Source organism: Dama dama, chromosome 11 (genome assembly GCF_033118175.1).
Source record: "Dama dama isolate Ldn47 chromosome 11, ASM3311817v1, whole genome shotgun sequence".
In the NCBI taxonomy this organism is placed as follows: Eukaryota; Metazoa; Chordata; class Mammalia; order Artiodactyla; family Cervidae; genus Dama; species Dama dama.
Window position 1 is genome coordinate 13,548,705 of NC_083691.1, and position 101,458 is coordinate 13,650,162.

The 101,458-nt window shown below is 50.1% G+C and overlaps 3 protein-coding genes and 1 non-coding gene across 5 annotated transcripts; 2 read left to right on the forward strand and 2 right to left on the reverse strand.

The window, feature by feature from the left end:
- The first annotated feature begins 4,405 nt into the window (after window positions 1-4,405).
- LHX6 (LIM homeobox 6) lies at window positions 4,406-30,241 on the forward strand. Of its 2 annotated transcripts, XM_061156197.1 has the most exons (10): window positions 4,406-4,489; window positions 5,644-5,715; window positions 6,109-6,291; window positions 6,654-6,775; window positions 15,555-15,775; window positions 18,285-18,385; window positions 18,586-18,681; window positions 18,903-19,077; window positions 23,580-23,683; window positions 28,020-30,241. In XM_061156197.1, exons 1-10 carry the CDS (start codon window positions 4,406-4,408, stop codon window positions 28,038-28,040), a joined length of 1,179 nt encoding a protein of 392 aa, XP_061012180.1. In that variant the 3' UTR covers window positions 28,041-30,241. The 2 variants fall into 2 exon arrangements, with proteins under 2 accessions (XP_061012180.1, XP_061012181.1); XM_061156198.1 differs by lacking the exon at window positions 23,580-23,683.
- Window positions 30,242-32,569: 2,328 nt separating this feature from the next.
- On the reverse strand, window positions 32,570-67,297 carry MORN5 (MORN repeat containing 5). The gene is made up of 5 exons (XM_061156199.1): window positions 67,251-67,297; window positions 63,851-63,998; window positions 62,067-62,178; window positions 58,299-58,430; window positions 32,570-32,649 (listed from the first exon to the last, which is right to left on the reverse strand). Exons 1-5 carry the CDS (start codon window positions 67,295-67,297, stop codon window positions 32,570-32,572), a joined length of 519 nt encoding a protein of 172 aa, XP_061012182.1.
- On the reverse strand, window positions 51,603-51,675 carry TRNAG-CCC (transfer RNA glycine (anticodon CCC)). Its single transcript has one exon. It is a non-coding gene; the product is annotated as a tRNA-Gly (tRNA).
- A 191-nt stretch (window positions 67,298-67,488) lies between the features above and the next one.
- Window positions 67,489-85,912, forward strand: NDUFA8 (NADH:ubiquinone oxidoreductase subunit A8). The gene is made up of 4 exons (XM_061154739.1): window positions 67,489-67,644; window positions 75,039-75,202; window positions 80,695-80,860; window positions 85,591-85,912. The coding sequence occupies exons 1-4, from the start codon at window positions 67,594-67,596 to the stop codon at window positions 85,726-85,728; spliced, it is 519 nt and encodes a 172-aa protein (XP_061010722.1). The 5' UTR covers window positions 67,489-67,593; the 3' UTR covers window positions 85,729-85,912.
- The last annotated feature ends 15,546 nt before the right edge of the window (window positions 85,913-101,458 follow it).

Consider the following 101,458-nt stretch of genomic DNA (forward strand, 5'->3'; position numbering starts at 1 on the left):
ATACCCCATTCTGTGCTCTTTCCTCAAACAGGAAGTGCCCAGGAAGGTGGTGAGGTGAGGATGGGGGCCTGAGCCAGGGAGGGCAGTCCTGCCTATGTCTTTTCCCGTTGCCCCCTTCCCATTTATCACAACCTGTATGTTTAAATTTTGTATTTAGTATTTACTCTGAAATGCCTTTCATCTGATTTTTCCCCCCTTACTCACCAATTTAGCTGTCAGAGTAAATAAATGTGAAGTTGGGTCTCCAGCCTCCCCCAGCTCACATTACCTTCCTAGAATTACTCCCCGGCGGGGCGGAACCGCTGCTGGGGGCACTCCCACAGAATCATCCAGTTACTAATGAAGTCTCTCTTTAAACCCAAATCTTGGACCACGACTCAGGTGGAGGAGGACGGCAAAACTCACCCCTGGGGATGGGATGACCACATCCTGTTTCATGACCAGGAGAAGGACTGAGGTGAGAAGCAGAATTCATTATACACCTAAGATGCTTCTTACAGTGTACATGTAGGATGCTGAGGACATTATACACGAGGATTACTTACAACATTATACATGTAAGGCGCTTCTACAGGGCCAGGAGTAGAGGAAACACTTTCAAAATATTCGTGTTTATTATATGGTTAATTGTCACTAAAATCCTGAGAGGTAAATACTGTTATCTCCCTTTGGCAAGTAAGGAAACTGTGGCTCAGAGAAGCTCAGTGACCTGCTCACAGTCTCCCATAGGAAGGACTTGAGGATCCTGATAGAATGTACTGACTTTGCTCATCCTGATTTTGCCAAGGTCAGTCTTATCCGGACTCTCTTTCCTGCTGGAGTCAGTTGTTGGAGGAGATTTCTCTTCCAAATTAATTTCATTTCTGTCTTCTATGAAGTCAGGCAAGCTCTGGGTTGAAATAATGGTTCTGCAGTTATTCAGGAGAATATTTGATTCTTTGGCTGACTTACACTCTGCCTTTTTCCATAAAAAAATTTTTTGATGTGGCACCTATTAGAATAACAACTGAAAAATGCAGCCAGTCCATAGTTAATGATGGTGGTGATTTAGTCACTAAGTTGTGTCCGACTCTTTGCGACCTCATGGACTGTAGCCTGCCAGGGTCCTCTGTTCATGGGATTCTCCAGGCTAGAATACTAGAGTGGGTTTCCTTCTCTAGGGGATCTTCCTGACCCAGGAATTGAACCGGGGTCTCCTACATTGCAAGCAGATTCTTTACCGACTGAGCTACAAGGGACTATAGTTAAGGATGGCTATTATTTATTGGTTGCTTTCTGTGTGCTAGGCATGATTCTGACACTTTTGCATGGATCGTTTGCTTAATTTTCCCAAGTATAAGAAGTGGACTCTGCTATCATCCCCACTTTATGGATGAGAAACTGAGGCTGAAGAGTGGCTGAATAACTTGTCCAGAGTCCTTTAGGTAACAAGGAGCAAGGCCAAGATTGGCACCATGACAGTCTGGCTCTAGAGTATTTGTGTTTCCCTACTGATTTCAATGCCTCTTATTCCAGTTTTGATTTTCTAAGCACCATATCAGAATTACAGAATAGGTAAGTGTCTGAATTCTGGAGTCTGAGTGCTAGAGCCTGAAATGAGGCTCCTGTAAGCTTGTTTCCTCAACTACAAAATAAATAAAATAATATAACCTCCATGCAGGGTTGCTGCAAGGGGTCAAAAGGGTAATGCATGTAAAACAGTGCTTGGCACATAAATGTTCTATAAACAGTAGTTATTATATTATCACTCAAGGAGCGTGTGTTTCACATTCCTTCTCTTAGGACTGCAACAGCTTGTTTGTCTAGCCTCTGAGTCTTAGCATTCATCCCTCTACCTGGAATATTTTCTTCTCTCCCCTGAATTCATTTGTATTTCATCTACCCTTTCATTTTTTCGTTTTAGCTCAAGCCTCCTCCATACCTCTCCCAACCTCTTGCCTGAAGAGCTAGTGCCATCCTCGTGGCCTCTTCTTTCCCGGAGTCCCTCTGCACTCACACATCTGTACAGCTTTGTATAACTGTCAATGACCTTCTGCTTCCCACAGCTGCCCAGAAAGGGAAGAGAAGGAGACAAAGTTTGCCCAATTATTATTCCCATTTTGCAGATGACAAAGCAAGCTTAGCCCATAACTGGTGACGCCAGGAATCACATCCAGGGCTTTTGGTGGATAAAATGGAAAAGGTGTGTATGTGTATGTGTGTGCATGTGTCTGTGCATATATGCATAGAGTGGACATGATCAGGTATGTAGCCTAGAAATTAAGAATATAAGCTCTGATGTCAGATGAATCTGGGTTTTGAGTTCTTGGCCCTGGCCATTTTAGCCATGTGGCACCACTGTGGACATATCACATGATCTCTCTGAACCTCAGTTTCTTCATCAATGAAATGGGTACAACAAGAGACACTACCTAATGGGGTTATTGTGAAAAAAATAGCATGATTGTAAAATGCCTGCCCTGGATTGAAGTACAGAGGAGTAGCAGCTGGGTTTATTATGTTCGAAAGAAGATAGTTTAGGAGGAGGTTGTTCATCTCTGGTCATCTCTGGTTCATCTCTGGTGGATGTTGGAGGGTGCATGCATATGTGTGTGCCTGTGCACACAGCTCACCAGCTTTCACACTGCAATTGTACTCTCAGTAGAAAAGATTACGGTCCAAAATAGAAACTTTCCACTCTGTATATCTGTATCTGAGAGCAATAAATGGCTGAAAACGCAGCAAGTGGGAGATGCTATTGGCTGGGGTTGGAGCCATTTCTGTGTACCTTGGTGTGTATAAAGGAACAGATATTTGTCTCTTTTGAGGCTACAAGAGGTGTGAGTCTGTAGTATTACCCTGGGGAGCAAATGCCTCATCTGCCTGTGCCTATTAGGATGTGTCTGTGTGTTCGTGACTGAAGCTGTGCCTACCAGGAATCCTGTGTCTTCAGAGGTGTGTGGTCTGTCTCTGACTATAAATAGTTATCTCACCATCTGTAGGGATACGTGTGTATGTCTGAGAGTATCTGAGTAGAGGACACGGGGTGTCACATGGGTCTGGAGCTCTCGGTGAGAATCTGCCCTCTTAACTATAGATGTGTGTACACGTCTAAGAACAGTTGTGTGGGGTGTTTACATTTGTAAATGAAGACAATTAGGGAAGTGATGGTATGTGCCACTGCGTGGAGGTGGGCTGTGCGGTGCCTGTAGGGCTGGATCTAAGTGTGCATATTTGTTTTTAGAAGATGATGTCTATTTATATGTCCTTCTGAGCTCAATTTGTGTATAGAGAAAGGGGCCAAGGCTGTGAGTGTCCACTTAATGTGTGTGTACATTGCATGTTAATGTGTGTAAGGCTGTTTTTAAGTCTTTTGTGTCTGGGTCATTGGAGGCTGTGTCTCCTCTCTCAGTGCCAGGGCCTCCTGGCCTCCCCCACCTCTCTCACTATCAGTAGACCCCTAGAGAAGGTGAGATGGGCATTAGACTACTTAGCAAATTCTGCAGGGGAGGGGGATGTCTCAGGCAATCCCTCCCTGGAGAATTCAGGGGAATGACACCCCCTCAACCTCTCCCACCCAACCCAATCCTATTTAGGATGGGATGTAGCCCAAGCCCTTTGGCACTGGTGTGCCCTCTGTTTGTTACGGAGCAGAGCCAGTGTGCAGGTGTATGAGTTATGTGTGCATGTCTTGTGCTCGTGTAAATGAGGCGAACAGGTAATCATTTGCATCAGCATGTACACAAACGTGCCAGGCATGGGATTGCATCAACAGAGTCTGATGTGTGAGTTTATATGAAACCCATCTCGGCCCAAGGTGTGAGCATGGGTCCCTCTTGTACCTGTAAGTGGGGTTGTGGCCGAGAGAGCCGTGGGTGCCCCGTCAAGGGGCGCAGGGGGCGGTGATGAGAGCTGGGAGTCTGTGCGCCTGCCGGTGCCTTTTGTATGTCAGCGCGTCCCTCAGTCTCTCCGTCGGCGGTTCAGAGTTTCTGGGTGTCTGTCGGTCTGTGTGTGTGTCTCTGGGTCGCCGCCTCGCTGTGTGTGTCTCGCTCTCCCTTGGCGGGGAGGGGATTGGTCACGCATGACTCATCTTGAACCGAGCGGGGCTCCAGCGGCAGGGCGGCCGCCGCCGCAGCTGGAAGGGGAGGAGGACCAGGAGGAGGGAGAGGAGGAGGAGGAGGAGGAGGGGGCGGGGGCCTCTCCAAGTTTGTCGGGACCTTCTTCCGAGGCAGCGGCGGCGGCAGCCAGGGAGGCCGGGGCTGCGCGCGGGCCGGGGGCGGGGGCTGGGGCCGGGCCCGGGGCGGCGGGGCCGGCGCCTCCGCTCTCCTCCTGCTCGTGGTTCAGCCGTTGCTCGTACTGCGGCCGTGGCCCCTCTCGGCACGGCTCTCCGAGCCGCGCGCCCGCCGAGCCCGCCGCTCCCCGGCCCATGTACTGGAAGCATGAGAACGCCGCCCCGGCGCTGCCCGAGGGCTGCCGGCTGCCGGCCGAGGGCGGCCCCGCCACCGACCAGGTGAGCGAGCGAGCGAGTGGGTGAGCCGCCCGGGCCGGGGTCGGACAGGGACCGGGACCCAGCCGGGCCGGGCCGGGCGACGGGCGGCCGCGGGGAGGAGGGGTGCGGGGGTGCGCCTGGGAGTGTGTGTCTGTGAGTGTGTGAGCGCGCGCGAGCACGAGGAGGGGGGGTCGCGGAAAGCGGGAACACATTATGCAAATGTTGGAGGAATTTCTCAAAAAGCGATTTAGCAAAGACACAGGCGAATCAAGAGGAGGCGAGGCGGGTATTGTCCGTCTGAATAGGCGCTGATAGCGCCGATGCGCCGGGGGTTGTGCCGGCGCAGCGCTGAGAATCGCGGCGCGGGGCCGGTCCCGGGAGATCCGAGGGGCTGGAGGGTGCTCTTTCCTCTTCTTGGACGCCTCCCTTTTCTCTTTTGGGCCCCGTTTCGTCCCCAATCTCGCCCCCGTTTTACTCTGGGTTTCCCTCGGACTGGCCCTCGGCAAGCGCCTGAGTCCGCGTCAGCATCGCCGCATCAATTTCGCCGCGCGCGCGGGGCGGACGGGCGGATGCTCCCAGCGCTCAGGGTTTTATTTTCCTCAAGCGCCCCTCCCCAGTCTCTTTTTTATTTTCTTTCTTTCTCTCTTTTCTCCTTTTTGCATTTTGCGCCGAGAGCAGGAGAAGGGAGCGAGGAAGGGGGGTGGGTGGAGGGAGAAAAAATTCGATTTTTAATTACTACCATTAAAAAATCAAATTTGCAATTCTTTGGGCGGCCTGATGGATCTCACTGATTGACAGTTGGAATTGACACTCTGGCTACCTCTTATCTTGGGCATTCACGACAATTTCTAATTGCAGGTAGTTTGTGTGTGTGCGCGTGTTTTTTTTCCCCCTCAGAGGCTTGGATTGCAAGGGAACTAAGCGATTACTTCAAGAGCCACGGGTTAAGTGCAGGGAGAGGGGGAGAGAGAGGGAAAAAATCCAATCCAAATTCAAATTGCTTCATTAGAGAGACACCGCTTTTGTGGGGAAGGGCTTTAAATGCCCACTACAAAGTTAGGACTCATTGTTCCGCGCCGGTTTATATAACAGGCGCGGGGAGGCGCTGGGCTCAGGCTGCGCGGAGCCACAGTGCTGCAGCCGCCGCCGCTTGCGTTCCCTCCCCCCTCCCCCAGGTGATGGCCCAGCCAGGGTCCGGCTGCAAAGCGACCACCCGCTGCCTTGAAGGGACCGCGCCACCCGCCATGGTGAGTTCGTTCGGCCCTGCCTTCGGTCCTCGGTCCCCTGGCGGCCGGGCCCTGGGGAGCTAACGCGGCTTTCCGGCCCCGAACAGTTGCCCCGTGCGTTGGGGGACTGCCGCAGGGCGCCGCCCCTCTCTGAGCCTCGGTTTTCTGGCCGGGAAGGCGAGCTTTGACCGCTCCTGGCACCTAGGACGCGCGTGCTAAAAGTTGGAGCCGTCCTTTCCTCTCCAGTAGGCCCTTCCAAATTCCTGTCCTGTAGCCCGTGGCTTGTCGTTTGCGGGGGATTTCGTTGTCGGTTGGTTCGCTGAGGCCGGGGTCTGTCTCCGAGGCAGCAGCAACGCTGGGCATCCGACTCGGCCCGCAGCTCAGAGTGCGGCTCTCGCTCTCCCCCCACCGCAGGCTCAGTCGGACGCTGAGGCCCTGGCCGGCGCTCTGGACAAGGACGAGGGCCGGGCTTCTCCCTGTACGCCCAGCACGCCTTCCGTCTGCTCACCTCCCTCTGCCGCCTCCTCCGTGCCGTCCGCCGGCAAGAACATCTGCTCCAGCTGCGGCCTGGAGATCCTGGACCGCTATCTGCTCAAGGTGAGACAGGGGCGGGGTGTTGCGTGTGTGTTGGCGGGGTGTGGGCTGTGACCCCGAGGACTGCAGGGGGAGCCACGCCGGCGCCGGGTCCCCTCAATCCGAATCCTTGCTCAGCCCCGGCCAGACTCCAGCGTCTTCGGGCAGATCTTAGCGTCTCTCTGCGCCCCCGGGTTCCCGTCTGAAAAATGGGCAGAGTTGATTTCTACCTCCCTGCGCCTCCATGTTACAGAAGAAAAGTGGGGGAAGTCACATGTTCCTTCAGATCTCCGGCGCCTGTGTCTGCTAAGGGGGCCGGGGAGGCTGGAGCCGGGCGCGCGCAGAGGTCCGCGCTCAGCCGCCCCCCATCTCCGCCCCCTCCCCAGGTCAACAACCTCATCTGGCACGTGCGCTGCCTCGAGTGCTCCGTGTGTCGCACGTCGCTGAGGCAGCAGAACAGCTGCTACATCAAGAACAAGGAAATCTTCTGCAAGATGGACTACTTCAGGTAGGCTGCGCCGCAGGGCCAGCAGTGTCGCCGGGGGCGCGCAGAGGCCGTTTGTCAGCTGCGCTCGGTCTCTGCCTCCGGAGGCCCCCGCGTCCCGAAAGCCCCGGCGCCGAGCCGCGCGGGGGCCCAGCCCGCCGGCTCTCAGCGCCAAGCACCAGGAGCTCCAGGCCGCGCGCCGGTGCTGGCAGGGGTTCGGGCCGGTGATCCGCCTCCGGTGGCTGAGGCCCACTCGGTTTTGGTCGCGTCTCTGGCTCCCTCTCGGTTCCTGCCTGAACCTCAGGCTCCTGTTCCGACTCCCAGCGCGTCGGTCGAGCTCCGAGGCCCCCGGCCCTGGGTTGTAACCCTACTCCCACTCCAGCAAAGCCGGCGTCTCTACCCGGCAGGACCCTGAGCTGGGCTCCAGACTCTTGTCTCGGCTCTGGTCCCGGCTCTTACCCCGGCCGGGTTCGAGGCTGGATTCAGCTCTGGTTCGGCCTCAAGCACTAGCCTTCGCATGGGTCTAGGATCCGAACCCATGTTCAAGCTTTCGATCTAACCCCCGACCTCGGTCTCCGGCTCCGCCTCAACCCAGGCCCCGACATCGCTCGAGTGTAGGATTTCGTGTCTGGGATCCTGCCTGCGCCCTGGGCGCCGGTTCCAGTCCCAGCTCCGTCGCCGTTTCGGCCCGGGCTTCAGCCTCTCCTGGGTCTAGGCTCTGACTTTGGGCTGCCGGGACAGGAAGGAGGAGTGGGGCGCCGCAGCCAGGGCCCCGGAGTAGGATCACCCTGGCCTGCGCCCTCCGCCCCGCGGTGCCGCGTCCGGCAGCTCTCCACAGCAGCCCAACTGGTCCTCCTGCCGCCTCTCCGCCGCTTGGGCGCGCCTGGCTCCTCACCTCGCCTGGCTCGGCCCTGCCCGGGTCATGGTGTCGAGGTCACGGCGAGGTCAGAGGAGCAGCGACTGCCGGCCGGATCCCTAGGGGAAGCGTGAAGCAGGCCTGAACTCGGGTCTATAGAGTCCAGAGAGAGTGGAGTGGGATTGGTTCCTAGGCAGGACGCCTGTTCCCAAGAGCTTTCCTAGGAAGCTTTCCTAGGAGAAAGCTACTGCCCTACAACAAGCAGCCCCCATCCCTCCGACATCCTTCCCATCCCTGCCTCGGGAGAGGAGAGGTCACTGATGCAGCCTTCCTGGGAATACCTCAGCCCCAGAAAGATCCTCTAAGTCAGGGGATGCTATGTAAGGCAATGCCGCTTCCCCTGGCCCCTGGATTTGAGTCTCTGGGAACTTGGAAAGAGAGGACCTTGAATCTAGGAGGAGGCTTGTAGTATTTGGGGCTGGGGTGCTCTAAGGACACCTTAGGAAGCCTGGCTGGAAAAATGGACTATTCTCCATAGGTGCATGGGTGTGAGTGGAAGCGCAGCTAGGGTGTACATGGGCAAGGGCGGCTCTACCAGCTGGCCTGGGACTCCAAGTGCGAGGATGCAGCGTGTCTGTCTGTCCGGATCTGTGCAGTGGCCTGGGTGAATGTGTCAGCTGAGGAGGGCGAGGGGCGTGTGGACAGCGTGGGTGTACCTTTATAGCAAGCACTTGTCTGTCAGTTCATGTGTGAGTGGAGAGTGTGTGTCTCTGTGAATGCTTAGACCGTGCGTGCGCGTGTGTGGGTGTGTGTGTGTTGTCAAGTTGGTCAGGACAAGCTTCCTTCTGGCCTGGGGTCTGGAGGTGAGAGGCTGAAATCCCGTCATTCCCCACCCCACCACACACCCCTCCTCTGAGGGGCATTTCTCCTTTCGGCCTTAATCCAGGCACTGAGGGCTCAAGGGTGTGGAGTGACTGTGGATTTGTGGGTATGGGCTGCAGCCTGTGTGTATGTGAGGGCAGGGCTGTCATTCATTGTGTGGTGTGTAACCAGAGTGTGACCTCTCCCCTCCACTGTCCTGACTCTTAGCTGGCCAGGGCAGGAAGCAGAGGTTAGGGTCCCTGCTCTAGGCCTGACTCCAGTTGGTAAAGAAACATGCCAGCTGCCCTTTCAGGGCTCCGTGTGTTCATCAGTGGGCCAGCTGGGTTCCCCAGGCCGTCCTCTTCCCGCAGAGTGAAGCAGGCCTGGCCCCCTCTCCTGGTTCTCCTGGTGGCAGCAGACCCGCCACCCTGTGAGCCACTTGCCCATGTGTCTCTGCTGCTTCTCCAGCCCCAGCTCATGCCCAAGGCTGGACCAAGCCTCCTTGGTTGATGTCTTTCCTAGATCTTCAAGGATTAGTCAAAACTCAGATCTTGACCCTACTGTTCAAAGCCTCCATTGCCTTCCTTCCCACGGTAGTGGGACAAAGCAGGAGATGTCCAGCTATCATGGAGACACAGAGACCAGACTCCATGAGGCCAACCCTGAATCACTGTGTGACCTCGGACAAATCACTGCATCTCTCTGCCCTCAGTGTCCTACCAGGGTATCTCTCTGAGCTGCCAAGAAGGCCAGTGAAGGGAGGAAGGCTCAGCAGAGGCTCCCTAAAGGGTAGGTGCTATGGGTGTCACCACTGGCAGGGTGGCAGAGGCATCCCGCCCTGGTGGCATTTCCTCAGACAGCTTGGGGAGCAAGAATGGGGCTGGGCCATTTCTGGGCTGCAGGTTCTGAGCACTAATCCTTTTCTAGTGACAATAGCCCCCAAAGCAAAACTAAAACAGATTTTTGGTTAAGAAAAGAGTGAATAAAGGCTCACATTCCCTGGGATGAGAGAAGAATTGTGGCTTTTCTGATGATTTCTCCCCCAGCCAGGTCTCCCTGCAGGCATAACTCATCCCTGGCAGCCCCACCTGTAACAAAAATAATGAAACCCACAAAAAGGGAAAGAAAAAAGGCGGAGCGCCAGGCGGGGACTATTGTCTGCTCTGAGCAGCAGCCCGGGCTCTGGGTGGCTGCTGGAAGAGAGCTCTTCCTGGAGAGAGCACGGTGGCGTGGAAGGCAGCTCTAGATTGGGACTCAGGGAAGGGCCTAGCACTCAGATTCTCTGGCCCTCTGTTTCCTGAAACCCAAGATCAAGGGTCTGATGGGAAATGGGCTGGAGCACTCACCCCAAAGAGAGGCCAAGATTTCTGAACAGGATGCCGGGAGGGAGGAAGTGGCCAAGACCCCACTGGTAGCTTCCGAGGTCCTCTGACTTCTGGTCTTATTCCCCAGGGAAGGGCTTCCTCTCGGTTCTGTCTGCTATCTTGCCCTTCCCTGACGCTGGTCTGTAGACTTCTATCTTCTTTGGCAGAGCTGGTAGCACTGGGGGCTCAGGAGGCTAGATGTTAGGAAAGCACTCCAAGCTCACCGGGGCAAGACGCAGGTGGCTGTGCCTGGGTGGGGTAGAGTCTGGAGGGTCATTGCTGCTCCTGGCTTCGTTGGAGGAGATTGACTTTCCACTGACTATGTGCCCTCTCTGAAATCACTGGACCTCTCTACCTCAGTTTCTCCAACTCACCATCCAAACAGGGACCTCACCAGCCCTTGTGGCTTCAGTCAGATTCCCACCTCCCCTCACTCCCTGAGTCCTAGCAGAAAAAAAAAATTTTTTTTTTCCATCAGGAAAGTGTGTGATCCTTTTAATGTCTTCACTTTTTGGGTTAAGACCGTTTTGCTTTCTATTTGCTTCCAAGAAGTAGGGGGGAAAAAGTCCTGTGTGTGGGGGGTGGGGTGGGAAGATAGTGTTCCTTTCTGGGGGATTCATGTCTCAACAATCAAAACCCCAGACAGGTGACTTCTCTGGTGGTCCAGAGGCTAAGACTCCATGCTTCTAATGCAGGGGACCTGGGTTAGATCCCTGGTCAGGGAGCTAGATCCCACATGCTGCAATTAAGACCCGGTGCAGTCAAATAAATAAATATTTTTTTAAAAAATAAACCAACCAGACAGCTTCCTCCCACCCACTGACCTGTGGCTGCTGCCCCACATTGACTGATCTGAAATGCCCCTCTGGCCCCTCCCCTCCTGAAGTGTCATATCAATTGTAGACTGGGGGAGACAATGTCCCAAGAGAATAGAGAATGCGTCCCACCAGTGAGAGAGCAGAAGAGGACAGGACCGAGGATGCTGTCCCAAGACTGTACAGAGCGCTTCTCTAAGCTGGGAACTGTGTTAACCCTTTACATCTCATTGCTTTATCTTATTGAATCCTCCCATCCACCCTGTGAGTAGGTAATTGTCATAACCCCTACATTATAGGATGGGAAGCAGAGGCCCTGAGTGGTGAGGTCACACAGCTAATAAGTGGCAGAACTTGGATAACCCTCACGGCGGCCTGACTTACCATCCTTATGTCTCAATATTTGGCACTCTTCTTCTGCAGCTGAGACACTCAGCAACCTGCTGCCTCTGCAAGGTGGGGCCCATGGGATGGCAAAGACCACACCCACCCAGCCACCCCTGCTGGCCCTAAGACTCCCTACCCTGGCTGGCTGGCTTCCCTTTGTGCTCTGACTGACTGTCTGACTGACTGTCCCTGGGTGGGCCCTGGGAGCACTTGAGCAGGAGTGAACTTCTCAGAGTCCCAGTGACTGGAGGTTCAGGTCACAAGGTCCTTAGCCCTCTTGCCTTCTGACCACGGGCATGGGGCGTAAAGGGTTAACTACCTCTCCTCGCGTTGATGGGGGTGGTGTTCAGAGAGTGCCCGGGGCTGGGCCTGGGAAGGGGGGCTGCCCACCATGGTTCCTGTCCCCCACTTGGCCCTAGTGACTTAGGGCAAGCCTGCCGGCTTCTCTTCCTCGTTTCCCCTTGAACCCAAGCTCCGACCACATACTCCAGCGGGGGAATCCCACCCCCTCCCCCGGACCCCAGGGTCCCCGGGGAGACTCAGAGCTGGGAAGCGGCCCCCCACCGCGGCTGAGAGCAGCCCAGCGGCCGCCAGCTGTTGGGGGACAGATGTTGGGGGAGCTGAGAGAGGCGTTCGGGGAGGGGCTTGGGCTGGGACCTCCGAGGAGTGGGGCGTTTTAACCTCTTAAATGCTGGTTCTGTTGTTTTCGGCTTCTTTTCCTGTGGGTTTGCAAAGCAGGGAAGAAGCAGAAGGCATAGGACCACTCCCCCCGCAACTTGTTTGCCTCATAGAATCTCTTCTCTAAGGCCCTCAAGTGAGCGTCCCGAACGCAAAACAAGAGAACACTGGTTTTGAGTGTCAGCGCCTTGTCTCACTAGCTTCTTAACAGTGTCCCCCCGCCCCGCCCTCTGAGCTCCGGTTTCCAGAAAAGGGGTAGCGTAGCAATGGGGACAGGAGTCGTAGTGAAATTCCGATGGGCTCTTCCGTTGAGGCTCATTCACGCAACAAATAACTGCTGGGCTCCTACTCGGTATCCAGGAAAGACAGGCGGAGAGAGCTAGCCTGCTTCCGTCCCTGGCGCACAGTTCCCTCCGCAAAGCCACGAGTACCCAGATGTCTGCGTTCCCCGCTGGCGTGGACAGAGGGCAAGGCGGTGCGCGGCGCCCACTCCACTCCTCGCAGCAGCTGCCAGGCTGTGCTTCCTACCTCCGACACCTCTCCATTCCCAAAGCGCCTCTGTGCTTTGCGCCTTTGCCCCGCGGCGCGCGCTGGGACCCAGGGAGGGGCGCGCACAACGCAGGGGGGAGGCGGGCAGTGGCCGCGCCCCCTAATCCCTTTGGCGCTCCCTTCGCAGCTCCCGATCACCCCTTTCTTGAAGTTTCGTTGTCTCTGCCGCCGATTTCGCTGCTTCCGGAATTCGGCGGCACGGGCCTCTCTGTCCGCCTGGGAAAGGAGTCTGTCGGTTTGTCAGAGCCTGGATCCGCAAGTCTCCTGATGCCCCTTGTTTATGCTACCTTCCACGGGTTGGGGACACGCTTCAGGAGCGGCCCGAAACGCATCCCAAACTGCAAAATGACCCCCATCCCCATCTAGGATTTAAACGCGAGGATGGTTTTATTGACTGGGCGGAGACACGGCGCGCGCAGAGAGATCCTAGAGCTGGGACAGCTCCCGGCATTTGGGGTGATACGAGGAGGGCGATAAAGTTGCTGAAAGGTCGCCTGCGGTTCCCGCCTCAGAGCAACGGGGTGAGGGCTCTGCGAGCGGCCAACGGAGGCGCAGAACGCGCGCGGCGTCGCGGACTCGTGGAACGGGAAGATCAGGGATGCTCGAGGAGTCTTGGATGCGTCCTGGCGGAAAACGACGAACCCTGCAGAGCCAAGAGCCAGGATCTGGGAATTTGAACTCTGGTTCTGCTCACCGATCCCGGAACACGGAAACCGCTTCCTGGAGACGCAATAGCTCTCGCCTGCATCTCAAGGTCGGGGCCTTCCTGTACCGACTCTTTAAGGCTCCCTCTACTCGAGACTGCGGAGGCCCCAGGCCCTGCGCGAGGGAGTTTCCCGGACCCAAGGCTCGGAGTGGGGATGCGACGCAGTCAAACCAGGCCCCTTTCCTGTTCATACCACCGGGTTTCAACTCTACCCATCTCCAGTCCCACTGCTTCCGCAGGTTCTGGGAGATTTTTTTTGCACGTCGGAAGGGACCTCAACCCGTGTTTCACGCTCCGTGTCGTCTTGGACAAGTCACTTGTCTGCCTTGAACCTCCGATTCCACGTGTGCAAATTGGGTGTCAGAGTCCCCACTTCACATGGCTGCGGCGAGGAAAAACCTGGAGCATCGCGAGGGTTCTGCACCCGGCTGGCCCTTCCTTCTTCTTCCTTTCAGAGGCCAGGAAATTCTCCCAGTCCGGAGCCGGGCAGTGGAATTCGGAATCGCCCCTCGGGCAGGAGCAGACTAAAATGGGCAAAACGATTTCCTCTCCTCTTTACTGAAGGATTGGAAACGGAGACCGCGGACTGTGCCGGGGAAGCCGAATTTCCGGGGTGGGAATCCGCTTCTGTCTGTTTGAGGGACGGTTGACTAGGCCCAGGCGCGCAAAGCGGCCTGAGCGAACCCAGCGGCCGCCGACAGGGTCCCCTAGAACACCTTGTGCAAGAGAGCGGCATGGCACTGGGGGGACGCCTATAGTCGGCGCTGGCCGAGGCCTCCGCTCCTGTACTCAGTTCAACCCGAGACCGTTTATTCAACCGGCAGTTGCTTGTGTTTGCCAAGGCAGGCGAGGCTATAACCAGAGTGCATTTGCTGGGCTGGTTCCTGCGCGCTCTCAAGGCGCTTCCCAGTGCTCTTTTGGGTGGAAATGTGCCTCTGGGGACACAGAGGCAAATCTCCTAGAGCTTTTCCCAGGAATGCCGGGGTGGAAGGGAGAGCCAAGAATCCCGTCTTTTACAAGTCGATGTGTTCAGTGCTGAGAAGGTGGTGCTGGGAGCCGTGGAGCTAGGAGTGGGAGGTCCGCTGTGGGAAGAGGAAACAGTCTGTGCCAGAGCCTGGGGAGTGGGGAGTGCTTCAGAGGGGTCATAAGACCTGGGACCACCTTGCTTCGTGGCTGACTCAGGCTCATGCTTGGGTGTGGGGTGAGGGATCTTGAGAAAGGTTAGGGAGGAGATGAGCCAAGAGAGGATGTGGTCTGTTGAGCCCAGTCAACTCCAAGGATCTTGGACCAGATCCTGAGCGTAGAGTGAAGCCACCAGAGGATTTTAAGCTGGGTAGGGAACAGCATAAAGCATCCGTGCTGGCAACTTCCCTGTAGCCACCTTGTGGAGGCTGAGTTGGCCAGGGTGACGCTGGAAACAGACGTAAAGATGGGCAGTGAGAGGTGCATGATGGGAGCAAGGCTAGGAAGGCAGCGCTGGCCGTGGAGAGGAAGAGATGGGTCCCAGAGATACTTAGGAAATGGAACCTACAGTGTCTGATGATTTGTTGGTTGCTGGGTTGAGGAGAAGAAGTGGTTGATTTAGGTTTCTAAGCTTGAGGGGCTGGATAAGTGGGGTCACCATTCCCTGAAAAAGAGTGTGCACCAGAGGGTCAGCGCAGGGTCACTGGGTGAGTCATCTACTTCAAGAAAAGACTTTCCCTGGTGCTCCCGGGACAGGCCTTGGGCTGACTTCTAGGACAGGGTAAACCAGACTCTGCTGCTTCTTGGAGGGGCTCCCAGTCCGGTGGCGGTGGAGGCAGCCACACCACAAAGTGGGAGGGCGAAGGGGAAGCGGCAGAATCAAGAAAACTTTGAGAGAGAGTGAGGCATTTGATCTGGGCTTTTCTCTCTTGTTAGGATGACACAGGGCTCCGGAGTCTGAGACTGTAGCTGCTTACTAAACCAATAGCACTAACCATTGCTATTGTCACCTCGTTCAGCTCAGGGCAAGAAAATGAGAACTCAGAGAAGCTAAACACTGTGTCCAGGGTCACAAAGCCAGTGAGTGCATACCTGTCTATGCTTTCAAGACACTCGAATTTCTCTACAGCTGGGTTACAGTTTATTCTTCTCAAGAGTCACACTGGCTAGGGCTTCTCTCCTTGCAAGCTGTGTGACCTTGTGCCCATTACTTTACCTCTCTGGTCCCCATTTTCCTCATTTGCAAAAATGAAGATTAATTGGGACAATCAACATAAAACACTTAGAATCTTGCTGGGCAAGTGGTAAGTGCTCATAAATTTGCCAGATTATTACTATTATTACATTTCCCATATATTTTATTGAGCAGAGTAATGTTATATACAGATTCAGTGATCATGGTAGACTATTTGGAAAACTCAGAAAAGCACCAAGAAGAAAGTAAGAAACCACCCACCAGCTCACCTTCCAGGTGGGACTTGGCTGCAGGGGATGGTGAATCCAGACAAAGGGAAATGCTTGCGTGAAGTCCTTTGGGAACCGGGCGTGGCAGAGACTCAGGGGTTTGGATGGCTGGTCTGAGCCTCGCCATCCCTTCTTTCCCCTCCCCGGCCATTTCCCACAGCCGATTCGGAACCAAGTGCGCCCGGTGTGGCCGACAGATCTACGCCAGCGACTGGGTCCGGCGGGCGCGCGGCAATGCCTACCACCTGGCCTGTTTCGCCTGCTTCTCGTGCAAGCGCCAGCTATCCACGGGCGAGGAGTTTGGCTTGGTTGAGGAGAAGGTGCTCTGCCGTATTCACTACGACACCATGATCGAGAACCTCAAGAGGGCCGCGGAGAACGGTACCCAACCCGCCCCTACCCCTCCCCACCCCCAGCCCTCTCTGACCCCCATGCCACCTCAGCACCCCAGGGACTGCTTGCAATTCTCTAGATCCCCCTTTATCACCTGGGGGCAGCATGAGGGTGGGGCTGTGCACGGACCTTGCCCTTCTGGCTCCACCATTTGTTTGCAAGTCTGAAGTCACACTGCTGGTCCTTGCAAATTGTTTCCTACTCTGTAAAATGGGGCTAACGATAAGACACCTCAGAGATAGATGAGGCTGGTGTTCTGACAAGCCGAGAGGCACTCAATGAACCCTAGCGGTGACTCTCATCACGGGCAGCCTCCTCTGCCTTTGGATAGCTCTGGGTGGCCTGGAGGTTTATCCCCTCTCCTTTGCTGGAACCAGGTTTGGACCAGTCAGCCAGAGTTGATGCAACCCTCTCCTCCCAACTCCCACCCCAGTAGCTACGAGCCAGAGGTTTGGGGGTGGGGTTTTCCTTCTGGGCTGTAAGGAGAAAAGCCTTTGAGTCTAGAGACCCCAACTTCAGTTTTGCTTTTGGCAGGTTGCCCTGCCATACAAAGTTGCCTTTTCTTTCTGGGCCTCACTCTCCCTAGTGGAAAATGGTTATTGGACTACTGAAAGTGAAAGTTGTTCAATGTGTCCAACTCTCTGCGACTCCACAGATAGTCCGTGGAATTCTCCAGGCCAGAATACTGGAGTGGGTAGCCTTTCCCTTTTCCAGGGGATCTTGGACTAGGAAGATCCCTAAATCTCTTCTGTCTTTGATACTGAGATTTCTGAAGACACTTAGGCTCAGGTCTAAAACCCAGGTCTTCCCGGGTTTGTCGGGGCTAAGTCATAAAGTGTCTGCCCCATCCACAGTGCCTCTCAGGAAATATGGACCACCCTGCCTCAGTCTCCAGTCAGAGGACTAGTCAGGAATCCCCAGAGTGCTGTTTGCCATGGTCACAGCTCCAGTCAGTCACTCAGTCATGTCTGACTCTGAGACCACATGGACTGTAGCCCACCAGGCTTGGTTATCCATGGAATTTTCCAGGCAAGAATACTGGAGTAGATTGCCATTTCCTACTCCAGGGGATCTTCCTGACCCAGGGGTCAAACCCACATCTCCTGCTTTGGCAGGTGTATTCCTTACCACTGCGCCACCTGGGAAGGCTTGGCCACAGCAGGGCCATCACTTTCTCCTGCCAGGATCAGGGCTGAGTGGGTCTGGGTGGGGAGCAAGTGAAGCTGGGGTGCTCTGAATTTACCTTCAAGTAAACTGGGCAAGTCAGTTGTGGAGCTGGGATGGAAGTCCAGGAGTCAGCGTTTCCACCACACCATCAGTCACTCCAGGCTACTTCCATACCTGGACCAACTAGGACCACTGCTAGCCACAGCCTTGCCAGTTACACTCCAGCTCTCATAGCCAGGCTGACTCCAGACTCCTACCATGCTGGGAACTTGAAAGCTTATGACCTCAGATCTCCTTTACTGACCAGCCTTCAGTTTGGGCTATTGCTTTACTTGTAAAAGTTAAACACTCATGTGTCCATTATAGAAAATTTGGAAAGGATGGTTATGCAAAAAGAAGAAAATAAAGACCACTCCAAATGCCACCACCCCTCACATTTTAGTGTATATCTTCCCAGATTTTGTTCTATGTATGTATGTCAGAGTGTTTGTTTTGTTCTTTCTTTCTTTCAACACAGTGTTCCTAGTTAAAAAATTATGAATAGTGGTGGAGTTTCTGGAGATTTCAATTTTCTTCTTTGTGCTTATCTGAATTTTCTGAGTTATTGATAAGGAGCATGTACTACCTTTGCATTCAGAAAAATGAGATATTAAAAGAAAGGAATATATTTAGTGTGATTAAAAAAGTAATGTTAAGTGGAAAGAGAATAACACGTTCAGTTAACAAAATCAAACCTTAGAGAAGGTGATGACATGTGATTGTTGGAAAAAACTTCAGAAGCTGCAGAAACATTGAGTCTTCATAATTGCATTGCCTCTTCCTAAGCCTTTGGTGTATATCCTTCCAACCTTTTTGCTTCCATTTTTTTTTTTTTTTTTTTTAACAAAATTAGGATCACAGTTCTGTAACCTGCCTGCTTCCCATCTCCATCAGTCTTTGGTTTCCCCAGTATGTCAAGGAGGGAGCCCAAACTGGGATGCTAGAGTCAGCCAGCTTTCAGAATACTAGTCAAAAGGTCCAGAGCTGGGACTTCCTTCTCTCTGAACCTCAGTATCCTCCACCGTAGGTAACACGGGGATAATGACACCCATCCTCAGGGTTGTGAGAAGTACAGGGCACCCCCAAAGAGAAGCGTCTGGTACTGAGCAGATGCTCAGAAGTAGAAGGCCCTTCCCCAAAGACAGTTCAAGGGCTTAGAACCCTGGGATCCCCGCTCCCAGCCAACTCCGCTCCTGACACTTCCAGGGACCAGCTCCCCCCACCCCCGTCCTTTCCAGGCTGCCACTAGAAGAGATGGGGACGCGTGGTCAGCCACTTCTGTCGCCCCCAGGGAACGGCCTCACGTTGGAGGGGGCAGTGCCCTCGGAACAGGACAGTCAGCCCAAGCCGGCTAAGCGCGCCCGGACATCTTTCACCGCCGAGCAGTTGCAGGTACAGGGGCTGGCCGCGAGTGGCCGGGAGTGGGCGGGGCTTAGAGGACCTCCTGACTCCTCCTCTCTGCCCGACCCGCGGGTGGCGGGGAGGGGCTGTAGCTGCCTGGGGGCGTGGCCTCCGGGCCGGAGCCTCTGATTGGGCCGGGGCCTTGGCGACCTCGGTGGGCTCGTGCCTCACCGCCCCGCGGCGCCTGGCAGGTTATGCAGGCGCAGTTCGCGCAGGACAACAACCCAGACGCGCAGACGCTGCAGAAGCTTGCGGACATGACGGGCCTCAGCCGAAGGGTCATCCAGGTGGGGCCGGGGTGGGCGGGGCCTTCGGGTCTGGGGCGGGGCCTAGGGGCCTGGGGGCGGGCCCTCGAGCGCGTAGCCGGGCTGCTGAGCCGTGGAGTGGGTCGGGGAGCACACGTGGCCGCCCTTCCTCAGGTGGCGACGAGGCAGTCCCGCCTGGGGTCCCGCGGCGGCGCGTCCAGCCTTTTTCCGCGAGGCTGAGGCTGCTGAGGCTGTCGTTCCAGGTGTGGTTTCAAAACTGCCGAGCGCGTCATAAAAAGCACACACCGCAGCATCCCGTGCCACCCTCCGGGGCGCCGCCGTCCCGCCTCCCCTCCGCCCTGTCCGACGACATCCACTACTCCCCGTTCAGCAGCCCCGAGCGGGCTCGCATGGTCACCCTGCACGGCTACATCGAGAGTAAGTGACCGCGACACCCCGGTCGCCCGGCTTGTGGGAGAGCGGGTATAGACGAGCGCTCGTGGGTGGCGGAGGCGTGAGGAGGCCTTGCTGCGCCTCGTGAGTGCAGCTGAGGATTCCTCAGTCACTGGGAGGAGATGGGAGAGAGGAGTTAAGTTCCCCAACTCTGCCGCAGTGGAGCTGGACTCCTCCGTAAGAGGCAAGCCATTCAAAAAGTACTCTCTCAACACCCACTCTGTGCCAGGGACCGAGGACTAGAAAAAGAACAAGAAGGGTGAAGTCCCTTCCCTGGGGGAGCCTGCATTCTGGTGGGAGAGACAGGAAACAATACCAGAGAGATGAGCTGTTTGGTTTTCATCGTGGTGATTCCTGTAGTCAGGATTCTGGATGGGAGTGTGTGGAGATGTCGCCTCTCCTCCGGCTGAGAGCAGAAGGGTGGTAGGAGTGAGTGAGACACAAGGAGAGTGCAGGCAGCAGAGGAACCAAGTGTAGGCAGAAAACGCCCTGGCATGAATGCATTTGGGTCACAGAAGTGAGCCAGGTTGACAGGAGTACCCACAGCTGAGGCCGAGGGCAAATCACCTGACTTCCTGGAACCTGTTTCCTCATCTGTACACTGGCACATTAATGATGCTACCTCACAGGGTGATGATCTGCTCATGTGTTCAGTAAGTGTTTCTGAGTGCTTTCTGTGCCCTAAGCACTGGGATGCCTGTGTGCTAAGTCTCATCAGTTGTGTCCAACTCTTTGCAACCCCATGGACTGTATTCTGCCAGGCTCCTCTGTCCACGGGATTCTCCAGGCAAGAATACTGGAATGGGTTGCTATTTCCTTTTCCAGGGGATCTTCCTGACCCAGGGATCGAACCCACATGTCTTGTGTCTCCTGCATTGGTAGCTGGGTTCTTTACTCCTAGCTCCACCCTGGGGGACTCCAAGCACTGGGATACAACAGACCAAAGCCTGTGCTCTCCTGAGGCTCAGGTGGCAGGATGGGGAGGAGGGGAGACAATAAACAAATAAAGGAGGGAGGAGAGGTGTGTCAGTGGGGACTGAGCACTGTGGGTGAGGGGTGGCAGGTCATGGTGAAGTGTTCAAAGAGTGGAAATCTGGGGGAGAGACAGAGAGAGGAGCCTTGTGCATGTCTGGAGGATGGACATTTAATGAATTTGCTATTGAGCGGGTGCTTGTCACAGATTTTCTTTCCCTTTGAGGTTGTTTCTATTGATTGTTTCCTCAAAGCTGGGCATGGCCAGAAAGATAGATGGTGACAACATACCCACAAGCGCAAACCCTCTCTTCTCTGGGTTCAAGTAAAAGAGAAAGAGAAGGGAGGTCAGAGAGAGCACAGCTGTGTTGTGAGTCCCTGCCATGTGCCAGGCGCTATCTTGACAGATGTTTCTAAACATCACTGTTCTACTGCACAGATGAGGAAACCAACGGTCCACAGTAAGTTAGTGGGAGCCAGGATTCTTTGATAATGAAATGTGGGCTTTAGTGTCATACTGTGGGGCTTCAGAGCCCATCTCTGTCACTTACAAGCTGTGAGACATTGGGCAAGTGTCTTATTATCCTGGAATACCAGTTTCCTCATCTGTAAAAATGAAGACAATAAGAATCCAATCTCTTTTTTAAAAAGGAGAATACCTATCTCAAAGCAGTATTGTGAGCATCAGATGAGATCATTGACTTAATGTCTTCAGTATTTAGTAAGTCTGGAAAAGTATTAGCTGCTCTTGTGATGGTGGTGGTGGTTCTGGCTTGCAGAGCTGCGAATGCAGAATCCTGCCTACTGCACCCGGCTGCCAGTTGGAAGTGGCAGTGTCTGCCAGTGTCTCTTTGTTCTGTTCCATTTCTGAACCATCTACTCAGTAGGAGGGACTCTTTTCCTCCTTTCTTTTCTAAACAATAACGTGTTTAAGCTGCAAAGAGCTCACTGACAATCTTGTTCATCTGTAAAAGGTGCCAAGCACCAGGGGCTCTCTAGGTACCAGGAGTCTGGGCCACCAGCCAACATTTGCTGGGAAGTTGGTAACAGATCTAGGTGACCCCACGGAGAGTGGGGCCATGGTCTCCGGAGCTATGTCAGGACTCTGTCCACATAGTTTGTTGGCCAAGCCTAGGGACACCTAGAGAAAGGACTGAAGTGCCCTTTCCTCTTCCCCTCAAGGTGAACCCAGCTTGAGGCAGGAGGCGTCAAGGGTGTTTCAGTATGCTGCCTCCTGCTGTGAGACTGAAGGTCCCCTTAGAAATTTTCTTTGCCATTCACTGAATTCACAGGTTCCTGCGTTTCCCAGAGCCTTCAAGCTTGGGCTTCCCTTCTAGCTCAGTTGGTAAAGAATCTGCCTGCAGTGCAGGAGACCCGGGTTCGATTCCTGGGTTGGGAAGATCCCCTGGAGAAGGAAATGGCAACCTACTCCAGTATCCTTGCCTGGAAAATCTCACGGACAGAGGAGCCTGGTGGGCTGCAGTCTGTGGGGTCGCAAAGAGTCAGACACCCCTGAGGGACTAACACTTACTTACTTCAAGCTTGGAGTCTCATAAAAAAGCTTTGGAACTAGACTCCAGAAATGCATACATATGCACATAGTTCTCCACATAATCTCAGGCTGTTCATGGGCCCTAAGAACAGCCCATATTAAGAATTCCTCCAGCTTCCCCAGATGAGGGAACTATAGCTCAAAAAGGCACAGTGACTTGCCCTGTTAAATATTAACTGCAGGTCTCTGTACAGGGCTCCTTCCCCTGCATCCAAAGAGGATGAAGTTCAGAGAAGAGTGAGGCCATAGGCATCACTGTGGTGGTAAAGAGGTGGAAGCATGAGAGATTTGGGTCAGACCAAGGATGGCCTTACCCCTCACTGTTTTAGATCTTGGAACAGGGTATAGAGATTCATCCAGCAAAATCTTAAAGAGTATCTACTAGATGTCATACCTTATTCTAGGTCCTGGAAATCCACAAAGATCTAGAATCTAGAAATAATCAAAAATTCCTGCCCTCATTAGAGGTTGCAGTCTAGCTGGCAAAGACAGATAATATCAAATAAACAATAAAAATATACAGTAAGTCAGATGATGGTAAGTGCTAAGGAGGAAAAATAAAGCTGAGAAAACAGGCAGGGAGGGTAGGGGGGAGGTGTTGGTGTTGGGTGGCAGTTGTGAATAGGGTAGTCAGGGATAGCATCCTAGAGAAGGTGACATATGAGTACAGAGTCCTCTATGGGAGGGGGGTAAAACCCTGGTGTTACCTGGGACATAAGAAGGTACAAGGCACCAAGGAAGGACTCGAATGGATGGGGTAGAGCCTTGAATGTAGGAATGTACAGCCTTGTATGTATATATTCATTTCTTTCTCTCTCTTTTTAAAACTTTTTAACTGTAATATAGTTGATTTACAATGTGTTAATTTCTGCTGTACAGCGAAATGATTCTATTATATATATATATATATATATATATATACACATTGTTTTTTAATATTCTTTCCCATTATGATTTGTCAGAGAATGTTGAATATAGTTCCCTGGGCTATACAGTAGGACCTTGTTTATCCATTCTGTATCTAATAGTTTGCATGTGCTAACCCCAAATTCCCACTCCATTCCTCTCCCACCTCCCTGCTTGGCAACCACAAATCTGTTCTCTATATCTATGAGTCTGTTTCTATTTCATAAAAGTTCATTTGTGTCGTATTTTAGATTCCACACATAAGTGATATCATATGGTGTTTGTCTTTTTCTTTCTGACTTATTATAAGGCTCTCTAGGTCTATTCATGTTGCTGCAAATGGCATTATTTCCTTCCTTTTTATGGCTGAGTAGTATTCCATTATATATGTGTACCACATTTTCTTTATCCATTAATCTATTGATGGGCATTTAGGTTGTTTACATAAATTGGCTATTGTGAACATAGGGGTGCATGTACATATTCATTTATGAGTGTTTATCAGTGAGTTAGACAGTTATCTTCAACTACGCTTCCCAGGTGGCAGAGTTGGTAAAGAATCTATCTGCTAACGCAGGAGACACAAGAGATGCAGTTTCGATCCCTGGGTCAGGAAGATTCCCCCAGAGAAGGAAATGGCAACTCCAGTATTCTTGCCTGGAAAATTCCATGGAGAGAGAAGCCTCATGAGCTATAGTCCGTGGGGTTGCAAAGAGTAGGACACAACTGAGCACACACAATAGGCAGTTATCACACACGGCTTCATTGCTCATAAAGACTTTCAGGGACTTCCCTGGTGGTCCAGCAGTTAGGACTCTGCGCTTCCATTGCGGAGGGCATGGGTTTAATCCCTGGTCAGGGAACTAAGATCCCAGAAGCCAAAAGACTTTCACATAGGGTACTGCAACCAACCCTATTGAAATTTTGCCCAGGGGCATCCCACTGGTAAGTGACAGAGGTGAAAATGGCCCCAGGGATCCAGCCTACCGAGCCCAGGGCTGGTGGGATGCTGCACGGAGACTGGGGGATGGGCTCCAAGGCATCCTCTCGTCCACAGGTCAGGTACAGTGCGGGCAGGTGCACTGCCGGCTGCCTTACACCGCGCCCCCGGTCCACCTCAAAGCCGATATGGATGGACCACTCTCCAGCCGGGGGGAGAAGGTAAATGGAGCCTGGCTGGGTGGGTCAGAGCCACCCCGCCAGGATTGGGTTTCCGGCAGGATTCTTGGCACTGAGCCGGCACCCTCTGCCCGGCACTCAGGCCCCCCTGTGCCCCACCATGCAGTCCCTTGATCTGGTGCCAGTGTGTTCGGCATGTACGGCCAGCCCCCTGGTAGCTCCCCACCACGGCTGGCCTTCTCTTTTTCAGATTTACGGACTTAGTTACTTCGCTCAAACGTTGCAGCTCTGAGCAGGGCTTATATCACATACCACCCTGCCTCCCACCATCTCCCAGGTTCCTCCTCCTGCTTCCTCCTTTGTGTTTCTATCTGTTGCGAGTGAATATCCTGAGCTGGTGGGGCCCAGGGACAGCAGGCCAGCTATAGTGGCCCTTGGTCAACTGGTAAGGCCTCCTTTGAGGAACCCGATCTCTGGTTGTCTCAAGCAGTAGGACTGGACGCCCAGAAGGGTGCTTGGACGGCACCCAGACCAGTGGCTGAAAGCTCTGTTCTTACGCCCAGGAAGCCATTTGTTTGTTCTTTCTCATAATGAAGGATGGAGATGAAACGGGGTTGGTGGGGAGACACTCTGGATGAAACTGCAGAGGGAGTAGAGCCCCCACCTCCCACTCAGCTCCAGGACAGCTCGCAGTGAGCCTTGAAAGCCACTGCTCTCAGACAACCCCTTCTTTTAGAAAATGAGGCCCAGGTAGCTCAAGATCACAGAACCGGAATGAGAACTTGTGCCTTTGTTCGTTCACAAAATCGGTTCTTCAACTGACATTTGCTAGGTACAGGCTGTGCCCAGGAGCCCCGAGTCAGCTGCCAGGAGCACAGAGATGAAGGAAATGTAGTTCCTGTCCTCGAGGAGGCCAATGGTTAGGACACAGCATGATTCAACTGTGATGCTGGGCCCAAGGGCGCTGGGGGTGGGGGCGCAGCTCAGGAGAGACACAGAAAGGCTTCCTGGAGGAAGGCACGCCTGAGCCTCAGGGTTCGGTAGGGAAGGCATGAGCCGCGACGGCTCTCGGGGAACCCAGAGCAATTCAGAGCTGCTGGCACACAAGCTTGGGAGGAATAAGAGTGAGGGGTGGAGCCCTCAGGTTGCCAGGGGGAGGCGCGTGGACCGTGGTGGGCCCTGGAGGTCTCTTTTAGAAGTATCACTGTAGTGGTCCTCGGAAAGACAGGGAGCCCTGGGAGTCAGAGGATGTGCTGGGCTTGGGGAGAAACAGGGCCAGGCCTGAGCGCAGTCTTCTATGCCTCGGCATCATTTGGGCAGCTCCTAGTGAGGCAGATTCCCCAGCCTCACCTGTGGGCAGCTGGGGCAGGCCCCAGGGTGTCATACCCAGCCCCATGATTCTGGCAGGCAGCCAGGAGTGGGACCACCTTTCCAGGACAGCCCCTCTTACTCCACCTCCTGATTGAGCACCTACCTGTGGGGCTGGGCTGAGGGCTGGGCACCATGGGGAAAGTAGATGATGCAGAGGTACAGCCAGCCAGTAGGACCAGTAGGTTTATAAGTAAATAGCAGGACGCATGCAGTCCCAAATTCTGGAGACCCCAGTGGTGGGTGACTCCACCCCAGGAACATCCCCTCTGAGACTGTCATACTCACAGGAAGGGCTGCCTTGGGTAAACAGCTTCTTTGTTCATGGCAGGCACTTTACATATGTTGTCTGATGCCCCCGATCACCCTGTGGATATGAGGATGGCATCCTCATGGTAAAGATAAGGCAACAGAGGCTCAGAGAGGTGACCCGACTTGTCCAGGGATGCAGCTAGCCCCTCGGATCTGAAGTCCACCTGGTTCAGTAATCACGTGCTTCCGAGCTGCCCTTCACAGTCTGCACGATGCTCTCTTTGACCTCATCCTTCACAGCCTCCCTGGGAGGATGATTGTGGTTGACTCCAACTCACCCCTGCATGCCCGGGCTCAGCCAGAGCAGCAGCTCACCCAGAGACACACAGCAAGTGTGGGTACAGCTGGCCTTGATCCTAGGGCTAGTTTCCCCCTGGGCTGCAGGAGAGCATTCGTCCTGTCACACCCTACACCGGGACTCAGAGGCAAGCTGGCACAGTCCCTGTCCTCAGGGTAGCTTAGAGCAGGAGGTGGGCAGCTACACCCCAGGGCAGTTGAGGATAAGGGATGAACGTGGATCTTTGAGGACCCAGAAGACAGAATGGCCAGCTCCAGGGGAGAGGCAGGGGACGTGAGGAGTCCCTTCCAAGGCATAGAGGTTTGGAAGAACTGCGGGGACAGCAGAGGGCTTAGTGTGGCGGGGGTCCAGGAAAGTGGGGGGAGCCATCAGTGGGGTTACATAATGAGGGCCCTGTACCTTCAAGCAAAGGGCCTGGGCATTATCTGGGGTCAGAGGGGATCTTTGGAAGGAATTAGCTCAGGGCTCAGCACTTGGAGATGAGCCCTTGTCTCCTGGTTTCTCAGCTAAGCCTGTGGTTATGTCTGGTTCAGCCTGAAGGATGAGCCAGTCTGGGGGTCTGGCAGCTTTTGGATGGGGAAGGTTTCTGGTCCCTGGGATTGGCTGCCTTGTCACAGTTCTCTCTTGCTGGCCCAGAGCCCCAGCTTCACGTCCAGCAACTCTACAGAAAAACACTTCCCCCTCCTCATGACCTTCCGCCCTCTCACTGTCAGACCTTCCTGCCAGCTCCCAGGAAACTTTTCTGTCCACATCTTGCCAAACCCCTGGGGCCTGGCAGACTGTGTGTGTCCAGGCAGTGCAAAACCCTGTGGGCTTTCTTCCAAATCCCTCCGGGCCTGATCCAGTCTGGTGAGAAGGAGATTCAGGGCCCCCTGGGGCAGCCCCCCCAAACCCACTCATCAAGACCAGCACTGGCCTGGCCCAGAGAACAGTACTCTGAGCATCGGGGTAGCATCCTGTGCCTCTGCCGTGTTGTCATTGGACTGCTCATCCCTGTGAGTTTCCAGAACCAACATTTCTTCCCAGTCACGGCTCCTGATCCCACATAGAGCTGGGAAAATTCTTAGAAATCAGGGCCCAGCCGTCATTGTTCAGATAGAGAGACGGAAGCTCATGGACAGGCAGGGTCCTCTCTCTGGAGAGAGCTTCTATTAGGAAGAGCCCAAAGCCAGGTAGGCAACCCAGAGACTAGAGAAGAGCAGCCTAAGGTGGGGGTGAGGTCCAGAGTCAGGCAGACCAAACCCCAGCTCGGCCACCTTCTCACTTTGGGACTTGGGAACACGGTTTCTCTGAGCCTCAGTTCCAGTATCCACAAAATGGGGACAGTAATCGTTCCTACCATGCAAGGTTGTTGCTGAAAGCAAATGCGATTATATATGTACAGGGCCTAACATGATGCCTGGTGTGCAGAAAGTGCTCCATGTGTGTTGGTTATTATTACGATGGCTCTTATGGCGAGCATCACCATTGCTTTCTTCCATCTCCTCCTCATGGAAACCGACCTGGGCCGTTAACATTCTTGATCAAAAAATGGAACAGCCATATGGCCACGCCCACTGGACGTCCTCTGCCCACCTGAAACCTCCTCCTGGCACGGGACTGACAAAAGGCACATCCCATTGGCCAGATAGCCAATAATCCTTGACCTGAACCTACGGGGTTGTGTTGGTGGCAGTAGGAGGTCAGCCAGGCATCTTAGGTGGGAGACGGGGAGAGGAGGCAGTCTGTCCCTGACCACCCTCTGTGTGTCAGGCACCTGGCGTGTCTCAGCCACCTGCCTCTCCAAGTGCTTGGACACATGAAGGGCTTGGCCCGTCGCCTGGTACTTGGTAGGCACCGTTGGTAACTTTCAGGGTGGCCTGGAGAGGAAGAGGCAGTGGGTCTAACGAGCATAGCTTATTCTAGAGCCAGGCTGGGGTTGCCGTGCTGGGTCCACCTCTTCTGGGCTGGGTGATCCCAGGCTCTTGGATTTTCACCTCTCTGGCCCCAGTGCCTCCCCTGTAAAAAAGAGATGGTGTCAGGGCACCCTGGTGGGGTTAAGGCCAGGCTCTGTGAAATCACGTCCATGTGCACTTATACCCAGTGCCAGGAAGTTTGCCCAGGAGGTGCTAGCTGCTGCTCTTGAATCTTGAATTCTGCTCTTGGATCTTCCTGATTCCTCCCCATCTGAGAGACAGAGGGAGAGAGGTGTGCTCATCCCTGTTTGACAGATGAGGAAACAGGTTCAGAGAGGTGAAGTGAGTTGCCCAAGGTTGCACAGCAAGCAAGTGACTGAGCCAGGATTTGAACTCAGATGTGAGCCCTGGGTCCCCCTCCTTCTCCAGGCCTTTGAGGACCTCTGGGGGGCTACCAGCTGGTGCCGACCCTGGCTCAGCCCCTTCCCACGTCCTCCTCTTGCAGGTCATCCTTTTTCAGTACTGACGCTGCCGGCACTTCCGCATCTGTCCATGGGCGACCTGCAGCTGTCCCTCAGCCTCTGAAACCCAGAGTCCGAGCCGCTGCCAGGGATCACCCGCTCTGCGTCCACCCCTCGTCTGCCATCCTGCCCGCCGCCAGCTGGGCCCCTGGGCCTGGCCTCCCCGTCTCCTGCTGAGAACCAGAACCTCCACCAGGAGCATGCGGAGCCTTCCTCCAGGAAAGCTAGAGCTCCCTGATACTTGGAGCCAGGGTGAAAACAACAGCCCGTGTTTCCCATTTAGTCAGGAGTCGTCCTCTTCAACTTAAGCTGATCACAATAGCAAAAGGCCGAATTGAATTGCGCGACGCCAACAGCCTTCCAATTTACAGGTTTTCTTTCCTCCCGTGTTGGCCTTTACTACTTCCTTGGAACCATCTCCAAATTCTGAATAGTCAACAACCCCCAGGGTTATCCACTCTGTTGCTTTTGTCTGGAAAACGCTACAGTGTTTATGGGATGTCCCCAAAGGAAAGCTATGTTCTAATTTTATCATTTCCATCTGTCTGGTTATGTCAAGTTAATTCAGAGAGAGAAGAGACACTGACCAACCCTGAGAGGCCCAATAGGGCAAAGATGGAGGCCTGCCCAGACCAAGAGGCAGGGGGATAGGGAGAGGGTGGGGGGAACAAAGACCCCCATTAGTTTGGAGGCCCAGGAGGAGTTGGCATGCTGGGCTGGGAGGGGCAGGAGCCATTTTAAGGAGAGGAAAGAGGAAACTTGGGGTGTGTGTGTTGGGGGCCCCACTTTCCCCGTTATCCAGCGTATGTGCGGGTGACGTAGCAGAGGTGGTTTTTGATCTGTGTGGCGACATTTCTGAATGTCTGGACAGGTTACACTTGGGGACGCTTCTTGGCTACTTGTTGACTCCCGATGGGTGAGGGTGCTTGGGCCACATCTTTTTTTTTGGTTGGGGGGCATCTCCTGAAGGGACTGGGGAATGGAGCCCAGGGAAAGGGCAGTCAGAGCATTCATTCTGGACCCATCTCTGCATAGAAGGAGGGTCCCGATGCTAAGTGAGTGTGCCAAGCCCAGGGTTCTAGCTGGCACTTCTGGGCTTCTCCAGCAACCCTGCCCAGAGCCAGCCCCGCCTGCTTCTGAGAATGCGGACCAGACAGCTGTGCTCACACCCACCCCGTCCTGCTACTCTTCCCCCCAAAAAACAAAAGGGCTCATGCTACACAAGACCATGATTTATGTTTTCAGGGGACACCCATTTGTCCCAAGCGTATCCTGTAATTTTAGAATTACTTTGTGTCCTGATGCATTTCCCACTAGAGGCTGCTAGTAAGCATGTTTCAGCCCAAGTCATCCTTCCTCCTTTGGTTCACCTGGTATGTTGCTTTGGGAAGGAGACTCTAGGACAGGGAAAGCAAGCTCATGGTACACAGGTATCTGCTGTCTCTGGTTTCACCCGTGGCAGACATCGATAATCGATTGCAGCACTATCTCGCTGAGTCTGGATAAGGGTTCGGAATCCCAATGCTTGAAGCTGGCACTTAAGATGAAAACTTATATGCCATTCTCGCTCTGCGATCTGGAGGAAGGCTGGGCCCGGGTGCAGCCCCTGAAGGGAACCTGCTTCTTTTCGCTTTCAAAGACAGTTCCAGCTGATTCAGGGCAAAGAGAAGGCACCCCTCTGAATGCGGGTGGTGCAGCTCAGTTCAGAACTCACCTAGTGAATAATGTGTGCTTAGCCCTGTGCTCGGAGCTGACGTTAACAGGAGCAGCTGGGCCCGATCCCTGGTGATTGGGGAACTCTAATCTTTCCTTTGAGTTCTGCTCCCAGTGATCGCAGTCCCAAGCACCATCAGGTGGTGAGTGGCCAGCCGAGTCCTGCCCAGGGTCACCTAGTACCCACTCTGCCTTGAGCCTCCCCCCAGGGTCTGTTCCTTGCGTGGATCACGTGGTTGTAGCATGTTGCGGTTCAGACATGTCTCCACTAGCCTGATAGAGCAGCCTGAGAACCTACAGGCCATCAGGACTATTTATTTAAATACAAAGTAAAAGGGGGAAAATACACACACACATACACACACACACGGAAAAAAAAAAAAATTGTAAGCACTTTTTTGTAAAACCAATGTCTGTTTTGTTACATACCTTTCATGTTGTGCTTTGTAAATGTCTTATTTGTGTAATAAATAAAGTTAATGCAAGTAGAAGTGCTGGCACTGACCTCCGGAGCACAACAGAATTCCATTTCTTTCCTGTTCTCTGGTGAAGGGCTCAGGCTCAGGCCTGGCCCCCAGAGTAGCAGGGCTGCTAGCCAGTGAAACCCCTTTCCAGAAGGTTGGTTCTGTTTCCCAGCTAGGAGGCTGAGCAGGGTAAAGGCATCATGGTGGGTTTCTTCTCTACTCTGTGCTGTGCCGGCAATCAGGCTGGCTGGTGTACCCCCTTACTCCCGACCACCCTCTGCTGGGCCCCGTGCTGACCTTGCAGGCTCAGAAAAGGGCCCAGGAAAAGCCCTCAGTCAGGCAAATGCTGTAGACAGACAGATCCCTCCCCATGTGCTGTCTGGACTCGGGGAGGGGGGCACTTGAGCTGTATCCTTAGATGAGAAGTTCACGGAGTAAGTTCACAAGAGGAGATGCTGGGAGGCCAGAGACGGAAGCCTAGAGGAGCCTGACTGGGAAATGGGGTGGAGTGAAGGGAATACGGACTGGAGACGGGGGTGACAACTGCCTGGTTGGGTTCCAGAGCCACCGTGTAATCCGGGGAGCAGGCATCTTGCTGCTGGTTGCCGAATTTTCTTTTAATGGCAGAACCGTTTGTGGAAGCCCAGGCTTACCAGGAAGGGAGTGGGCTGGCTCTGCCCAGCAGGCCCGCCCCGCCCTTGCCCCACCCCCACCTCGTGGCCTGGAACAGTCACTCATAAGCCTCGGCTCAGGGTGGCCGTGGTCCTCGCCCCTGCAGGGCCCCCCTGTTTAGTTGTTGCATACTCCACCCCTGACCTCACCCCTTCCCTCCCTCTTCACTCCTCCAATCCATTTATCAAATGTTGATTTAGATATATGTGTATCTTTGAACATAGTTTAAGTTTGTGTGTCTTTCTTTACTTGAATGTACTTTCTATTTTCAAAACACACTTTGGAATCCCCTGGTGGCCATCCATCCTATCTCCTGAGGTGACTGTTGCCTTGGAGGGGAAAGGTGATCTCTTCCCGTCCCCCCCACCCCTCCATGGCTTAGCTGAACATGCCTAGACCTCCCTTGACCCCCGGCTCTGCACCAGCATGCCACTCATGGGTCCCCAATTCAAACAGCTAGGTTCTTGTCCCTGTAGACCTTGGCAGAGCCCTCCTAGGCCTGACTCCCCTCTCCTGGGCAGCCCCTGGTGAGCCAGGGGGCAAGGCGCAGAGGTGCAGGAGCCAGCAGCCTCTAAGGTGGGAAAGCTAGGCAAAGATCCAGAATGCCTGTGGCCCAAGGATAGCCCTGGAACATGTTACCACTTCCTCTGCTGGTTTTCAGCTGACACATAAGATCCCTGGGGGTGATTCTGAAGAATAATTACTCCGTACACACAGCTAACAAATTAGTTTTTTAAAGCAAGCACATACCGAATTCCTGCTAAGTGCCAGCTCCTTGTATTGTTTCATTCAATCCACACAGCTAACCTATGTGTTTAAGCATCATCATACCCATTTTACAGATGAGGAATCTGAAACTCAGAGATGTGAAGTGACTTGCCCAAGGTTGTATGATACCTGTGAGTGAGCTGGGATCCAAACCCAGGTGTGTATGATGCCAACACTGGATTCTTTCTGGGGCACCGTACTGATTCTGTGCCTAGGGTATGAGACCCAGCTAGGGAAGCTTCAGAGAGGGAGCAGCTGTTGTGGGCAACCATTTCTGCGTTTACAAGATACCAGCTGTGAACCTGGGCACAGTCATCCTGTCCTACTGCTCTGTGAAATCAAGATTGATCAGGCAGGCTTCTTGTGGCTAAAAAAAAAAAAGTAATAAAGCTGGGCTTTATCTTCAGAGGGACTCAGATTCAAATGCTATATGACCGAAGGCAGGTCAAATCTCCTTGAACCTCAGATTCCCCCTCTGTAAAGGTGATGTTAAGCTCTCTTGTACAAATAAGGCTATTAGGAGGAGCTGAGGTAACATACCCATTCTGCCTGCACTTATGAATTGCTCATTCGATCATACGTATCTATCATTATAAGGCAATGACTCTCAAACTTCCATACATGTAAGAGATAGCTGAGAATGCAAATTGCTGGGCCCCAGTCTCAGCGATTCTGATTAGCAGGTACTAGGGTGGGGCTGAGCATCGCTAGTTCACAATTTTGCCGAGGTGATTCTGACACAAGTGGAATGAGGGTCCTGTCTCAAGGAATAGTCTAAGGAAATCAGGGCCACTGACTGCAGAAAACCTTTATTCCTAGAGTCAAAAGTCAGGTCCTAGAACTATAGCCTGCCCACCTCTGAGCTAGCCAGGGCCGGGCGCGCAGAAGGAAGCCTGTGATGGAAGAGGCGACAGCACTCACGACTTGGGCTCGGGACCCATGGTCTCATCCCAGCCCTTCCGACACGTCCGGACGATCCACTCGTGCTCATCATCATCTGTAAGGGAGGAGGGGGAGCTGGTCAGGCCTTGCCCTGGGAGCCCCCCAGGCAGGGTTTCAGGACTGGGGTGGTGTCAGAGGTGGACGTTGCTGACCGGATGGAGGCAGGCGCGCATCGTTGGGCTGTTCTGAGCTGGGCCCCTCCCCAGTATGACATCCACTTAGGGCGCCCCTGCGACAGCTGGTCCAGGCCTTATTCTCTGGGTTTTTCATTCTGGACCCTTCAGAGAACCCATGCTTCCTCCAGAGGGCTGACGCTTTCTCTTTGCTCGGGTCCTTTCAGTGGGGAGTGGAGAGGAGAAGCTGGGGGCCCTGCAGGCCCACACGTGTTTATCTCCCTCAACTCAATCCTCGGGATCATGCCTTTCTGTGGACAAACCAACAGGCTCGGAGGACCAGTCGTCTGTCCACAGTCATGGGGTAAGCACGTGGGAGAGCCTAGAACTTGAGCCCCGGGAACTTATCTGCATACAAGGCCTGTGCTGTTTTGAAACCTCAGAGAGAGAGGGAGAGAGAAAGTGGAGGAGGGACCTTAGCACACCACCAGCATCTCTCTGTGCCAGGCCCCTTTGCAGACTGACTCTATTTTCATTTTTCCCCTTTATCCTCTAAACCCACACCCAGCCCTTCCTCTCACCACGACTAGAGACCCACTCCAATGGTGGGATATGTACCCCTAAAAACGCACGTAACTCTGTAAAATATATCCTGCTGTTTTGTGTGCGAATGTGGTTTTAATTTACACAAATGGCATTGTGCTGTGAGTTTCATTGTGTCTCACTTTTTTTTTTTTTTTCACTCAACACGACATTTTCAAGATTTGTTCTTGTTGCGATGTGGACATCTCATTCTTTGCTCCTGACCGCTGCCTGATATTCCATGGTGGGCTTCTGGCTACTCATCCTCCCTGGGTGGGCACGAAGGATGCCTCCACCTCCCATACCAGGAATGATGCTGGGACAGATGCTGTGTTCTTGGGCACTTCCCTTGGTGGGTCCGTGGAGACTTTCTCTGGGGCTGTATTCCAGGAGGAGGGTCACGGAGTCGTGCACATAACTCCATTCACCAGGACTCTCAGCAAAGCCTGTGTGTGTTTGTTTTTTTTTTTCCCCAGCACCACATTGCCAGCCAATGGTCCCTCCCTTGTTCCTGTCTGCTTCCTGGGGACAAAGAGGACCGGCCCCAATCCCTGACTTCCTGTCTTGCCTCCTGTCCTCACCCTGTGTCTAGCTCAGTGCTTCCCACCTAAGAGATGGGAGGATGGAATTACTCATCCTCCTTGGGCGAGAATCCCATGGACAGAGGAGCCTGGTGGGTTACGGTCCATGGGGTGGCAAAGAGTCGGACACGACTGAGCAACACTTGGGTGACAAATGGCAGAAGCTGGAGATAAAAGACACTCCTTGAAAGCTAAAACATGGGAAATCCCGCAGAAATCCTGCCCTCCATACTACAGCCTCCTGCCAGGAACCCCCTTCCTCTTCTGGTCCAGGACCCAGGGAGACAAGACTTTTTATCAGCTTACTGCGTGCTCCAAGCTTTACAAATGCCAGGTCTCACTGAGTCTTTTGTGAGACCCCAGTAGGGTAGGAGGCTTCCCAGGTGGCGCTAGTGGTAAAAAACCAGCCTGCCAATGCGGGAGACCGAAGAGACATGGGTTAAATCCCTGGGTAGGGAAGAACCCCTGGAGGAAAGCATGGCAACCCACTCCAGCATTCTTGCGTGGAAAATCTCATGGGCAGAAGAGCCTGATGGGCTACAGTCTATAGACTTGCAAAGAGTCGGACACGACTAAAGCAACTTAGCTAGGGGAGATTGCCCCATTTTATAAAGAGGCCAAGTCTTGCCTTCCACGACCAGTGGAATTTAAGCCAAGACTCATCAGACCCTGAAGCCTGACTTTCCACCCCAGGGCAGGCCTGAAGGTGCCAGAAGGCGAGTCCGCCCCCGTGGAGCAAGCCTCCTCTGTTCCCCACTCCCACTAGATCTCTGTCTGTGGCCTCAGGACAAAGGCTCGCCGCCTGCAAGCTCTGGCCTGGGAAGACTGCCCTCGGTAGCCAGCAGGTCTCAGTTTCCCCTGGGGAGGCTGCCGGGGAATCCGCGCGTGGCTGCCACCCCCCCGGGGGTGGGGGCGCAGAGAGCGCGGCACACAAGGAGTTAAGCGCTGGTGAAGCCCACTTTTGCCACACCGCAAGCAGCCTGGCTGATAATTACAGTTCTGAAGTCTCCAGGCTATTCGAATCAGCGCAGCTGCAACCTCTTCAGCGGTAACCCTGAAACCAGACCAACGGGGTTTATTGTGCTGAACCAGTCCTCCGGCCCCTCCCTGATCGTTACACATTGACAGCAATGGACTTAACAGCCCTCTTCACTACCCCTTTCACTCTCTACCTGGCCGCTCAGCCACCAATTTGAATCACAGAAGCCTCTCCTCCCAGCAGCTGCTCCCCAACCCTCCCTCCACCTCCCTGGCGCCTCGAGGCGGCTCCCCTGGCCCTGCCACACCAGGGTGAGGCTGCCGAAGCACATTTCATCAATATTTAAAATGGAATTAAACCTGCAGCTTTGATTAATGCCTCCCCGATCCCGGGAGTTGTGATTACTATTTTGCAAATTGCGATTGTTGGAATATGTTAATATGATTGTCTGAGAACATCTTCACCTTCTCGGATAATTTCCACCCCCCCCCCTTTTTTTTTGGTAGGAGGTGAGGGGGAGAGGAGGGGAAAGAAAGATGGGGAAAACACACCCCACAAACTCTTTAATCAATTGTAAATTATTACCCTCGGCACAATTGCTGGTGGTTCAGAGGAAGGAGAGGGAGATTTCTGGTTTGGTGCATTTATCTTGAAAAGTTTTGGCCCCCACTGGCCCAGTAATTCCACTCTGGGATGTTATCCTAAGGGAATAATCTATTTGTCCCAGTACTACTTAGAATCAAGAAAACTGAAATAACCCACGCTTCTAAAACAAGAGGATGATTACTTTGTTGTACATTCATTCATTTAACAAGTAATTTCTAAACACTGACTATATGCCAGGGATACAGCTATAGTTTGGTGGTGGTGGGGGGGACACCAAGAGCCACATGAGGGGATATTTAGCAGCTACTGAAAAAAATATGATTATGAAGTCCATATAGCAATGTAGGAGAAATGTTTTTGATATGATAAGAAGCAAAAAGAAAAAGGTGGAAGGAGGTCAGAAACAAAATTACATAGTATAATCTGTGTACAAATTATACACAGAGGAAAAATTAAAAATAATAAATTGAATGGGAATAATGGTCAGCTCCTAGCAGTAGGGCTAGAGAGGTTCTTCTGTTTTGGATATTTCCCAAATCTTTTGTTAATATGTATCCACAATAGAAAAAACAAAAATAATCACTGGCTTTTTTCCTACCCTTTAATTTAATGCTTTCATAATTTCATGCATCTTAGTAATTGAAGTAAGATATTCCTGCTGCTGCTGCTGCTGCTAAGTCGCTTCAGTTATGTCCGACTCTGTGCGACCCCATAGACGGAAGCCCACCAGGCTCCTCCGTCCCTGGGATTCTCCAGGCAAGAACACTGGAGTGGGTTGCCATTTCCTTCTCCAATGCATGAAAGTGAAAAGTGAAAGGGAAGTCGCTCAGTCGTGTCAGACTCTTAGCCATCCCATCGATTGCAGCCTACCAGGCTCCTCCATCCATGGGATTTTCCAGGCAAGAGTACTGAAGTGGGGTGCCATTGCCTTCTCCGAAGATATTCCTAGGTTTCCAGAAAGACCAATAGGGTTCTTGAATTTGTAAAAAGTAAAAAGACCCAGCATAAAAATATTGGTAAAAATGCATAACATTTGGCAAATAGGCAAATCTCCTGTGCAGAAGACATCCAAATAATTTAGGTGGATATTCTGCCCTTGAGGAGACTGGGCATGACTTATTCCCTAGATGTGGCCTGCCTCCTAAGAAGGACTTCCTAAATAGTGACTTCCTCCTAAAAAGGACAGTATAGGAAGGGGGTGGGAGAAAAAAAGGAGTAACTTTTCAGTGAAGAAACCTGACAAATACAACTCATTCAAGTGATCAAGGTCAGTGTCAGCAGTGATGTTGTGTGGATAATGTGTAGCCTTGATTTGATGACGATGGCATTTACCTCCTCCCCTAAACCCATAACCCCAGTCGAACGATGTGAAACCCATCAGATAAATTCCAGTCACGGGGAATTTTAAAAACACTCCTCAAAAATGTCATCAAAAACAAGGAAAGTCTGAGAGACGTTCACTGTCAAGAGGAACCTAAGGTGATGTGACAACTAAATGTAATGTGGTGTCATGAGCGGGATCCTGGAACAGAATAGAGGCATCACGGAAAGACGGAGGAAATAAGGAGGAAGTATGTTGTTACTAATATATCAACGCGTGCTCAGTCACTCAGTTGTGTCCTACTCTTTGCATCTGCATGGACTGTAGCCTGCCAGGCTCCTCTGTCATGGGATTCTCCAGGCAAGAATACTCCAGTGGGTTGCCATTTCCTCCTCCAAATATGTCAATGTTAGCTCATTAATTGTGATATGTGCACGGTACAATGTAAGATGTTAGTAATAGGGAAACTGGATGTGGGGTATAGTGGGAACACTCTGTACTATTGCTTCAGTAAATTCTGTATATCTGCAATTGTTCTAAAACAAAACGCTTATTTTAAAAAAATGCCTGAAAATCCAGCATGCTCTGTAAAAGTTGCGATTATTGCATTTTCCAAGAGGAGTGGAAGTCTTTTCACACACCCAACCATCTGGAATAAAGTCCTTCACACCCTTTTCTCTTTCCTGGGTCCTGCACATCACAATTTATGGGCCTACACAAATATGAACAACCACCTAGTGGTTACCAGTGGAGACAGGGAAGGGGGGAGGTGCGATACAGGGGTTAGTGGGGAAGGGTTAGTGTGGGATTATATGAAATCATGTATGAAACCTGAAAATTGTAAAGAATTTAAAGCATCTTTCATTCAATTAAAAAACTGTATGAGTCTATGCTTATTGGCATATTTCCTTATGTATTTTTCCCTCCCACTAGGCATAAACCCAATGCAGGTATATGTCTTATTGACCACTGCACCCAGCATACAGTCGGCAACCAATATATGCTTTGCCAGGTGAAGTCTCAAGTCAGTCTGTTGCCTTCTGATTTGTCTTTGATTGCTATCAACAAACATTCCTGACACCTATTTCCTGGCATCCAGGTCTCAGCTCAAATGTTACTTCTCAGTGATCCCTGATCCAGCCACCTTCACTCCCAGTCACTCTATCTCGAGGCTTGCATTCTATCTCCTTCATGGTGTATGGCTCTTGCTGCAATTTTCTTGTTTATTTATGTGTTGTCTGTCTCCCCATCCACACCGTGAATTCCAGTGAAACCAGGGCCTTATTCACTGTGGCATCGTCAGACCAGTATCTGGCTCACAAGAGTGCTCAGCCCACATCTGTTGGACGAAGGAATGAATGAATCAAAAAGCCCAATCCTGTGGCCTGTCGTGTGCCTAGCGCTGGGGACAAGGGGATTGAGACTCAAAGGCTTGACCTAGGCACTCTGCTGGTTTAATCTGTCTGCTCTTGGGGCACAAAGATATCTTTCCTTTTCTCCCATTTTTTTAACTGGAGTATAGTGTGTTAGTTTCTGCTGGACAGCAAAGAGAATCAACCAGACATGTACATGTATCTCTTCTTTTTGGATTTCCTTCCCAGTTCGGTGACCACAGAATTCTGGGTAGAGTTCCCTGTGCCGCGCAGTGGGTTCTAATCAGTCATCTACTATATACGTGTGTGACTCTGTCTGTCAGTCTCTCAGTCGTGTCTGATTCTTTGCGACCCCATGGACTGTAGCCTGCCAGGCTCCTCTGTCCATGCAATTCTCCAGGCAAGAATACTGGAGTGGGTCGCCATTCCCTTCTCCAGGGGATCTTCCCAAAACCATGTCTCCTGCATTGCAGGCAGATTCTTTACCATCTGAGCCACCAGGGAAGCCCATTACATACATACATAGTAGAGTGTGTATATATATATGTCAATCCCAGTCTCCCAATTCATTCCACCTCTTGGGCCACAAAGATTTCTTTATTCTGGTTCTCAAACTTTGGAAGTGACCCCGCTGTTCCCCACATCCCCTCCCCTGCCTGACCCAATGAGTCTCACCCATCACCAGGAGAAAGAGGCATCTTATAGAGACGAAAAGGGGCTGGGAAGAGAGACTCCACATCCGACCATGGGATTCCCTGCTGAGAAGTCTTCCCTGCAAAGGCTCCCCACTCCTTCACCCGGACATTGAGACCTTTCCAGCCAGCCTCCCAGGCCCGCCTCACTCTGAAATGCAGCTACCCTGTTGCTCGCAGTTGACGACAGGCATGTGCTCAGTGCCCCGTGCCTTTGTACATGCCGTTCCGGGGAGGGGGGACACGCGTCCTTTTGGGAGAGAGAGGCCCAGGGCACGTCCCATTTCTGGACCTTTCTGGATGTAAAAGAGAAGGAAGATCTCAACATGAGTAATAACAATTGTAATATATTTTAAACACAATCACTTAACAAATTAATGCTTTTAACACAAAGAACCAAATGTAACATAAATGTGCTAGTCTAGAATTTCCATCAAAGAAATAGAAATCCACAGTGCATTAAGGAGGGTATGGTCAGGAAATGGGGCTGCCTGCATAAACATGGTTTTCTTTCAGGCCTCACACGGTCCTGACTTCACACCCTGAAGAACGTGTGTCCTCCAAGCCCTCTTCCCCCGCCACCCGGGCCCTGCCTAGAGGTCACTTTCTCTGATCCAGGTCGAGGTCATGGTGTTGGTCACCGTCACCCCCGCCAGCCAAGGGGAGCCATGATCAATTCACTTCTGGTTTTCAGAACCCAATGCAGATCAAGCACTTAAGAAGTGTTTAATAAATACAGGGTGAATGAATGAATAAAGAAATGTAAATTTGAGGACATAAAAGTAAGAATCATCCTGTGGGATTGAGACAAAGGGGAAAGAATTTCTTCCCCACCCTCAGCAAACGGAGCTGAGCGGGCAAAGCAGACATGCCAAGTGCAGGGCTCAGGCCGCTGGCTCCTTTTCCTTCTTTGTCTGGAGGCCATGGACGGGGCAGCCCCACCGCACGGGGAGCGTGGGTTGTCTGGGCTCATACCTGGGCGCCAGCCACGCTCAGGAAGCGCAAAGCCCTGACTGGCCTGGGGCCGACCTCACAGTGAGGGCAGGCCTGCACAGGCCACCGAGTGCGGCCCAGGTCACCAAGGGTGGCATTCATGCAGCCTGCAGGTCGGTGCAGGGCTAGGGGAAGAAGTGATCAAACAGCAAATGCAAGGCCATCTTGGCTCCCCTGATGGCTGGCAGGGAGACGCTGAGGCACCGTGGGTTAGGGGCATGAGCTTGGGACCGCGGCAGCCACTAGCTTGGAGATCTTGGGAAGGTGGCCTCACATCTGGGTGCCATTTCCTCATCTGCAGAGGTGCCTGCCTGGAACGGTCCATGGAGATCATTTCCAAAAAGTGCTTAGTATGTTGCCTACAGGAAATGCCCCCAAACCAAAGACAGCCAGAAACTATCATTGCAAGGTGGGACTTCAGGCACCTGAGACCGCATAGCATAGGCTGGAAGGAGTTCTGGGTCCTATGTGAGCCCAGTTGCCAGCCTGCTGGGTGATCTTAGGCAAGTCACTGCCCCTTTATGAGTGGGCTTGTCCATACAGGGGTTTTCACCAGACTTCTGGGCAAAGGGCAGAGTGAGAACTGGCTGGGCTGAACAGCCCTAGGTGGGCGCCCAGGAGGTATGAGCTAGGGTCATCATTTTGATGGGTCCTTAATTCCCAAACTGGGTACCTTCAAGGGAGCGTTCTTAAGGAACTCCGCACCCCTGGGACTTCTGGTTCCCTACAAGGGGTGCAGGGAGGAATCGGGGAGGAGGAGGTCTTTACACAAGGATCAGCATCATAAGGATCAAGAGCTGCAGCTCAGCTAATGATTCTGTTCAAAGCGAGGGGCAGGCCGGGGCAGGCGGGCCCAGAGAAGGCAAAGGGGTGGATTCAGGTCACCAGGTACCCACAAGCCAGATGTCGCTAGCTCTCGGCACGCCTTTGGGCCAACTGCACTTGCGGTCACCACCGCTCTGCAGCACCCACCTGGTGTGCAGGGGCCTCGGGTGGGGATTGGGAAAGGGAAGAGACCAGGATGAATCAAGGTGTCCAGCCTCGGGAAAGGAGATGAGGGTCACAGTGGCTGAGCACCCAGGAGGTGCAGGGCTCTGTGGGAAGAGGGTCACACCTGTCCCCTCCTCAGCGAGTAAACGGGTTGTCCCCAGTTAGGACGAGGACATGGAGGCTTAGGTGGCAGTGAAAGCATTTCCCCACTTCATTCTACCAGCCTGGAGGGGAAAGGCTCAGCGTGCTGGTGTGAGCGTCACCCTCACTGAGGCTGGCACAAGCGGTGTGCTTCCCTCACAAGTGTGAGCATCTACCCCAGTGTGAGCGTAAATGTGTTCAAGCATGCATCGGTGTGTGCTGAGTGTATAGGTGGCTGTGTCTGAGATGTCTGGTGACGAGAAGAGAGTGAGCCCCTTCGGGGATCCTCAGCCTGTGTGTGGCACGTGGCATGTGCGTGGCAGGCGGTGTCTGAGTACCTGAGTCTGCGGTGTGTGGTCAGACTTTGAGGGAGGGGGTGCATCCCACCCGCAGTGACAGCCCAGCATACATCTAGAACACCAGGCCACGCCAGGCTCTGGGGCAGGAGCTGGGCTGTGAGAACTGCCCTCTTTCCCCGGGGTCAAGGCCAGTGCATGCTCAGATGTGTTTTGTGAACCATGGCTTCGGGCTGGGGTGGGAGCCGCATGGCAGACCTGGCGCCCCAGCCAGAGGAGGGGTGCAGGAGCCGAACCCAGAGCCCCAAAGTGCAGACACACCCTCTGCGCAAACGCAGGGCTTTGGGAGCTGGAGGGCAGGGCTAGGTCGCCGCTGAGCCAGTGCCCACAATTAAGGCGGTCACCAGTGCCCGACAAGAAAGAGGCTTTGAACTTGGCTGGCAGCGGTGTGGCCAGAGGCCAAGGCCACGGCGTGGCCAATATTGACTGAGGGATCGCTGCCAAGGCAGAGCCTGCTACTGGGCAGGAAGGGAGGCCCAGGCCGCTCTTGCTTCCCCAGAAAGGAGCATCTTCTGGGATGGGTGGGTGGAGGTCTTGGGGGTGGGGGTGGGGGCGCGGGTGAGGCCAGGCTGCTTCACCCACTGGGAATAGTGGGGCAGAGCCCGGCGCCCACAGGCTCGTCAAGGCCTATTCAAGTGTAAGAGACATGGGGAACTTGACTGACTCGGGAACTTGAAAAGGGAAACTACGACACTGAAATTAATAAATGTGATAATTAATGCATTAGGCCTGAATTAATGATTAAATTTAGAAACCCAAACAATGTTATTACACTTGAAATCAATTTGTGGGCTTGGTTTCCTCAGTTTTCAAGAATTCTCCAGTGTGCACACAAGCTTTTAAGAAATCACAGCCAATTGTTAAAGTCTTGCAGTCAACCAATCCACCAAGCAAAGTTTTCAAAATCCCTTTGGGGTTTCAACAGCAAAAAATGATATTTAATGTGGGGGTGTGGATATGTTCTGTTTATGTTGAAATCATTGGGGTGAGACCTCCAGGGTCAGACCTGGGGCTGGATCAGGCTGTAACTCGGGGGAAGAGTGAATCTGGACAACGGATATGGTGGCCTGGTATCAGGAAGCACGTCTGTGTGCCGGGCACACGCATGCACTCTGCGTGCCTGAGCTCATGTGATCCTCATCCCAGCTTTGTTGCGTGTATAGGTGGCGACGGCTCAGGTGGTGTTTCCGCTGCTCCAGTTGGTGGGTGAGGTGGCGCTGGTGGTAAAGAACCGGCCTACCAATGCAGGAGACATAAGAGACGTGCGTTCAACCCCTGGGTCAGGAAGATCCCTGGAGAAGGGAATGGCAACCCACTCCAGTATTCTTGACTGGAGAATCCCATGGACAGAGAAGCCTCGCAGGCTACAGTCCATGGGTCTGTACGGACACAAGTGAAGCGACTTAGCACACACAGAACACTCACAACACAGTCGGTGGGTAAAGGGGAAAAGTGCCCACAGTCATCATGACCCTTGAGAATCTCCAAGGAAGGCCCCAGCCTGGAGAAGGACATCTCACGAAGATGTCACATGTGATTCTGACACAGTTGGGACAGAGTTATTCCTGCTGTTGCGGTCCTGATGGGTAGCTGGCCTGAGTTTATGGGCCATATTGGTAAAAACAAAAATACACATCCTTAAATACTAGCATCAAAAAAAAAAAAAGAAAAAACTAGCCTTAGCCCGTGTGTGGCAGGTGTGCCCAGAACAGGAGACCACTAACTCACATCTTCCCACTCACTCCAGAGCACATGCGTGCTAAGCGGAGGAGGGCGCTAAGTCACAACATCATTTATATTGCCATTCTTCTTGCTTCCGAGCCCCACTTTTATTTTTCAAGCACTCATAATGGCATCTGCATTTACTAAATATGTTAGTGATGTCCAGCTGCTGTGCACGGGCAGTGCTGGGAAGCCAAGGGCAGGGCCCAAGGTCGCCGGTCGGCCTTCACTCTGCCCCTCTGCTCCCTTCCACCCCTGCTCTCCAGCTGCATGTGGACAATGGACTGATGGGGACAGGACTGGTGGTTGGCCCTGTCCTCCAAGTGGCAGATGCTGAGGGCGGAATTAAGGCTGGGACAGCAGAGATGGCCAGGGGGAATGTTAGGATAAGGATCTACTGAACTCAGCAACAGACCTGAACTCAGTCCTCACGGCAATCTTGCAAAGGCAGTGTTTTTATCCTGATTCAGAGGGGGAAGGTTTGAGGCTCAGAGAGGTGGGGTTATATGTCCAAGCTGACTCTGCTAATGAGGGGCACAGGCTCACACCCAAGTCTATCGCTTGAGCTGCAGCCTTCAGCCACTACACACTCTCCTGGAAAATCCTTGTGCAACTGCCACAGCTTTACTCCTCACTGTCTGAAGGTTGAAGCTCAGCTCCCTGACCTGGCATTCAAGGCTCTCTCCCACCCTGAGTCCCTCTGCTTTGAACGCCCAGCTCAGACGCACTCCTACACACTCGTCAAAGCCCACTCTGTCCATCACTGCCTAAGGGAGGTCCCCCTCGACTACTCCTCTGTACAACACAGTATCTGGTCTCAGGTACTCCGTCTTGAGTACCTGGGCCCCTGCATCTCTCCATGCCTTTGCTCATGTTTTTCCTTCCCTTCCATGCAGCAAAACCCACCTCTCAAGCTTCAAAGCCTAGCCAAACACCACCTTTTTTAGAACATCAACTTGACTACACATGGGACACCCCTGCCCTTTGCTCTCTGCTCCCCCAGCACACTGTGCTTCTGGCTCCTGGCACCAGCAAAGCAGGGGCACTCTGTTTTTTGCAGAAAGAATCTCGTATCTGATATTCCACATTAAACATGAATATAAACATCATGGAAAATATAGAATTATGTTGGACTTCCATACACTTATTTTTATAGTTTCTGTTATTTTAATTTCTGACCTATATTTTGAGGGGTGGGAGGTTCACTGCAACCTTTTAAACACTTGAGTTCTAGGCTTCTGTCCAGAGAGTGCCCATCCTGGGTCCTGGGATCAACTACTTATGCATCTGCTCCCCACTCCCCTACCCTGCTACCCCTACTCCCCTCCTTGGCATGGAGCCTTAGGGGGACGTGATAGACACTTAGCTGGCCCCCAGGCGGGACCAGTATCTGTAGGGGATCAGTTAAGGCCCGTGTCTGAGGGGATCTTAGACGGTCTGAGGCTTCAGATGAATCAGAAATGATGAGGGTGATGGAACACATCCAAAACATTACCAAAAACAAGCTAGAGAGATTAGGGACTTCAGGCCTCCAGCCCAGTTTTGAAATTGGCATCAAACGCAGGTGGGAGGAGGCCAGAGGGCACCTTGCCAAGGTCACTCCGGCTCCTCCCTTTGGGGCATGGGGTTAAGGAGACCCTGCCTCTCAACCAGCACCAGCCCCTGGGGTAGAAACCCCAACTGCGATCTCCAGCAGACATGAAGCTCCTCATCACGGGCCCCCACATCATCTCAATAAATACCACAACCCTGGAAGGAAGGCCCTAATTCTACCCCCGTCTTTCCTATGAGGCAACCGGGAGCTCAGAGAAGTTAAGTGACTAGCTCGAGGCCACACAGCGGGACAACGGCAGAGTCAGGGTCTGAGGCCAGATCTGGCAGGCTCCCCAGACCGGCCCGCAGCCCTGCAATGCCTCTCCTGGACCTGAGGTTGACCAAGGCTTGCAGCCAACTGTCCAGGGCTCCAGCGCGTGGGCTGAGGAAGTGAGATGAGGCTCCTGTCCCCTGGGCTCTGGCCTTGCAGCCACTTCTATTAAAGGAGACAAAACAAACCACGCTGGTGCTGGCCCTGGGGCGGACTCCGGCCACGGAAGGGGAAGCTGTGTCCTCTGGATGCTTCCAGGAGGCTGCTGCGGGCGGGGGGGGGGGGGGGGGGGGGGGCGGGAGATGTATTGTTGTCAAGAGTCCTGTGGGCACAACGGCTGGAAGGGGAATTTCCAGGGCCTTTGGAATCCCGGTGGGCAGAGAGGAGGGCAGGGAGCGATTCCCGCAGGTCAGGGAGGGGCAGCGGGCTGTCATTCCTAGAGTGAGGCCCCTCACAGGGGGCCCGATCCCACCCTCTGGTGAGGGTGGGGGTGGGGAGGTTCTAGTGTTTTTCTCGGGGGAGAAGGCCCACAGCTTTGCCAGACTCTTGGAGAAGCTCATATTGGTTCAGAGCGTGGCCTCTGGTATCAGGCACACCTGGTTCAAATCCCGACCCCTCCCTTTACTAACTGCACCCATCTGTAAGTAACTTACTCCCTGAGCCTCAGTTTCCCCCTCTGCCAAATCGGGATAGTGATGCATTCCTCAAAGGACCAAGGTGTGGTGAGTCCCTGGCGCAGTGAAGGCATCTGATAACCCAGAATTCCCTTCCTACCCCTTCAGCTGAAAGCAGATGCCGGGATCTGGGGCCCGCGTGGGCATTTTATTTGGCAGTTACGAGGGTGATATTATCCCTCCACAAAGCCTTCATTATGGTGCCACTAACAATACCGCAGATAAGGCAGGCACGGCCCTGCGTGCCAGCCTGCAGGTGATTATAACATTTGGGTAAATTGCCTTTTGTCTCGCAGAGAGATGATAGCGGGAGGGGGTGGGGAAGGAGACTCGCTCAGCCATTTTGCAGAAACCACGGGGGCGGGGGTGGGGGGGGGAAGCAGGGTGTGTGGGGGGGTGGGCAGCCTGGGTTTGCAGGAGCAGCCCCGGCTGGCGGTGGGAAGGCGGGTCCATCCGCAGACAGGCTGTGTGGGGTTGAGTACCTCATCCCCCCTTGCTGGGTCTCAGCTTTCTCACCTGTCTGGTGGAGGCAGAGGCTTTAAGATGAGAAGAGTCTTGGTTTATTGGTGGCATTGAGAGACTCTTGTTCTTTGGCCAGGTTTTGAGCAATAAAGTGGACAGAGAACTATCTAGCGGAAAAGAGCCACTACTACCATCTTGTACTCCTTGGATATTTTAAAATCTCTGGGCCACCAGGAAGGCCCTCGGTTCTTTCTTTCACTAGTAAACTCCAGCTCCTCATTCAGAACCAGCTCAAAGGTCATCCTTAGCCTTGAGTCAGCTAGTCCTGGGTTCAAATTCCAGCCCTGCCACCTGTTACCTGAGTAACAAAGCATTTCACCTCATTTCAGTTGCATCATCTATAAAATGGAAATAATAAAGACAACTATTTTACAGGGTTACTGTGAGGGTTCAGTGCAGTTCAGTCGCTCAGTCATGTCTGACTCTGCGACCCCATGAATCGCAGCAGGCCAGGCCTCCCTGTCCATTACAAACTCCCGGAGTTTACTCAAACTCATGTCCATCGAGTTGGTGATGCCATCCAGCCATCTCATCTTCTGTCATCCTCCTGCCCCCAATCCCTCCCAGCATCAGGGTCTTTTCCAATGAGTCAACTCTTCGCATGAGGTAGCCAAAGTACTGGAGTTTCAGCTTCAGCATCAGTCCTTCCAATGAACACCCAGGACTGATCTCCTTTAGGATGGACTGGTTAGATCTCCTTGCAGTCCAAGGGACTCTCAAGAGTCTTCTCCAACACCACAGTTCAAAAGCATCAATTTTTTGGCACTCAGCTTTCTTCACAGTCCAACTCTCACATCCATACATGACCACTGGGAAAACCATGGCCTTGACTAGATGGACCTTTGTTGGCAAAGTAACATCTCTGCTTTTTAATATGCTATCTAGGTTGGTCATAACTTTCCTTCCAAGGAGTAAGTGTCTTTTAATTTCATGGCTGCAATCACCATCTGCAGTGATTTTGGAGCCCCCAAAAATAAAGTCTGACACTGTTTCCCCATCTATTTCCCATGAAGTGATGGGACCAGATGCCATGATCTTAGTTTTCTGAATGTTGAGCTTTAAGCCAACTTTTTCCACTCTCCTCTTTCACTTTCATCAAGAGGTTTTTTAGTTCCTGTTCACTTTCTGCCATAAGGGTGGTGTCATCCGCATATCTGAGGTTATTGATATTTCTCCTGGCAATCTTGATTCCAGCTTATGCTTCCTCCAGCCCAGCGTTTCTCATGATGTACTCTGCATATAAGTTAAATAAGCAGGGTGACAATATATAACCTTGACGTACTCCTTTTCCTATTTGGAACCAGTCTGCTGTTCCATGTCCAGTTCTAACTGTTGCTTCCTGACCTGCATATAGGTTTCTCAAGAGGCAGGTCAGGTGGTCTGGTATTCCCATCTCTTTTAGAATTTTCCACAACTGTGAGAGTTAAGTAAAAGAAAATAAATTATTGTAAGTGCTCAAACCAGTGCTTGGAACATCATAAGCACTTAGTCATTGATGGTTATTATTATCACTTTGCTTTTCACCTGGACTATGGATACCTTTTTATATCAATACATCCATTCCTTCACTGCCATTTTGATGGCTGCATTCTATTTTATTGTAAGGATATATTGTTTTTTATTTAATGAATTCCCTCCTGTTGGACATCTGGGATGTTTCTGGTTTTCAACTGTTAATAGTAACTGGAGAAACTTTAGAAGACCAAGTGGTCTTTCACTTCCAGGTACTCACTACACAGCTTTTTAAAAGTTAGGGTGAAAGTGAAAGTGAAAGTCACTCAGTCGTGTCTGACTCTTTGCAACCCCATGGACTATACAGTCCATGGAATTCTCCAGGCCAGAATACTGGAGTGGGTAGCTTTTCCCTTCTCCAGGGGATCTTCCCAATCCAGGGATTAAACTCAGGTCTCCCGGATTGCAGGCAGATTCTTTACCAGCTGAGCCACAAGGGAAGCCCAAGAATACTGGAGTGGGTAACCTATCCCTTCTCCAGCAAATTGTCCAGACCCAGGAATCGAACTGGGGTCTCCTGCATTGCCAGCGAATTCTTTACCAACTGAGCTATCAGGGAAGTCCAAAAGTTAGGTTAGGAGCAGAAAAACACCAGTCTTTGGGAGCTCCATGCTCAGGACAGAGAGTTTTGGAGTTGGTCAGGCAAAGCAGAAAGAGGCAAAGCTCTGAAGACAGATGAGCCCAAGTGTGAATCCCAATTCCTGCCAAATTCCCTGGGGAAATTCTTTAGCCACATGGAGCCTCACTTTCCTCATTTGTCAAAGAGGGTTCATGTGAATACGCCTCTCTCCTGGAGTTGAGTGTCCGGTGCAGGGTCAACGCTCAGTCAAGGCCAGCTGAGTCACCCCCCTCCGATCTTTATCCTCTCCATCCTCATTCTGGTAGAGCCAGCCATCACCTCCCAAAGTCTCTGAATCACCCATGTGAGGTCATTCTCTAGACCACCACTCACACCCCTTCTTCCCATTGTCCGTTTCACGCAGCATACATTCCAAAGAGGCTTGTGATCTTGATTTTAAATTCTGTCTGGAACCCACAGGTTCAAACGCAAAGGGGCTCTATCCGCAAATAATCGCTGGTATGCGATATTTTTAAGAAGCCCAAGCCATTGTTTCTGATTGAAGGAAAGTTGGTGCTATTTTGAAGAGCAGCACGATTAAGCAGTGGCGTTCTCTCTTTAACTGTTGGGAATTATACGCTGTTTGAAAGATTTGTGAGCTCTAGGACATTTGCCAGATGTGCTTGATTCGACATTTCAGACAACAAAGGGGATAATGTTGGCGGGAATCTTGACGGCATTTCTGATGATCAGGATATTCTCTGAAGATGGTACTGAGACCTTTCGGGGGAAGAAATTCAGCTTTCACATAAACTAATTTGGGATGCTCACTCTCTGTCTTCCACAAAGCAAATTTAGTTCATTGTTAGTTGTATATGTTAAAATGGTTACGAGGGTTTTTTTCCTTTGAATATTAATAATGTGCCTTTCATCTGAGACACGCGCATGGGGTGTCATTAATTGCAGGGAGGGAGGAAGGCTTAGTGGTGCAGTTATTTTGCAAATGATTCCTGCTGGTAACGTCGAGGCAGGCAACGGCTCTACGAAGAGACACATGTACACAGCGCCAGCAAGACTGGGACGCATCCTTCCAGAGAGGAATGCCGGGGGGCAGGGTGCAGTGAGGGGTCTGCCCACAGTCTGCAAAGGACCCTTTATAAAAAAAGGTAGCATCTCCTTTGGTGACTGTGGTGGTTTTGTCTCCAGACTATCACATGGACCTTTTCATTCATTTAGAGCATCGCTGAGCTCCCACTGGTGCCAGGAACTGTGCTTGGAGCAGGAGCACCTGTGAATGAGATGCGGTCCTGTCTGGGAGCAGAGGTGTTGAGTAAAGAATAAGCTAGGATGGGGACTTCCCTGGTGGTCCAGTGGTTAAGACTTCATGCTCCCAGTGCAAGGGGCCCGGGTTAGATCCCTGATCAGGAAAGTAGGTACCACATGCCACAGCTAGAGATCCCTCATGCCGCAACGAGGACCGAAGATCCCGAGTGCCGCAGCCAAATAAACTAATATTAAAGAAAAGAATGAGCTAGGACACAAAGCTGGCAAGCAGAGGAAAAGGATAGGGTTTGGGTAGAGTCGGGTTAGACTCTTGACTCTGTCACCAGCTATGTAACCGGGAGCAAGTTATTAACCTATTTGAAACCTGATCATCTCATTGCAAACTGTGGCTCCGGAAAAATTTCTCCCTTGGGATGGCGTGAAAAGCAGAGAAGATAAACAGGAAAGGTGCCAAGCGAGGGCCTGGCAAGGCGCCTCCATGTCGCACGTTCCTGCCCAGCGTCGTGGCCCTGAGCTGTGGGTGCGCAGCTGAAGCTGTGTGCCATTCTTCCAGGGCCACAGGCAAAGACTTCATGGCCTTCTGTTGTGTGCTGAGTATGTAGAGGTGAGGACTGTGATGGGGGAGGAGAGGGGGAAGGGCATTTTCGGCTGGGGGAACAGACGAGGTGAGAACAGAGCCGTGTTGATCAGTGGAGGGCAGCTAGTCAGCTTGGCTGGAACACGGGGAGGGGAGAGACAGGAGGGCAGAAGGTAGACTGGGGCGCTGAACAACATAACCAAGAGTCTGCAGACCCCAGAGTTTCAGCTGGATTTAATTTCCCAAGCAAAACCCCCCAAGGAGGCAGAAAGACCTAGAGTATCCAATCACATGTCTCCCCAGTGCCTTCTTTACTCTTAAACACCTAGAGGAATCTTAGCAAACCCCTGGGCACACTCTCTTCTCTCTCCCACAGCCTGGGCCAGTAATCAGTAGAATGATATCAGTCACAACTACCAATCGCTGGACATGTGTCTTGAACTGGGTGCTAAGTACCTTTCATACTTAACCCCATCTTTTCTAATCCCAATTCCAGATTAAGTACTACTATAATGCCCATTTTACAGATGAGGAAACTGAAGCTCCAAGAGGAGACAAGAAGTAAGCTACCCATGGTCACCCAGCTGGCCAGTGGTAGATCCAGGACCAGAGGAAAACCAGAGATGTGGATCCAGACCCTGGGCATTTCTCCACCATCTCTCTGACCTCTTCCTGCTCTCAAGCCTCCTGCAGTAGGGAGCTCCTATCTAGGTCTCTACTTTATGTCTGCTGCGTTGATTGGAATATTGCCTACACTAAGTTGCTGTCTTTTATGCTTTTATGGTCCCAACACAAGCAGCATCAGGATGGAGTGAAAAGACCACAGGACTTGTAGGAAGAGAGGAGTGGGTTAGAGTTTCTGCTTCACCATCACTGGTCTATCATTGATCATTCCCTGACCTAGATTCCTAATCTCAGGACACACCCATTCCCGGCTCATTGGATGCATGGGAAGTTCCCAGGAGACGCAGGGCTCAAAAGCTTATGGGCTTTATGGCTGCTGCTGCTACTGCTAAGTTGTGTCCGACTCTGTGCGACCCCATAGCCGGCAGCCTACTAGGCTCCTCCATCCCTGGGATTCTCCAGGCAAGAACACTGGAGTGGGTTGCCATTTCCTTCTCCAATGCAAGAAAGTGAAACGTGAAAGTGAAGTCGCTCAGTCATGTCAGACTCTTAGCGACCCCATGGACTGCAGCCTACCACACTCCTCCGTCCATGGGAGTTTCCAGGCAAGAGTACTGCAGTGGGTTGCCATTAATGCCAGACGCTGGGAATTCCCTGGCAGTCCAGCAGTTAGGACTTGGCGCTTTCACTACTGTAAGCTTGGGTTCAATCCCTGGTGAGGGAACTAAAATTCCTGCAGCTGTGCTCAAACCCGTGCAATTTCAAGCATGGGGCCAGCCAAACAAAAACTCAGGCCTGAGGGCCACTGATTTGAGATCCTGAACGCTTAAGCTTTTACGCTTTTCAAACTTGGCAGTGCAGAAAAATATAATGGCCTGCTTTTTAAAATATTTGTTTACGTATTTGGCTGCTCCAGATCTTAGTTGGGGCATGTTGGATCTAGTTCCCTGACCAGGGATCGAACCTGGGCCCCCTGCATTGGGAGTGAGGAGCCTTAGCCACTGGACCACCAGGGAAATCCCCACAATGACTTATTTTTATTATTCAAAATAATAATTTGTCTATATGTGCCAGGTGATTGAATTGCATATAATCTTTTGAAGAATCTGAGTGACTTGTAGGCAGGTCCTCTGCCCACCTGTCTGCTTTTCTTTTACAAACATTGAATCACCTCCAACTAGTGGAACCTGTATGAGGCGCAGGGGACATGGTGCTGAATCAGACATGATACATGGTCCCCACCCTCAAGAAGCTCCCAGTCCAGTGGGGGAGCCAGGCAAAGAGAGGTACTTCTGCTGTTGTGTGCTGAGTGCTGCAAGGCTTGTGGGGGCCCGAGGAGGGACATCGTACCCAGACAGGGTGGAGGGAGGGGTTGGTCAGGGAAGGCTGCCTGGAACAATGGTCCTGACTCTTAAGGAGGTTGTGAAATCAATTTAGTGCATAGCAACCAGCATTAAAAAAAAAAACTGAACAGAAAACATCACTGCGCATCTCACGTACAAAGAATACATATGTGAGTGTGAGTTTGTGTGCATTCTGCATCATGATGCAAATCACTCCCGAAGCGAGCCAGGGTCCAAAGGTTTGAGAGCCACAGTTGGAGAGAATTCTTGCCTGCCGTGCTCCCCAAAGCCTGGTGCACTGCGGCGCTCAAAGACTTTTGGATGAATGGGAGGAGGGATTTAAATTCAAACCTCAATCCAGCAGTTGGGACCATCCTTTCCAGTTAAGAAAGACACACTCATGGGACTTCCCTGGCAATCCAGTGCTTAAAGATTCCACTTTCCAATGCAGGGGGGTGCAGGTTCGATCCCTGGTCAGGGAACTAGGGTCCCGCATGCCATGGGGTGTGGTCAAAAAGTTAAAAGAAGAAGAAGTGCACACTGAGAAAGCCAAGTCTAGCAAACCTGGATCTGTCACGTGTGCTCACAGCCTAGCAGTCGGCAGCTCAGCTGTCCAGGGTTTCCTCTCTGCCTGCGTAGCAGTGGTGCGGAAGTCAGCCAAAGGTGGGGGAGGAGAAAGGCAGTTCAGAGCTGCCTGGAGGAGAGCGGAAGGCGACCCTTCTGCTGGTCCCCCAGCCTGTGACCGCCTAGGAAACAGTGTCCTTGGGTTTGACCCACCCAGGTGGCATGTGCCTCATAAGAGCAGTGGCTCAGGCCACTGTGTTTACTCTAGGATGGCCGCAGTCATGCATCGCAGGCCCACGTGGCCGGCAGTCCTGTGCCTCCAGGATGCCAACAGGAAGCACCATTTAAGGGGCAGATTGGACTCAAGGGAGAAAGCGCCCCGGGGGGAAGCAGAAGATGGGCAGAAGGTCACTGCAGTCCCCGGCAGGGTGAGGTGAGTTAAGGGTAATGACCAGGTCGCCACCAACAGAGACTCCCTCTTAGCGGTTTCCAGGATACTCCAAACTTGATCCATCCTATAATATCAGGACCAAAATACCCCTTGGCTACCTTTCTCCTCCATCATAGACCATTAAGGTTGGAAGGACGCTAGAAATTATCCAGCCCAACCATCTCATTTTACAAATGAAGAGAAAGGGGCTCAGAGAGGGAAGGTACTGGCCCAGAGTCAGCCAGCAGGTGACCCAGGGAGCTGGGGCCAGAACTCAGAAGCCAAATCTCCAGCCCACCACCCTGGAGATGTGGCTCTGGGGATGCCCCTCTCTACCATCTTGCTGGAAGGATCTCCTGTCTCCTCTCCTTTGGCCCCTTTTCTGTATGTAACCAGAAAACTCTTTCTAATGGGTACATCAATGACTGTTTTGCTTGACCCTAAACTTCCCTGCACCCCAAAAGCCCCCAGAGGAAAAGACCCCTGTGATCTTCCTTCCTGCCCTCTTGGTCCTCCTCTCCTGTTCGTCTTCCCCTGATGCACTGGTGTCTCACGCTCCTGAAGGACCTGCAGCCTCTTCGCTGTGCATCGGTCTCCCCATCTCTAACCCTTCGCACATGCTGTTCTCTCTGTCTTTAACACTCTTCCCAACCCCGCTGCACCTGTCTGCTCTTCTTCAGGTTTCCCATGGGTGGCGGTGGTTCAGTCGCTAAGTCATGTCTGACTCTTGCGACCCCATGGACTGTAGCCTGCCAGGCTCCTCTGTCCATGGGACTTTTCCAGGTAAGAACAGTGGAGTGGGTTGCCATTTCCTCCTGCAGGGGAATCTTCCCAACCCAGGGATCGAACCCGAGCCTCCTACATTGGCAGGCAGACTCTACACCAGGATAAAGGACTCTGGGAACCACAATTTCTGTTTCCCAGTCACATTACGCATTTTTATGCCTCTGTGTCTTTGCCCATGTTGTTCCCTCGGCCTGGAATGCCCTTCGCCAACAGTCCTGTTTATGACACTCCTACTCGTTCTTTAGGACCCGTCACTTCTGGGACCTTTTTCCTGACTGACACCTCCCCCCATCTGGGCCAGGTGATCAATTCCTCCCTCCCATCCCCCGCCACCATCCCCTCCGGCAGGGCACACATCACATTCTACTGTGATTAGATGTTTCTGTGTCTGTCTCCTCCACTAGTCTGTGTACCAGTTGTATTGTACCACAACTGAAGAAAGATTATGCTAACAGAATTTCCCGGAACCCTGATTCTAGAGAATTTCTCCCTACTGCCCCATCTCCCAACTAATTTTACAATTAATAAAACAATTTTGGGAAAAGATATACCTATATCTCCCTGGTAGAGACTGACAGTACACATTCATTCCTTGATTTATCTGTTTCGTACACAGTTAATGAGCACCTACTACGTGCCTGGGTCTGTGTGTGGTGCCAGGGCTGTATCAGTATGCCAGGTTTTAAGGAGATTTTTTTGCTTACTTTTTCCTGTAACTTTGAATCTTATTGATCCAAAGGTTTTTGTTCTCAAGAAGAAATGGCCTCACCAAGTGATACAATGATGGTTCAACTGAATTGGAAGTGGGAACAGCCACCTGGCCACTTTGCTCCTAATGCCACTGAAACAACAGGCAAAGAAGGGGAATACATTTCTGGCTAGAGTGATGGATCTCGATTGCCAGGGGGAACTGGGTTGCTGCTATACAGTTGGGGAAAGGCGATGCTGTATGGAACCCAAGGGGGTTCTCTAGGGAAATTCTTAGTTCTTCCACTGCCAGTAGTAAAAACGAGTGAAAACTAAACCAACCAACTAAACAAGCAAAAAAGGCAGGGCCAGTAGGGATTCAGAACCCTCAAGAACGAAGGTTTGGGTTGCCTTACCAGTTAGAACACCAGATGGACTGAAATGCGGACGGAGAGCAAATGGAATGTGGAATTTATAATGGAAAAAGGAATTTGTAAATTTGTAACTACAGCCTCATGACCAGTTGAGCTTCCCAGGTGACGCTAGTGGTAAAAAACCCACCCGCTTGCCAATGCCTGAGACGTAAGAGATGCGGGTTTGATCCCTGGGTTGGGAAGATCCCCTGGAGGCAGGCATGGCAACCCACTCCAGTATTCTTGCCTGGAGAATCTTATGGACAGAGGAGCCTGGCAGGCTACAGTCCATAGGGTCACAAAGAATCGGACATGACTGAATCGACTCAGCATGCATGCATGACCAGTTATGGAAAGAGGACTGTATCAACAGTATAGCTTTTCTTCCTTGCTTGTATGTTTATGTGTATCTATATCACTTATTCATCTATGGATTTGCTTTTATTAACTAATTTATTTCTTTCCTCTTTTTTCCTTAATATTTTATACAAAGATTCTTGGCAGTGATGTGTAGGCTGTAGATTAGGCAGGACTGTCAAAGGATAATATCAACCAAAGACAGACACAATGTCTACTGGGTTTCAGGTCTCCTCTTTTAGAGGAGAAGGTGGGAGTCTCTTTGTGTGAATAGGAAGAGTGGTTGGAACTTCTCACACAAAAAAGCACAAACGTGTTATCTTTGCAGCAGAGTAAAGTGTGTCTGGATGCTGAGCAACAAAAAAGCAGTGGATGGTGCTAGTTATGAAGCTACTGACTCTCAGCTCCAAACCTACCTCTCCACACCCTGCTTGGCAATGCTGGGACTGGGACCCCATAGAGGTCATGTCTCCTTTGCCAGCTGGTCCCCATCAGGTGCAGCAAGGCAGACAGAGGGGAAGGGAACATGCTCTTTCCTGTTTTGCCTGCTGTTCCTGTCAGTGTCTCAGCAATGGCCTTTCACATCAAATTTCCAGCTCTCCCCACACTCCTAGAATCGGCATTATCACTTTCTCTCCAGAGACCCCACTGGGCAGTGCCCCCTCCTCAGAGGCCTGAATTAGAGCTCCTGGTGGGGGGTGCCTCCAGCAACCTATATTCTAACAACCCAATCTCTTGCCCTGCCCCCCAGTGTTGAGGTGGTAGCTGCTTCTTGCAACTACCTTCTCATACCCCAGTGTCTTTCTTTTGCTTTTTTAATTCTCCAATACTTACTTAATCAATTTTTTTTTTTTTATGTTAAATTCTTTGTTTTCTGACTGGACTCTGACTAGGACAAGTGGAGACAAGAAGACAGGGTCCCTGCTCTCGGGGATCTTAGCCTCTAGCTGGAGAGACAGACAGTAAGCAATTCATGACATAAGTAAGAGTATTTCATTACAGTTGAAGTAAGGGTCTAGTGAAGTTGCTCAGTCGTGTCTGACTCTTTGCGACCCCATGGACTGCAGCCTACCAGGCTCCTCCATCCATGGAATTTTCCAGGCAAGAATACTGGAGTGGGTTGCCATTTCCTTCTCCAGGGGATCTTTCAAACCCAGGGATCAAACCCAGGTCTCCTGCACTGCAGGCAGATTCTTTACCATCTGAGCCAGCAGGGAAGCCCAAGGGTCTGGAAGGACAACTACAAAGTGTACCAGCATATTACAGGCCCTGAGAAGCCCTTCAGTAGTACAACTGTTGAGTTCTACTTAGCCCAGTATCTCCTTATTTGATTTCATCAAGAAACTTCAGGGGAGCTTAGTAACATCCAGCAGAATTAGTGTTCTACACAGTACACTCATTCCCTGGAGGAAGAAATGGCAACCCACTCCAGTATTCTTGCTAGAAAATCCCATGAACAGAGGAGACTGGTGGGCTACAGTCCATGGGGTCATAAAGAGTCGGACATGACTGAGCACGCATGCATGCATGCACATAATACACTCTATTCATGGAAGACGGAAGTCATTAGAGAAAAGTGCCAGGGACTTGGAGTGCAAGCATTTGCCATGGTCCCCAGGAGCACCCAGTGGGTGAGGAGTATCTCAGGTCCAGGATTTGGCCACATCAGCTGACAATTCCCTTTGTACTTATTTCAGCACTGCAAAGTAAATTTTTTATTGTCATTGAATTGTTGTTTTTCAGCTGCTAAGTTGTGTCCGACTCTTTGTGACCCCATGGACTGCAGCACTCCAGGCTTCCCTGTCCTTCACTATCTCCCAGAGTTTTCTCAAACCCATCTCCATTGAGATGGTGATGCCATCCAACCATTTCATTGAATTACTGAATAAACATCCCTGTGGGAAGTGGAGACCTTCATCAGCCAACCCAGGCCTTCTGGTCTACCTGGCAGTTTCTTTCACATTACACAGTAGGTTTCTAGACCAGGGTATTTACAGGAACCATCAACCCCTTAAAACTATGTGCAAAATGGTGTGTATGTGTGTGCGTACACATGTATATTTGTGTGTGTGCATATGTGGGCACTTTTCTAGGAGGATTCATAGATTTTGTTATTCCTAGTGGAACTGTGACTCTAGAAAAGAGAAAGGTTAGGAATCATGGTGTTAAAGGAAAATATTCTCATTCTTATTTGTACACTGATCTCCTGCAAGTTTGGTCACTGTAAGTCAGTCCTTCTCAGTCTGATCAGCTTGTGTTCACTCACCAAACCGAGGTTCTGGATCCTCCAAGGTACTCCCCTGCTTGAGGAGCAGGCTTCTTGGACCACATGGCATCACTCACTTTCCAGGCCTGTACCTGTGCTGCTCCTCTGGCTGGAAACCCTCTCCCCACACCTTGGGGTCAATGCCCCAACATTTTTTGGACCTCAAGTTGGCTGTTTCCTTCTTGAATCCTTCTCAGGATGTCTGGTTCTGGATTAGGTACCACTTATTTGTGCTCCCACAGCATCGCTTCCATATCTCTGGCACCCCACCCCCTTCTTTTCTACCCTTACCCTTCATCAAGGGCCACTTTTCCCCATTTATTGTGCTTATTCCATGATGCAATTAACTGTTTATAGTACTTGTCTGCTCTTTGCCAAACAAAGAGTTGAACACAACTGGGTAACTGGACAACAAGAAGCTCCATGAGAAAGGGGTTTGTGACTAGTTTTGCCCTGCTTTGGTGCCCAGACTAAGCAGAGTGTCTGGCATACAGCAGGCACCCATTAGCTGCAGGGAAACATGTAAAGATGGGTACTTGAATCTTTTCAGTGCTACACTTACGTGCTGTCACAGTTAGACCTCTAACATCCTCTGCCCCACTCTATGACTAGGTATAGACTTGTCAGCCATGAGAATTCCAAAGAGTGAAACACTCACACGATCAGGTTTTGTCTTTCATCGGCAAAAGCTTCTTTCCCACTAAATGCATGTATGTGTGTGCACACGTGTGCACAAACCTATGTGTGATGAGAGAGGAGAAAACATGTGCCACAGGGTTTGGAATAAACATACCTGCATTTCTCAGAAAGCGATAATTATAGTCCTTGACTATCCTCGTGTTCGGGTTATAGAAGCCGTCTCCACAGTCGTAACAGCCTGGAGGGATCTTTCTAGGTGGGTCCATATTGGTGAGTTGAGAGATACCTTGAAAGGATATCAGGGGGTGGGATGAATTAGGAGACTGGGATTGATATATATATATAGTGTGTGTGTGTGTGTGTGTGTATATACATATAACTATATATACACACTACTGTATATAAAACTCTAGCCCTATAAATTAAGCTGCTAACATCAGGGGAGAAGAGGACCCGGGCATTGTCTCCCAGGACTGGGGACACTGGAACTACCAGGAGGAAAAGAAGTCAGTGCACCTTTATGGTCATGCCTCCTGCGTGTCATCTCTCTTGGAAGCTGAAGCCTGAGAAAAGGGGATAAGGTTGGAAGAAGGAACTTCCTGGTTTCCTCTTATTCGTGGTCTCTGTAACTCCCTGTCCTCTGGACTGAGGGGGATGCTCCGAGCACAGAACCATGCTCACGGCTCAGGGTCCCGCCCAGAGCTGTGCTTAGGTTGGTTAACCATGATGAGCCGGGACACTATGGGTTGAGGGTTACACTCCACGCTGAGCACTTCACAGCCATTCTTTCCCTGAAGCCTCCTGCCAAAGCCCATCTCATAGATGCCCAGAGAGGGGAAGGGTAGCCTTAACCCTCCCCACCTCCAACAAAGCGTGCCCCCAAGGCTTAGAGGGGGCCTTCAGAGAGATATGCAGAGTGACTTTGGAAGGAAGTGGGTATTTAGACAAAGCTTCTTTGCTGGGGCCCCTGAAGGAGAAGGCGAGGCTGCGGGAAATCTGTGCACTGCCTCGAGACAGAGGCCCAGTTTAGCAAAACCTGTGCTGTGTGAGTGCTGAGGGCCCAAAGCCAGGAGCCCTTGGCCTACAGGTTTCAGTTGGGGGGAAGAGCCTGTGACCAAGTCATCACTACCCCACGAGGAATCATTTACAAGGTTCTTCAGTGGCATCAGACAGGCAGCTCTCTGAAGGCACAGGCTGTGTCCTCATAGCTCTCATTCCCCCAGGATCCAGCCGGTGGCTGCCACAGGGCGTGTGCTCAGGAAAGGTCTGTGAAGGTCATTGCTTACCTACCCTAAGCGCACCCTATCACCTCCCACTGCTATGTCAGTACTCTTAGTCCTGTCTGATAATAACTCTTCATTGAACACCTACTATGCGCCAGATAATGTGCTCGGACACTAGGAACACAGCGCCTTTGCCCTCCAGGAGCTCACAGCCAGCTCGGGAAGACAGACACCTGTGACAGAGCTCAGGTAAGGGATCATGGCTGCTCTGTGATTCGTCACGGGGAGGCCTCACCTGGTCTGGGAATTCAAGGAAGAGCCCCGAGAAAGGGGCATTAAGCTCAGACCTGAAGGATGGGAAGGAGGTATCTGGGTGAAGCGAGAGGGTTAGAGCATTCCAGGCAGGAGGGGGACTGGCAGGGAACAGCATGGTCTCTTTGAGGAACAGAGAGCAAGCATCACCAGTGAGGGAGCAGAGAGAACATTCAAGAAGGGCAGTGAGCGAAGGGTGAGGCTGGGGACCTCACGGGAGCTGGAGAATGCTGGTCGTTTTAAAAGCATGGAGCCTCATCTTCGGGATAGTGAGGAGGCACTAGAAGCTGTGTAGGGGAGGGGGGCAGGTGGCCATCAGATCCATGGTTTTCAGAGATGGAAGTGAGCACAGAGGGGAGAATGGCCCAGAAGGGGGCCAGTGTGGATCTCAAGAGTTCAGGTAAAGAAGGGGAGAGGGTGAAGGTCTGGAATAGTGCAGAGAGATAGGATGGCCACTTGACGTGAACAGCCGACTCACTGGAAAAGACCCTGATGCTGGGAAAGATTGAGGGCAGGCGGAGAAGGGGGCGACAGAGGATGAGATGGTTGGGTGGCATCACCAGCTCAATGGACTTGAGTTTGAACAAATTCTGGGAGTTGGTGATGGACAGCGAAGCCTAATGTGCTGCAGTCCATGGGGTTGCAAAGAGTCAGACATGACTTAGCAACTGACCAATAACAACAAAAGAGGATGAAGAAGCTCAGCTTGGCCCATGGAGATGCTCAGTAAGTATCTGTTTAATGAACAAATGAATGGATATATTTTAGAGGCAGAATCCACAGGACCAGGTGATGGATTGCACACTTATGGAGGAAGGAGGAGTCAGGATTAGGCTTATGTGGGGGTGGGGGTGGGGTGGGAGTGATGGTCTCCAGGGCAGCAGTCCTGGGGGTCAGTGGGCTGGTGGGCAGGGTAACGAATTCCGTGCAGACAAGTTGAGAGATGACCCAGTGGAGGTGTTGGGGAAACAGGATGCAGGAATCTGAGACTCACGGATTTTGATTTCAATTAAATGAAGGCAAAAGGAGAAGAGGACAACAGAGGATGGGATGGTTGGATGGCATCACCAACTCAGTGGACACGAGTCTGAGCAAACTCAGGGAGACAGTGAGGGACAGGGAGGCCTGGCGTGCTGCTATCCACGGGACCACGAAGAGTCGGACATGACTGGGCAACTGAAAAACAATAAATGAAGGCTTAAATGTGAATCAACTTGTAGGGAGAAGATTCAGAACGAAAACAGAAGAGGGCCTAAGCCAGAGAGCCATGGTAAACCCCAGAATTAATAACGGGGGAGGGGGAGCTGGCAAAGGAGATGAAATAGGAAGAAAGTGGGAGGGTGAGGTGTCAGGAAAGCCAAGAGAGAGGAGGCGGCTTACCTGGTCACAAAGCCAGGGTCTGCACTCAGGGTGTCTGGACCCCAATCCCAAGTGCTTTCTGGAGGTTTCTGTCCTTGGGGACGTTGAGCTCCCCAGGCTCATCCAGCTATTGAGGGGAATATGCCGGGACTCCAGCCCCGATCTTCCAGCTCTCTGCTCTGTCAGTGCCACCATACTACCTCTAAGTCAGGATTTTTTTTTTTTTTTTTTTTTTTACAGTTTACAAGTCACTTCCCGGTATTTGGCTATATTGTCTGGGCTGTGCCTAAATCTTGCCTCTTGAGGTTCAGCTGACCTCACATGAGTCTCAGAAACACAGAGGACCCCTGAAGCTGCCACTCTCTGGACACAGACTCTAGGCCCCAGTGTCCCCTTCTGTGATGGAACTCGATTTTCCCAGCAAGGCAGTGTGATGTAGGGACCTCAGAGAGGAAGACATGGGCTCCGATGCGAGCTCTGCCACTCGAAACACGCTTGAGCTCCATGACCTCAGCTCCTTCCTCTGTGACATGGGACTAGGAAGCTGACATGGCAGGGTCACCTGGGGATTCAGTGCGACAGAGAGGACAGAAAGCCGGCCCCCGGTACACAGACACACGGTCCATGACTGCTGCCCCATGTCAGTGTTGCAGCTGATCTGATGAATAACGGCAGCTGAGGTGTCCCACACACCTACTGTGCGTGCAAGACACTGCTGCAAACACTTTACAAGTGTGATCTTATTTCTAAACTTGTAAGGTCAATGAAGCTATTGTCCCATTTTACAGGGGGAGAAACTGAGGCTCAGAGAGGTGAATGCCCTGCCCTTGTTCCCTGGCTGGTACAGGGGATCTGAGATTTGAGGACTGGTCTTTCTGGCTCTAGAACCTGGTCACATCCTGTGGTCCTGCTCCTCTCTCCTCTCCTTTGGGGTGGGTTACTTCAAAGGGACTCAACCCACTTCTTTAGACCCATCTTTCATCTCCCTCTCCGTCTGAGTGTGAAGGGAAGCGAGGATGCCTGGGTACCTGCAGGCTTCAAGCCGTGGCAGATCTCGGTGTAAAACCTCCGATCGTAGCTGTCACAGTAATGCCAGTTCTCAGGGTCATACTGCAGGCCGTCTGAGAAGGTGTACGTGCCCTGGAAGATGAGGTGCACACACGTGGGTCTGAGGAAGCCACAGCCCACTTGCCAAGAAGGATGGAAGTCAAGGGAAGGGGTGGTGTTTTCACTGAAGTGATCACTACCACAGCTACTCAAAGCCGTGGTGATTGGGAGGCATGATTGTAAGTCCTGAGTTGTGTGTCTGGATCACTGTGTGACCTTGGGCAGATGACCTACCCTTGGTGGCCCTTGGTTTCCTCCTCCATCCAGTTGGAAAATCATGCTGTATGCTTAACAGAACTGATTCAATGATATTCAGTGAGATAGTGCATGAAGAGCATTTAGCGTAGGGCTGGCACATAGTAAACACTCAATAAATGTTACTATTCTTCTTTTATTATTATCATGGCTAGAAAGGTCAGGGCCCTCAGTCACGGCTCTTTGTCCAAACACGTACATTCATCTTTTGCTGCCTTAGTGCTAAAGGAAGCCTCAGGATGTACACATTGCATTGGTCTGGGCATCAGGAAACATGGGTGGAAATTCCAATACTATTAATTCACAGGGTGACCTTGGGTAAGTCACATCCCTTTCCTGGGGCTTAGATTCTCCAAGCTGAAAAGCAAGGAGTGTTTCTTAACCTTTTTTTAGGTTATGAGACAGCCCCTGTACCCACCCATAATGAAACCCATGAAAGTTATAGATCCTTTCTCTGGGGAAATTTGAGTCCCATATGCACAGAGGCTTTTGTATATAAATCAGGAGATTTCACTGACACCCTGAATTCTATTTGTGGCCCACAAATCCCAGGCTAAGAACTCTTGACTTAGATGACTAATAAGTCATCTGATTGTAATGGTGGAGTTAGCACTTGCTGAGTGCTAGGTACTTACTAAGTGCCAGGTACTGAGTAGAGTACTCACACACACTACCTCATTTATTCTCATAACCAGCCTAAGGAGAAGCCTCATACTCTTGTGGCTGGCAGACTTGCGGTCCCCCAAAGGTGTCCACGTCTAATCATTGAGCCTATGAATGTTAATCTTACATGGCAAAAGAGACTCTGCACGTGGGATTAAGTTAAGGATCTTGAAGTGGGGGGGTTATCCTGGATTATCTATATGGGTCCAGTGTAGTCATAGGGGTTCTCTTAAGAGGGAGGCAAGAAGGTCAGAGTGATAGAAGACGAGACAATGACAAAAGCAGAGGGAGAGGAGATGTGATGACGGAAGTGAAGGTCAGAGGGATGCATGGCCATGAGCCAAGGAATGCATGCAGCTTCCACGAGCTGGAAAAGTCAAGGAAATGGTTCCTCCCACATAGCCTCCAGAAGGAAGAGGCACTGCTGGCCTGTTTTAGACTTCTGATGTCCAGAACTAAAAGATAACAAGTTTCTGTCATTTGAAGGCACTGAGTTGACAGTAATTTGTTACAGCAGCAATATGATACTAAGACAACTATTGTCCCCAGTGTACAGATAAGAAATAGGAGTCTCAGAAAGGGTAGGTCATGGGCCCAAGGTCACACAGTTGGTTGCATAAGAGGATTCAGACTCATTATGGCTTCTCCAGGGGCCTTCTGGATAGAGAGGGAGAAGATTCCAGAGCCCTGGAGATCAAGAGGCGGGAGAGGAGGGCAGCAGAGGGGAGGGCAGGGTGCCCGTCGGGGGCTCTTCCCGTTTGAGGCTTTCCCCTCCCCACCTGATTACCTTTACAACCAACCCTTTCTCCCAAACCGCATCAAATCGGCTCCCATTGGGGAAGTACAAGGTTCCTTGGCCATGAAACATGCCATCCTTCATTTCCCCAATGTATTTTGTTTCAGTTGGGAGGATGTATTCGGCATCACCCTCCATCCTGTAAGGACAAAAAGAAGTCACTGAACCCTCATGGCAACTGGAGGATCAGAGGCAGGGGTGCAGGAGAGCCAGCACCTCAGGGTCCCCAGATGTTATTGTCCCTGCACTAGTCCGTTCAGAAACAAAAATGCTCCCATTAGAGCTCAAAAGTAAGAGGGGCTGTGTGTTGAAGGAAATGCAAGATTTGGTCTGTTTGTTTTCCCTTGCTCTCAAAGTAGAGGCTGTCCTGGAGTTCATGCTGCCCATGGAAGACCCCCTCTGGAGGCCCAGAGAGGGGAACAATGTGCTCAAAGCCACACAGCAAACACTGTGAAGCAGAGACAGGGACCAGGCTTTCTGGGAGCTGATTCTGGGTCTTCTCCACTCCCCACAACCAGCCCACCCCTGCCCACTGCACCCCAAGTAGGAAACCGGGGCAAGTATGCACCTGAGGAAACAAGAATCTGAGTCTCATTTCATCATATGCTAGATGTACCATCTTGGAGACTTTCCTAAACCTCTGTTTTCCTTCCTTCCTTTATTCCAACAAATATTTATAGAACATCCACTATATGCCAGGCGCCTTGCTAAGTCTACTCTATTGGATACAATACTATAGACACAACAGTGATCGAGGAAGATGCAGTCCTTGTCCTTGAGGGGCTCACAGTCTAGTGAGGGACACAGCTAAACAATTACACAATGCGTGACCAGTGCCCTGCAAGGGAAGAGAGGCCCCTATGGGAGCAAGGGGCAGGGTACCGCCTGGACCAGATGACCACTTGCTTCATAGGGGAAATGGCTGAGATTAATGCCCAAGATGAATCCAGATACTAATAACAGTTTCCCTAGTAAAGGGCCTGATATATAGTGAGAGCTTAAGAAACAAGCTTTCAGTCATTCATTCGTGCCTTCTTTGTTTCTCCCCACTGGCTGGAAATCATCTTTCCTAACTCTAAACTTATTTTTGGTTTTGTTTGTACCTCTGTTGGATGCCTAGCACTTTCTTCCTTGTATCATAATTGTATATTTCATCTCTCCTATGTAATCAAGCCTCTTGAGAGGAAGACCTCGGTATTCTTAGCTTCTAGAAACATGTTTCTTGTTAAACAGGTGCTACTAAGTAAAGAATGAAGGAAACAGAAGAACTAGTGAACTTACTGAGTGGATGACAGAAATTGCCACCGTACACAGGCCCCAAACAGGAGAGCACTGTGGTTAAGCACAGCTTCTGAGCCAGGGAGACCTGGAGTCCAGGCCTGGCTCCACCTCTCTATGCCTTGTATGACCTCTACCTCTCTAAGCCTGAGTTTCTCATCTGTAAAACAGGGATAATGACACTTCTGAAAAATTATTGCACTAATGGCTATGAAACTATAGCAGAAGAGCTTAAAAACTAATTTGATTTTATTTTGCTGCAAGACATAGGAGGAGAGAGAACTCGTCTTCGTATCTCTACCTCTTTGCTTAAGATTATATCTGTCATTTCTAAACACAGTCTCCATCTAAACCCATCTCTGAAATTTGGCATCTCCCCTCCTTTTTTTTTTTTTAAATGTAACTTAGATGTATTCTTCATCAACAGATATCTCCAGCCCATCCCAAACAGAATTCATCCTCTCCTCCCCCAGAGCGGCTCCTCCTCAGTGTTCTCAATCTCCAGGCTCAAAGCCTGGAGCTGGGCTCTGGGCTGGACTGAAAGCATTCTCTGAGTGGGACCAGGAGCCAATCAGTTGCCAGGTCCTGGCAATGAAACCCCCAAACCTCTACATTTTTTTTTCTCTCCCGCAGCCCTATTGCTTCTGCCTTGGCCCAGGGTCCTGCTGCCTTTTACTGGGACAACAGCAATGGGCTCTGATCTGCTCTCCCTACCTCCACTCTCCCTCACTCCCTCCCTCTTCCTTTTCTTCCCCCTCTTCCTCCTCCCCTTCCATTTTTCTTTTATCATTCAAGGCAAAAAGTCTTAGAATTCCCTAGCAGTCCAGTGGTTAGGATTCTGAGCTCTCACTCCTGAGGGCCCAGGATCAATCTCTGGTTGGGGAACTAAGATCCCACAAGCCACGTGGCATAGCCAAAAAAAAAAAAAAAAAAAAAAGCTAATAAGCCTTCATCTTATATTCAAAGTAAATTTAAAAGAACAAAAAGAGCTCCTTTATAATAAAGATATCAATCCTTAACAAGGGTATGATGACCATATGTCAAATATTATTCACTCACTCATTCATTCTCTTATTCATTCATGTGGCTAACATTTACTGAGTGCCTACCAGACATATGCACTATGAGGAGGGATACAGAGATGAAATAAATTAGACTTCCTAATGTCCAGCACTACCAAGTGTCTATCCATGGCTCCTCCCACCCACAGAATTGTACAGAGTATTCAAATCTCTCTACACCAGAACACAGACTCCACCCTGTCCAGCTTGGGTTCCCACTCTCCCCTAGACACATCCTATACTCCAGCCAAACTGAACTGCTTGCTCTCTCCTTCATATGTAAGCCCTCTGAGCTATTGCTCATGCTGTTCGCTCTGCCTGAAAACATTCTTCATTTTGCATCTCCACCCACCTAGATCCTACCCAACCTTCAGGGCCCATTTCAAATATTATCTCCTCCACGAAGCCTTCTAGGATTGTTTCAACTAGATGTATCCTCTGCAGGGGCTCAACAGCAAGACTCTATAATAGAAAGATCATGGGCTCTGGAAGCAGACCAAGTTTTCATCTCTACTCTGTCAAATGCCAGCTAGGTGACTTCGGGCATGTTATGGAACTACTTTGTACCTCACTTTTTCAATCTGGATAATGGGGGTTTCTATCTCATATGGTTGCTGTGAGGAGGGAAGATTCATACAAAGCCACCATCTGAAATTATCTTCTCTGTTTGTTGGCAATATGCTAACTAGATGATAAGCTGCATGAGAGCAAGGATCTTGACAGTTTTTATATTCTTATCTTATTTATATTCTTATCCCTGTACCTAATACTGGCAGACAGCAGACACATATATACATGGAATGGATGTATCTCAGCTCTGCTGTTAATTAGAATTTGCGCCCTTGAACAAGTTACTTCACTTCTCGGGATCTCATTTACCTGAACTGTAAAATGGGAATACACATTCCTACCTAAAAGAGTTTTCCTTAAGTTTAAAAGGGAAAAAAATTGAGAAAGTGTCTGATACAAAACTCTTTGCAGGGACAAAAAGACCGCCGTCTTTTTCCAGTCACGGATGTTCAAGGACGTAGTGAATCAAACGAACCCCTTACCTGCCATCTACAAATTCCCCAACATACTGGCTCCCCGTGTACTCCATGGCGCCTGGCTCTAGCTTCCAGTCTTTGGGACATCGGAGTCTCAGTGTATCCTGCCTCACCATGACAACCAGGAGGGATGGGCGGGGCCGAGGAGACGCCCCGCCCCCAGGCTCCAGGAGCTTCCTGGCTTTGCGCAGGCTCCGTGGCTCGCGGTTGGGTAGAGCAGTGCGCCTGCGTGCTGCCGCCGCTGCGCATGCGCAGACGCTAGGTGGCCCTCGGCGGTCGGAAGGGGAGTTCAAGGAGACGGGGGAGACGCGGCAGCTGGCACCTCCTTGGGGTCGCGGCTGCAGCCATCATGCCGGGGATAGTGGAGCTGCCCACTCTGGAGGATCTGAAAGTGCAGGAGGTGAGACTCGTCTGGAGGAAGGCAAGCGGGGCACAGGGCTGCAGCTTCCCGGGCCTAGGCCCAGCCGGGCTTGCACTCAGCGGACCCTGGCCCCGGGCCCCGCATCCCAACCCCATGCCCTCAGCTTGTACACAGGTTGACCCTCGGGACGTCTCGGGGAGACCCATCCTTCAGTAGCTCGAGAACTCTCCGCTTTCCGGCAGCAATCTGCTTCTTCTTTACGTGAATAATAGTGGTATTTCTTATTAAGCACCAACCAGGGTCCTTTTACTTCATGTCACTTGGTACTCAAACGTCTCTACGAAGTGAGTGTACAGCCCTGGGTGCTAACAGTCGAGGGAGAGAGACAGTCACCTTAAAGTAGCATTGTCGCTGCAGAGTGCATTGGAGTGGAGCTCGAAAGCCGCAGAAAAAGGAGATAGTATTGGAGGCGAATTTGCTAACAGCCTGGGAAAGTGTTTGGTAAAAGAACATTTAAAGCATTCATTTACTCAAGAGCTGTCATGTGAATAATTACCATATGCATATACACTGGAAAACGAGATAGACCCTGACCTCATAGAGTTTATAATCTAATAGGGAAACAGTACAGTTACAGTACAGTGTCATTAGAGCTATATGAGAAGTGAAGACCGATAATACTAATTATAGCAAACACTAGACTCAGACAGGATGCTAACAACAGACATTAACTCATAGACTCCTCCCAGCCAGGTGAGGATATAATTGATCTCTCCATGTTATAGATACGGTCCTGAGAAAAGTGATTTGCCCATGGTCACACCTCACGCCGTAGAGCTACAATATGAACCCAGGTCTGAATTTTAAAACCATACTTTTAAATGACCATGTTAGGGGCAAAAGCTCAGAAGATCGAGAAGGCTTAGCAGGATTTTGTGTTTTGCTGTTTGCTGTGACTCTTGGTGGAAAGCAACAATGGCCGAGCCTGGAGAGGTACCTGGGGCTGAGGTAGGGCTGGGTAGTGACTTTCACAGGGCCAGACTGAGCAATTTGGGCTTTGGATCCTGTAGGTGAGGTGATGGGGAGATGTGGAAGATTTTTAGGCAAGGAAGTGTCAGAGCAGGACTGGATAATCAGGCTACATTGGAGGAGAAAGAGGAAGATGAAAAATTGCATGCCAAAAATTGTATCACAGGTCCAATATTAAGTATTTTACCTAGATTACTTCATTTCATCCTATATGCCTGTAAGAATGGCAACTATTATTTTCCTTGGATGAAAGGATTTTTAGCTGTGTTTGGAAACTTTTAAATAAAGTGACATTTACTAAAAGGTGGGGGAGTGGGTACTGCCAGCAGTCCGTTTATTTCTTACCCCATTGTGAATCTGGGTTAAGACTTTGAGTTTCTGTTTCTTCATTGGCACTCTAATTTGGTTCAACAGTCATCTGAGGTTCTGTTTCTTGGACGTATTCTATTTCTGGAATAAATTTGCCATTAGAGTTCACACAGTTGAATTGAGAAACAGATAATTGCATAAATAATCAAAATGCAGGACAAAATATGATTAAATGCTATGGACGAGGGCAAGGATGATTTAAGAAGAGAGTAGGGGACTTCCTGGTGGTCCACTGGTTAGAACTCTGCACTTCCACTACAAAGGTCTTGGGTTCCATCCTTGGATGGGGAACTGAGATCCCGCCTGCTGGAAGGCAGGGCCAAAAAAAAAAAAAGAGAGAGGATTTGAAGTTGTATTTAAATTCTAGGCCTAGCCATTCAGTTACCTTGATTAATCAGTTTTCGCGTTTGCAGACACAGTTATTTTATTTGTAAAATGAAGTGCTTCCAGCTGTCTAATCCTCTGAGGCAGTGAAGGGAACAGAAAACTTCTTGGGCATAATGTGAAACTTGGCTAAATGGCATTTGCAGGATGGTATTTCTAGGCAGAGATGGAGAGAAGATCTTTCTAAATGAGACAGGATCTGAAAGGTAGGCAGGTGGGACCAAAAGACAGGTCTGGGAACAGTGAGTTCTGGGTGCTAGAGAACAGCCAGTACTTTTTTGAAGTCTGGTGCGTTGAGAAGGCAGAAGGATAGTTGGGATCCAGAAGTCTTTGAATACCTTGTGAGAAACTTAGGCTTTAGTCTGCTGTTCAGCGTGAATCCTTCAAGTGTTTTGTTGCATATTTAATAGCAGAGTAACATAAGAATTGTCTTTTAGGACAGCAGTGCTGTGAAGAATGATTGAAAGAGAGGAATAAGAAGAGCAAGGGGACCAGTCTTGGTGGCTGTTGAAATAACTGAGGAAGATATTATTGACCCCAATATGATTGGTGACTGTGCTTACAGAGAGGAAAGAACATGTTTATCTAGGATTGATCAGACTTAGCAATGACTTAGATAGCAGAGGCAAGAAAGGTTGAGGAATCAATGTCACATTTGCACCCTGACAATAGGACTGAGGGAGCCAGAAGCGGTGGGTTTGAGAAGCAAGTTAAACCTATTTTGGACCTCATTGACCTTGGAGTTAATGACACATGCCTATGGTCAACTAGTCAGAAGCTTTGGGCAGGAAACTCTTTGGTCACATTGACCATTTTGAATCAAAATAACAGTCCGTATTTATGATGTCTCCTGAGAAATATGGATGCAGGTCAGGAAGCAACAGTTAGAACTAGATATGGAACAGCAGACTAGTTCCAAATTGGGAAAGGAATATGTCAAGGCTGTATATTGTCATCCTGCTTACATGCAGAGTACATCATGTGAAATGCCAGGCTGGATGAAACACAAGATGGAATCAAGATTGCCGGGAGAAATATCAATAACCTCAGATACGTAGCTGACACCACCCTTATGGCAGAAAGCAAAGAAATAAAGAGTCTCTTGATGAAAGTGAAAGAGGAGAGTGAAAAGGTTGGCTTAAAACGCAACATTCAGAAAACTAAGATCATGGTATCCAGTCCCATCACTTCATGGCAAATAGATGGGGAAACAATGGAAACAGTGAGAGACTTTATTTTGGGGGGCTCCAAAATCACGGCAGATGGTGACTGCAGCCATGAAATTAAAAGATGCTTCTCCTTGGAAGAAAAGCTATGACCAACCTAGACAGCATATTAAAAAGCAGAGACATTACTTTGCCTTCAAAGGTCCATCTGGTCAAAGCTATGGTTTTTCCAGTAGTCATGTATGGATGTGAGAGTTGGACTGTAAAGAAAGCTGAGTGCTGAAGAATTCATGCTTTTGAACTGTGGTGCTGGAGAATACTCTTGAGAGTCTCTTGGACTGCAAGGAGATCAGCCAGTCAATCCTAAAGGAAGTTAGTCCTAAGAATTCATTGGAAGGACTGATGCTGAAGCTGAAACTCCAATACTTTTTGGCCACCTGATATGAAGAACTGACTCATTGGAAAAGACCCTGATGCTGGGCAAGATTGAAGGCAGGAGGAGAAGGGGATGACAGAGGATGAGATGGTTGAATGGCATCACCAACTCAATGGACATGAGTTTGATCAAGCTCTGGGAGTTGGTGAAGGACAGGGAAGCCTGGTGTGCTGCAGTCCATGGGGTCGCAAAGAGCCAGACACGACTAAGCGACTGAACTGAACTTATTTATGATGTACTTCTATGCGCTAGGCACTTCATAATATTTTTATGTGTATTGACTCACTTAAGCCTCACAGCAGTTCCATCAGCTGAGTACTGTCATCCTTCATTTTATGTAAAATAAGCAAAATACAAAGCCTAGTATAAATTAAGTACTCCGAAAAGAAAAAAAAAAGGGTGCAGATAGGGTGTAAGGAAGAGAGAATAGGGCTAGAAGGTTGCTTGTAGATCATGGGACTTGTTCTGCCCCCCTTTTCACACCTGCAGACTGTATAAACCTGGTGTGCAGTGAGGCTGTTATGGGGATAGATAAGGAAGGGCGTTGAAATTTTGTGATCTTTTGAGACAAAGGGAGCTGAATGGATCTGAGAGGGTATTCACCGTAAGCAGCTGTGCAGGGATGTGGTTTCTGCTGGAACTCAAATCAGTCTTAGTGAAGAAGCAGGTGAGGGCTGTTGGCGACGTCAGTGGTCGTGATGCAGTGGCACGTGGCCTGATGGGAGGTCGCAGTCTCTCTTGCCAGTTCTGTGCTTGCCACTGACGTGCCGTGCCATCTGGAGCACGTGGGTCCTCTTCCTCAGGAAATGAGTTCAGTGAGTTCTCAGCCTTGATTTCCCTGTGACAGGGCATCTATCATGTGCTCAGCAGCATGGGCATACCTAGACTGGGATAAGACATTTGTAAGGAAGTAAAGCAAAGAAAGCCATAGACTTTTGGTGGCATGGTAGGTGTGGAAGCATCGGAGTAATTAAATATGCCATTTAAAGATGTTCTAAGGCATTCAACAAGGAAATCAGTATAGCTAACTTAATTTAGAAAATATATTAGGCTTTAAAAATAGTGTCTTGATTTTTAGTCTCCCAGCTCTCTATAGGTAATATAGCAAGCAAGCATGTACCACTCAACTAACTGAAATAAACTGTTATCAAAAACTGGAATACAAAATTTTAACAGATGTGCAAACGAGCTTATTAGAATTGTCATGGCAAATTTCACTTCCATCCTAAATTCATCTCTGCTTTGATGATTTTAACGGTTGTAATATTAGTGTAGTGTTAGTCGCCCGCTCAGTCATGTCTGACTCTTGGACCTCATAGGCTGTAGCCCTCCAGACTCCTCTGTCCATGGGATTCTCCAGGCAAGAATACTGGAGTGGGTAGCCATTCTCTTCTCCAGGGGATCTTCCCAACCCAGGGATCAAACCCAGGTCTCTTTCATTGCATCTGAGCCACCAGGAAAGCCCATGTAATAGTAGTCACAACCATAACTTTATTCTCTTCCCATAGTGTGTAGATGAATTATCTTTTCTTGTCTTTGGTCTTATTAAAAATAATAATAACCTAGGCTGTGTGAAATTTGTAAAAAATGAAATAAAAATTTTATTATTATAAATATTATAAAATTATTTTCATGCAAAAATTCTTGATAAATATTTACAAGTCAAATCCAGTGGTATCTTAAGGCATAATGTATGAGGACAGACTAGATTTTATTCTAGTACACTGGATCAATTTTAGAAAATCTGTTAATGCTCTACATGACATGTATAGATTAATGAAAAAGAAATCTGAAAATTTCAGTCTTTCCTGGTGGAGGAATCAGCAGTGAAACAAAGCCAGTCATGATTAGAAAGAAACTTCCCTAATGAGGAACATGTAGGCAAGTATATCCCAGACACCAACAGCCCTTATCATACCAAACTATCTAAAAGTTGGGGACAAAGCAGGGAAGCCTGCCGTCATTGCTGTTTGTCTGTATCATCCTGGAAGTTCTGGTCAGAGCATTAAGAGAGGAAAAGAGAAGAGGAAGGAAAAGAAGTATCAGAGAGGAGGGCTTCCCTGGGGGCTCAGACCGTAAAGAATCCAACTGCAATGTGGGAGACCTGGGTTCGATCCCTGGGTGGGGAACATCTCCTGGAGGAGGGCATGGCAACGTACTCCAGTTTTCTTGCCTGGAGAATCCCCATGGACAGAGGAGCCTGGCAGGCTACCGTCCCTGGGGTCGCAAAGAGTCAGACATGACTGAGCGACTAAGCACATCAGAGAAGAAGGGAGGCAGTTTTTATTTGTACATGGAAGCTTTTCTGTTAATCCCCTTGAATTTCCCATCAAAACTTAAGAGAGTTAGTGAACTATGGCTGTAGAGAAGATACAGTGTACAGACTAGCAATAACTAACTTGAAAATGTAAGGGAAGTATAACCTATCTAGAGCGTATCCAAAATATGAGAACACTGAGAAATAAATAAGAAACATGCAAGATTTCTGTATGGGAAACTAATTTTAACCAAGGGAAATGAGGATGAGCTAACTGGAGAGACATACTGATAACTATGTTCTGGATGAGAAGGCATTGTCCAGATAGTCTTAACCTCTCCTGTAACTATTACATCCCTTGCTGGGGTGAGTGCTATGCACCAGGTGTAAAAGCCAGCTCAGAGAGCCCCTCCTACTCAACCAGCCCCCTGGCTGCACCAGCCTCATCTCCCCACTCCTGGTCCACACTTCCTCCTTCAGCCACACAAACCCAGTCTCTCCACCCTATCCTCTCCAGGCCTCTGTGTCAGGGGTTTCCTTCCCATGGCCAGAAAACCTGCCCCCCGCCTCCCAGTTTCTCTTTCTGCTCTTGTTCCCCAGCTGCCATCACAAGCCAAGTATTTAATGCCTCGTTTTACCCTGTCTTGTTCTCATTTGTAACAGCTCCTTCTGCTCAGCACTGTTTTGGGTGCTTGGTGGACCATGGTAAATATCACCTTAATTAGAATTTAGGGAGAATGGACATCTTTACAGTAGTGGACCTCTGTTGAAAACAAAACCCCTGCTGTCTTGAAGCTTACCTTCCAGTGGTCACAGATCGAGTGACTGCTGGGGCTAGCTTATCTAAGATGATCAGGGAGAGACTCTCTGGGGAGATAAAATGTGAGCAGAGACCCAGTATTGTAAAAGTGCCCTTTCCAGTCTAATTTGATATATAACTAGACTTAGCACGATTGCAATGCAAACTATCGGGGGAGGGGTGTTCATCTGTAAGAACAGCTGGACCAGTTTTGTAAAGGAGGGCTGGTGAGGAGGAGGGTCTTCCCAGACAACAAACAGTAATTAAAACTGCCGTGGTACTGGTACCGGAAGAGGTGGTACGGAAAAGAGGCCAGCGGGACCCCCTCTGCAGCAGCTGCTAGGCAGGCTCTGGGCTGTATGGTGAGCTGGCTGCGGCCACTCTGTGCTTCTTGAGAAACTGCTGGGCTGCGAGTGAGGAGACTGGGGTAGCTGTAGGAATGGCTGCCTTGAATACACTCTAAACTTGACAAAGTCCGCAAATGCAGTACTTTATTCTTAATAACTTGCTGGACTATAGGCTCTTACTGGTCTCTTGCGGTCTCTAATCTGTGATTCTGTCATCTTCTGGAAATTTTACATGTCTTTCCACTTTTATTCTTGGAAAGGAGACTCATCCAACGCTCCTCAGGGTTAGTTCCTTCCCTTACATCCCCGAAGCCTCCATCTCCCTGCAGAGTTCCACTTTCTGTCTCACAAAGATCTAAGGATTCTTTGGGGGCTGCCGTTCCCTTATGTCTAAAGTGGGAGTTGTTGATATCAGCCTGATGAGATTATCACAAAGGTGTGAAAATCACACGCATGAAAGAGCTCTGTGGTCTTTGAAGTGCCATGGATCCTAAGGGATTGTTACGGGAGTCCCTATCTTTAGTTTTCTGGGCCAAGTCAGAACAAGGCTACCTTCCTGTTCCCTCTGTCTTGATCTCAAGGTGAGGCTGAGGACCTGGTGTTTGGTCACGAATCTGTGGCCCTTCTCCCCCGTCCCTCTCCCCAGGTGAAAGTCAGTTCGTCTGTGCTGAAGGCTGCGGCCCATCACTATGGCGCTCAGTGCGACAAGCCCAACAAGGAGTTCATGCTGTGCCGGTGGGAAGAGAAGGACCCCCGGCGGTGCTTAGAGGAAGGCAAGCTTGTCAACCAGTGTGCCCTGGAGTTCTTCAGGTACGATCTTTTCACCTAAGTGCTGGTGGGTTGAAACATCAAGGTGTGTGTTATCTTGGTGAACTTCCAGCTCAGTTAGGTGGAAGGATAGTTTTACTAATTCTGGTAGGAAATAGAAGGCTTTGCAATCAGATAGACCACTGTAAAGCTCACAATAAATGATACTTATTTTTGTTATTTGTTTGTATTATTTGTTATTATATGTTCTTTTTCTTTTTTAATTTTTTTTGAAGTTGAGTTGATTTACACTGTTAGTGTGACATTATACAATGTTACTGATTTCTGCCGTCCAGCACAGTTATACATATATGTGTTCTTTTTTTAATCTTCTTTTCTGTTATAGTTTATCACAGAATATTGACTATAGTTCCCTGTGCTATACAGTAGTATCTTGTTTTTTATCCATCCCATATATAATAACTTGCATTTCTATGTCTGTGAGTCTGTTTCATAGATGTGTTCATTTGTGGACACATCTAAAACACTGTATTTCAGATCCTGCATACAAGTGATATCATACAGTATTTGTCTCTGTCTGTCTGACGTCACTTAGTTTAATCTCTAGGTCTCTCTTTGTGTTATTGCAAATGGCATTATTTCATTCTCTTTTATGACTGAGTAGGATTCCATTGTCATCCCACTCCAGTGTTCTTGCCTGGAGAATCCCAGGGATGGGGGAGCCTGGTGGGCTGCCGTCTGTGGGGTTGCACAGAGTCGGACACGACTGAAGTGACTTAGCAGCAGCAGCAGTAGGATTCCATTGTACGGGCTTCCCCGGTGGTACTAGTGGTAAAGAACCCACCTGTCATTGCAGGAGACATAAGGGATGTGGGTTCAATCCCTGGGTCAGGAAGATCCCCTGGAAGAGGGCATGGCAGCACAGTCCCGCATTCTTGCTTGGAGAATCCCATGGACAGAGGAGCCTGATGAGCTGCAGTCCATGGGGTCGCAAAGAGTCGGACACAACTGAAGCAACTTAGCATGCAGGATTCCATTGTGTATACACACACACACACTCACGCACCCCACATCTTTATCTGTTCATCTGTTGATGGACATTTAGGTTGTTTTCCATGTCGTGTCTATTGTGAATATTAGCACCTTCTTTAATCTCTGTGAATCACAATTTCCAAACTAGAGTAATACCTGTCATATATGATTGTTGTGAGAAATTTGAAAAGGCACATAAAAGCAACTTAGAACAGTGCTTGCTAGCTATCAGGCATTCACTAGTTTGTTATCATTATTATAAGTGCAGGACACACAGTTATGATGAAAAGGAAGGTGTGTTTAGAGTCAAATGTTTAGATAGGCCACTATACTTAGTACTATAAGTAGAAAAAGTCCAAATTGTAATTGTAGAAAAATGTTTTAACAACCGTATTAGCCAAAACTCAAAGGGACAGAAACTGAATTCATAGGGAGTTGACTCATGTTAAGTGTCAAGTCCAGAAATAGGATTGGCATCAGGCAGGGCTGGATCCAAGGGCTTAAATAATTTCGTAACTACTTGGTGTCTTTTTGCGTCACCTCTTCTCCCCTCAGTTTCTTAGTTCTGCTATTCTCTATCAAACTCATTTTGAGAGACTTCCTTGCTGTAGCAGAAATGGCCTCCAGCCACTCCAAGCTTCTAGGCTCCTTACTTAGCAGACCCAGACGGAGTGCCAACCAGTAGCATGAGCTGGGGTCCGTGGAACTGAGTCTCGTTGTCCTGGCTGATCGACTTCATGTACGTGTCTCTGAATCAGTTAGGTTTTGAGAGATAAAATACTGTGACTGGTCAGGCCTTGCCTTAAGTGGGGAGTAGACTGACTCATCTGAATCACATTGCCAAGCCATAGGGAGGGGTTGTTCCCCAAAGGAGAATTCGAAGGATGTTCCAGAAGAATGGGGAATGACTGCTGGCTAGACAAACGAACAGATGTCCCCTACAGTGACGTAAGAACTGTTCACACAATAGCTGTTTTCCTTCTTTCTTGCTTTTGCTATCTTTGTCCACATGCAGAGATATTTTTGTACTTAAAGTCATAGTGTGTGTATTCATTGGAAATACTCATTTTTCTCTTGAAACTATTGGAAACATTCTTTCAAGTTGCTCCTTCTTTGTGATCATCATTTTTAATGGCTGTCTAATATTCCACTGGTAGATAAACCAGCCATAATGTACCTCATGATTCTTGTTACTAAACATCATTGTTGATTTCCGTTTTTGATTGTTTTGGATAAATCTGCAGTGGTTACATTTGTGTAGAGATCATTTTCATTTTTTAATTGATTCATTGGCATATATTTCCCAGCAATGAGATTATTCTTTTAAAGGCTTTGAACATGTTTTATGGCTCTTGAATTACAGTTGCCCTGTCTTTTGAAGTTGGGTTAAGTGTTCATTCATATTCAGTTTATGCTGTACTCAGCACTGTATTCTGGTATCCTTCATCAGCATTGCATTTGATTTAAATATTAGATAGGTACAAAATGGTATTTTACTACTGTTTGAATTTGTATTCATTTGATTGCTAATAAGGTATAATGTGTATTTATTTGAAAGCTTTTTATTTTCTAAGAACTTTGGCAAAGCATTTTTCCTTTGCCTCAAAGAAAGTATATATAAGTGAGAAATGTTTGGATTTCACGAGCTTCCAGTATGCTGAAGTTGCCTGCTGTAAGAGCTAATAGATAATTATCTGTTCATGTGGGTGCCAGGGTAGCAGAATCCAGATCACAGCCCTCAGTACCAGAGTGATGGTTTACACCCTTCTTGGCCTCCCTGGTAGCTCAGATGGTAAAGCGTCTGCCTACAATGCGGGAGACCCAGGTTCGATCCCTGGGTCGGGAAGATCTCCTGGAGAAGGAAATGGCAACCCACTCCAGTATTCTTGCCTGGAAAATCCCATGGACTGAGGATCCTGGTAGGCTACAGTCCATGGGGTCGCAGAGTCGGACACGACTGAGCAACTTCACTTTAACTTTCTGCCACAGCATATTGGAGGAGTCCAAAGTTCCAACTGGTCATGCCAGCTCACTACCAAGCATGATTCTCAAGTCCAGGTTTTGTCCAGTTGCTCAGTCGTGTCTGACTCTTTGCAACCCCATGGACTGCATGCAGCACGCCAAGCTTCCCTGTCCATCACCATCTCCCAGAGCTTGCTCAAACTCATGTCCATTATTCAGTGATGCCATCCAGCCATTTCATCCTCTGTCTTCCCCTTCTCCTCCTGCCTTCAGTCTTTCCCAGCATCAGGGTCTTTTCCAGTGAGTCGGCTCTTTGCATCAAGTGGCCAAAGTATTGGAGCTTCAGCTTCAGCATCAGTCCTTCCAGTGAATATTCAGTATTGATTTCCTTTAGGATTGACTGGTTTGATCTTGCTGTCCAATGGACTCTGAAGAGCCTTCCCCAGCACCACAGCTCGAAGGCATCAATTCTTTGGTGCTCAGCCTTTTTTTTTTTGTCCTGCTCTCACATCCATATGTGACTACTGGAAAAACCATGGCTTTGATTCTATGGACCTTTGTAGGCAAAGTAATGTCTCTGCTTTTTAATATGCTCTCTAGGTTTGTCATTACTTTTCTTCCAAGGAGCAAGCAGCTCCTTTGATTTCCTGGCTGCAGTCACTGTCCACAGTGATTTTGGAGCGCAGGTAAATAGTGTGTCCCTGTTTCCATTGTTTCCCCATCTGTTTGCCATGAAGTGATGGGATCAGATGCCATGATCTTCATTTTTTGAATGTTGAGTTTTAAGCCAGCTTTTTCATTCTCCTCTGTCACCTTCATCAAGAGGCTCTTTAGTTCCTGGTTCCTTTAGTCAAGGTTAGTGGGGTGCAATTTTGTGTACCTTAGAAGTGTAGGTTTTAGACTACAGATAACCCCAAAAAGCTCCCTAGGCTTTGACATTCCTTCTTCCTTCCTGTTATACCTCCTGTCACCCTCCAAAGGGGATTCTCAAAATACCTGGAAGGGTGTAAGAAACTGATATCCATTGGTTGCCTTACAGGAGCGGGACTGAGCAGGCATGAAAAGCCAGTTTTTCTTTTGTATTTTCTTCAGCCATTGCTGAAGTTCTTATGTTAACTATGATTCCTGCATTCATTGTAGCTAGGTTCTTGGAAAATGATGAGTAAGTTCTTCATTATTATTCCAACAGGGGAAGGAGGCACTCTACGCTTCTTCCACTGCCTCAGATAGATAGCCTTTTACATAAAATAACAGTATTTTATACTTGCCTGAATTTGCATTTATTTGATTACTAGCAATGCTGAATGGTAAGAGAAGGGGAATTTTGCAAAATAATGAAGGCTTATCCCTTTCATACACAAGTTACTTTTTCTTCAACCACTTTTGGTGACCACAAAATGAATTATATTCTATGTTGCTTCTTAAGAGAGCAAATATAGTTTAACTTTCTTATTAATGATAAGAATTAATCTCTGTTTTTGTTCAGTGCACAAATAGAATGATGTCCTTGAGCTTTGGAGGTGTGGAGGGTGGTCTGCCTCCACACTGATTGACCCCCAGGATCAGAAGATCCTTGTCAATTTGTGAATTTGCTTTTTATAATTCTATCTCTTCCTTTGTCTGTCACCTCTGACTTCTGTCAGCACCACATCTCTGAGTATGCCTCCCTCTCTTCTAAAATTTCAAAGCTGGTAATCTTTAGAATTGGATCTAAGGGGAATAAATAGGTCCCAAGTGAGGAGTTATCTGAGGAAAATATATACACCTTAGACCTTTTTTGTTTTAAAAATATTTATTTATTAATGTATTTAGCTGTGTTGGGTCTTAGTTGCAGCACGTTGGATCTAGTTCTGAATCCGGACCCCCTGCATTGGGAGCGTGGAGTCTTAGCCACTAGACTACAGGGGAGTCCCAGGTGACAGTCTTTTGGCATTTCTTTTCATTTGTTTTTGCTGTACAAAGAAATTAGGTCGTATGCCTCAGATCTTTTTTTACGTATTGGTCCTCCACCTGAGGATCTCCAGGTTGCCTTGCAGGTGAGGTAAGAGTACTCTCCTACCTTTCAGAAAGCAAGGCTGTGTGTTTGCGGTCTGTATCAAATTTTTCCCCCCTTTTTTGTTTTTCATGGTTCTGCAAAGAGCTGCCCCTAACCAAGGGCTTCCCAGCTGGCGCAGTGGAAAAGAAAATGCGTGTCAGTGCAGGAGACCCAGGAGATGCGGGTTTGATCCCTGGGTCAGGAGTAGGAAATGACAACCCTCTCCAGTATTCTTGCCTGGAAAATTCCAGTGGACAGAAGGGCCTGGCAGGCTGTGGTCCACAAGGATGACTGGGTGCACGCGTGCATGTGCGCGCGCGCGCGCGCGCACACACACACACACACACACACACACACACACACTCACTCCTAACCAAGCCCTCTTTTCCAGCGCGCGCACGCACACACACACACACACACACTCCTAACTAAGCCCTCTTTTCCAGCGCACACACACACAGACACACACACACACACACACTCCTAACCAAGCCCTCTTTTCCAGGCAGATAAAGCGGCACTGCGCGGAGCCTTTTACGGAGTACTGGACCTGCATTGATTACTCCGGCCTGCAGCTATTTCGTCGCTGTCGCAAACAGCAGGCACAGTTTGACGAGTGTGTGCTGGATAAACTGGGCTGGGTGCGGCCGGACCTGGGGGAGCTGTCAAAGGTAACATGGTTTCCTGCTGGTCTGTCTCTCACTGAGGGTGGGGAAAGGCAGGAGGAGGTCCAGAAAGGGTCTTCTGTGAGTTCAAGTCTGATGTGACAGATCCAAACTGACCAGTCAGCTCAGCTAGGGAATGATTACCCACAGCCAAGTTTACTTAACAGAAATGCTCCTTTCCATAGATCTGTCAGCATGTGCAGGTTTTTTTTTGGTTAATTACTAATAGCTAACTGAAGAACAGAAGGGAGTAGATGAGGATAAAATGTTTAAGGTGCTCGGTCAGTTGAAAACATTGAGGTTATTATGGGGAAATGGGTTTGAGGTTATGCCTAATTTTTCAGGAGCATACCTGAGATTTTTTAAGTCATGCCTGTAGTTTTAAAAGCGTGTTTTCCTACTTTCTCCTTTATTTCCTGTCTCAGCTGTAACACCACCATCTGTTGAAACCTCAGAGCTAGAAGGAACCTGAACATCTCTTTTCTTCACTTTGCCCTCTGTCTTCCTTTATCCAGTCCTCAATTCTTTAGATCAGCATCTCCTCGAATATTATTTTGAATCCTCACACTGTCCTCATTTCTTGAATGGGAGTGCTTAGCTGGGCTACAGGAGCTTGTGGGAGGGCAGGGTGGATGACTGTAGGCATGATCTGTGTGGAAAATAAATATGACTTTCCATTAAAAAAAAAAAAACAACTTTTCACAGGGGCTTCCTATTTGCTCATAAAACTGAGCATCCCCTCTGTATCCTGAGACGCATGGCCCTTTGTGATCTGAACCATCCCTGCTTCTTAAGCATTGTCTCCCCCATTCCTTCTGGGAAGCATAGGTGGCAAGGCATGGCGGGAAAGACTGGTTTGAAAAGAGACTGAAAGTAGGTTTGAATCTTAGTTTCATGACTTCATTGCTCTGGGATCTTGAGTGAATTGCTAAACATCTCCTCTCCTACCACAGTTATAAGATGGGACCAGTATTAGTCCCTGTTTTTCTGTGGGAATTAAGCTAAGGAGGCTATGTGAAGCCCCAGCATAGTGTCGGCACACAGGCCCATAATTATTAGTGTTCGTTCCCTTCCCTTTGTGTGTGGCATCTGTGGATGATAGTTGGGTCTTAAGCTTGTTGCCAGAAGTAGAGGAATGGTTTAGCAATTTTATTTTTTTGGTATGTGGCAAATCTTTACTTCAGATACCTTCTTTTACTGCAGTGAACAACTTATTTATTTTTACTTTGAAAAATTTTTATTGAAATATAGTTGATTTACAGTGCTGTGTTAGTTTCAGGTGTACAGTAAAGTGATTCAGTTATACATGTACATTAATATATATATATTCTTTTTTTAAAAAACATTCTCATCATTATATGCTGTTACAGTATACTGAGTATAATTCCCTGTGCTAAGCAATAGGTCCTTGTTGGTTGTCTATTTTATGTATAGTAGTGTATATATTCTGATCCAAAGTGAGCAAATTATTTTTATTTATTTTTTAAGAAATATATATTTTTATTTATTATTTATTTATTTTGGTTGTGCCAGGTCTTGGTAATGTGGCACACGGATCTTCCATCATCTTTCCAGTACACAAGATTGTTTAGTTACGGCACGCAGGATCTAGTTCCCTGACCAGGGATTGGACCTGGGCCCCGGCCTTTTTTTTTTTTTTTTTTAGCTTTGACGCCTCCACTGATTTTTTTTTCCATTTATTTTTATTAGTTGGAGGCTAATTACTTTACAATATTGTAGTGGTTTTTGCCATACATTGACATGAATCCGCCATGGAGTTACATGTATTCTGCATCCCGATCCCCCCTCCCACCTCCCTTTCCACCCGATCCCTCTGGGTCTTCCCAGTGCACCAGGCCCGAGCACTTGTCTCATGCATCCAACCTGGGCTGGTGATCTGTTTCACCCTAGGTAATATACATGTTTCGATGCTGTTCTCTCGAAACATCCCACCCTCGCCTTCTCCCACAGAGTTCAAAAGTCTGTTCTGTACATCTGTGTCTCTTTTTCTGTTTTGCATATAGGGTTATCATTACCATCTTTCTAAATTCCATATATATGTGTTAGTATACAGTATTGGTCTTTATCTTTCTGGCTTACTTCACTCTGTATAATGGGCTCCAGTTTCATCCATCTCATTAGAACTGATTCAAATGAATTCTTTTTAACGGCTGAGTAATATTCCATGGTGTATATGTACCACAGCTTCCTTATCCATTAGTCTGCTGATGGGCATCTAGGTTGCTTCCATGTCCTGGCTATTATAAACAGTGCTGCGATGAACATTGGGGTGCACGTGTCTCTTTCAGATCTTGTTTCCTCGGTGTATATGCCCAGGAGTGGGATTGCTGGGTCATATGGCAGTTCTGTTTCCAGTTTTTTAAGAAATCTCCACACTGTTCTCCATAGCGGCTGTATTAGTTTGCATTCCCACCAAGAGTGTAAGAGGGTTCCCTTCTCTCCACACCCTCTCCAGCATTTATTGCTTGTAGACTTTTGGATAGCAGCCATCCTGACTGGCGTGTAATGGTACCTCATGGGAGCTCTTTACACTCTTATAAGCTCCAGAGTCTTATACACTGGACCACCAGGGAAGTCTCCCAAGTTATTTTGAATAGTTGATAATTCTAAGTTGGAAAGTGGTAGAACTTTTACATCTAATAAAGAAAACTGCCTTTTCTCATTTCTGTCTCATGAAAGAATTTACAAATCATGCTGTTAAGAAAGTATATTTATTCCTGAATCTTTGTATTAAATACCTTTTAAAGAAAACCTTGAAAAGAAAAAGGTATTGTTTTCTGAACTCTTTCCAAAGTGTATTTCATTAAGAGGATTACTAGCTTTAGTTATACTTCAGTTCAGTCTCTAGGAAGGGTCATAACGCTGGACAGAGTCTGTACTTCAGCATCACTCACTCACGCGTCCGGGTCCCTGCCCTCCTGCGTGCTCCCAGTGAATTCCTCATCCAATCTCGGCTCAGGGGTCGGGTCTATCTGTGAAGTTTCTGGCTTTCCTAGGTAGGGTTGCATGCTCTCACCCATAATTCATCGCCCTGATAATATTAATTTTGAAAATAACTAATGGAGCATCTGCTGCATACATCAGGCACTTCACGTGTGTTATTCTAATAACCCTGGAAGCTACTGTTGGCCCCGTTTACAGATGGGAAATTGAAAGTTCAGTCAGATCCCCAAGGTCGTTTACCTAGTAATTAGTTTGACCACGTGCTTCTGCTCCTTCTGTTTTGAGTCTGGTGCAGAAGAGGAAGTTGTTTCATTGTCCTTTCCACAGTAATTTGTCCTTTAAAGGGGCCCTTTTATTTTCTCTAGTTTTATTTCACAGACATCTTGAATTCCTTAAAGGAGCTTCAAATGCCAGCTGGAGGCATTTGGAATACTCTTTCAAGCAACAAGGAACCATTAGTGATCTCTAATTATAGCGGAGAGATGAGAAAACTGTTTTAAAAGCAAATGAAAAACTATTCTGGACTTGTAGTCAGAAAACTGGAGTTCTAGCTCCAGCTCTGACATTTACAGTGTCCTGATCTTAGACAAGCCAGCATCTCTGCTCCTCTTCTATGGACTGGAGATAATTATACCTCGGAGGGTGGTTATAATAAGAATTGTGAGACTGTGTCCATGAAAGCTCTGTTCACAACAAACGGTGTTTGAATTTGTACATCTGTGAAGATTGATCTGGTTGTATCACACGGGGCGGCTTGGGAGACCACTAGATAATAAGACCGTTAATAACCGTGGCCTTCCGTCTTTCTGCTTCTCTGGGCCCGTTTCCTTATCTTTACAGTGAGAACAGTTTCTCCTGGGTTTCTGATGGAGACTTGTGTGGGCTAATGTGGGTATAAAATTCTGTCCTCCTCTCCCCTTGGACCCCAGTTCTGTGCTCTGCCCTCACCCGGCCCGTGGGCTCAGCACCTCCAGTCTCACTTTTGCACGCTCTGTCCTGGCCTGCAAACGTGATTAAGTTCTTCCTTGCTCCAGTAACATCTGTTGCCACTGGATTAAAATTCAAACATCTTTGCATATTGTTCATCGCCCTTCATCATCTGGCCCCTGCCTCCCAGCGTCCTGCGACATGTAAAAAGCACAGGCCCTGGAGCAGGCGGATCTGGCTTCAAGTCCTGGTGCTTCCAGTGTTGGCCTGGTGGCCCCAGGGAACCTGCAGGTCGACTCTGAGGAGTGTCAGCCTGAGCTGGAATAATGTCGCCTTCAACAACAGGACCAGGTGCACCGCCTGTCCTTCGGCTGTTCTAAGGACGTGCGTCCCTCCCTCTTTGTACTCTTGGTTTACTTGGAAGGTCTTTTCCTTTCTGCCTTCCTGATTGGCTCCTACTCACCCTTCAAGATGGAGCTAAATACTCCCCCTTCAGAAATAGTTGGGGCCCCTGCAGGACAGCAGGTGGATGGAGGTCCTGCTCCTCCCGCCCCCGCCCCCCTCCCCCATGACTTGCCTGGGAAGCCCCTGGGGATGGCCTGTCTGGCTCCTGCATCGAGGACTGTGTGAATCTTGTTCCCTTTTGTATCCTAACTTCTTCCATGTGGAATGGCGCAAAGTAGGCATGCTTCAGTATGTATTCAGGGTGAAGTGTGATGTGCTTAGGGCTTCGATGAGGAGTGGCTGGGGCCGCCGGGGCAGAGAGGAGACCCGGGAGGTGTGTTTGTGGTCACAGCTGCTGCACCTGACTCTCAGCTTCCCTTTTCCTCTTCCTCCCTCCGCAGGTCACCAAAGTGAAAACAGACCGGCCCTTACCAGAGAATCCCTATCACTCAAGAGCAAGGCCAGAGCCCAACCCCGAGGTGGAAGGTGATCTGAAGCCCGCCAGGCATGGCAGCCGTCTCTTTTTCTGGACCATGTGAAGATGGGTCCATGGCCCCACACCCAAGCATGCACCCAGGCAGCAGGCAGTGAAAACTCTCCCGCCGTTTGCATCAACCGATAGAGGGCTTTTTCCGGGATCACAAACATTAACCAAAACATTAATTTATGTGACTTGGCAGTTATTCTATACCATTTCCTGCCCATTAAAAATTTTAAAGGAAACAGTTGTATTTTATTATGTTTTCTATAACCTTCTGGCCTTTAAAGATGACTTCCCCTTGCTTTTTCTCCTTGTGGTCCTGCCTGTTCCCCCCCATCTCTCTCTTTGTTTTAAGTAGGCATCTGCCAGTGCAGTAGGGGAGCCTCGTGGGATCACGGACAGGTGAACGTGTAAAGGAAAGGCTTTGTTACCGCGATGGTGCCTCACGACCTATCTGTGTTCACACATTTTGAAGTCTCCACTTTCTTCCCATCCAACATCTCAGACAAATAGAGTTCCCTGAAGGTCATACAAGGGAAGCGTCCAGGATAGAAGAAGCACAGAAACATTTGCGCTTGTGACTCAGGCCATGGGCGGGGCGCCTGGCTGGGTCTTCTGCAGTCTCGCTCAAAGTTCCTTAAAGAACCAAACTTCCACCACTTCCCCTCGATATCCCATCCTCAAGCGTTATAACCCAGATGTTTTTCCTGATAGACAAGGGAGTTGGAGGCTGAACTCCCAGCTCCAAAGCCAGGAAGTCGGGAGGTCTGAGTGTCAGTTCCAGCCTTGGGTGTGTTTCTTAACCTCTTACAAGAGGTTGAATTTGAGGACAAACTAAAGGGAACATGCTTATCTACCTCCTGGGCAGGTTAGAGCCACAAGTATTTTAAAAGCTCTTTGGTTCAAAGCCGTATTAATGTCTTTATTTTCCCTTTCGTTCAATTCCTTTTTCACGACTAGGCTATTTCCTCTCCATCTGACCGAGGGTCACTTTACATCTTCTGCTCATGGCCTTAAATTGCATGTGACTGTGTGTAAGTCTCAGCTCCCCAGGCCTTGCTTTCCCATTTGCAGAGCTCTGGGAAGCAGAACTCCAAGCATTGCATGATCTGCCTTGCCCCTGCCCCCACCCCACCGTGACCCTACAGTTGGGATCATTTTATGTAAACCTCACTCTCACCCATTCTGGGAAAGCTCCTTGCCAGCCACTTTTACCTCATTCTCCAATTTAAGAAGAAAAACAATAGGTTCTTATGTTTTTTACAACAGCAAAGGCAACACCCATTAACCTCTTGGAGGCCAAGTTGTTGGAAGTCAGCCTTGGTGGGGGAAGCACCACCATCATGACCACAGACCAGCGTTTGTGTGATTACAAACCACATGTTGCTTCCTAGGTTCTTTCTGCAAAGGAAGCTGGGACTTGTATAAACAATAACAAATACTCTTTGAGCACTGTGCATCGTGGCTACATGTGTCAATTCCTTCAATGCCCAGAACCCTTTAAAAGAGTTTCTAACATGTGCCATTTCATGGGTGGAGGAGCTCAAGCTTAGGGAAACTTAAGTCCTCATATGTGAAACAGTAGAAGTGGAATACACATGAAGATTGGTTCCAACCGCCACACCCTTGTCCTTCAAAGTCATCAGTGGCTGTCCACCTTGGTTGCACACTGGAATCCCCTGGAGGCCTTTAAATTCTGATATCACGATCCTACCTGGGAGAGATGCTGATTTAGTTGGTCTGCAGTATGCCCAGGCCATGGTGGTTTTGGAAAGCTTTCTAGTTCTAAGGTAAAACCAAAGTCTAGGGCCACTGATTGGTTTTATACATGAAGCAGGTTCAAGAGATTTGGTAGTTAAATGGCTAAACTGAGATTTAAAGCCAGATACATCTGATTCCAAATCCCATACTCTTCTCTTTTTTTTGGTCTGTTCTGGGCTTTATAGCACAGGCAAAGTAGTTGCTTCGCGGGCTTAGTAGGCCTGCAGCATGTAGGATCTTAGTCCTCCAACCAGGGACCTCATTCTCTGCATTGGGAGGCAGATTTTTAACCACTGAACCACCAGGGAAATCCCCAAAGCCTATATTTTTAATCTGTATGACTGCAAGTACATCACCTGAGGTCTTATTAAATGAAGATTCTAATTCCATAGCCCTGGCGTGGCACCTGAGATTTCTAGTAAGTTTCCTGATGCTAACGCTGCTGGTCCATGGACCACACTGGGTAACGAGAGAATAAACCACGCTGTGGATAGCATCAATGATTAATCTATCTAGCCACAAGGTCTAACACCAGGCCCTCCCTGAAAGTTAATCACCTCTTTATAGAGTCCAGAGCAACAAGTCTTGAACTGTTAATGGCTTCAAATTCAATTCAAGGATGTTTTAACTTTTGCCCAAGTTGGACAGAAGCTCACCATCCCCCTACCTTGCTTTGAATTCCTTGAACAAAGCGACTCACTTCTGGCTTTCCTGTATTCTTGATGGAATTACACCACATCACAGACTTCTAGGACCGAAGAGTCATAATTAAGTAAAGGCAGAATTCCTAAAATCTCGTGCCACAGATGGATTCACAATTTCAGTAAGTAAAAGGTCATGGAACAATTTGAAAGCAGTTGGTGCGAAGACTCTCTGAGCGGGGCTTCAAATAATAGTCAGAAAATCTTCCTGCTGGCTTGGCTTAAGAATAATGAGATGGACTCCTTATACTCCCAAAGGAAATTTATCTGCCCCCTTTGCTCCGCCAGGCCTGTTCCTGTCTTCCCTATCGGAGGGAATGGTGTCTCCATCCTTCCAGTGTCAAAACATGGGCCGCTCCTGTGGCTCCTTCCGCTCACTGCTCTCCGTGTTCCAATCCCATACCAAGTCCTTCTATAACCTCTCACGTCTGTTACTTCCTCTTTTATCTCCCTGTCACTGTTCCTAGCCTGTTTTTGTTCCCCAGGCTTGGATTATTAACACTGCTGCCAAATTGGTCTCCTGCCACCCTCTCGCCCTCCAGACCACGCTCCAACTTGTGCTGTGCCCCTGCCATTTGAAAACCTTCAATGCTGGGACTTCCCTGGTGGTCCAGTGGCTAAGACTGTATGCTCCCAAAACAGAGGGCCCTGGTTCAATCCCTGGTCAAGGAACTAGATCCCATATGTCATAGCTAAGACCCAGCACAGCCAAATTAACTAATTAGAAGAAAGAAAACCTTCAGTGCCTCCTAAATGGCTATTAACCAAAACGCAGATCCTTACTGGCATCCTGACATAATCTGGCCTCCATAATCTGGCCCATGTCCCTCACTACTAGCTTATTTCTCCTTATCAGGGACCCTACAGTCTCCCAAATGCCTTTGTTCAAGAGTGTTTTCCTACTTCCAAATATCCACTAATGTTGCCGCCGTGCACTTGCTGGGAAACAGTCCTGCCCCCATCTCTGCCTCTTGAAAGTCGACCCATCTCTCAAGGCAAACACTCACACTGTCTTCCCCAGGAAGTGTCTCTTCCTACAGGCACGAGTGCTTTTTCCTGCCCCTTTGTTCTCAAGACACAATATGGCCTGAGGTTTGAGCGCAAGGCCTCTGAAGCTGGGCTGTCTGGATCTGAATCCAGGCTCTGTCGTCTGATAGTTGTGTGACCCTAGGCAAGTTCCTCAACCTTTCGGTACTTTCCTTTCCTCATCTGTAAAATGGGAGAGACCAGGATAGTACCCACATCCTGGGATGACTATGAGCATTTAACGAGGTTTATACGTGGAATGCTTTGTGTTACAGTGTTGGCCAATGCTTGCAATTGTTGGGGCTTCCCTGGTAGCCCAGGGGTTAAGACTTTGCCTTCAGAGCAGGGGGTGCAGGTTCAATCCCTGATTGGGGGGCTAAGATCTCTCATGCCTCCAGGCCAAAAAACTAAAACATAAAGCAAACAATATTGTAACAAATTCAATAAAGCTTTTATAAATGGAAAAAAATTTAAGGATCCTTCAAGATTAAAAAGTCCTTCTCAAGTAAATGAAAGTCATCGTCACAGCACGCTATTTGAGTAACATCTGTCATAGCAGAGTGTATCTTGTTTCTCCTGGTCTTACTACTATAAGATCTGGACTTTTATTTATATTTCCATATTCTAGTGCCCAGCACATGAAAGACATCCCTTGTGGCTCAGCTGGTAAAGCATCTGCCTGCAATGTAGGAGACCTGGCTTTGATCCCTGGGTTGGGAAGATCCCCTGGAGAAGGGAGCAGGTACCCCGTCCAGTATTCTGGCTTGGAGAATTCCATGGACTGTATAGCCCACGGTGTCGCAAAGAGTCGGACACAACTGAGCGACTTTCACTTTCAAGTTTATCTTTCCAAAGAACTTGAAAAGTCCCTCCATGGTATAGAATAATACACACGTGAACTGTGCAGTGTGTACCCACCGGGCACCTTTGTCCATGAAGTTTTCCAGGCAAGAATACTGGAGAGGGTATCCATTCCTTCTCCAGGGGATCTTCCCAACTCAGGGATTGAACCTGAGTCTTGGGTCTCCTGCATTGGCAGGCAGGTTCTTTAACACTACGCCACCTGGGAAGCCCCTTAACTTTGTAGAGATAGGAGTAAATCTTTTGAGATTAAATTACCATCTTTGTAGGTATCAAATCCCAACTGATGAGTTGGGTATAATCAAAGATGTATTCTTAGGTTTCAAAATGGATTATGACATATTTGGGCTTTAAATATACCAGTTGTCAGGATTTCCCTGGTAGTCCAGTCCCTGGTAGTTCTGTGGTGTGGCCTGGGCATACAGATTTTGTAACAAATAATATCATTCTTGCTCATTTACACTCAAATATACATCCCTGGGTTGGGAAGATCCCCTGGAAGAGTGGCAACCCACCCCAGTATTCTTGTCTGGAGAATCCCAGGGACAGAGGAGCCTGGTGGGCTACAGTCCATGGGGTCACAAAGAGTGGGACAAGACTGAAGTGACTTAGCACACACACACACATACTTTCTTCAATGCGAGGGAAGGGGTGTAGTAGCAGGTAGAACCCTGGAAATGCATTCATTCATTCTTTAATTCATTCAACACATATTTTACATCTTGTTTTGTGCTAGTTACCATTCTAGGCATGAATGATGAGCTGCGTACACATGGGCCCTGCTGCCATGGGGCTTCCAAGCCAGTGTGGGAGACAATAAACAGGTAAACACAGGAACAGGTGACTACAGATTGTGATGAGTCCTGTGAGGAACCAATGTGAAGGGTCAACGTGACCAGGAATAGCTCCGGGGTGAGGATTGTTTGGGAAGAGAGGCCATGGAGGGTCTCTCAAAGGAAGTGGTGTTTGAGCTTCCTCCTCCAGGAGCAGCCAGTTGGAGGGCTGATGGAAGTGCGTCCCAACCTTGGGGGACCGCAGGACAGGGCTCCGTGTATTTTAGGAACAGTCTGCCCAGAGTGTGGTTTTGTGGGAATGAGCCCAGTGCAATCAAAACTCCCCGCCTCTGCCTTTAATGCAACGGGGACACTTCCTGTCCTTGGTGTCCCCACAAACTGCAAGACAGAATCCACACTCCTCAAAGTGACAGCTGGTCTGGGGTCTGACTCAGAACTTGCCAGCTTTGTCTCCCACGATTGTCCCCCTGCGCTGGATCCACGCCATCTCAGACATATGCATCGTTCCCCGTGCTGCATCCTCTGCCCCAAGGGTCTCCTCTGCCTCTTCTTGGTGAACCTTTCCCTCAAAATGCAGCTCAAACCTGTCTCCTTGGTGAAGCATCCTTCAAGTTCCCCCAGAGTGAATCACACCTTCCTCCGTGTTCAGATGCATCTTCTGTACATCAGCTGCTGTGCATTTTGGGAGTGAGCCATCTCTCTTGTTTTTCACGTGGCTACCCCTTCAGGCAAAGAGCCTGGTGAATGTCAGTGCCTGATTGTTGAATGAATCTTGCACAGCCATTGGCCTCTCCGAAAAGGAGTAGCCTAGTTAATCCTTAACTGTGTACCCTTCTATGTAAACAGGAGGGTGTTTTCTATTCTAAGAGAGGCTCACGGTTCTACCATAATGATTAGCACCGTTGGAGACAGAAGGCAACACTCGGGTTTTTTGCTTTTGTTTTTATTTTTCAAAAAGAGCCCAGAAATCCCCGTCATGGTGGCAGTAAAAAGTGCCGTCTGTGAACTACAGAGAGGAGGATGCATAAAAGGTCAGATTAGGCTATGGTAATAAGAAATATAATTGCATGCCAGTATTCCCTTAATTTAAGGGTTGAATGCAAATTAAGCAGGCATGCCCTTTTCTGGAAGCCTTGTTTTAATCAGTTCTGCTGCTCTGGTGGAAGAGTTGAAGCTAAAAAGAAAATGATAATAATGTCTCTTTCACTTGCCATCTGAAACTAGGGTATTACGTGATTAGACAGTCATTTGATGTACAGGTTTGTTTTATTGTCTGTGGAGCACACAGTACCTTTATGTTGCTGGGTTCCAAGAAGCTGAACTCAAACTAAAGAACTTTAAGAATATCCCTTGGACTCTTTTCTGCCATATCAGTTTGAAGGGGAGCAGGCCAGCTGGAGGAGGTGCCTGGGATGCTGTTCCCGTGCTATCTCTGACCTTGCTCTGCAGCCTTGGCAAAGCACCTTCCCCTCTGAGCCAGTTTCTTTAACTAAAAAATGAAGTCATGGACTAAGATGATATCTGGGCTCTCTTCCATGCCAAGAATTATGTGAAACATAGTTTTTCCAGTAGCCAATTTGTTGGGAAAGATGGAGGTGTTTTTTTGTTTTTTGAGATGGAGGTATTTCGATGATATTCTTAAGGTGGATCTAATAACCTGCACAGTCCATGCTGGACATTTCATTAAAATGAGAAGGGCATTTTGGGCCTTGGTCTTAGATAAATCACGCACTCTCGCCTTTTGAAGAACATGAGATGGGAGAGATTTGGGGATTTTTGTCATCCACTTCAAAATTGTTTCGTGCAACTTTCTTGTTAATTGAAGCTGAGTTTGTTCAGAGGATTATTACAAAGGCTTTGATCTTAGAAATTAAAGGAGGAAACCTTTGGGGATCATCTTCTACTTGAATTGCTTTCTGATTGGGCTAAGCCTGGTGTGAAACCCTCTGCTGTTGTGGGCTCAGGAGGTCTGACATGGAGCTTGCTTGCACCATGGAGGGCTGAGGGCAGGGGAAATAGTTCACCTGTGGGAGTGGGCTGCAGCACTCGGAATATGAGAGTGGACCTGAGCACTGGATGCCAAAAGGGTAGAAATGGGATAAACAGGCAGCACCAAGTCAGAGAGCAGTTGGGAGACAGGCACCTCATAGAAACATCTGCAAAAGCGGTGAACCAGTACTTTGCAGAAGAGAACATCAGAATGGTCAATCAACGGGTAAAAAGATGTTTAACCTCCAAAGTAGTCAGAACAATGCTCATTAAAGTCACATGAGATGCCATTTTATTAGCAAAAACTAGTCGATGATAATATCAAGTATTGACCGAGATGTGGGAAATGGGACCCCATAGGAGTAGAACTGATCCATTGATGTATTATGTTTGGAGGACAATTCGCTGCATCTATCAGAGTGTGTGTACTATTCCACACCTGTCAGCATTCATACTCCAGAAGTGCTGACCGAAGTACTCTAAGATGTGTACAAGAATGTTTAAGAATGTTCACTGTGGCGTTGTTTGTAAAAATGGACGCAGAGAGAGGAACCGCCTACATCAGTAGTAGCAGAGCAGTTGAATGAGATGCATTAGAATCCTACCATGCAGTCCCGGTAGCCAACAAAAAGATGAAGTGATTCTCCACCGGCCCTGGAAGATTGCTACAAGCTGTGACTCCTTGCAGGGCCTCCCTCACGGCTCAATGGTGAAGAATCCACTTGCCAGTGCAGGAGATGCAGGAAACGTGGGTTTGATCCCTGGGTTGGGAAGATCTCCTGGGGAAGGAAATGGCAACCCATGACGGTATTCTTGCCTGGGAAATTCCATGGACAGAGGAGCCTGGCAGGCTACAGTCCATGGGGTCACAATGAGTCAGACACGACTGAAAAACAAACAGCAACATGGCTCCTTGTATGTCAGATTACACAGTGATTATTTGCCTACCGGTCTACCTTCCTTTTTGGACTTGAACTCAAAAACCAGAAACTAGGTGTATTTTATGTCTGGCGGAAGCAGAATTATCACCTGGGCCTGACTGGCTCCAGAACCTGGAGTTCTTTACTCTGCTCCACGCTGAGCTATCAGTTTGGAGTTGGTGAATCAGACAATGGAGGTTCAAGGAGGGACAGGAGAGAAAATGCAGAAGGAAGCGACCTCTCCAGAGCCACACTGCTCTGTGCTCATTTGACAAACAGGATTCCAAAGGCTGCTCTAGAGTCTGCTGATCATGAGATGACTCACTCCCAGTGGGATGGAGAGAAATGAGGATGACAATGGTGTCCCCCTTCTGGGCTGGTCTCGTTGACTGGGTAACAAGATGACGGCATCGCCGGCACCATGTCGGTGTCCGGTCACCAAGACCCTCTCAGGTGGCCAGGGGCACCCGGGGCGGGTGTAGGGCAAACTGGAGGGGCAGTGGGCCAAGGGTTTCCAGAGGGGAAGGAGAGGGTTGAGGGAACACGGTGCCCCCGAAGCCGGCCCCCAGTGCGGTGCTCCCTGTGAGTCAGCTTTGGGCTAATCGGTGGACAATGGGGCTAATGAAAAGGCCATGTTGCTGGACAAAGGCACCCACCCAGCTCCCGAGCCTGTGGACAGCTTGAACCAGCTGTGCGGCTCTCATCTCCTGGGTTGGAGTCCTGGCTGCTGGTGAACCGGGGACACGGGCACCTTCTCGTGCTGGCTCAGTGGCAGGTCCAGTGACCGGGGATGTAACTGGGGACTGGGCTGCCTCCTGGAGCATCAGAATTGAGGGGAACTTAGAAACCAGCTTCCAGATGGGGCAACGGAGCCCCATAGGTGGGAAGGGCTCAGGGCAAAGTTAGCACTTCTGATGTCCCCACCCTGGATTACCCGTGGGGCAGCAACTGGACACTTCATATTTGTACAGAGGTGGAGGCGTGGACAGCAGGCAGGAAGGGCTCGTAGGCTGGGGTGACAATGTGAGCAAACATAGGAAAAGAGGCCCTTGGTGGAAAGAGTAAGAAGAGGGGTTAACACCTCCTGGGTGTCTACTTTACCGGGCTTGACATTTCTTGGCCCATTTATTTCTCATTTGGTGCCACAAAATAGGGATTCTTGTAATTCCTATTTACTTGTTTATTCTTTCTCATTTTTAAAAAATACTTATTTATTTGGCTGTGCCGGATCTTTCGTTATGGCATTCAAGAGTTAGTTCCCTGACCAGGGATGGAACACAGGCCCCCAGCATTGGGAGCTAGGAGTCTTAGCCATTGAACCATCAGGGGAGTCCCGATTTGTTTATTCTTATTTTTCTTTATTTAAAAAAACAAAACAAAACAAAACTGGAGCTCAGAAAGGCCACGACACTGTCCCAAGCCTCACAGTTCATAATTGGCAGAAAATGTTAGCTGCTCAGTCGTGTCTGACTCTTTCTAACCCCATGGACTGTAGCTCGCCAGGTTCCTTTGTCCATGGGATTTCCCAGGCAAGAATACTGGAGTGGGTTGCTTTTCCCTTCTTCAGGAGATCGTTCCCACCCAGAGGTCGAACCCAGGTCTCCTGCATTGCAGGCAGATTCTTTGCCATCAGAGTCACCAGGGACTTTATCCAATTTTGTCTGACTCCAAAACTGTAGGCCTTCACACATGGTACATAGATAAAGCACGTGGAGATGCTTGATGCTTAGTAGACTTGAAAATGTGACTTGACTGTTTCCAGGATTCAGAGCCAAAGTCACATTTTCAAATGCCTACAAAGTACCAAGCACTTCCTGATATATTGTCTACGTACAGGGTATTCACCGGTACTGTTGCTACTATCACCATCGTTCTTATCTCCTCCGATCAGTGGGCAGGGTGAGGATAGGATACCTAAGTTTCAGATGGGGAACTGAGGCCCAGAGAAGTTAGGTGACCGGCCCACAGGAACACAGCCGGCTGGTGACAGAGTGAGGCCTCAGACTCTAAGAGATAAGCAGAAAGGATGGCCCGGCCAGGTCTCAGGAGGTGGGGAGGGATGGGGCAGGGCCAGGCGCAGGGCAGCAGCCCCTTCCTGGCTTCCTGACAGCGCTATTGTTTGAAGCCGGTTCTTGGACATCCAGGAAATGGGCGACATCACTCCCAACAAAGGAGAGGAAGCTGCTTGAATGTTTCAGCTCCACCTCGTGCGCTCGCCCTGGGGCTGGAGATGGGAGCCCCGCCAAGGCTGCCTGACCCCTCAGTTCAGCCAGGCCACCCAACCCCCCCACCCTCGTGTCTGGCCAGCTCCCCCTACTCTCTGCTGATCCAAATCCAAACCCTTCTAGCCTCCATCAGCAGACCTGCCTGCTAGACGGCATCACCTGAGAGCTCCACCAGCACCCCTGAGTCCTGTTGGATCGGGCATCTTCCCCCACATCCCATGTGGGAGATAGGAGTCTGTGCCTTTAATCCTGGGTCCAGGCCTGGCCCTCCCTCACAGAGCCCCAGCTTCCATCTCGTATGGAGGCAGAACAGGTCAGGTCTGGCTGTATGGGTCACCTTAAAGGGTGGTTTCACCCCTGATGCTCTGGAATTCTGAGTCTAAGCATCTTTCCTGCCTGGACAAGGAGAAAGGGGTGTTGTAGGTGGCACCTGGGGCCCCAGGATGGGGAGGAAGATCTCCAGGGAGCAGAGTTGTCACTGAGGGTGGGACAAGGCAGCTGGGTGGAGTGGAAATCAAGGATGGTCTTTCTACGGGGCTCTGGGATCAGATGGGCCTGGGTTCTAATGCCAGTTCCTGGTGGTGTGACTTTGAGTCAGTCACTCCACCTCTCTGAGCCTTTGTTGCCTCACCCGTGAAATGCACACAGTAAAACCTACTCTGTAGAGTGGTTGCAAGAATTAAATGGGGTCACAAGCATACAAGGGGGACTACAGGGCACCAGACAAGCTCATGATGCCCTTCCCCTCACTTTGATGACTTCTCTGGCAGGCGTTGGAGTGAGATGGAGAAACAGACTCTGCAGCAGCCTAATTAGGAAACTCAAGGCTCTGGTGGAGCTGGGAGAACAAAGACACTGTTCTGTTGCCCAACCTTACAGAGGGTGTGTGAAGCCAGGCCCCTCAGTTGGCAGGGGAGGTCCATGCCTGGCATTTGACAAACCCATAGGTTGGTGTCGCCCAGGGTGGTAATGCCGCTTGAACTTGTCCTGCTATAGAATAGAAACCACAGCTTGTATGAGTGAGTGCCCTTGGGGTCATCTGGTTTACCTTACAATCGAGAGTCAGGAGATGACAAGTGCCTCCCTCTCCCCAAGATCACAGAGACAGTCGAGGCTGGACCCCAGGCTTCCCACGTCAGGGTTCTGCCCCCTAAGACTGGAGTGACAGTGAAAGTGTTAGTTGATCAGTCGTGTCTGACTCTTTGCGACCCCATGGATTGTAGCTGGCCAGGCTCCTCTGATCATGGGATTCTCCAGGCAATAATAGTGGAGTGGGTTGCCATGCCTTCCTCCAGGGGATCTTCTCAACCCAGGAAATGAACCTGTGTCTCATATTTATCTGCATTGGCAAGTGGGTTCTTTACCACTAGCACCACCTGGGAAGCCCCTCCTATGTAGTGGATTCCTGGAGACCAAAATCCCAGTCCCTGCTTTCAGTTCAAGGGAGCCCTCTCTCAAATACTCTCTGTCCCATCCTGACAGCCCTGTCACACTGAGGGAGGGGGAGGGGAGGACAGAAGAAGATGGGGGGAACGGTTAGGAGCCCCCCCTGCCCAGCCTCCCATTATAGGGAACAAATCTCCAGGAAGCCCAGCGGGTGGCCAGGTCCCAGCGCTGATTGCAGGAGATGGCACAAGGACTCGTGGGTTGCCATGGCGACTTCCTGAATTGCATGGCCTGTTCCTGCTGAGGCTCTGGGAAGTCGAGACATACCTGGGCAGCCCCTGCGCCCAGCTGGGCCTCTCTGAGGGGGAAGACGCCTGGGCATGTGGCACGCTGGCACACATAGAATCTGAATAAGATATTTGATGTTCTTTTCTTGGTACCAAAAAAAAAGATGAGCCAGAGCAAGCCTGGCGTGCTGCAGTCCGTGGGGGTCACAAAGAGTCGGACATAACTGAGCGACTAAACACCAACAACCACCATGAAAACCAGGGTGTATCCCACACTGACAGCCCACCTCCATTTGGACTAGTCACGTGTTAAGAGCTCGGAAGCCACACATGGCCAGCGGCTACTGCCTTGGACAGCACAGCTCTAGACCCCAGAGCCCACACACCAGAAGTGAGTTTCTGGGTGGGGGGTGCTGAGTATGTAGAGGTACTCAGGGATACCACCTGATGGGGGCTGGGGCAGGGAGAAGGGAACTATAAGGGTCAATGCCCAGGCTTCTTCCGTTGCTCTCTTTGGGTTCAGCCCTTCTCATTCACTGGCTCGGGTGACAGAATTTTATTGAGCACTTACTATGTGTGAGGCTCTGGGCTAGGTATGAGTGAGACGGCCATGGGGTAGTAATGGAGGAACTCCCTCAGCCCCTTCCCCTGAGCCCACATCACATGGGTCACCTGGATGCAAATCATAGATGCAAATAAAGCCCCCAGGATGGAGGAGGTGGAGGCACAGGTAGGATCTACAGATGGTCTTCCCCAAGGAGACGCAGGCCTTTGGGCTCCACGCCTCCCTGGAGAGGTGCCTCCTTCCCCTGTTCCTCAGCCCCTCGCCCCCCACCACCTAAGCCCTGATGCCCTGAGCCTTGGAGCCACTCTTCCCTGATGAACCTCCATTTAGGCCTCCTTCTTACTGGGTTCTACTCCCCAGCAACCCTGTCAAAGGGACAGTGACTGGTGTCCACTGCTGACCTGCTGGCTGCAGAGGCTGGGCTGGGGCCAGCCTGATGTCTGCAGTCTGAAGGAAGGCCCATCCCTCACCTGGCAGCAGAAAGGTGGGAGCAGGGGCATGGAGGCACTATTTTCAGTGGGTTCGAGTCTGGACTCCAGTTGTACCAGCTGGTGACCTTGGGGAAGAGGCTTTGGCCCTCAAGTCTCTTTGGGTTTTGCCTCCATAAATGAGCAAAGTAGTCTATCCTCCAGCATAAGGCGACACAATGGCTCTGAAAACACATGGTCTCAAAGAAGTGTCACACAGGGACTTCCCTGTTCGTGCAGTGGTTAAGTAGTTAACGGCCACTTCCAATACAGGGGTTCGATCCCCAGTTGGGGAACTAAGATCCCACGTGCTGCAGGGTAGACAAAAAAAAAAAAAAAAAGGGTCACGCAGGTCTTGGAAAGGGACCGTTTTTCAAGAAAGACCAACTTGTGTGAGTTTTGCTTAGAAACCCGGACTGAGTTGCCTCCAGCAGCTGGGTACTTGGCAAGGGCTCCTCACGAGTGAAAGCTCTGAAACATGTCTGGAGTAGGGACCTGGGGAGATGAATCTGGCCCAAGGTGAGGGTCTCTTCCCTCGCGCTCTCTTCACCCTGTCAATACCGAGCACCAAGGGGCACGGGAATTCAGAGGAGGTTAAATAGCTCTTCTTTACAGAGGGGGAAACCAAGGTCTCCCAGCCAGGAAGCCACAGGGCTGGATGTTACCCCTTGGCCTTCTCATTCAAAGCCATTCCCTCTGGCCACTGCCCAGCACGTCGAGGTGCCCACTGGCTGTTCCGGGAGCCGCTCATGGCAGCAGCTTTGGGGAGAGCCTGGGTCCCCCAGGGCTGGGGTCAGCCCTGCAACTAGACACGCAGGCGGCAGGGGCAGGGAGGCTGGGAGGGAGGGCGCGGCCGGATCCACAGGTTGAAGCCTGTTCCTCGGGGCTTCCGGACTTCGTGCCTTCCCCGCAGCCCCTTCCCCGGCCGCCTCCCTTCCTGGCCTGGTCCTGGGGGTGACCGGTGGGTGGGGAGGGGTATCCGGGCCGCTGTGAAGAGAGTGTCTGCACAGACTGATGGCCTGTCAGCTGGCTGCTGGGACATCCTCAGAGCCTTTGTGTGCAGAGGGGTGGGTGTGGGGCGCTGCAGAAGAGGAGGGGGTGGGGTGGCGAGCAGGGGGTGGGGGGGAGTGGGGCATCTCTGTGGCCTGCTGTCCAGTCCTGGGCCTCTGTTACCCCATCAGTGCAATGGGTCTGTCCAGCTCGGACATGCTGTCATCTCTGTAAACCTCTTTGGGGTTGCAAAGAGTCCGACAGGTCTTAGCGACTGAACAACAACAGTGTAAAGCTGAGCTGATGAGAGCATTTGGATCTGAAATTCTGGAGGCCCTGGGGTTCTCCTGATGGACGGGGGCTGAGTCCCAGTGCTGTCTGAAGGAGGCAATAAGGGCTGGACAGGTGAACCCCTCCAAGCTACAGGGCCTGTCCAGACGGCAAGCGCTGCCCTCTCTCTGGTCTGTGCAGGGGAAGTGAAGCTGATGAAAGGGCTGTCAGGGAGGGCAGAAGTTGTCATCTGTCCTGAAAGAAACAGCACCTGCCCCATGCCTGAGTCACACACGCACACACACACACACAATCCTTCTGGGTCATGGCTCCAGAGGGCCCACATCCACAAACAGACACACACCCAGAGTCACACAGACCCACACCTACAGCCTCCCCTCAGCCACACGGCCACACTCAGCCTCTGTCCCTTAATCTCAGTGGGCAGCCACACTCAGCTCCGTGATCTCACAGCTCTGCGATCTCACAGGGAACCAAGCAACCACACACACACACACACACACATGCATGATCACAGCCCGCCGCACTCAGCAGGTGTATCTGCAGATGGACGGATGCACACACACTCACACACACACACTCATACACAACCACACAGGCACAGAGCTGACTTGCACAGTCTCGGGTGACCCGGGGGGTGGCCAGCTCCTTGGAGAACCACTTGTCACAGACACACACAACGCGACAGGAGCCCGCTCTGGGTGGGGCCTGGGACGATGAGGAGCCCTCTGTGGGACCCAGATCCCCTCTTTTAAAAAAGGAGCTCCATGGCCCCTCCCCCATTCTCCGGCACCCCCAGCATCCAAAGCACCGGGCATCCTTTCTCTCAGCGGATACCCGCCTTGTTGAGCGAGGGGGTACAGTTAGCGCCTCCCTCAGGGGAGCAAGCAGAGGCTACGAGCAGGAGGACCCCGCCGGTCTAAGGTCAAAGCCAGGAGATGGCAGAGGCGCGATTGGAACCCGCGGCTCTGGGCTCCCCAAGCCCGCGCTCTCCTCCGCCGCCCGCTCCTCAATCCGCTCGGCCCGGGACCCTGCCGCGGGCTCCGTGTCCCCCCAACCCCAGCACCCAAGGGCCGCCGGGCCCAAAGCCACGCCGCGCCGCTCGAGGGGGCGCGCGTGGGAGCGCGCGCGGGGGCCTGCGCCTCCGGCCAAGATGTTCCCTCTCGGCGTGATTGACAGGCTCGAGTGCCGAGAAACAAAATTGTTTATGCGCTAATGAATAAGGCCCTGATTGCAAGATCCTGTTTGGAAAATTATAGTGCGGCGGCGGCGGCGGCCACGGCGGCCCAATTACAGCCCGCGCTGCATATTCATTTCGTGTCTCCTTTGCATCGAGATGAACGGGCGGCCCCGCGCCCTGCAAAGGCAGCGCCAAATTTAGTCCCAGGTTCCGCACTCCTCCGCGCCATTGTCTGCCCCGACCACCTGCCTCCTCCTGCCGGCCTGATTGCCGGCCACGCGCCCGCCCCGGAGGCGCGAGGAGGGAGGCCCAGAAAGTTCGCCCAGCCACCCCCAGCCTCGCACC

What these genes read in the sequence shown, in the direction of transcription:
- NDUFA8 (XM_061154739.1), top strand. Translation starts at nt 67,594, where the DNA reads ATGCCGGGGATAGTGGAGCTGCCCACTCTGGAGGATCTGAAAGTGCAG. An exon ending in AGGATCTGAAAGTGCAGGAG is followed by an intron (nt 67,645 to 75,038) that starts GTGAGACTCGTC and finishes CCCTCTCCCCAG; the next exon opens with GTGAAAGTCAGTTCGTCTGT. An exon ending in ACCTGGGGGAGCTGTCAAAG is followed by an intron (nt 80,861 to 85,590) that starts GTAACATGGTTT and finishes CTCCCTCCGCAG; the next exon opens with GTCACCAAAGTGAAAACAGA.
- LHX6 (XM_061156197.1), top strand. Translation starts at nt 4,406, where the DNA reads ATGTACTGGAAGCATGAGAACGCCGCCCCGGCGCTGCCCGAGGGCTGC. An exon ending in CAAGAGGGCCGCGGAGAACG is followed by an intron (nt 15,776 to 18,284) that starts GTACCCAACCCG and finishes TGTCGCCCCCAG; the next exon opens with GGAACGGCCTCACGTTGGAG. An exon ending in TCAGCCGAAGGGTCATCCAG is followed by an intron (nt 18,682 to 18,902) that starts GTGGGGCCGGGG and finishes CTGTCGTTCCAG; the next exon opens with GTGTGGTTTCAAAACTGCCG.
- MORN5 (XM_061156199.1), bottom strand. Translation starts at nt 67,297, where the DNA reads ATGGAGTACACGGGGAGCCAGTATGTTGGGGAATTTGTAGATGGCAG. An exon ending in AGAAAGGGTTGGTTGTAAAG is followed by an intron (nt 62,179 to 63,850) that starts GTAATCAGGTGG and finishes CTCATCTTCCAG; the next exon opens with GGCACGTACACCTTCTCAGA. An exon ending in CCACGGCTTGAAGCCTGCAG is followed by an intron (nt 58,431 to 62,066) that starts GTACCCAGGCAT and finishes TATCCTTTCAAG; the next exon opens with GTATCTCTCAACTCACCAAT.